The 144,179-nt window shown below is 42.2% G+C and overlaps 1 protein-coding gene and 1 long non-coding RNA gene across 6 annotated transcripts; both read right to left on the bottom strand.

Annotated features, from left to right (window-relative positions):
- Positions 1 to 30,431: 30,431 nt before the first annotated feature.
- On the bottom strand, positions 30,432 to 119,116 carry RAP1A (RAP1A, member of RAS oncogene family). Of its 5 annotated transcripts, none has more exons than XM_083617640.1 (9): positions 118,889 to 119,116; positions 67,619 to 67,689; positions 54,724 to 54,807; positions 45,673 to 45,741; positions 43,685 to 43,741; positions 42,496 to 42,636; positions 38,416 to 38,559; positions 33,157 to 33,272; positions 30,432 to 31,168 (listed from the first exon to the last, which is right to left on the bottom strand). In XM_083617640.1, the coding sequence occupies exons 3-8, from the start codon at positions 54,778 to 54,780 to the stop codon at positions 33,186 to 33,188; spliced, it is 555 nt and encodes a 184-aa protein (XP_083473766.1). In that variant the 5' UTR covers positions 54,781 to 54,807; positions 67,619 to 67,689; positions 118,889 to 119,116; the 3' UTR covers positions 30,432 to 31,168; positions 33,157 to 33,185. The 5 variants fall into 5 exon arrangements, with proteins under 5 accessions (XP_083473766.1, XP_083473768.1, XP_083473767.1 ...); XM_083617642.1 differs by having other exon boundaries at positions 118,679 to 119,068; XM_083617641.1 differs by having other exon boundaries at positions 118,880 to 119,068.
- Positions 119,117 to 121,356: 2,240 nt separating this feature from the next.
- On the bottom strand, positions 121,357 to 123,628 carry LOC310764223. Its single transcript, XR_014549084.1, has 2 exons — positions 123,511 to 123,628; positions 121,357 to 122,434 (listed from the first exon to the last, which is right to left on the bottom strand). It is a non-coding gene; the product is annotated as an uncharacterized lncRNA (long non-coding RNA).
- Between the last annotated feature and the right edge of the window lie 20,551 nt (positions 123,629 to 144,179).

Below are 144,179 nucleotides of genomic sequence, written 5' to 3'. Positions count from 1 at the left end.
TGACTCAAACCTCTAACACTCCTTAATGTGGTTGGCGGTCCCCCTTTTCCCAAACCCCCAAGTGTTGGGAGATGTGTCCATCGTGTAGCGGAAACAGTTAAATGCACACCTGATTGCAGTCTCCATGCATCAATATGGCAGGGGCAAAAGAAAGACGCTTCATGGAAACACAAGATGAAAGTGACAGAGGTCCCATACACCCCAAACATTTAAAGTGCACTAATACTACTGTAAAGTCCCTGACTTTTTCAAAATAATCCTGGGAACCATACTTTGCTAAAGGTGCTTGGAGTTGATGGAAGACCCATCCCAGAGCAATAATTACCACATTTAACAAACTAATGTTCCATGGATTCTTTGGGCAGAGGGAGCCATGAGTGTAAAAGTGTAATAAGAGTGCTTTAAATGTATGGTGTGGATGGGATTCCTAGAGAGGAGAGATTTACTTACACAGAAGAACATGGCTAGAGAAATCTCAGACATGTTCTCTACAGCTCATTGGAAAGAGTTTAATCCAGGATGAGCAAACAGGCTCATAGTGCATCTTCTGTGGGCATGGGAGAAGAGGCCCCTGCTATGATTTGAGGAATTCACATACCTCTCAAAGATTTTGCAAAGACAATGGTGGCTTCACCATGTGGCAGCTATCAAAATTAAGCAGAAATAGGAAGCTTTGAGAATTCCTTGTAATATATGGCTCAGACTCCCTGGTAAACAAATTTACAGGCTCACTCTAGGAATGTTTCAGAGCCTTCAAGCCAGTGTGTTCTGCTACCAAGTCTATTTGAATCAAACAGCCCTGACGCTGACAGGCACAATTTCTGTAATAACTGAGAGAATGACTTTTGCAGCATGCAGCTTGTGTGCTTGAGCTCTCTGTGAAGGAAAGTACATTCATAGGCCTGTAATACACATTATTAGGACCAACTAAAATGTTACAAATGTATATTCAATGGGATTTATTCCTGAGAAACTATGACCTGAGACTACGACCTTCCTTCCACTCATGAGCGTAGTGAATAGGTTTATGGTGCGATACATCTCTATTGAAACTTACAAAAGTTTTGCGGTTGATTTCAATTATTTCAATTGCACTCTTTGTCTTGTTGTGTCTTGCCTTCCCTTTTATACATTTTGCAAGCAATAAAACTGATGAACACAGAAAAAAAAGAAGGGAGATTTGTCATAGAATAGACAAAAAGGACACTTTATTAACAGATAACAGCTTTAAAACGAATTTACAAAATAATACATTATGCCCCAAATAAATCACTTGAAATGAAAATTCTCTAAAATGCCGTAGCCTCAAGAGACCCTCTTCGGAGTCGCATCTGCTCCCTTGCAATTTGAAGATAACTATAGTCTAGTTGAAGGGACGCGGGTGGCGCTGTGGTCTAAACCACTGAGCCTCTTGGGCTTGCCGATCAGAAGGTCGGCGGTTCGAACCCCCACGACGGGGTGAGCTCCCAGTGCTCTGTCCCAGCTCCTTCCAACTTAGCAGTTCGAAAGCACACAGAAAAAAGTGCAAGTAGATAAATAGGCACCGCTCCGGCGGGAAGGTAAATGGCATTTCCGTGCACTGCTCTGGTTTCGTCAGAAGTGGCTTAGTCATGCTGGCCACATGACCCGGGAAAACTGTCTCGGCCTGTAAAGCGAGATGAGCACCGCAACCCCAGAGTCGTCTATGACTGGACTTAACTGTCAAGGGTCCCTTACCTTTTACAGTCCAGTTGGGAAAAGAGTGATGCAAAACAAACTTTAGAAGAATGAAGGGTTGTTGTTGTTTTGAGGTGGCAAATTCTCCTTTGCTTCATCATCAAAAATGGACCCCCAAGTTCCTTCATGCCATTCCTGTGTGAATAATGCCTAATCGTTTAATTCCATTTGTAGGGTTTGCCTAATCTGAACAATTTCCATTGCATCTGAGAACTCTTGCTGTCTGCATTTATTACTAATCCTTTAAGAACAGTTGCAGGTCTTTGTCGATTAAAAGTAACAGAGAAGGAGCAGAAAGAATGAATGTGGTTTTTTTGTTTTTGTTTTTTAAAGAAAACTGGTTCCCTGTCCAGCCTATCACAATATTCAATGCATCTATATTCACAATCGCTCAGGAAGCAGGAAGGAGGATTTTATTATGTGCCATTTATGCACACATCCTACAAAAGCACAAGCAGTTGGATCTTCAAGGTGCTCATATTAGCAGGATGAGCCTTGTGGCATAAAATGAAGTGCAGAGGTCCATGGTCTATATTGCATGACCCCAAAAGCCTGTAGCACAGGCCTTATACTGCATTAAGCTTCCTATGGCAAAGGCTGGAGCTCAGATATGAGCCTTCCATATGGCTAAGTGGGTAATACCAATGGGCCCATTAGTTGTGGATCAATGCTGAAGGTTTAACTGGTGACGCAAACAGATCATTTGGTAGTCAGACTGAACTGTGAAAACAAGCTAACTGGATAATTGACTGCCACTTGTAGGTGTAACAGGCAGATGAGGAGGGACCTGTCCTTTGCACACTTTTGTGTGCATATAACACCGGTCCTGGAAGACCTACTGGTACATTGGCTTCCAGTATGTTTCCGAGCACAATTCAAACTGTTGGTGCTGACCTTTAAAGATCTAAACGGCCTCGGCCCAGTATACCTGAAGGAGTGTCTCCACCCCCATCATTCTGCCCAGACACTGAGGTCCAGCTCTGAGGGCCTACTGGCAGTTCCCTCACAGCAAGAAGTGAGGTTACAGGGAACCAGGCAGAGGGCCTTCTTGGTGGTGGCGCCCGCCCTATGGAATGCCCTCCCATCTGATGCCAAGGAAATAAACAACTAACAGACTTTTAGAAGACATCTGAAGGCAGCTCTGTTTAGGGAAGTTTTTAATGTTAGATGTTTTATTTTATTTTTAATATTTTTTTGGAATATTTATTGAATTTTATAACACTTAATGATACAAATCTCATGTTATTCATCATGTTATTTACAATTATTCTCCCTCCCCTCCTCTGGACTTCCCTCAACTCCCCCTCTGCTGAGTTATTTAGTTTTATTTATCGTATCCTGCTTTTCCTACACAAAAATAAAATCCCTTATCATTTCTCTAAAATATCTGTTACTCAAATGAAATTGTGAAAGTTTATTCAAATCCTGCCAGTGAATCCAGTGCATTCTGTTGTTTCTGCAAATAAACTGTAAATGGTTCCCAGAAATTTTTGAAGTCCTTTTTTCCCTCTCATAGTGTGTCTGTTGGCTTAGCCAATTCGCCATAGTTCATCAGCTTTTCTTGCCATTGTTCCTTTGATGCTATTTCTTCCATCTTCCAATATTGTGCAATCAAGATTCTTGCCACTTTTGTAGCATACATAAATAATGTCCATTTTTCTTTTGGTAGCTCTTCTTTTGGAAGTTTTTAATGTTAGATGTTTTATTTTATTTTTAATATTCTGTTGGGAGCTGCCCAGAGTGGCTGGGGAAACACAACCAGATGAGTGGGGTATAAATAATAAATTATGATGATGGTGGTGGTGGTGATGATGATGACGCAGAGTCCACAAACCACAAAATACTGAGTCCACATTATTAGAAACCTTCAGCTTTAACTTTGCTACCGAATAATTGTCCAGAATAATTTTAATACAGCAGAGAATATCGGGTAAGGGAGATGGGAGGTGAGAATGGGAAGGGGCATGTGCTACTGTAATTGTCTTCCAAACAATAGAAGTGCTGCCTCTTTGGAAAAGCAGATTTTCGACTTTCATGGGTTATTTTTGAGCTTACTAATGAACAAAGACAGACAAGAAGTGGCAGGTCCTTCTAGGCTAATTCATTGACCTCCTTCACACTGGATACTCTAAGCCAGCCTGCTCTCCATTTCATTTTAAATTATCTTCAGCCATTACGCTTCTAATTAGAGCAGCAAACATTTTCCAGCTCATCTTTGACCTTGGGGTATCAGGGTTAGGTGGCTAGAAGACCAAGCCAGCCTGTGGCTCCACCTCGACTTACTATTCAAGATGCCTTGTGGAAAGCCAATGGACTCCATAAAACCACATGCCTAGGACTCTCCGTTTGTTGGGTTGTGCCACATATATTCATGGCTCTCCATAAGGTCAAGATCAAGGCAACGCAGCAGTCAACATGGGAGGTATCACAGCAAGGGGCTGTAGTTGCTTTCTAGATAAAGATAACTGTTGACATTCCAGGCTCTCTAAAAGGTCAGCAGCATCTCCTTATTGCAAATGAATCAGCTTTCAAACCAAGACATCAAATGAGCTGGATGACTCCTGTATGCTGGGCTTTTCCAGAGACATAAAATGAACAATAGTTATGGTGGTCTTGCACTAGCAGAATGTTTTGTATGTTGTGGGGGTGGGCAATTATTAACTTAAGACTCCAGCTAGTTTAGCAAAGATGTAACCAGAGCAGAAAGCAAAGCAGGGTCACAGTACAACAAACAGCAAAATGGAGTGGGAAAAGGGTTAAAGAACCTCTTTGCAACTAGATCTCTAATCTGTTCCAGACGCTAATGCAGGTGTGTGGAACATGAGGCCCTACAGAAGTTGTTGAACTACACCTCCCATCACTCTTTGCTCATGTATGCTAGAACTGGTGAGAGTTGCAATTTAGCATCATCTGGAGGACCAAAACTTTCCTACTTCTGCTCTAATGTCTTCGTGAGTTACTCCATATTGTAAGGAATTTAATTCCATAGCAACTGGCTCAACTCAAGCAGTTCAGCTTAAATGGTTTCTGGAGTGCAACCTTGCTTTGCCTCTATACTTCCATATCCCAAAAATCATAAAAATGACAGATACATTTTCTATTTACAGAGAAATCTATGAGAACTATTTTTCTGCTTGTAGCAGTTCTGTCTGAATTGGGATAGTATTGCGTGGACAGGCGGAGTCCCCAGATCCCGAGCGGTCCCCCCCGTCATGTGGAATAACGACTCAAGACAACGTGCTATGGGATTAAATTGGCCACAACTTTATTAAATTTCAAATGTGGGTAGACCTTGGCTCAGGCATTGGGCGTTCTCCCTCCCCAGTCCCCAGCCGGGGACCTAGGGAGCTTCAGGGTTATCCAGTGTGTGTGGGGGGGGGATGGGCCGGCTCTGGAGAACATATGTTCAAGCAGAGACAGCCGCCCCCGTTACGTCGCCGCTGCAGGGGAGAGCAATGACGACCTTTCGGTATATGGTCAAAGCCTCCCTTCAGAAACCCCTTTAACGGGGAACCTTGGTATCGCCGCCGCAAAGAGGAAGATGGACTAAAGGATTCCGCCCAAGGCCTGATACCGCCAAAGTTGTGACGTTTTGCTACGGGAAAGGCGAAACCTGCCAATGAAGGGAAATTCCTTTCCGGCCCTTTAACAGCGACCTTATCATAGCAGCGCCCGCATACCTGTGAAGAAAAGTTAACCTGCAAAACCTATGAAGAAAAGTTAACCTGCAAAGGAAGACATTAACTGAGGGTGGGTGGGGTGGGAGAAGCTCCGGAGCCAAGTGAGGATTCCCAGGTAAGATCCTCCCTCTATTGTGTGGGCAGGTAATCCCTCCCCCTACCTGGCCTGGTCTCCTTGGCAACGCTTCCCCCAGGTGGGATTGGACAACTGACTGAGGTAGGCGGGGACCTCCAGGTATCCCACCTGAGGGAAGGCAAAGCCAAGCCTATGCTGATAGGGCCGCTCCAGATCTAGGGCTGCGCGCGTCCACGCAAAGGACGCCCCCCGTTTTAAGCGGGGAGCGGTCATTGCTCTCTTGTTAGATGATCATGAATACGGGGGTTCTGGGTTACGTCTGATGTTTACTATGTGATTTTTTGCTACTAGAACTCACAACACTTATCTATATTAATAGAAAATTCATTCTTTGAGTGCTTATTTTTATGCATCCAAAAGAGAAGTGACAAAGGAGGAGGTGGTTTCAGCATGCTTGGGGTTCAAAGAAGCACAAAAACAATTTAGGAATCACCCTAAAACAACTCAGTAGGATTCAGCATGCTCAGTGAGCACAGGATGATGCTTCTCAGTTTCTCTTGGGTGAATAAGATGGAAAAGTAAAGGGGGGTTATGAAATGGAGTATCCAGAAAAGGGCATGGCTGGTTGGATGGAATTCTGAACAGGAGCATTCCACCCTGCAACATTTTGTTACAGCTCCCATTTCTCAGCGGTAGCATTTCCAGATTCACCGTGAATGCTTAATAAATAATTTCCCCCACTTGCAGTAGTGAAAGTTTGCCCTGGCAGCAGGGGTGCTCTATTAATTGAAGCCTGTTTCTGTTCACTGACTGCTTTCTTGTGCCATTTGCTGTTTGGCAGTTCCTAATGGCTTACAGCCCTGGGCAAAATGTTTACTTGCTTGGATTGCTGTTGTTTTAAAAAAAGTATTAATAAGGAATTAGTTCTAAAAATAAGCACCACATTTTCCTTTCCACTGAATATTTAAAACAAAAAAATCAAAGGAACTGGAAAATGGGGAAGCAATGAACTGAAGGTATCACCATTGCTTACTGAATCCCATTATAAGTCAGCACAATGCAACTGAACACAAATGAATGATTTCAAGCGAGATAAAACAGTTTATAGAGGTGGGATGTAATCATGTCATGTAGATTTCAGCCTACAAAGTCTTGTATGCATCTGGCCAGCTTCCTCTTGTTAAATGTGGATTTTTGTCTTTACTCTATGACTGCATGCATACTAAGCTGTTTGTAGCAAAAAAAATGTCATTTTTCTCAGTGCAGAATCATTCAGTCTCATCCTCATCATGTTTCTTTCAATTTAGATTAGTTCCAGATCCTACTTTCCAGAAAGATGTGTGTAGTTACTTTAGGTGCATTTGAATCCCTTGATTTCTCCCAGCAAGTGAATGATGAAGGAAGTGGTGACTTCTTGCTATACTATACAATTTCATCTTAACTAACTGACCAATTCTGTCGCAGATAACTCGATTCTGCCCCCCCATAAAGCCTGCCCCCCCTAAAATAAATCCTGGCTATGCCCATACCCACATTGCCTGGACCACTTCAATCCATTTTCAGATGGACACACTGTAAACTAGTCATGCAGAATCAATCTGCAATGAGCTTTCATTTTCAAAATGAAACCAGGCTCTCAAGAAGCATTTTTCAGAATCAGAATGAACAGAAAACTCGGCAACTATTTTCTTTAGCAGATCATGCCTACAACTGCTTAAGAGTCTGTATATTTATGCAGATGCAGGTCTCATTCCTGTGTCTTTATACAAAACAGAAGCATTATGCAGTATTCAGAAGCATTACTGCTTCCCACCACAGAGGCAGAGCATAGTCACCACGGCTGGTAAACATTCCCATAAGAATTATATTGGAAATAATAATATATGGATCATATTTTTTATTTCCTTAGATCCACAAAGACATTGACATTCTAGAGAAGGAATCACTGCCTGTTAGCAGAACAGGCATTAGGGCATTGAATGTCCAATGTATAGTAAGTTTGAGAAGCACTTCATTGCCCTGAATGAATCAGTTTGCAACTGATGCATTTCCTTCCAGTATCATCACACCTGTGCGCTTGAGCTGCAAAGACACAGTAGTCCTTGTTGGTCGATGTAAAAATGCAGGCTCTGTTTTTACATAACCAGAGATTTTTATTTTTATTTTTGAAAATGCATTTTTCTCTCTCCATAAGGTCCATAAGATAGATGTCAGCCTCCCCGCTGTTCCTCCTGAGACATGGCGACTCAAGAAGCTTAGCAGGGATTATTCCATAGGAATCTGCAACTACTGAGGAAAGTAACAGCAGAAAGAGTCACTATAAATCAGAGCTGAAGTAGCCACTGTGTATGGCTGCACTCTGACACACTTATTTCTTCTCGCTGTACATCAGGGTCCCTAATGGATTTTGTGTCAGAGCAGAATCAATTGGTGCAGGTTGAGAACTTGTGCTGAGGCTAGCCGGAGTATTCATTATACCATGGTCCATTAAAACCTGTCATGTTCAGGATGGATGTGTGCATAAGTATGTCCCGCTCTTAATCACAGAGGAAGCCAGGGACTTCTTTGTTCTAGCCACACCCTGGAACAATGCTGCTCATATATGGCAGGAGACAAGGAGAGATCTACACTCAGAAACCAGGGCTGGCTTTGCAGTTCAGTAGCACTTACTTGCAATTCTGAGCTCAATGGTGTCAGAGTAGTTAAAAGTGTTGGGCTAGGACCTTGGAGGCACAGAGACTCCAAGAAAAACTGCAGAACCCTTTGGATGCTCAACAAATCTTATGCACCCACAGCCATACCTCAACTGTGCTGGAACTCCCACTTACTTGAGGCTCCAATTTTACTTCTCAGATTCCTGCCACTGCTGGAGAAACCACTACAAACAAAAATGGCAGAGTTCTCTTGAGGACCAAAAAGTATTAGAAGACCACATCCAGCCAATAATGTTGAGGAAACAGATATGGTGGGGTTGTGTGGGAGGGATGTGCCATTGTGCTCAGCTTCTGCTTATGGGCTTCCCATAAGCATTTGGTTGGCCACTATAAGAACAGGAAGATGGACTAGATGGGCCATTGATCTGATCCAGCAGGCCCTTACTATGTTCTTTTCATGTTTTTATGTGAAGAGCACGACCAAACTGGGAGCAACCCAACAATGGCAATGACTAAATGCTAAGCAACCATGCCCTAAGCCCAAGTACAGTGGTACCTTGGTTGTCAAACTTAATCCTTTCTGGGACTCTGTTCAACACCCAGAACCATTTGAAAACCAAGACACAGCTTCCAATTGGCTGCAGGAGCTTCCTGCACTCAATCAGAAGCCACAGAAGCCGTGTTGGACGTTTGGCTTCCAAAAAATGTTCACAAACTGGAACACTAACTTCCAGGTTTGCAGTGTTCGGGAGCTTTTTTGTTCGGGAGCCAAGCTGTTCAACAACCAAGGTACCACTGTACTAACCCCATCAGGTTTACATAAAATCTTCTCAATTATTTGTAAAGATTCCTTGAAACAACCCCAGCATGAGCAAGAAGGATGTTCACTATTCCTTTGCCTAAGGAACTACATGAATGAGCACACAGAAGGTTTTTCCAATTACAATTGTTTCACTACCACGAGACTCCCCAGCATGAAGTTAGCAATGGTACTTTTTAAATTATCACTTGTGTGATCATACAAACCTATAAAGAACCACAAAGTTCAACAGCAAAATGACATTGCATCTTTCTGTGTTTTGTTCCAAAGACCAAAGGAGAAGATCCTTTTCCAAGAACTGCAAATGATAATACTGATATTACAAGTATCCATTTATACACCAACCCCAATCTTGGGGAAGGACTACAGCTCAGTGGTAAATCAGAATGCAGACGGTCCAAGGTTCAATCTCTGACATCTCTAGGTAGGGCTGGGAGAGATCCTAGTCTTGAAAGCCTGGAGAGCCGCTACCTGTCAATGTAGGCCACGCTTCCTCAAACTTGGCCCTCCAGATGTTTTGAGACTACAGTTCCCACCATCCCTGACCACTAGTCCTGCTAGCTAGGGATCATGGGAGTTGTACGCCAAAAACATCCAAGTTTGAGGAAGCCGGATGTAGACACTACTGAGCTAGAGGACCAATGGTCTAACTTAGTATACATTCCTAATCTTCGTCATACCTACTTATGGCCTTGCCTGCTATTCTTTTTTCCAAACTGAAACATATTTTTAGGGGATCATCTTGTATTAGTTTTCATAGCGTAAGGAAGAAAGCCATTCCAGGCAGCAAGAAATGTTTCTGGTTTCACTAGCCCTTTGATCGTGTGTATCCGATGGCCAGCTCGGCTTCTCTGCTACTGCTGTCTTCCAAGGCTTACTGTACCAAGAATCTACGGGCAACTCTATTGAAACATTCCAATTTTGTGCAATAACAAGTGTAGCCACAACCAACATAAAGCATACAAGCTCTTATGGTGGCCCACAATATCTCCAGCCTATCTCTTTGCTTGTCTGCAAGCACACAGTTTTGCAGTATGCGGAAAACAGCACCCTACCAAGCATTGTTAGGTCACCCAGGCATTAAAAAATCCCATGGCTTGCCATAATGCGAGATGTTCCTGCACCTTGTATGTTTGTAATCTCGTAGTACATCTCACGCTTCAGTTATACTCAGCGATTAGGTGACTCCCTGCTTTGGCACAGCCTGGCCTTCGCCCTCTGCCCTAAATATGCCTGATCTTGTAATTTCTTTTGCAGATTAATAGTTGGTAGTGACACAGACAGTTATAAAGGGATAGCCCTCATATCAAATATTCATTCAGAGGAGAGATTATCCTGCAGGGGATCCCTGTGCTGTCATTTTCAATAGGCCATTCAGGATAAAAAACCCAGCGAGTTTGCCTCAGAGCTTAGTTAGCCACACTGGCATAGCAGCTTGACGTTTCTTGCTTGAAAGGCTAAGCAAATCAAAGCAGAATGTTGTGTTTCTCTTACTCCCAAAGGACCCCCGAGCACTTTCCTCTCTGTTAATCATTATTTGTTGTACAAGAGAGCTTAAGGGTTTCAGCTGAGATCAGGGTCACGCTGCTGATGTGCGCTGGGTGAATTTGGTTCCTGCCTCCAAGTAAGCTGCAGCCATCTGAGAGACCTTACAAGGGTTTAAGAGAGAGAGAGAGAAAAGGCTTGCCCAATTTTAGAAAGTATGTTGGTTCATAGGTCTCACCAGATCTCACCAGTCTGTTCACATATGCATATTCAGTTTCATTCTTTGATGGCTGTAAGAGTGAGGGATGATTTGCAATTGAACAGCAGTTCTGACAGTATTTTCATAGTGTCTTATATCACCACAAGCACCATTTGCTTATTCATTTTTCTTACAATTATACCTTACTTTTCTTCCATCACTGAACCCAAGGTGGCCTCTGTTTGGTTCCCATCCAGTCACTGCTTAGTTTCAGCCTGGTGTTCCTTTAGACCATACCTTGAAACAACGGTGTGTGCTTATGATCTTGGGGTGGCCCTCACACTCATGCATGTGGGATGGCTCTCACATAATCATCAGCTGATACCTTGCAGGCCTGGCTCCAGATTTGAGGGGACTCTTGGCAAAATGACTTCTGGTGGGCTTCTCCGCCCCCATGCCAAGGGATGAGGGACAGTCTGCCATCTCAATTTCCCACAGAGCTGCTATTTTATTTACCCACAATGCCCAGGAGTGTCACTAAACTGGGGGCACTGGGTAATTAAAATGACAGCTCCCCAAATCCAACCATCCATCAGTGATTAGAAAGCGAAGGTCAGTTGTGTGTGAGAAAGAACAAATCAAGCTATACACTCTACTCAAGAATGTGATCTTTGGTACCTATTTTTAGGATGCAATAGCCTTGTTTTTTTCAGGTAAAAAATAAACCTAGCCTCCTCCTTCAGAAATCAATTCTCTTTAATGCATTTTTTAAAAGAAATAAAAGCTTAAATTGTGCCCCCTCTTTTCCATCTCTAAGTCTGTTCATTTTACAGCAGGAGGTACAAAAGGAAAGGAGAAGGTGCACATTCAGGGCAGCAAGGAAGCAGTACCTCTGATAATGCAATTCTGTTGAGTTCATGAGCAATGCTCCTAGTCCCAGAGCAACAGAAGTGCTCTCACACACAACAGAAAATGCTGCAGGCCATTTAGAATGTCTGTCCTTAGACTATTCAAAGTGCAGTGAGTAATGTTGTTCTGATCTGCTCTTCTACTAAGGGCCAAGCTAGATCAGATGCTAGGTGTGTGTGGTTGGATTTCCCAGGCTTGGTTGATTTCTAGGTTAAAGCAGATATGGCAACCCATAGTAGCAGTGGGAGAAAGGAGGTTTGATCCTTTTCTTCTACGCCATCTTCCCAATCTAAATTTTTCCCAAGCTTCTATTTGCCAAGGAACAGTTTTCACCTGCAAGTCAAATAACAACTGGGGGGGGGGGAGGGCATTATTTAGATTGGGAAACCAGTTCAGGAGTTGTTGGACTCCATTAGGCATAGGCAAATTTGGCCCTCCAGATGTTTTGGGAGTACAACTCCCATGATCCCTAGCTAACAGGACGAGTGGTCAGGGATGATAGGAATTGAAGTCCCAAAACATCAGGAGGACCGAGTTTGCCTGTGTCTGGACTCCATCATCCCTAACCATAAGCCATGCTTGCTGGAGCCCAATCACATCTGGAGGGCCCTACCTTAGGGCTTCACACCTTTCTTCACCTCCATCATGCAGCCTGTGTAAACAGCTGGGAGCAAATAGAATTGTTGGGGAAACACATTTCGGGTTCCAGAGGATACTCTTCCTACATATGTGAGCAAAAGGGACACACATATTTGCTTGCATAGGCACACCAACTTTATATTTCTGACACCAAATTTGTCCTTTGGTGGAGTAGGCAAAGGTTTATGGACTCCTATGAGTTTGCTTCAAGGAGAAGTCAGTGACGCAGAACAGTTGCACAAAAGGAGATTGTGCATTGAGCTTTAGCGCATTTTCTGCCACCTGAAATGCAATCCACTACCTGAAATGCTTTTAATGAAAAAGGCAAAGCATTTTGCAAAGAACTGCTACCATTTAAACAGTTTGCATGAAGTAGGAACCCATCAAAGAAAAGGAAAGATATATCTAGTACTTATTGGATTATTTTCCTCATTCTTTGCCTTCCGCTGTGCTAATCCATCCAAACAAACTCGAAAGCCTCATTAACACCTCACTGACTTGCAGGAGCAAGGAAGACCCATCAATTACGGGTAACTCATCCAGTAAATGACAGTACTGGTCCTGCTCTGAAAAATGGTCTCAGTGTTGCTCTCCAAGGCATTCCTGCTCTATTATCCCACTTCTGGATGAAAGGCTTGAGAAAGAATATGGGCATATGGAAGTGAATAACTACCAACACTTGCCCACATGCAGCTATAAGCCCACCCTTTTAGCCATGCACATTTTCCAGCATGACATTCCACTGGCTTGAAGTACTTTGAATCTACAGTACATTTTACTTGCATTGCAAGCTCTTTAAGAGGTACACATTTGAATTAGAATGAAGTAGCTATTCTGGTGGCTTGGTCCTGTCATATCAAAATGCAAACCAGTCCAAAGACTGATTTCATAAATATTGAATACTGTGCTTAAGTTCAGTCCAAAGCTTTCTGGAAGGTGCAGAAGCCCTGCCTCTCAACTTGTCATTCCCCAGTGGTGAGTTACATGCTCAGAGATACTATTTTATATAACAGTCATTCACATGTCTCAGGCCTGAGAGAGCTTGAGCAACAAATATAGATTCTTGGGCTGAACTCTGACTCACACTGAACCCTGATGCCACAGTTATCCTAAATATTTAATATGTTTTTACTATCCAACATATTATCTAGAGTAGCCCGAGGATCATTGTTAGCAAGGCTGCATGACATAGTCCACACAAATGAATTCTCAAATAGCATTTACTAACTTGACAGCTTCTCATAATTTCTGCCTTAATTCCTTTCTCTTATTCTGTGCTTCTTTCCAATGGGCTAAGATTAGTTTTGACATCTTGTTGGTTTGGAGCAGCTAATTACCAAACTCTAGTTGATTTTGTTCCCATCATGCCAAAAAGTACACGTGGCAAAGTCATTGCCTAGTGAAGGTGATGATTTTTGGCACTGAAACAATGCAACAGAATTTACAGCCAGATGTTTTGAGCTCTCCTTCCCTTGATAGATGGATTTCTACGTCAGCAGACTGCAAAGAAATTTCCCTGATTTTCCTATCAATCATACACTAAAGGCTCCTTTCCAGTCAGCCTTGAATGTCAGGCTGAATATTTTATGGTGTAAAAGACTGACTTTCTATTAATCTGTTATCATGCATTGAACAAGTAGATGTCATTTGCAGATTTAAAGCATTAACCACTATTACTGGAGTTCACAGTGCTTCTGCATTTTGACAGTAAAGGACTGAATATTTTAAACCATTAAAAATGGTTTAATGGCAAAATGAATGAATTGTTTTAGAATTATAAAATATTTTCCAAATGGAAAAGAGATTGTTTGCAAGATTTTTCTTGCTGCTGCCCATGTCTTTAATTTTCAAACCAAGCGAACATTAAAAGTCTGGGTTTTTTAAAGGGTTATATATGGAGCACAGTCTTGCTGAGTTAAAAAAAACCCCACCTAGGGATAAGAAATGCAACTCACCTAGGCCTATTGTCTTGATACACACCAGTGCTTGATTCTTCTACAAATAACAGAACTCTTATTTGGCATACTTTGCCAATTGGCACCAATTTTCACAGAGCCCACAGGTACCTTGCTTTTCTCCCTCAACAGACCAAAACTAGACCTTATGACTCCAGACCCCTCTTTTAAATGTTGGTGAGCTCCTATCACACAGAAAGCACTGAATGAGGCCTGCTTGTAAGAGCAAAAGGAACACACGGGTGAGAAGCACTGAACCCTCTTCTCCTGCTGCAGCTTATCTGCCTGCATTCCTCACCCATTTTCTCCCAGCTGAGCACACTCCCTCTATCTGAGCCTAAGAGAAAAGTGGCTGGGGAGACCTAGAAACACAGGAATCTGTCAGACCATTAGTCCAACTAGAGATGGGACCATTTGTTTCAGTCCAGTCTTTATCGATTCTTGACAGGTTTGCTTCAGGGTTTTTAAAGTCAGTCAAACTCCCAGCTTCAACAGCATTAACTAGTTCAGAACATCATTGTTGGAACTCAGAAGGAAACAGGTGCCACGGTAAAACTAGCTTTGGGACTTCAGGAAGACAGCAGGTGGGAATTTGCTGTTGAACGTATCAGTTATGTAACAGAGGGATGGAATAATACTCCACACTACTTTCTAGGGAAGACAAAGTACCGGTAAATCTCTCTAGCCCAGCAGGCCAGATCTTTATCTTCCCCACCCTGGTGCACCAATTTGGCAGGTGATTGACACCTGAGCCTTTAGACAAAACCCTGGGCTAGACAGACCATGGTACATCTGGGATATTTTATATTGCTAAGGAGGAAAGTAGGTGAAAGGATGGCAGATTGGTGATCATTTCAACATTACAAAACAGCAAGCGCAGCTAAAGACAGTCTTCTTTTTTAAAAAAGAAGAATAGCAACTGAGCAGTGTGGTAAATATTCCATTTCCTAAAACTCTTAAGACAACAAGAAGACATTTTATTGCTAAGACTTTGAAATACTGTAGAGGAATTTAAATATAAAATAAAAAGTGGCAACAGAATGCAGGTGACTTTCTATTCATCCAGCCTCCATGATGCTTATGATCAACAAAACTGGCTCCTTTGTAATTTAGGGCTAGTTCACACAACCAAAGAGTAGAAATATGAAACATGTGGTCACCCACCCAACACAGGCCCATCTGCACACCGTTACTGTCAAAATCTCCATTGAAGAGGAGGATCATCCTGCCTCTTCAGATGTCAAGTCCATTTCTGTTTTATGAAATTTTCAAGAAAAGCTTGAAAATGCCCAGCACAATATCCCTCCTTTGGAGAAGAAATGGTTTTTGGTGCAAATGCTAGAGTGTAGGAGGTGCCATCTGGCTCCTGGACCCACAATACAGGCTGTGTGCTCAGGTTACAAGCACCCCACTGTCCGCCCATGAAGTTCTCCTTTGTGGTTGCAGCTTCAGCTGCTGCAGTGGAAAGGACCGGTTTGGTGCTGCATAACTGAGTGCATTGCTTATAGGGCGCACAATGGCTGGAGCTCAGCCAAGGCTCGGATGGTTTGAGGGCTGGCTGCCACCCGGCTTTGCTTCCTGGTTGCTTTTAGACATAGCAGCGTTGTTAGAAGCGTGGGGTTCAGTGACTGGGGGCTCCACCTTCCGATCAAGATTCCACACGTGGAACTGTTCTGCAAAGAGTTGCCATTAGAAAGATATTTATTGAAATTTTACAAAAACATAAGTTTACAAAATGAAAAAAGGTCATATAAAAAGAAAAAGATACAAAAAAGAGAACATAAAAAAATACATGAAAAAGAAAAAAGAGAATAAAAATACAAAAGACAAAAGACAAATAGCTAAAAAAGAATTAAAAACAAATCCATTTTTTGTAACTTTGAACTCATTAGCTTATTTCCTTGGCCTCCTCACACCTCCCCTTTTCGTATTCCCATTTAAATAATCAAATCAGCAAATCCTTGCCCTCTTTCATTTATCTTAACTCTGTATCTTAACATATTATAACTCTATATTTTCATCCATTATCAATTCATTTTTGCATATTCTTATTAACTTTGTTGCTAATGCCACTTATTTTCAATCCAACATCATTTTAACATTCATTAATTTTACAGTATTTCTGAAGATAGTCTTTAAATTTCTTCCAGTCTTCTTCCACCAACTCTTCTCCTAGGTCTCGGATTCTGCCAGTCATTTCCGCCAATTCCATATACTCCATTAGAGTTGCCATTAGAACACTGGCCTTCTGTTGAGAATTTAAGCTCTAAAGAGAAGCACCAAAGAGAAGCAGCGACTCACATTTCATGGAAGGACGGAGGGCGATTTTGTGCTAGCAAATTAGCTGCCAACAGCAGAACCCTATTCAAGTCCACTCAGATGTAAGATCCACTGAGTTTAGTGAGGCTTATTCCTCCTCCTCCTCCTCCTCCTCCTCCTCCTCCTCCTCCTCCTCCTCCTTCTTCTTCTTCTTCTTCTTCTTCCTTTTCCCCAGAACCAGGACTCAAGGTGGCTTAAACTTTTATTATTATTATTTTCAGTTGTACAAAATAAAGTGAAAAAAGAAGGCGGAAAGTGCAATATATGCTATATATATGATTCTTATATGTGCCAATACACCTGTGCCAGCCAGAAAATGGGTGTATTCCCTTCCTGAGCTCTGAGATAGTTAGTAGAGCCAGAAGCAAAGTGGAAAGTTTAGGATTGCAATTGGGGATGATGTAGGCTGGGGGTGGTGGGTGGGAATAGTTGCAGCAATCTGGAGAGAGGCTGAGCCATGGCTGGAGTCTTTTCGAATCCAAGGCTGCTGTGACTATAGGAGAAGCAAGACCCCTTTTGGGGTGTCAGTGCTATGTAGGTTCAGGTTGTATATATGTGTAAATAAACCATATTTCATAAAGGCACCACAGTCTCTGCTGTGCCTCATTTCCAAAGGAAACACAAACTCTGAGTAAGCAGCTGGACCTGTGAAATCTCGCACAGCTTAGAGATTGGGGTGGTGTGCAATAGTGTATTCTACCATGGAGCTATGGTCTATGGTTTGCCAAGCAAGACCTTCAAAGCTAATGAGTTTCTTCTATAGGAACTGCCTGATGGTGAAAATGCTGGAATATGAGGAGACTTCTCTGTTTCGTAAAGCCCATCTGCCATTTCTGAGTTTTGTTTTTTGTTTTGTTTTGTTTTGTTTGGGTGAGGATAATGAGTGTGCTCTTCCCCTCAGCAAGGACAGATGGAGGAATCCTTAGAGCTTTGTGCCCTCAATCAGAAATGTTCTCCATTGCATCCTTGCCTCAGCACAGCTCATAATAAATTGCTGGGCAAAAAAAAACAATCACTATTTTAAGCATTCCCTAAGGGAGAGAAATGTAAATACATGGGGCCTAATGGGGGGGGGAGCCATTCCACAGAATGTCCACTGTGGGTTTTACTATGTTGAAAGTCATGAAAAAGCATATGGGAACTGATAACTATGGGAACTAAGAAAGATTTCATGTAAAAAGGATCCAGCACTCAATTAATCAGTATGAAAAATTGCATCTTCATTGTCATACTCTAGTGGGACGTTTAAGCCAGGTACCCCGAAATTCGGCCCTCCAGAAGTTTTGGAACTACAATTCCCATCATCTCTGACCACTGGTCCTGTTAGCTAGGGATGATGGGAGTTGTAGTCCCAAAACATCTGGAAGGCCGAGTTTGGGGGGTGCCTGAGCCTTGTACCCAAACATCTTAGGCCTAGGAATGCATCTGCTCTTTCAACTGAGTCACCCTGACCCCACCTCCATCTGCTACTGTATGCAAAAGCAGGTAGCAGCAGAGCCAACACAGGGCCTGCATTTTGTTTGGCTGCTATGCAGTGCTGAGCTTAGCACATATGAATCCTCTCAGGCAACTTTTCCTAATCTACTAGCGTAAATAAAGCACTAAAGCAGGAGCAAGATAGCTTCTGGTTCAGATGCACACAGAGTATTTCCTCCCTTAGGGTGCAGTATTATAACTCCCAGGAGCGCCTTTTCTCTACATCAAAGAAGGACAGCCAATATTCCAGCTTCCAACAGTCCCAGTATCTCCATAGCCCTGACTTGGCTTGATGCTGCAGTTCCAAAACGAAGAAGGCTTAATTTAATTAGTTGTTTTCAGGCAACCAGGAAACTGCCCTTTCCAGGGAAGGAGGGACAGCTGGGAAATCTGGAAAGCATGCAATCTGGTAGAGAAATGAGACAAAGAGACGACGACAACAAGAGGTTTAAAAAAGAGTGGGAATTGTTTATTGTTTATGTGCAAAAATACTGTCAACAAGTTGATTATGTTGGCAGGATTTTAAATAAATGCTTGAAACTAGCAGAAAACAAGATAAAATTAAGGGAAATAATAATTGGAAAAGTATAAGTATGGAAATGCAGAAGAACTTGGTTAATATAAGGAATCAGGAGAGGGAATGGAGAGAAGTCCAGAGATTTAAAGAATCTCAAAGAGAAAGTTTGTGTAAAGGTACTTGTGTAAATTTAGATCTGGTAGAAATGTGAGTTAATTGCTGTTTTTGTTTGTGAAAATGTAACTGTGAAAAAATAATTAATTTTTTTTTTACAAAAAAAAGAGAGAAATGCAAGGAGTTGTCTTATGGATGACACAGGTGAATACAGATCATTCACAAACACCAGGGTTTCTACAAAGATTCTCTGACATTCAGCATCTGCATGAATATTTCAGAGGCATTCTCCCCAGCAGTGTTTAGCAGCTCCCCTTTCTTAAATGGTCCTCCATGCACAGCAGATGAAATGTTGCTACAGCTAAAAATCCCAAAGGCTGCATTGCTTCCACCCAGTGCCTTGCAAACTTAACTGGAGATTAAATGTTGGATTTTGCTGTTATGGGATGAGATGAAAGGAAAGCAAAATGCTTGATTTTTTATTTTTATTTTACCCTCCTACTCCATTTTATTATTGTTTATTATTTATTTCATTGTTGATTTACTTCAAATGAGTCATCCCAAATCAATTTACTATGCAATGAAAACATATATAAGGAACAACTGCATATATAAAAAAACAGTTAAAAATAAATATGCATATAAAACAAACAATAGCAGACACACACATATATAAAATAGTTTGAAATCCAGTAAAGATACCAACTGGGGTGTGTCTATTTTCCTGTTTTCATAATCAGATTTCCTGTCCTCTCTCCCTTGCTTGTGTCCTCATATAAAAGCAACATTTGGGGTCAAATTTAATAATTTGTTATTACTACTGCTATAATTTATCACCCATGCTTCACCTCAAGGTCACAGTCTGTTTATCTTACAGTTTCTTGGTTCTAACTTTCCTTCCATGAATGCAACTGACGCTTACATGAATAGAGGAGCAATTTGGGATTCAAGCAAATCCCAAGTGAGTGAACATGGGACATCCGGTCTCAACTCTGATTGTTCTGTGCATTTAATGATAGAAACTGATTTTTTGAAGAAGAAGAAGAAGAAGAAGAAGAAGAAGAAGAAGAAGAAGAAGAAGAAGAAGAGGAATAGACAAAAACGAAAATTTTAGTGACGTCCTTGTGCAGGTACCATACATTTTCCAGAATACAGTGAGTCACCCTGCTTACATCACAATTTGAATGAGATCCAGGGCTGGAGACTGTGACTGTGGTCTCCCCCCCCCCCCCCATGGCTTATAATCAGATATTCTGCCCTCCAGTGAGATACTTGTGGACCACTCTTCCACATGACAGTTTTAAACCTGGAATATTATTTAGCTCCCAAACCAAACAAGCCTTCAGTTCTGTCTCTTCTAGCAATCCAGTGGGTGATTTTGCCCTACTAGGCCATTAGTCAGGGTTACTATTAGTCTCCATAGATATATGTCATCAGTGTGAAAGCTAAAGGTTCCTGTTGTGTCCAGCTATTCTGGCTTTCACCTATGAATAATGAAATCTGAGCATTGCTCCTCGGAAGCACAGCAGGGGCTAAACAGACAGTAGAAAGGCAGAGTCATTAAAACAGCAAATTCCCATTCCAGCAAGAAAAAAAACCCTGACCCCTCTAGTTCTAGCATAAGAGAAGGCATTCTGGGAGGTAATTTAAAATGATGAATTTTCAGATCTTAATAACCTTTAACACAGACTCCTTAAGGGTTTTCTACTACATAAGCAGAATACTTGGGGACAGTGCTGTGGAGAGTATATTCATTTCTCCCCTTGCTCACACCAGATTCTCCAAACTCTTTCATCTCATTAAACTCTCCAGTCCACACACAACTCAGGAAGCCAGCGGTCTTGAAAATAAAATAAACAGTGGGCAGAGATGCTGTCAATGGGCTTCAGCCAAAGATGTGGGATGGAACACGTTGTCCATCCATCAACTCTTCCCATAGGTTAGAAGTATGAAGGGCCTAGCTGAAATAGCTCTCAGCCTCAATGTAAAAGCCTCAGAGACCAGACCATAGGCTTAGCCAAAGATGCATTGGGTTTAATCCAAAGAATGCATTAGGCTGCCAGCCTGAAAGACAGAGCTGCTGTTATCCCAAGACGCATGAGCATGTTTACAATAACTAACACATATAAATAAGACCAGTATTCCTTGTTGATGGTACTTTAACAGGTATAAAGAACAGGCCTGACACCAATGTGTTTTGGGGGTCTAGGACAGGCAAACTCGGCCCTCCAGATGTTTTGGGACTACAACTCCCATCATCCCTAGCTAACAGGACCAGTGGTCAGGGATGATGGGAGTTGTAGTCCCAAAACATCTGAAGGGCCAAGTTTGCCTAAGTCTGGTCTAGGACATGAAAATCAGAGACTTTCTCATTCCAACCTTCCTTTTGGGTAGTAGCTGGTCATCAGAAAAGAGTCACCAAACATACAAGAAGGAACTGTAAGTGAACTTAGAACTGGGGTAGGCAACCTAAGGTCCGTGGGCCGGATGTGGCCCGATCGCCTTCTCAATCTGGCCCGTGGATGGTCCGGGAATCAGCGTGTTTTTACATGAGTATAAAGTGTCCTTTTATTTAAAACGCATCTCTGAGTTATTTGTGGGGCCTGCCTAGTGTTTTTACATGACTAGAATGTGTGCTTTTATTTAAAATGCATCTCTGGGTTATTTGTGGGGCATAGGAATTCGTTCATATTTATTTTCAAAATATAGTCCGGCCCACCACATGGTCTGAGGGACAGTGGACCAGCCCACAGCTGAAAAAGGTTGCTGACCCCTGACTTAGAACATCATGGCAGATGCAGCCCTAAATGTTGGAGCCATCCTGAAGCTTCATGCAGCTTGCCTGTCCAATGCAATAGGAAAGGATTTGGATTCCACATAGCCAGATCTGTCTTCCTGCTGCTCACTATAATGTTCAGATTAACCTCAGGTCTATCCTCTATTTCCAATGTATTCCACCCTTTCCATTGTCTTGCCTTGGATCAAGTCTGTCTCTTATCCATCCCTCCACCAAAGTCTATCCATTCTCGAATGAGGTTTGCTGATGCTGGATGGGAGTCTTTTGGCCTTAATTAACAGTTATCATTATTGTATTTTTGTTCGCCACCATATGCCAAGAAAGGGTCCATGGCTTAGGGGTAAAGCACATATTTTGCATGCAAAATGTCCAAGTACCATCTCTGGCATCTCCAGGTTGGGCTGGGAGAGTTCCCTGACTGAAACCCCTGGAGAGTCACTGCCAATCATTGTAGATAATACTGAGCTAGTTGGTCCAATGACCTGGCTCAGAATTACTACATGCCAAAAAAGGCCTCAAGGGGACCTGCAGCAAAAATATAAAGCAAATTGAAGCAGCAATGGCAAAGTCAAATGGCAAAGAACAATGACTACTGTAAAGATGCACTGAATTCAAAAACAATTAAAGCTCCAACAACCTCAGCATGATTGCCTCAAGAACAAATATGTGTGCGCGTGTGTCCTGTTATGTACTGAAGTTCTCACCCTGGGCCAGCAGGGGGATACTGTAGATAGTTTTCACTCAGGTCCACATATGCAAATAAGGGATTGAAAGTGACGTTCAGTGATTGGATAGTTACAGAAAATGGTTACTGTTGCGTTCTAGTGGAGCTCTATGTGAGCAGGCTGGCTGAACCCTTCAGTTCAGTTCTGTTCTGGCCTGTGAATAAACAAGAGTTGTTTGAAGAATTGCTGTATTGTCTGATATGTTCACCCACAACTTAACATGTCCCAAAGCTACAAGAATTAAAAATAGCTATCAAATGCCTGGAGCAGGAAGAAAGGCTTGAGGTGGTGCTGAACAGATGGCAAGGACGGCACAAGGCAGGTCTTCCTGGGAAGAGCATCCCACACCTTGGAGCCACAGCTGAAAAGGCTTCCTCTCCTATTGCTACCCTCCAGGTGAGGGCCTCCAAAAAGATGACCCAAGCATCCGTGTAGGTGTGCCACAAGGTTCTGGGGTCTGAAGCTGGGCAAGGCTTTTAAGGTCCCTGGAATCTGGGGACATCTTATCCACGCAGAGAGGGCTTTTCCGCAGCCCTCTGCAGTAAATTTGTCTGGTCCCCCTCACTTCCTGTCTTGGTGTTTCTTATCGGTGGAAGTTGCACGATGTGCTCATTAGTGCTTGAGAAGCCAGATGGGCTATATCTCATTTTATCATGTTAAAAATAAAAATAAAATAAGAACAATTCCTTTCAGAGAAAGTGGAAACCATTATGCAAACTCTCTTTATCCAGAAAAATTATTTCAATTGCTAAAAAGCAGTTTTATTGTTTTATTTGTGATTTCTTTTTTAAAAAAATAGCCAGCTTGGTTTTGTCTGGAAGCAAAGGCAGGACACAAATCTCTTCATATTATATGACTGTCCACAGCGAGGGGTTTTTTTGGGGGGGGCAAGGTTTGGAAGTAAGTACAGATGATGTAACCCATAAGTGCTGGAACAAATAGGAGGAAGTCCCATCAGACTTGTCTCTTGTAGATCAGCCTCCTCTCTGTCATCAGCTGCTCGCTGAGACAGAATACTAACAGCCTGTATAACTTACTTGTCTGAGATAAGTGTTGCTGCACACAGTTATCTTATTCAGTACTACCAATTCAGTCTGCTGCGCCAGCTGTAGAAGCCATGAAAAGAGGTGAGGCCAGCCATTATTGCTGCTTCTGTCGGTAAACTGACCCATTTTCAGCCACCCTTGGGAAGACCAACTCTCAGATCATGTTGGCATGAACCTGAGGCTGGGGCTCTCTAAGGCTTGGTTCTCAAGTTTGCAAAGCGGATGTCTATACTTTTTTTAAAGCTACCACAGCTGCAAGGTCAAACTTCTACAACACACCAAAAGCCATTGATGACACAGCACACTTTGCAGCCTTTATTTTTCTCCACGCATGCCTTGCATACAAGCAGAACCTTAAAAAGATAACTTCCTGCAGCTGCTTCAATTTTGCTACCTTCTTTTGGGTGCAATGAATTGTTCTGGCTCAGACACTTTTACCGTTGCCAGGGGCTTATTTCAGACTCCGTCTGAAATCCTGGAGGCCAGAGGGATCGGGCGAACGGACGGAAGTTGCTGCGCTGCTGCTCTTTTGAACGGCTTGGAATCCTTCCAAGCTGAAGCCCCACATTGCCTTACATGTAGAGACAGAGATCTGGCTTACGATATCAGCTTCATGTCCATGCAAACAGTCCCTGCCTTCCTTGGAAATGCACATGCAGGAACAGGTGCAAGATGTCAATCAGGTGAACAGAGTTATGCCCAGTTGCAGTTCCTGAAAAATTAATTTCCTGCTGACACCTATAGTCCTATAGCTTAAGGCACACCCAAATCCCCGGACTTCCATCCACCCCCTCTTCTGGTTCTTTAAATAAACCAAATTATCTTACATTCCAGATCCCTTTACCTAATTTTCCAGCTACTAAACAATTAAACTTGTGGTATACAGCACAGATATTTTAAACATTCAGACCACTTTACACATTACACATCTATGCTTTCATACTCTTTCCCCTTTTAAAATTATCATTACTGTTGCTTTTTGCAAGCATTGAATCCATGTCTGCTGATGTCCCGATTTATTTACAACCGCTGGCCCCTAAATAAAAATCATTTTCCAGACTGTTACCCATTCTTTTTTCTTACTTTGGCATATTTAAATCTCCTCCGAAAGAGGCTTCCCATTAGGATAATTCCCCATTTCAGCCCCCCCTTCCTTCCAAATTTCTGTCTCCACTGTTGTGATTTCACCCAAATTTCTCTATTTCCTGTCTGTACTCATATTTGAAGCTCCTCAAGAAGCTGCTACCAATTAAGGCCATTTCCAGTTTCAGCTCCACTTGTCTTAACATTGGTGATTTTACCAATGCTTCCTCAAATATTTTCTGTGTATGCTGCCCTTCAGATTCCCCTGCTCTTTCCTTTTGGATTTTCTTCATAACAGTTAGCCATTCCCCCCTTACAAACTTTCCCTCCTGTATTTGCCCGAGAGTCTCCCCTGCGTCTATTCTTCTTGTTTCTGGTTCTTCTGCTGTGTTGTTATATTGATCCAGTCTAGTACTGATGGTCTCTATTATCTTAGCCATATCTTTTCCTGGTCTGTTCCAGGAAAACTGGGGGAAAGGCTGGTTGAAGGTAGTGGGACTGCACATTTGAATAGTTGTCCCCTGTGTGCGCTGTGGGTTAAACCACAGAGCCTAGGGCTTGCCGATCAGAAGGTCGGCAGTTCGAATCCCCGCGATGGGGTGAGCTCCCATTGCTCGGTCCCTGTTCCTGCCAACCTAGCAGTTCGAAAGCACATCAAAGTGCAAGTAGATAAATAGATGGGAAAGTAAATGGCGGGAAAGTAAACGGCGTTTCCGTGCGCTGCTCTGGTTCGCCAGAATCGGCTTAGTCATGCTGGCCACATGACCCAGAAGCTGTACGCCGTCTCCCTCGGCCAATAAAGCGAGATGAGCGCCGCAACCCCAGAGTTGTCCGCGACTGGACCTAATGGTCAGGGGTCCCTTTACTTTTACCCCTGTGTTACGGAAGTCCAACTGGCCTCAGCTTGAAGTCAGGCATTTGGTGTCACCAGTCTCATGCCGTGGAAGACACTTCCAGCAAAGACTCCTCGCTTTTGATTTCCAGGTGTTTCTTGAATACCTTTTTATGCTGAGAGTCCTGTGCATCTGTTTCAAATGATTTAGCAAGTCACTTTAATGATTATTTGTATTGTTTTAAATGGTCTTTTATGTTTTAGCGTTGTACACCACCCTGATATTTTATGATATGGCAATATAGAAATACTTTTGAAGATTTATTTATAAACAAACAAATGTTTCAGCTTAGGCCAGGCTTCCTCAACCTTGGCCCTCCAGATGTTTTGAGACTACAATTCCCAGCATCCCTGGCCACTGGTCCTGTTAGCTAGGAATCATGGGAGTTGTAGGCCAAAAACATCTGGAGGGCCAAGGTTGAGGAAGCCTGGTTTAGGCTTTTCCTACTATTCCATGTGCAAGGATCTTCTCATAATGCAAAATTCCAACTCATCCACCCATACCGAGCATATTCCACAAACAGCTTTACTGCTTGGCTCTGATGAATGCTTAAACCAGCCCTAAACTGGCTCAGCAACAACAACAAAAGGCATACTGCCCAGGTTGGAATTTAGTTAACTTTGTCAATGGAGATATTTAATGTGATAAATCCTGCACTTGACTGCTTCCTACTAAGTCTTTACAGTGGTACCTCAGGTTATAAACACTTTGGGTTACAAACTCCACTAACCTGGAAGTAGTACCTCAGGTTGAGAACTTTGCCCCAGGATGAGAATGGAAATCGTGCGGCGGCGGCAGCAGGAGGCCCCATTAGCGAAGGAGTGCCTCAGGTTAAGAACGGTTTCAGGTTAAGAACTGACTTCCGGAACAAATTAAGTTTGTAACCCGAGGTACCACTGTATTTGCCAAATTACTAGCAGACACAGAGACCCATTTGAAAGTCAGACCCACACTACCTAAGAATGATAGGCTTGCTAGATTCCTACTCCTGTATGTAGACTCATCTCCTTATTCAAATTAGCTTTTCAGGATTTCAGCCCCAGAGAATACTCAATCACAGTCCAAGTCCTCACTTAAAACCATTTAGCTGTGACTGGAAATTAGCATAATAATGCTTCAACTTGAGAGGTTGGGCATTGGTGGGAAGCAGTGGAAAATACCCGCCCTTTCCTGTCCCTGTATTAGGAAGCTTAAATTATGGATCTAGCAGACATTAGCAGGGGGTATGCATATGGGGATTCAAGTTCAGCCATGCATCTGAAAGAGTGGGCTCCACTCCACGAATGTTTCCACCGTAATAAATCCATTAGTCTTTAAGGTGCCACAGGACTCTTTGCTGCTTTGGCTGCAAGACACCTTCAGGGTGTGGGGGAAAGTTCAGCCATGGTGATTTAAAAATGAAGCCTTTATAAGGTGCCTTTCATGAATTAACAATTATGAGCTAAGAGTCACAGATGCTGGAAAGCACAGTGATAAGGCCATTTAAGGTTTCGTTGCTCACCCGTTATTAGACATCTCATTCAGATGCCATTCACAACAGCAATGGGTTGTATTTTGCAGGAATTTGCGATCCTTACATTCAGTACCTAAAAACAAGTTATAAACTGTAAAAAATATTGCCCAATTCCCCAAACCAAATACAATTACAATAACTCAGGTTCAAATCTGAGTTGGGCTTTTTAAAATTGACACCTATCAGTTGACACCAGCTCTTTGGTGTCCTCTTCCAGCAAACTTCCCCGATACAACTCTGTGTATATATGCCTCTCACACGGTATATCCATGATAATGATTCATTTAGCCCATTTAAGGTCAGCAATCACAAGATAACGTCAGTGGACCTCATTGCTAACTATTTTCCTTGGGGGTGGGGGAGGAGAGAAAAGAAAGACATATCTGATAGTTCTTCTCCATTGTCAGAAGTATTATCAAAGTGCCATCTACTGGCATATTGGATATTAATTTTCAGCTGCTGAGCGCTCATTCTGTTGTGCGCTTTGAAATCATTGCAGCAAGTCTTGCTGGGAGTGACGAGTCTTGACGTGGCATCGCTCTCAGGGGAAATCTTATGCATTTTGCATGCAATCCCCAAGTGCATGTAAAATAAAGCGTACACAAAATTTCTACTGCGAGCAATGGCATGACGTCAAGACTCATCGCTCCCAGAGGACTTGCTACATCAATTTCTATAAGAGCTAGACAACCACCCTCATGCAGCTGAAATTACTTTTCAAAGGCGGCAGGCACCCCTTGATCCACACTGTATGCAAGTCTGTAAGAGTTTGAATCTGGCAATGGCCGGACTCTGCTTCATAATATCAGCTCACCAGATTCCTCCTCCATCCCTAGTGGCAAACAAAAACCAATATTTCTGTCTCATTTTCAGGTGTCTGTTACCAACCGAGTCAACAGGATTGCTTTTTTAAATGATAAATGATTGCCAATCTGCCTCTGTAACAAATAAACACATTTTTGCAAGAACATGCCTGTCTCCTAAAATAACCCCCCAGACCTATCTCCTGGCGTATAAATACAGTGGTACCTCGGGTTAAGAACTTAATTCGTTCTGGAGGTCCGTTCTTAACCTGAAACCTTTCTTAACCTAAGGTACCCCTTTAGCTAATGGGGCCTCCCGCTGCCGCGCGATTTCTGTTCTCATCCTGAAGCAAAGTTCTTAACCCGAGGTACTATTTCTGGGTTAGCAGAGTCTGTAACCTGAAGCGTATGTAACCCGAAGTACCACTGCAGATATTCTAAAGCACTGGTTCCCAAACTGAGCAGTGGGGTTATTAGGGGCAGGGTGGGGGGTTGTGCTAAGAGGCAAATGGGCAAAAGGAGGAGCTGGAGGGATAAATGATGATCACTGGATCAAGTTCATCAGTTTTGTTGAATTAATTAAACTACGTAGTTGCCATTGGATTTTGAATCCATGTGCTATTAATTGTTCCTGTTTTGAATTTTATTTTATCTTCCTTAGTGGGTCGTGCAAACTGCTATTCTGAATAATGCTTTATATGAACTTATTGAACCATGGAGGCAGTGGCCTGAGAAGGTTTGGGAGCCACTAAATTAAAGCATCATGTTCTGAAGCATATCAAACAGTTGTCTTTCATTGCCCTTGCAGATGTAGTATACCAAATAATAGTTCCCTATGAAGCTCCCTACATATCTTGGAATCAGTGTAGAGTATTGCCTCTTCATCTCTTTTCTGGGCCTATTTATGTTCTAATGCTGTCTTCACATGCCACCTGGTGGACACAAGGAGTTATGCCATAAAGCGCATCACACTTTCTTCCCTGCTGCGAAACACTTTGCAAGGCAAATAATATTAGGACTTTATGCACACGAAATCGGTCTGTTCTATTGTTTGCCCAAGGCAATGCTATCCCACAGCCCAAAAATGTCTAAAATTGGGCACAGTATGCAACTAATTCGTCCTACCAGTGCAAGAATTTTCACTTGCACAACGGAACGCCCCTCTTTTCCTTCAGCCACCCTGTGCACCCCCTAAACTTGTTCTGCAGATTCGTTCAACCCTCGGAGCCGATTTGAGAAGACTCTGGGGTTTGTGCAGGGAGAGGAGAAATTCTATTGCACAAGAAGTTGGTTGGCTACCACCCACAGTCCCAAACTTACTTGGTCTGTGATCAACTGTCAAATTTCCAGTTTAAACAGGTGTTCTACACATATCTAATTCTGTGCAACTGCTTTGCTGTTTAACTAATACATTTTCTGCTTTGCAATACACAACTGCATCAAACTAAGCTTGCCAACTACTCATGCTCAGGTTAGGAGAACCAGTGTGGTGTAGTGGTTAGAGTGACAGACTTTGGCCCAGGAGATCAGAGTTCAAATCCCCACTCAGCCATGAAGCCCCCTGGGGTGAACCTGAGCCAGCTGGCATATCAGCCTAACCCACCACCCTGAGAATAATGTATGGTATGATGGCACACAAATGTTAAAACAACATACAGCCGGTGTTTGGGAGTGCCTCCCAATTACATGACTGCACTGCTTTTTGTCGGCGGAATAATAGTAGCTTTTAACAAGCAGGCAACTGTCCAGGTTGCAAGAGCTGCAACTAAAAATGCCATAATGGAACCTAAGCACATAAAAATAACAGCTGCAATATCTGTTGAGGTCAGGGAAAGTGGCTACCTCACAACACAGGCAATGATAGCAAAATGGTTTTTTAAAGCCCCAATGTGTTTTTAATGTGTTGACAGAGCACAGAGCATTTCTTACTGAGGAGAAGGCTGTTGTATTTTCCATCCACTAGATGGCATGTGAAAACTGGCTACTGGAACCATCTTAAGCCTGGCTCCAACAACCCTATGATCACACCCAGACCTAAAATGTTCATGAAAATAACTCTCTCCACCACCACCACCGCAACTCACTGCATTTATAGCCACCTGCCAAGACTTCATCCTGCCAGAGATGCTTTTTTAAGGCTCGGTTGGACTAAAGCATTCCAAAACAAATTGGGGGGAGGGAATCAGTTCGTAATTACAACCCACTGTTGTGTCATATCTATTAGAGATACATTATTTGCTACTTCATAATTGAGCCGGATCCAGTCTGGCTTTTCCGTTCACAGAAGGGCTACTTCCTTTTGCAGAAGGAACTGAGATCCAGTGGAATATCTTGGTGGAAGAAAGAAGGGGAGGCCATTTTCACTGGTTAGCTGCTACATCCCACATCCCCTGCAACCGTCTAGAGCAGGCTTGGGGGAGGTACAAAGGAAAATCGGTAGGAAAAAAGGTCTTTGTTCTCTTCCTCCAGAAATGCCACCTAATGAGGCAGCAGACACTCTTCAGTTAGCTAAGCCGGCTTGCCCGAGCGTCAACTCAGATCTTGGTTTGTTATCATTTCTGCTGAATGAGCTCTATGAAGCCTCAAAGTGTACACAGCCCAGCCAATCCAAACCAATGCAATGAAGTTATAACCTGACCACTCTGGCCACAATGCATGCTTTCCCCTACTCAAGCATGTCCGCCAGCCAGTATGGTGTAGTGGTTAGTGTGTCGGACTAGGACCTGGTAGTCCAGGGTTCAAATCTCCAACTGACCGTGAAGCTCACTGGGTGACTTTGGGTCAGTCAACTGCCTCTCAGCCTAACCTGCCTCACGGGGTTGTTTGCAAGGATAAAATCACGAGGAGAGCCATGTATGCCTCCTTGAAGAAAAGGTGGGAAAGCAATGTAATGATCAACAAGTAAGTGGGAGTTGTGAAAAGCATTTCGACAGCATTTACTGCTACAGGTTTCATCACCCTTTCAGCGAAAACCTCCGACCTGAAATCCAGAACAGAAACACTCAAACAAAATGAAAATGTACTAAAATTTAATCATTCATAAAAGCTGTAATTTAATCTGTGACAGTAAAACACAAGAAGCAATATTAGAGTTGGTTTAGTATATTATATATTTTAGCTTTCAAAGCCATAGAAATCAGTTATCCCAGTTTTTTTTTCCTATAAAAGACCCATTTTTTTCCAAAGCATTATGCACAATTTTAATTAGAATATAATGGCAGAATGAAAATAATGATATTCCGTAACTTTTTAAATATAAAATGAAGTCAATGACTTGGAAAGTTATTTGCTGCCATGAGTTCAAAGGGTAAAATTTGTATAATCGTATCTATCATGATAGATATAAAGTATTACTGGCTGACCATTTTTAGTGCTGGATGGGAGAAGAATTATGGTAAGAGGTCAATATGAAATTATAGTAGCAATATCTAACATCTGAAATGCATCCATGCTCTTTTGTATAATCATACAACTAGAGTCAATTATATTTATTATCACATCTGTTAACTGCTATTGCAAAGGAGAAGTACTATTGTCTTTAATTCCCAAGAGATATACACAAAGCAATTTTATTTTATTTCCTCCCCCCCAAGGGACCTTTGTGCAAACCATTATAAGATCTAAATTCTTCACATAATATATAAAAACAGAAGCCTCTTCGGATATGTTGTTAATTTGTGGTGTAGTTATTTGAAGTCTGGAATGGTGGCACTTTCCAAATTAGGCAACAGTTCTTCATTCCTGTAATCCTGAGCAGAGGAAGAGACAGACAATGAAGAGTCAGCATCCAACTTAGAAACAGTCTCTGCAAACAAGAGAGCACTTAAAAAAAAAAAGACACACAGGATTGAAGGTACCTTCTTTAAAAATTCTTAAAAACAAATACGCAGCACATGTTCAGGAAGGAGGACTTGTTTAAGACCCAAGGAAGCCGCCTTATACAAAGGTCAGAGCACTCGTCTATCTGGCTCTGTATTGTTTACACCAGGGATGGGGAACCTGTGGCCCTCCAGATGTTGGCAGATTCCCACCAGCCTCATCCCAATGGTCAGGGATGATGGTACCTGTAGCCTGGACACTGAGGTCCAGCTCTGAGGGCTTTCTGGAGGTTCTCTCACTGCATGACATGAAGTTACAGAGAAACAGGCAGAGGTTCTCCTAGGTAGTGGCACCTTCCCTGTGGAATGCCCTCCAGTCAGATGTCAAAGAGATAAACCACCATAGGACTTTTAGAAGACATCTGAAGGCTGCCCTGTTTCAGGAAGTTTTTAATGTTTGATGTTTTGTGATGTTTTTATATTTTGCTGGAAGCCGCCCAGAGTGGCTGGGGCAACACAATCAGATGGACCGAATGTAAATAATAAAATTGTTGTTGTTGTTAGTCCAGCAGTATCTGGAGGCCCACAAGTTCTCCATCCTTGATCTACACCAGGGGTCAGCAAGGTTTATCTTGTCTGGGCCGGATGGGTCCTGCAGATATCCCTCCACGGGCCGGATCTCTCATGTGCATGAGCATGTGTGCGATTTTTGCCGTCAACATCTGTGCAGATGCGATTTTCGGCGTCTGCGCATGTGCAGATGCGATTTCCAGCACTGCAGAAGTGAGTCCCCGCGCCGCGCCGATTTAGCACAGTGTGTGAGCGGGCAGCTCGGTTCGGGGGTGGCTTGGGGGCCGGGTCAAACGACCTCTGTGGGCCACTTCCGGCCCATGGGGGTTAGGTTGCTGACCCCTGGTCTACACTGATTGGCAGCAGTTCCCCAGGGTCTCAGGGATTTAGAATTTAGTTGACTACAACCCTCTGACTCATTTTTAAATTCCTTTCTCTCTCTCTAAGAGATGACTGAAAACTGGATTGCTGGGACAGTATGGGAGTTCGCTATGCTGAGATGTGTATGTATGTGAAAAAGGAAGAGAATGTTGCAGCACCTCTTGCATAGCAAACCAGTGTTTATGGTTGTGCTCTCTCTTTCTCTCACACAGACACATGCAGTAAGGATCGGAAGCAAGAGAGTTAAAACTAGATGTCAAAAGCAAATGAGTCAGCAGGTGGCACTTCAACCCAAAAAGAAATGGCGTGTGCAGGCCCCAGTATGCATACTGATGACATAGCCGCTGCTCTGCTCCAAGCCCACTTCCATATTATAGGAAACGGGGGGGGGGGGGCATGGCTCTCCAAACCACTCAAATGCCGATTCCCCCCGCTCCCCAGGTAAACAATGTGCCTCTTCGCAGGATACATTTTAAAATGCTATAAAAACTCCAGAATCACATATAACTGAACCTCCCATTAAAAGCCAAGGAAAAAATATATTTTAAAATTTTCCATAAAATCTGAACCGATAGAGCCAGCGGTGTAATTTTTGAAAAGGAAGCACAGGGTAGTGCCTGTCTGATCTTAAAAGTATTTTAAGCATCCTTTATAAAAGGAATGGGGAGCCTGTGACCCTGCAGACTTTGCTGAACTGAAACTCCCATGGTCCCCCAACCACTGGCTGCACTGGCTGGGAGCTGGAAACTAACCACACCTGAAGGGCCACAGGTTCTCTGCCTCTGCTATATAGAACGTACCCCAAATGTTAGTATTTGGCAGCTTATCATTTCTTTGCCAAAGGAGTGCAGGTGGCCTTCAGCCCAGCCTGCAACCATTCCAGCATCATGTAGTAGCTGCTGCAGCAAAGAGAGTCAGTGCCACAAACATGCCCCAGGAAGGTCTTTAAGATTTCACCATTTGCTCACCTGGCTCAGAGCTGCTGCATGCTGTGGGTCTAGAGCAGCAGACATGATTTCTTTTTAGGCTTCTTCTTTTCCACTGGTGTTTTTCTATTTATCTGTCTGACGAGATCATAAAAGATCTGTGTGAGAGAGAGGAAGAGAGCAAAATAAGGTGAGAAATCAAGAGATACAGGTGCCGCAGAATGGCAACCTCATGTTACAATCCTGGCCTTAAAAGCTTTCGGCTAAATCAAGTGAGAAGGTGAGAAATAAATGGGCTGGGAGGCAGTGCAAAGAGAGCTGAACTTCTTGATTTTAGCATGAGCGAAGCAGGGCAATTTATCTAAGCTCCCAAAGGTTTTTGCTTCCTCGTGGGGCTCCCCTAATTGTGGTCTAGCCGCTTCCACTTTCCTCCAGCCGCATCACAAAGCAAGAAGAGAAGGGGGGGGACCTCTACACTGTTCCAATTTAAAATCACATCACAACCAGGACAACCTCACACAGACCAGAAGTACAGGTACAAAGACGACAATAACCCAGCAGAAAAAAATCAATCATTTGAAGAAGCAATTCTTCAACATGTTTAGCAATTATTAGCAACTCTCCATATACGAATGTGCATATACTGTAGCAACAAGGTGCCAGCATATTAAATAAAGGAGTTTGCTGTTTGTATTTCTCTATCTTCCCATTTGTCTTGTGGTAGAGTTACCATTTCTGAACTCGTATAATACATATATAGAATACTTGCTAAGAAAAGTTGAAAGAGGCCTGGCTATCAAGCATGCAAGCCATTAAGGTGTAAGAGTTTCTTTTGCAAAATGCAAACACCTAATCTCCATCTTATTTAAATGTAGGGCTGCCATACAAACAAAGAAGCTGTCTTATAGTCAGTGGTGTAGATATAGCTTGGTGTGTGTGTGTGTGTGTGTAAATGCCATGGACTCATCCACTCTGCCTCTTATGTACTGTAGCATCAAACCTGCAGATGAAAGCTGCATATGTCTTTGTCTTTGGTAAAGTCAACTGCGTAGCAATGCAGCTACAGTATTCAGCCTCCTGGAAAAGCTCACTTAACTCACTTCCTCCCCACAACCCTGTGTGATTTCTAACAAGCTTGAAGTCTACAGTACTTTGCTTGTCAACTGCAAAACCTAGAAATTGGATACTGCCTTGATATTATCTATTTTTTAAACACACACACACACACACACACACACACACACAAGCACAGCCAAGCACTTTCTGAAAGCATGATAAAGCCAGCATCTCTTTCACTCTGTACAATAACACTCTATAACAGCATTTAGGTTTCTCACACTCCCTCCCCACCGGGTTTACAGTTACATGGTTTGATGCTGTCAGCCTAAGGCAAAACACATCAGTTTGTACTCTAGTAAGGTCAACCTGGCTTCTTCCTTGATGCTCAACAGAGCTTGGAAGTCGAAGATTGCATTGGAAAGAAGTGAGAAAAGGTTTAGGGAGGGTCCCGGAGGAGAAGCGCACAGGAAGGAGGAATCTACCATATCTCCTGATGAAAGATTATTCAAACCCTCACACCTTATTGCCAGTCATTTCTAATCACTTACAGATCTCCAAAGTGCCTTTGTGTCAATCCAGCAGAGCAGCATAAAGCAGGGAACTATGAGAGGACTGGTCTACATTGCCCTTACTTAAGGAAAACAGACGAACTGTGTTAGTCTATCAAGTATATTAACAGGGTGATTTGGCTTTCCTCCTCCACCCTCCCTTTCCCAGGGATCCAGAACACTGAAAGGGTATCTGGGGAAGGATTGCAGCACAGTGTTAAGAGTAGCTACTTTGCAGGCAGAGCAAGCCCAATCTCTGGCACAGCCAGGAAGGACTGGGAGAGAGCCCAAAACCTTGCAGAGGCACTATGAGTCAGTGTGGACCTGGATTTCCCAAACTTGGGTCTCCAGCTGTTTTTGGACTACAATTCCAATCTTCCCTGACCGCTGGTCCTACGACTTAGGGATGATGGGAGTTGTAGTCCAAAAACAGCTGGAGACCCAAGTTTGGGGAACCCTGGTGTAGACTGAGTTGCATGGACCAATGATCTGACTTGGTACAAGGGACCTTCCTATGTTCCTATGACCAGCATGGGCAGTGCAGTCCCCGCATGCATGCTTGTCATGAGAACACATACCTTATACCACCTCTAAAGCAATAACTGTCTCTTTGAAGGGCACAATCCATATTTTTGTACACAGTGTGATTCTCCCCTTGGTAAGGGAAACAGGGAGGATTACAGTCCACATTGAAAGTGCCCAAGTGGCAGCTGCTGTCATTTTAAAATGGAGGTATTTTCTCTTGGCAAGTGTTTGGCCAAGGGGATTTGTGGGGAAGAGGCAGCACCATTCCCTCAGAGAACATTTTGGACCCTCCCCCCCCCAGGTCCTCTTTCACTACAAAAGAAAAAAAATACCCCCTCCCCCCAAATATCAATGCCTCCCTATTAAAACCATGCTAAGTAAGAGCAATTGTGGATAACTTTTCTTCTAACCATCTCAAGTCAATAATTAGAGGTGGGCTCAAATCTTCATTTAACTAAATCTCCATATCGAAAGTGTGACAAGGAATGGGTGTATATGTTTCATTCAAATGGAATAGCTGCCACGTTAAATGCAACAAGATAGAGAGGCTAAAATGTTAAATCAGTATAGCACAGGCCTGGTTCAATGGAGTTTACTCCCAGTTATAGGACTGCCACCGTCTCAGACAGAATAAGGCATGTTAAGCTTTCAGATTTCTGTCTCATTAAAGGCTACTGTAAGGAACAAAGGCCTGCATAAGTAGTGTATTCCTCCTCTCCTTTGATTCCCCTCAGTTTCCAAAGATTGGCAAACCATTGCTTTCTGTATTGGCTCTTGTTCAACAAAATCAAAACAAGCGTGACAGCAAATTCTTTTGGATGAGAACGGTTTTTGGATTTTTAAAAATGGAAATTACAAGTGGAAGTCATCTGTTGCTTCCAAAACACAAAGTAACGAGGCAACTCTTCATAACTGAGGAATTACGAACTTGGCAAAGTCACAAGAATATCAGAGAATACGCCAGAAACTCATTTCCCCAAACCAAAACTAAAATCAAAAGAATAAACTAACAAAACTGACATACAGAACCTCTTCGAAACTTTTGAAATAAAGATGTGTCCAGCCCTGAAAACACAAGTCACCAGCTGAGCATGATTATGTAATTTGTGGGTGGCTGTACCAGATACAGCTGCCCATAAACAAATGAAGGTCCCCCATCTTTCTCTCCTGGTAGAGTTTACTGACACAGACCAGATGTTTTGGAAAAGCTAACTTTAAATTTCTTGAGTGGTCAGGACTTCCTTCACAAAATCAACACAGCATAGTTAGCTCAGTTATCTGAAAGAGGTAATGGTGGTTAGAGAAAACCAGGCTCTGTGTGTTTTGGGATAAGCAGGCAGAGAATGATGGGAACTGTAGTTCTGCAACTTCCAGGAATCCAAAGTGGAAGAACATTGACCTATAGCAGCCTTCCCCAACCTGGGGCTCTGCAGATGTTTTGGACTACAACTCCCATCCTCTCCAACAATAATCCATCAGGGATTACTGCAGTTGTAGGGACCAGGTTAAGGAAGCCTGGCCTATAGTGATGATGTTTTATTATTATTTCAGACACTTCTTTAATGGCATTCACCCTAGCTGGGGCAGAAGAGGGTCTAGGTCCCCCCCCAACTACTATTTCATCAGGTAACAGCTAACTAAGCTGTGTTCCCTTCCTAAAGGGCCTTCGTGAAGCAGCTCTGCTGCCCAGGGCAGTTCTCAGTCATTTGGAAGCAGATTCTACGTACTGTCAAATGAAGCACCCAGTCAGCCATCAACTTCAGTGCTGTTGACTTCTCATATAAACTATATAAAACCAAGTGTCTCTTGTGGCACCTTGAAGACTTGTTCAATAGTTCCCCTGGAAATTGTTTTATGTATGATAGGTACTTGAACGTATCACAAGAGCTCATGTGATTCACAGCTTGTTCAGAAGGTTTCATCACTGGGGAGGAGGAGAATCACTCCAGCGGATGCTTCTAGGGCTGCATTAAATGATCTCCCACTTGTACTTTGGGTCTAAAAATATCAAGAGCAGGAAAGCAGGGCAAAGAAAATATCCCCACTCCACACCAAACACACAATGGCCAGCTTTTTATACCTGTTCACTGCTGTTTCCTCACTGTCACCCTGTTTGGGCAACATGGAGGGGGGAGGCAGGAGGAGAAGAGTGTCTCTCCACCCAACATGAGCCCATACAATCAGAGACCATGTAGTGAATGCGATGGGGACATGACACGACTCAGCTAATCGAGACATGACTGTGGGGCAATGCTAATGCGGGCAAACAGAACCGATCCAGAACATGATGCTTTCTTCATTGGTCATGGGCGCAATCCCTGCCAATCAATTCACTAATTGCCCTTGCGCCGAAGAAACAAGACTTTCAGATCACCCGCTCTAAAAGAGACTTGAAATGGGGAACACTTTTCACTGCTACCAAACATATTAGCGCTAAATGCCCCCCCCCCCCCATTTTTAGCCCTACAAACATTCCTCATTCCAATCAGTGCCACTCTGGCTTTTTTGCTCTATTACTTGAGTTTCTCGTCCTTTATGCCTTGCTTTTTGCAGAGATTCATCTGCCCTACAGTGCTTACCTAACAGAAACCACACGGTCTGCCTTTCGTTTAGGTGCATTGAGCTTGCATAAAGCACTTTTCTAAGCGACATGGCTCTAGTTTGAACTCTGGGTCTTGCGAGATTAAAATGCAGTGCATGGCACACCTATTTGCACAGGTGCTCAGCATGTAAACATGACCACTCACGCACCACATTTAGTTCCACAGTAAAGCAGCGTTCGGAATGATTGAGGAAGAGCTCTCAGCTAAGGGATTAGTTTTCTCTAAGGTAACACAATAGCAGAGTGAATCACATATTGACAGATCAGAAAAGCGAACACCAACACCCTGCAGGTTTTGGCTCAGGTTTTGCACTGGACATCTTGCTCTGCACAAATGCACTTCAGTCACCAAAACAGCACAACGGCGGGGATGCGAAAACAGCATATTTTATGCGAGCCTTCAGAAAGGATCCACTGAAACGTAGGCTTTCGATTTGCGCAAATGTTCAGTCCAAGAGGACTATAGGAATATTTACACGAGGGGATGGTGTACATACATATATACACAAACCCAAGCCTATAAAAAGGGGTTGTGTGCTGCCTTGTGAAAGATTAACCAATAGTTACCTCGTTAACATTGATTTTTGACTTTGCAGATGACTCTAAAAAGGCACAGTTACACCACTGTCTTGCTAAGTTCTGTCCCTGTTCTTTGCCAACTACACGTTCATCTTCCAGGTCACATTTATTGCCAACCAGAATCATGGGAACCTGCGCAGAAAGAAGAAGAGAGTTATTAATAGATGGCATTCAAAGCTGTGTGCTTAGTCTGAGCAGACCTGCAAAAATACTCGATGACCAACGTTAGCAGTCTCTAGAACGAAGGAGGAGTCCCCCCCCCCCCCCGTTACATCTGGAGCAATTTTCTACTCTTAGTTTTTCATGCTTTTGCTTAACAGATTGATTACACATTATCGCTTGCTACTGATAACATGTTTCAAGAAACAAAAATGTGAGAAATTTATGAATACGTTAAAAAGGAGTTTCATCATATTGAAAAGTAAGGCAGAATCTGAACTTTTCAAAAACTGTCTAACACCAGCAATAGGGAACCTTCCATGGCTGTTCTCCAAAAGCCATGTCCATCCGCCTCACACCTGACATCCCATGTGTCATCAGGGTGGGACAGGTACTATTGCTGTGACAAAGAAACAATTGGGAACTTAAAGTGAGGTCTCAATTGTTCTTTTGTAAATTGAGCTCCCTTGTCAGCCATGAACAGCTGATCAGCGCCAAGAGGAAGCTCCACTCAAATTGACACACTGAGGTGGGTCATTGTCTCAGTTTGAAGCAGTCTGCTTTCAAACGACTTCCTAAAATGAAGGTTTCTTCCTCTGCAAAGGGTGGAAAAGGTTTGATTTGAGGAAGCAGAACTAGCCCCTCTGAAGGCGCATTCCCAGTTGCAATCAGTGTACCTTTAAAGGGGGGTATAGATCAGTGGTTACAGTGATCCCCTTTGAACTTCAAGAGAAGTCAATCTCCTGACATCATTAAGATAATAGGAGATTGACAGGCGGCTGAACCTACCCACTTGTCAAAGTTGGCTTTGAAGGTTGGGAAAATTGGGGATCAGGCTAGTGCCCCATCACTGAAAACAATATATATATATTAGAACTGTGCCATAAATCTGTATTATTTGGACACAAAACCCCTATATTCCTTGCAAAGTAGAACTCCAAAGTACATTTTGAGGATAAATGACTGAATTATGCATTAGGTACCTGCAAGAAAGTGAGCAAACAAACCATTTTGTACCCGTCTTTACCATGACTACATCACACTGATAATTAAACCGTCTCATGGCAACTATCAAAGAAATGGAGATACCACAGTCTGGAAGGTTCATTGACACACAATCTATTTCCACAAGCACTTAACTTAATGTCAGTTTCTACAACAACACAGAGTTGACATTTCAAACCCTCAGATAGGCAGTAGCTACTTTTCAGTTCAACATAATTTATACAACAGGATGTACATCACTTCCCAAGAAATACGTTGTATGTATTGGCCCCAGTGATTTGCCCTGCTTAGGCAATAAATGCCTTCTCAGCTCCAGAAATGGGGCTCCAGAGTCATGAAATGCAAAGACAGCTATGCAATCCTTATGTTCTTATTTTGAACTGTTTGGCAGCGTGCTGGACATTAAAACTTTAATTGCAAACACTGAACACACACGCACAGAGACACATCCTGTTTCGCCTGAGCTATCTAAAAGCGCTACACACAGAAAACTGCTGATAATGGGTGTGCAGACCATTCTGTTTCCTTAAGTATTTAAAACACACACATGCACAGCAAAGTTTGTACTTTCCAGAAGGAAAGTACCTCATATATTTCTCGTTTATAAATAATTAGCAACAGTTCTAATATTTGCTAAATTTCTGAGCACACTCTCTTATTCATGGATGATCAGTTCCAGGTAAAAAGAAACACATTTCTTGTGATTCCCTCCCCCCAACAGGTGTAGTTAAATCCGCTACTATACAAGCTACTATCCTGATAAAAGAAATGAAATCCATACTTCGTTTAAAACAGGAAAGAAAAACATTTAGCATATTAAAATCTGGAAGCTATCACTTAACACAAAAAGTTTTTTTTAAATAGTAACTACAGTGTAGTTAGAATGAGGGGTATAATTTATTTGACCTCAAACAGAGTACATGTGTAACCTCAAACAGTGTAAGTTGCTGCATATCACAGTGTTTTGACTTAAATGCTAAGAAAGGAATCAGCTTCTAAGATGAACATAATCCCTCATCTAAAAGATCGTTTGTTTTAATTTTTTTTTAAAAAAATAACCAAGATTTGTGTATCAAAGAGGGTTTCAAAAACATTATGGGAAAAGAGAAAAATAAAGCCAGAGATAATGATCAGCAAAGATATGAAAACTGAAGAATAAAAATATGTTGCTAAACTACTTTTAAACAGTTAAGATCTTCCTATCCACATTGGATAGTAGCTACCTATTCATCTATGGAGAGATCTCTCATGAATAACTATATGAATAGAATGGGTTGGACAGACATACCAATTCTGTCCACTGATTTTCTGGACTAACGAAGAGCCCAAATCAAGAGAGTAAGCTAGAGCTGATGCTAAAGTAACACTTCCTGGTTAGCATGATAAATTGCTAGGTCACAAGTTTTACAGTGCGAATGGATGTTATGAATTTCTGTGACAGCATTTGCTGCTACTGATTCAGACAAAATATTCAAGATTTCTGCTTACCTGATGACACAGTCTCCCCTCTACTTCCCTGATGCGCTGTTCTGGGGGTTCTCCTAACCCTCCAAGAGCTAACTGGGGTGTGTGGGCAAAAGACCCGTTGCACTAGTGGGGGCCTTGCGCTGGCTCCTGCTAGCAGAACTACTTAGCTGAATGCAACCCATTGTGCAGTTCCACCCTGCACATTCACTCGTTGCCCTATATGGGCTGAGACTCACTTCCTAGAAAGTCTATTAGGAATTGCAGCCTTAAGAAACAGAAAGCTGGACTAGGTGGACATTTGGTAGGATCCTGGTTAAACAGGGCTGCTCTTAACATATGTGGTGGTGATGGTGGTATCTGTAAACAATGAAAACATCCATGCGCAACATCACAACCTACAGAATGATGCCATAGAACTGACAGCATAATGCAAAGCCCATCAGCTTGAATTGCATAGCCACTTAACAGCTGTGGAATAGTAATTGACAGCAAAATCATCCAGGTATAGATCTTCTGCATGATTACTGGTGGAATCCCTGCTTAAAAAGTGATAAACCATATAGGAAGTCAGCTGCCTGAGTTGGCGCTCAGTCCAGCCAACTGAAACACTTTCACATATTACAGTAAAAGATGAACCTAGGCCAAGGTGGCTAACCTGTGCCCCGTTCCCTTGTGTTCCCAAACGAACTTGCATCACCCCTGACTATTGACCATCCTGGCTGCAGCTAATGAGAGATGCAGACCAACAACAGCAGGAGGGTTACATGCTAGTCACTTTAAAACATGCACAAGTTAAAATACTAAAACGTTTACATTACCTCCACTTTCTAGGCATCTAAGCACATTTAAACTATCATGCAGCAAAGGAAATTTTATAGTACTAAGATTTTTAGTCTGCTAATTAAGTTTGTAATATTTTCTTTAGGGGAAAAAACAGTATGGACTTTTGAGCACAGCTATTTTGATTAGCCAGATTATCACACAACTAGAAAACTGTGTTCTTCCACCTGATGGCAGCCAGAAACAAAATCTCTACCAAAGAGCCACAAAACCCATTTTAAACAGCAAGTCATAATGGGAGTTACTGAGCCTTCTAAAAACCTGGCACCACATGTAGCCATTTCAGTGACAAAAGGTTGAGCGGGAGGAATTGGGCTTGTACACTGGCGTATTCTACTAAAAAGCCGCTTCTTATGGGACTTGAACTTTTCCAGAGTTCAATCCCAGTTTGGGATACTGAGCATTTCTGACTAACCGTCCAGTAATGTCCATATGAATAGTCTCCAAAATATCTAAATAGAGAAATTTATGATATCATACAAAACATTCTAGAACAGTGTTCTTCAGTCATCTTATTAACTGTACAAAAAACAGATGCTGGCTTGTTTAGTTGGGGGGGGGGGGAGAGGTTCCAAAAGCAATAACCCATTTACTTACGTCTTCCGTGTCCTTGACCCGTAAGATCTGCTCCCTCAGGTCCTGCAAGTCATTGAACGTGGACTGTGCTGTAATAGAATATACTAGTGCAAACCCCTGACCGTTCTTCATATAGAGATCCCTCATCGCTGTAAATTGCTCCTGTAATCAAATTTTTTTTAAAAAAAAATATGAATTAGCTGTTTAGTTTAATTAGCTGTTTAACATACACACATTAAGAAGTTCAGGTTTAAACAGGGATAAAAAGGTCATAGGCAACTGGAAATTTCCAGTCTTTGCACTTGCAGAAATCCAGTGAAAAAAATAAATTTAATTTTAAAAGGAACCGGCTTTCTCAAATATCCTTCTTTCAATGTTAGAAACTTAAAACAAGGGCTTTGAAGTGTTTAGGGCGGCTTCACACCTTACAACCAAATATCTGCTTCTATTGCGAAAGGCAGCTATGTATTTTAACACATACCCCTCCCCTCTCACCTTCCCCGCCATCTCTCTCTCTCATACACCCAGAGCTCACTTGAAACATGCATCAGCAGCCTGGGCCAACACAGTGTACTCAGGATGAAAAAACTATATAGCCAGCCCAGATCGCATATTGTAGGCTGCGGATGATAATACTAAATGCAGTGATAAATAAAACACACTTCTATCGTAAGATGTGAAGCAGTCTTTAGATTTAGAAGGATTTTGGGAAATCTTTTCAGAACATCAAGAACCACTATAAGCTTTAAAGGACGGACGCCCAAGAAAGCCAGGCAGATAGGCAGTCTCTCTTAAAGGCAGTAGTTGTATCAGTACATGTGTTTTACTAGTTGTTTAGCAGTGTGCACACTTTATCTGTCAGCTTTAACTGCCATAAAGTTTTAATTTGTTGTTTTCAACAATAGAGAAGTTCAACAAGAGGATTTTTCGTTAGAACTTCAAAGTGCCGGAAATCTGAAAATGTTTTTAAATTTTATGAAGTTCTAATGAAAAACTTTCAAGACAATGTTTCAGTTTGTTCCCAATAAACCGTGCAAGGAGCTACTTGGAATAATAGAAAAGGCAAGAAATGCTGGTTTATTTATAGCCACATAATATAAGCAAGAAAGAGATGGACACCCCCCCCCCCCTTAAAAGCCATGTCTTGCGTCACTCTTAGTGTTCCCTTCAAATATTAAGCATTTCAGATTTCAGGATAGATCTCACTTACTGTCCCTGCTGTATCGAGGATTTCAAGCATACATTGTTGACAGTCTACTTCCACTTGCTGAAAGACAAATAAAGGACAGATACCATTATAGCCTTAAGGGACAGGAGGAAGAGACTCAATTAATGCTTGCTCATAACCTCCTGGCAATAGGGGCATTTAAGCATTACAAACAACTAGTGCACCACCTGTGTACACAAACAGTTAAGCTGAAGAGTTATGCACAAGTTACAGTCCATGAATTTATGCAAGTGTTGTGTACACAACTGTTGAGCTGTACAAATCAGCAGGATTTAGAAAAACCAACAAGAGTGTACACACAAACACTTGTACATGTGTGCAGACAGCTTGTACTTGTGAACAGTGTACATGTGAACAAGCCTTACTGTGAGCTTTTCCACTGTACACATGGGGTTGCATTCAAAAGGATGGAACGTGGCAGGCAGGAGATAAAATACCTAAAGTCCTTTCACTAGCCAGTATCCATTGTCTGCCATTAGGAATGCAGGAAGCTACTGACTTAGAGCACTGGTCCACTGAACTCGGTATTGCATATGAGTGTCAGAGGCTCTTCAAGATTTCAGGCAGAAATATTTCCTAACCCTATCTATCTGGAGATGCCCGAGAGTGAAACTGTGACCTTCTATATGTGCTCTGCCGCTGAGCTATAATACCTAAATGGATGTCAAGCAAGTATTTAATTTTTAATAGAACAACACTGACATGTAATATGATCAAGGAAATATTTGTGTAGGTGTGCTTGTAATCTAGGAACACAGGAAGCTGCCTTATACTGAACCAGATCTTTGCTTCATCTAGCTCAGTTTATCTATTGTGACTGGCAGGGCGTTCCAAAAAAGCTTTAGACAAGAGTCTTTTCCATCTGTAAAAGAGGTGATTGAAACTGGAATTTTTTGCATGCAAATATTATGGTTAAGTGAAAAGTATCCACAATGAAACTGCAGGGCAACAACAAGAATGTAATAATAAAAACACTACTTCATAGGGTTATCCAAAATGTTTGGCTTCTGATTTATATCCTGTTATGAAGTTGGAGTGAAGAGTTGAGTTGAACGCTGTTGTTCTTGTTTTTTTAATGGAATTAAGCAAAAACCTTGGGGCTTTTCTCCAAAACTTATAAAATCCACAAATGCCAAGGAATTGCAAACGCTGACTTAAAATACTTAGTTATTATTTATTAAACTTAGTATGTTGCTTTTTTTAACAGCAGGTAGCTTAAAATTGACTTACATTTAGTTTGGCATTGTGAAATAAGGCTGCATGGCATTAGACCCGGTTACCTGGAATGCTTTGGATGGTGTATCAGGCCCAGACTCAACTGGTGCTGACCACGTTTCTCTGTCCTGGGCTTAGTGATTGTGCTTTTTAAAAATAAATAAATAAAAAGGAAATGCAACCACAGGGAGGCCCTCTCTGAATTGGGAATGTAGCATTCAGGGAGCAGGGGAAGATTCATCTTTCCCTTGCTGCTTTCCCAACCCACGACCACCATAGAAACCATTTGACCCTGGTAAGGTACCAATTTTGGGGGAAACCAGCAATTTCTGGAGTAATTCTTGGTAGGAAAAAGACATAGGGAAAGGGCTGTCCCCAATTTACCATGCCACAGTCCACATCCAGATTTGGCCCTCTCTATATCAAAGACAAAACAAGCCCAAGATAAACCAGGGGTAGAGAGTCTGTGGTCCTCCATATGCTGTTGGGCTACAACTGTTGTTGGCCATGCTGGCGTGGGCTGATGTAAACTGGAGTCCAACAACATCTGGAGGGCCCTAGGATAGACAATCGTCTAATTATTCTCTTGGGAAGAATTAGCAACACACTATTAGGAATATGATCCTAATAATAGACTGATCGTGTTGTGGGAGGAGGCCATGAATTCTACACCAAGAGGAAAAAAACTGGGCGAGGGGAGTCTCAAAGTTACTGATCTGAGAGTGGGTGGAGAAAATCACAGCTTCATACTTTACCTTTCTGTAGGAGTCTTCTATTGTGGGGTCATATTTTTCAACAAAAATTCCCTGAACGAACTGTACAGTCTGGAAAGAAAAACAAGAAAGGGAAAAGAACACACAGAGAGGGTCAGACAGCTGCCTCCAACTCAAGTTATTCAACGGGCTAATCGCGTAAAGCGTTTGCAAAGAACAGACATTTCGCTTGGTTCTCCCAATCTTATTCTCAAGCTGATGCCTAGTTAGTGAAACAGGAAAATCAATGGAGGTAAAAGTACAGGTTTAAAAGGTAGTGCTTAACCCATAACTGATACTCAAACCTCATTTCAACAAATTTATGCAGATTTCAGGGTGAAAATGTCTCTTCTCTAGCTACTTATGAGACTGGTTTAAAGAAAAAGCTTCATTAAGCTAACTTTCTATAGGTTGGAGCAATCTGCATTATTTACCTCAGTTTACACGGTAGTGCTAAACTGTGAAGTACCACACAACCCTGACCTGCTACCTGGGGGTTGTCATTTGTCTCACTCATGGATAACTGCTACAGTCCATCTCTATTCCTCTCGCACTGAGCATATGCAATAATATAAAACACCACAGAAACTCACACGGGATGCTATTTTTTAAAAGCTTTGCATTAAAGTGAGTATGTGCACATATTTAAATGAAACAGGGCTATTGCAGAAAAAGGGAGCAGAAAGTGTAGATTTTGCTCCCCAAACCTACTGGAAGAGCAATGAAAGAGGCAAGTGCATGTAACAGGTCAATTTCACCAGGAAGCCACCAACTGAAGAAAAAGGCTCCCCTTGGCTGGCCTTGGTAGGTAGCCTAACTTAATTGCTTACAACTGTCCCTAACTTAGGTAAGGATCCCCAATGTTATGCAGACGCTCCAGTGACACTAGGAAAGTCTTGGGAAGTCTCCAAAGGGCAGTAACATCCGGACGGACAAACCAGAAGACAGGATTGAAAAGCAAACAAGAAGTTAAGGCCGAAGGGCAATGAGATACTGCAGGGGCATGACAGAATTTAGGAAGACCTTGTTGCTCAACTGGAATAGCTAGTTCTCTTATATCCCTGCCTGTCCTGGCCAGAAGGTTCTTCGCTGAGAAGTTGCTGCCTGCAGTTCAGTGGCCCACCAGCAACTCATCCCAAAAGGCTAAAAACCAGGACCTGATTGTTACATGTGAACCAGGCTATATGATGTTGGTTCTAAACTAAAACCCAGTTACATGACTGAACATGGGTAACAATTTCTGTGCTTCAGATTCACAACCTGTTTAATTATATTTAAACACTTGTAGCACCGTCGGCGGGGAGGATGAGGTTCTAAACCAACTAACACCTGCGAGACATTTAGCAAGACCAATGATGTAAATTGCATCGGCCTTTTGCAAAAAAAAAGTGTTTTATTGTAACAATCCCTATTCCCCCCCCCCCCCCGGAAGTCCACTAGGAGGTGAGCATCTGCTTTGCAAATTTGCCCAAGACCAGCATGCACACACAGGGTCTCAACAAAGGTTTCCCAAGACCATTTTTGACTACTGAATGGGCTTTATTAGTTCTCAAGAATATTCTGCCCTTCTGTGGAATGTGATCAATTTTTGCAGTGTGTACACGTGCAGTTGCAGGTATCAAATAGTTCCCTTTAAAAAAACATAACAGCCACCTTTTCTTCAGTGACTCGTGCAAATGTCTTTTCCAGCTACTGGCTCTAAGAAATTGCAAACAGCCTTTAAACAACAGCCTGTTTTGTTCAGGGTCAAAGCTGGGATTTTTCTCATGATGACAAGAAACACAAGCACTATAGCTCCTAATAAGTGGTTTCAGATTTTGAAAGGCCAGTTATCTGCAAAAGGCATCATTGTATTTGTGGGGTGGGGGAGTGCTGAATGCTCCAATGATTTCTTAACAAGGGAGAAAACAATTTCTAGCTTTCATGTTCAATGGAGGAAGGGAGGCACCATTCAAAAGTCATTCTTTCAGCCTAGCACAACCTACACACTGCCTCCTAGAAAAAAGATCAAAGCATCTACTAATGCACAAAGCAATGGAAAGTCCATATATAAAGGTACCCCAGGATGATATTATTGATCCCAAACCTTTCGAACTGCAAAGGAGGTTAGGAGGGTGATGATTAGACCAAAATATGGCATGGAGACCTGATAGCTTTGCCTAAAGCCTATAATCTAAGGGCTTATACAAATTTACCTTTATTCCGCTCTTTCTAGACAAAGTTTACTAGTTAAAGCTCCTTGTATGAGCGCCCCTTTTTTTGCTCTGCAGCTTTCTCTGCGAAAACCTGCTCTTTAAAGCTCAATCAGAGCAAAAGTCAATCCGCAGAAAACCCAAAAGTCATTTATTGACAACGCAACACAGATTTCATTATTCTTGTTTCTTATATTCATTTCTCATTTTTTAACAAAATGTTTCAAAAGAGACCTACAGATTTGAATCTCATTTGCAAATGGTTAAAAAGCCACAGAGATCTCACTTACATTTTAAACACAGGAAGCTGCTAGGCTATATGTACAAAGACAGCCCTCCCTCAGTCTGCTAAATAAGAGTACGTTATTTAACTACTCAGAACATTCTGTATTTCACATGCCCTTTAGGAGCAAACAAGTAATTTATCAATCACATCAGGTCTTTCAGATACTAAGGCAAAATAAAAATGCATATGAGAAAATACAAAGAGCCCTGAAGTACTTTAAACATTAGCTTATTGTAGCATAAGCATCTGGAAGCAGGAATTTGTTATTTGTACAGCACCATTAGCACAAATGGTGATTTACAGAGTGGAAGTAACACTGGTCTCCCACCTCAAGGAGCTTGCAATTTTTAAAAATTAGCAGAGGGAAACAAAAAAGGGAAAGGAAAGTGTGAACAAGGGCATAATATATGATTACTTCAGTTTTGCATACATAGGGTTGTAGTCAACTAATTTGTGGCAATAAAAACCAGCACAAGGAATCCTGTCAATGCAATGGGACTTAACCCTGTCTCCTCCCACCATACCCTCCCCAAATCTGCTCTGGAGGGTCAGAAGAATCCCCAGAACTGTGTGCAGGGGGAGGAGAGGAAATATTGTTCTTCCAGGCATGCATAAAACCTTGTCCGGAGAGAACAATCTCATTAGCGCTAGAGTGAATGCAAGCCATAGTTCAGTTGCATGCAGCTACTTCAAATGCATGTATAGGAACCAGGGATAACAGGAAGCTAATTGTCAGTCAAGATCTTCTCCAAGCACTCCTGGCCCTCAGAGGTTACATAGGGGCAGACTGAAGACAGGGTCCTCAAGGTAGCAGCGCCCAAATTATGGGACTGCTTGCTCTTAAGTTTTCAACCAGTGCCTTCTTTGTTATAAGTTTATTCTTTTATATCAAGACTTACTTGTTTGTCCTAATGTAGAAAACAGGAAGGCATTGCTGGCAGATAACAGAAGCCTATTATCATCAAGAATATATGGGCATAAACACGACCTCAGAAACGCCAATACTCAGGAAATGGGCAGAGAATATTTCAACCTCTCAGGTCACACTATTGTTCACCTGAACCTAGAGACATTATTGAACGAGGGTATACCTGCCTACTTCAGAATGAAAATGCTGAATTGCAAAATGTCGAGAAGTTCATTTTCGTCATCTCTGGCATGGACAAGTGTTAATACAACAAGCATCCTAACATTGGTGATGTCATTATCAGCTACTGGTGTTGTGAATGGTTAGACTATTTAATATTTAATGGCACTGAGTTTTGCATTGCTCTGCATTTTCCGCTCACCTGATCATTTACGTTTTCTCTCTACGTCTATGTGCATATGTACCTGCCAACTGAGAACAGCACATTAAGCAATTGATGAAGTAGTCCCTGGTTTATGGAAGCTTATGCTATAATAAACGTTAGGCTTCTAAAGGATTCTTTGTGGGTTGGCGGCAACAGACCAACATGGCTACTGGAATGTGCACAGAATATCTTCCTGAATTAAAATAAATGACAAGATATGTAAAGCTTTGCCCAGCAAAACATTCTATTTCCCCTGAAGATTAAGCAAAACCTACCACTAATAAAGGATGTCCTTATTCAGCATACTAATCAAAGCAACTATCAAGTCAGCTTCTCATTAAGAAGCTTGATATCACAGCGCAGGATTCCAACCTTGGCTGCAGAAAAACCAAGGACACTTGTCAGCCATGGTGAATGACACAACCAGAAGCAACAAAAACTTGCAGGTAAATAATCAAGTGTAGCTTTAAGGCAGAGCGTCTGTGACTAAGTAAGTTCTTATGCAAAATACTCAATTTGAGTACACAGTGCTTTGCCACAGCAGTGGAAACAGTGAACACTGAACACCATAAGCATCTGCCTTGTCCTGGCCAACACATCTGCATTGTACAGATACGTACAGATAGGGAAGAAATTCAGTTCGGTCTGCAGACCAAAACACAGCCTTAAAAAAAAATTATTAAAATGCACTTTTCCAAATTTTGCAGTGTAATTGTTCAGCAAAGTAATGTGTACAAAAATGCATGCAATGGGGGCAAAGTGTGCTTTAAAATGCATATATTAGTGAAAATTTACAAAAATGCATTATATAGGGGAAATCGCTTTGCAAAAATGTATATATTAGGCAAAATTGCACAGAAAATGGGCATATTCATGAAGACTTTCATTTTAATTGCAAATTGATGTGGAAATGTGAACATTTGGAGATATGACAGACTGAGAGAAACCAAAATCTTCTACGAATTGACAGCTACACAAACATAAGCTGTTGTCAATTATTGGTTTCCCAATACCTTCCTACCAGGTAAGCTGTTGTCATAGCAACCTTCACCTCATTTAACTGGTTCTTAGTCCTGACTGCCTTAACCTCCACTGCCCTCAGTTCAGTTGGAGACAGTCATAATGATTTCTTATTTCTATATCCAATAATTACTCATCCCAACAGGAAGAAGATATTGTTGGCAGACGAAGGCTTATATCCTATTGGAATATGCAATTGTGAATGAGCCCCTGATGTTATGGCTAGCATTATTAGGTCTTATTCCAACATTGCCAAAACAGATTTCAGCAAAATCCAACTTTTGCAGGACAGGCACAGCAAAGAAAGAGACAGAACATCACTTGTCATCTACAGTTTACAGAATTGTAGAGTTGGAAGGGACCAGGAGGATCATCTAGTCCAACCCCCCAGTGGCGTAGCGTGGGGGGTGCCAGGGGTGCCGGCCGCACCGGGCACAACATCTGGGGGGGGCGCGAGTCCAGAGGGAAGGGACAAGTTCCTTCCTCCGCCGGGCTCCCCGCCGCCGCCGCCAGCCTTGCGCCCTAGCGCCCCCCCCCCCGCCGCCGCTGCGGCTGCGCTCCACTCACTGCTCGCAGGAGGAGCAGCCGCTGCAGCAGCGCCGACGCCGCCACCGACGCCTGGCCGGGCACCGGCAGCCTCCGCACCCCGATGCCGACGCCGGCGCCATCCCCTCGGCCCAGCCACAGGCGGCGGCTGCTTCTGCCGACTGGGAGGGAGGAGAGCTCCGAGGGGCCTCGACGCGCCCTGCCCTCCCCAAAACCCTCCGAGAGGAAGCCGGCGGGCGGGCGAGGGTCTCCCGTCGGAAGGGGGCGCCGCTGGCTCCGGCTCTCAGCGCAAGTCTCAGCCGCGGGGGAGGGGGGGCGAGGACGGAGCTCGGCTGGAAGCCCCCGGACCCGGCCGGGAGGAGGAGAGGCGCTCGCCAAGCCCGGATCTGGAGCGCCTCGGAGCGCGGGCTCCACCTACAGCCCAAGGAGAGGAGGGGGCGGGGAGGCGCCCGAGGGGAGGGGGCTTCGGCTGCCTCGGCCCGCGGGGGCTCCGCAAATAATAAATTTAATAAATTCCTGCTGAGCCTTTGGGGGGGTCTTTGGCTCCTTCGCTCGCCCCCAGCCCCAGTGGCGTAGCGTGGGGGGTGCAGGGGGGGCCGGCCGCACCGGCGGCAACATCTGGGGGGGGCGCGCTCGCACTCGAGTGCTAAAATCCACGGGTTAAGGGGCGCAAATTACTTGCCTTGCCCCGGGTGCTGACAACCCACGCTACGCCACTGCAACCCCCTGCAGTGCAGGAATATTTCACCCAACATAGGGCTTGAACCCATAACCCTGAGATTAAGAGTCTCACCAACTGAGCTCTCCAGTTGCCAGATAAAGGCATTCCAACCTATCGATGGATGGCAGCCAATTTGGGCAAATTGAATCATATTATAGGACTTAGACGGTACATCTGTATTTCCTTACCAACAACCCCTACTCAATCTAAACTAGCCACTCACCAGCATCAACTGACCACCCAGGGGCAAACCCTGGGTTTCAGCTCTGTCATCACAAAGAGCTCCATTACCCATCATTCTCATGTATCCACTTTAAAGCATCAACTACCAACTATAGTGGTACCTCGGGTTACATACGCTTCAGGTTACATACGCTTCTGGTTACAGACTCCGCTAACCCAGAAATAGTGCTTCAGGTTAAGAACTTTGCTTCAGGATGAGAACAGAAATCGTGCTCCGACGGCACGGCAGCAGCAGGAGGGCCCATTAGCTAAAGTGGTGCTTCAGGTTAAGAACAGTTTCAGGTTAAGAATGAATTAAGTACTTAACCCGAGGTACCACTGCATACCCTTCTTCTGTTTAGAACAACCTCCTATCTCTCTAAATTAGTAAATAAATGATTACAATCAGGCATTGCCATTTTTAATGCTCATAAACCAGTTAGTGAAAGTCAGGATACACTGAAGCTGACCACAAAGAGACCATTTTCCAGAAAATATCTTAGAGGCAGGCTGGTGCACAGAAATGTGATAGACTTAATGCTACTCTTTGCACTGTTTTGTTTAGACTCCCCCTATACGTTTAGTGTGTATGCCTATATAGACACACACAAGTTCTGTCACTTGATGCTTCTACTGTGATGACCTTTTCATAGTAGGTGTTTTGTGTAAGATTATATTTGACAGGAACATGTGACAACTGAGGAGAAGCACTTCAGACATCAGATGAAGAGGGTTTTAATTCACAGGAGCTTATTATTTATTCAAAAGACACTTTCAAATTGAATCGTACTCATTTTATGTTTGGGAAAGTGGACAGGCGGGAATGTGGGATTCAAACTGCGGTTGCCAACTCGGGAATGGACTTTTGGTTCACTACATTTGCTAACCCATCTAGGAAGTGCAATAAATCAAAATCCTTTTCTAAGTCAGCAACCACAGTTCCACATTCCTGTCAGAACTTTCCAGGAGCACCTTGAATTTCTATTATTTGTTGCCTGTGGATTCTGCATGAAATGCTTGACCAAGAGTAATGTGAAGACACAAACGAGATCACCCTCCCACCAACTCAGTTAGCCAGGAGTGCTGCAACATTCCAAAGATTATCAAAGACCTTTATTCCTATTGCTTTACAGTTTGAATTTTGCTGTTAAGAGTACAGAGGTAACTGTTGTACAATTTTAAGTATTTCTGTCCATCATCTCACTATTACCCGCCCCCCAAAAAATAGCAAAGGAGAACATCTTGCTCCAGAGCCACCCAGCAAGTCCACAGCTAGTAAGTGGCCAAATTGGCTTTGAACACTTGCTTTGTCACCATGGCATAAGCCCTTTTGGGGAAAGACGTATGTGCTCATTAGGTGTAAGTTGTTCTCTCATTCTGGTTTTATTATTTTAAAGCATATTGTGGGCATCCACTAAAAATGGTATCCCCATCCTGGCATGGCAGTTTTTAGTCTGCGTGTCTATTTCAATGTCACAGAGAATGGCAAACCACCAGCCACAGAATGCTACAAGAACCTACACCACATGGAATTCATTGCCTCTCTGAAACCCAGCTCCCCACACGTCTCACTTTATTTAAGGCTGCTTAAAAACAGGAGAAGAGCAAACACGGAGGAACAGTAATTTGAAGGCGTCTAATTTAAAATAGCCAGCGATGTTTACCAGCATCTAAAAATGTGGTATTTTTAAACTTTCTACAATAGTTCAGCTCCAGCAATTCAGACACAGTTAGCCAGAGCACAAGTTGCAAAGTCTAGAAAGCTACAGGGCTGTGACTACACTACAAAGCTAAAAAAAGTGTATTCCAAGCGAAACTCATAACCTCTCCAGAATCCTAGAGATCAGCACTTAATCAGAATCTGTTTTTCCACTATGTTGTGTAATAAAAAGGAGCCTGAGCAGCATGGCCAGTTGTTGAACAAGCTCTCAGCAGAAGTCCTAACCCTTTCTTGTGCCACATAATCAAGGCCCATCCCTATTCCCAAGGTGACTGTTTTACAAAGCCCAACACTGTACGTTATGTGGAGTAACGTACAGCAAAACGTGCACATTTTACAAAAATGCAGACATAGACAAACTGACCTAAACTAGGGATAGCCAACTGGTTTCCTCTGGGCCAGTTGCAAGCCACAGCCCAATTTTATTTGGTCCCGATACCCCTCCCTGATTTTAATCAAGGCCTGCTGAGAGGTTTGTATAAAATTTCACTTGCAAGGAAAAGCAGTAAAATCTCAACTTTCAAGGCACTGTAGATATCCCTTGGATGCTATATGCGTTATCTACATCTATATGCGTTTGTAATGCTATATCTGAACATATGTACATCATAATTTAGATGTCATTGCTGCTAGACAACACAAAATATTTACGGAGGCAGTCTCATGAGGGTATCAGCTTGTACAGAACAACACACGTTTTAGTTCCCCAGAGCACTTTAGAGAATAAAGTAGCCCCCTAGTAAACGGAAGTTGGAAATCCCTCACCTAAATAGTCTAATCACAGATTGCAGGCTTTTCTGGCTGCAGAATTCAAAGAAACCCTCCCAGTCACTGCCACCCTTCTCTAGAATTCCCCAACATCAAGCTCAGGCCAGCTTTTTCCTCCTACGCTTACACCTATTAAAAGTCATTGATTTCTTTGCTTTGTACGCCGAATGCAAATGATTAATTATGGCATTAACACCCAGGGTCGAGCATTTCAAGACTGCTTTTTTGATAATATTATTTGTATGATTATGGTCATGACGATTAAAAAAAATCAAGACCCAACTCACCAAAGCAGACTTCCCAACGCCACCTGAGCCAAGGACCACTAGCTTGTATTCACGCATGATGTGGTCTATTCAAATACTGACAGTCTGGAAAGGAAAGGAAAGAAGTAATGGAGTTATGGTCATCATGTGAAATAATGCACAAGGGATAGTAATGAACCAAACTGCTTCTGAATCTTCACATTCAGGCCTATTAACAGAGGTATATAGTGGCCAATGATAGACAAGTGTGATGTGGCTATTCCTTCTGCTAAACTTGATAACTCCTAAGAGACTCAATGAGGTCCACAAGTCTAGACTGGACCTGGTAGCCAGCCTTTATTATTTATAGTTGCCCCACTGCTATCTCTCACCTGTTTCCTAACTGACATAGAAGATTCAATATGGGTGGATGGCTACCTGTGTCTGAATTGCTGGGGTTGGCGGGTTGGCAAGGACAGCTTTTTACCTTCTGCAAGGCTCTGTAGATGTGAGAGGCCTAAAGAAAGGCTCTCCACCCAGGTACAAAGAGTGAGATAGCCTTCTCTCCTCTGAGCTTTCTTGATTCAATGAGAACTAATAGGAGGAGTGGCTTCTATCTCATAAACATTCACCAGAAGCAACTTATGACTACAACTGTGAATCTGTAGCTGTGTAGAGAGCAAGCAGTATGAACACTCACAGGTTTTAAACTCCAAGCTGTTGGTGTTGGGAGCCAAATGGGTCAAACCCTGGCTTCTCTAAGAACATCATAGATCTTTATCTTGCCCCTCAAGAACAGACAGAGGCATTAACAAAACGAAACTCGTTTTAAAAGCAAACAAATCATCAAACCACAGCAGGATGATTGAAAAATGTGTTGCAGTTTCCAGGCACAGTAAACATTGTATGGCAATACAAAACAAAAAACCACCACCACCATTCTCATGTCATACTGTTGTTTTAGTCGATATGTTCTCTTTGAAAGATGTTATTTTATGAGCAAATATTACGATAGTAAATCTTAAATAAACATAGTAAAAAGAGACTTCAGAAGCAGAGAATCTGATAAAGGATCGCCTGTATATTCTACAATTCTTTGACTAATCATTTTGAAAAGCTAAGTTCACAAGCCTTTGGCAGTTGCATCAACTTGCTTAGCAGAATACTTAATTCCTTGTTCCAAGTATTTTATTACTTTTTGTGTAAGTAAAAACATGTAACAGGCTTATACAACACACGTAAAATAACCCAGGTTTCCGCCCGTACAGCTGGTTTATGCCCGTACAGCTGGTTTATAACAATCAAACGAGACAAAGTCAAAGAAACGAAGGAGGAAAAAAATGGAGTAAAAATCTAAGAAAAATATAATGCCTCCCACTTGTGGTCCACTGTGCCACATTTAATGAAAGGGTGGGGAAGGAGAGAGAGGGAGAGGGAGGGGGGGAGAGAGAGAGGAAGAGTGTATGTATGTATGTATGTATGTATGTATGTATGTATGTATTTACAGTGGACGATCAGGTTGCGAACATGATCCGTTTTAATAATCCATTTAATGAGACCGAATTTAAAGATTTTTTCTATTGATTAGAAGCTTTTAACTGTTCTCCTCCCCCAGAAGTTTTAATTGTATTGTTTTAGTGTTCATATGTTTTCCCTGGTTCCTTTGGAAGAAGATTGTTATCATTTATTTATTTAGTTTTATATACCACACTTCATCACAAGATCTCAGTGTGGTTCACAGAAGATGTGCGATATAAATATAATGAGACTGAAAGGAGATATGATAGCCATCTTCAAATATCTAAAGGGCTGTCACATGGAAGACGGAGCAAGCTTGTTTTCTCCTGCTCTGGAGGATAGGACTTGAACCAATGGATTCAAGTTCAAGAAAGGAGATTCCAACACAAAACTGGAAATAACTTTCTGTCGGTAAGAGCTGTTCGACAGTGGAACAGACTCCAATGAGAGGTGGTGGGCATCTGTTGAGATGCTTTCGTTGAGATTCCTGCATTGCAGGGGGTTCAACTAGATAACCCTTGGTGTCCCTTCCAACGCTACAATTCTATGATTCTATAAGTAAATAAATAAATCTGAGCTTGGGAGAGAAATGGGCAGTACAAAGCACAGAGGCTGCGAAAGGAACTAAACTAAGAAACCTGCTCTGTCCTCTGATACTCCCGAGCTTCATTAAGCCACACAGAGAACTAATGCAAAAAATATCTTTTCCCTCTTAGATGATGTCAGATATTATCAAACTCAATTCTGATGGGTGGGTTAAACTTTGTAACAGTGACAAATAAGGCAGCTAGATGCATATATGAACTCTGGCAAACAAGACCCTCCTTAAAATTCCACTAAATGCATTAATACCTGCTTATGCAATTTATCTTTTCACACTCAGCTGCACAGAAGTATGTACAATTAAGCAAGAAAATTATAGTGGCAAGTTGCAGGAGACTGAGATTGCTTTCCCATCCCCGATAGGGAATGATTTAGGTCAATATTTTCTCCCTGTAAAAGGTCAGGCCTCACTTGCCATTGCCAACTGAGAAACCTTTCTGCTCCTCAAAGCAATGTCTGTGCCTTTTTATGGAAATCTCTCCAGTCACTAAGCTGCACCAGAAAACCTTTCATTCTCTTCAAGATTACTCGACAAATAAGGAAAATGACAAAACCAACGATAAACATTTTAACAGTGTTTACATTATAAACCAGCCTTCGCTGCCCCAACAACTGAGCCCAGCCAAGCCATGACATCACTTTCTCGTTCTTTTTTTTCAGTCCTCCCCAAGATAGCCCTGCTCCCAAGTAAGGATTCAGAAAAGCAAAAGCTATGGGATCAGAGCAGCCTAATTCTTTTGGAGAAATCACAATCCAACTTTGCCATTAGATTTATGAGTTTCCCCAACCATAACTCTTACTCTTGCTGTTATCCTCAGAAGTACAACATGGGAGGAAAATGATCTAGCTGACTATATAAGTAAGAAAAGTGTATAGTTATGTGCACAAGACCATTTTTGACTGTTGTGATGCTAATCTGCTCTGATTAAGTTTCATCAGAGGTGGCTGTGTGCTCATGTGAAACAGTAAAGGTAAAGGGACCCCTGACCATTAGGTCCAGTCACGGACAACTCTGGGGTTGTGGCGCTCATCTCGCTTTACTGGCCGAGGGAGCCGGCATACAGCTTCTGGGTCATGTGGCCAGCATGACTAAGTCGCTTCTGGCAAACCAGAGCAGCGCACACAAATGCCATTTACCTTCCCGCCAGAGCGGTACCTATTTATCTACCTGCACTTTGCCGTGCTTTCAAACTGCTAAGTTGGCAGGAATGTGAAACAGTAGCCAATAGCAATGGTACAAGACCAAGCAGTTATTACCACAGGCAGCAAAAAGCCAAGTTGTTTAGGCTTTTTACAGGAGCAACAGGACATCCTTCCTTCCAGCACTGGTACCTAAGCACGGGTATTTCTGTTTGGGGAGGGGACAAATACGACGCTGTGTGTTTCTATAGCCAACAAGAAAATAATCACTACTACAGCTTCCCTATATAAGGCTGCACATCTGAACCAGCTATTATCCCAAGATGCATTTGGTTGAAATTGAATGAAGGCAAGAGCTGGAATGTACTCAGTGCCCCTCAGTCACATGCCTATCTTCAATGAGGAAGGTCTTAAGTGGGGAGACTGTTCTACATATGTTGGCTCCCTGACTATGCAGGGTTCTAACTCCTCACACCTCGAAGATGCTACCTGCTTCAGGGCTCCCAACACCACCACCACCATTAGTAGAGGGTACTAGAGCTGGACACCATTTTGTGCAACACCATTTTGCCTGCTCATATGAGTGAATGCCTAAATACCACTAGTGTATTGGCTCCAGTAGTGCTCCAGGTCTGGAAATTTTATGCAGTCAAGGAAAGGAATATCTCTTCATTAATCCTTAGTGTTTTCCACCATTAAGCTAAGTCTCGAATACGCCATACAACAGGTACACTTTCTGGATATGTTGGTACAATGGTGTGAGGGATGCTTCACTGGGCATCGCACAGCATACTTTTATGTTTCCAGCTTACCACCCGGAGCCTGCCACTGTCTGCAGCGAAGCCCTGCAATACATTTGCCCAGTTTTGGACAGTGATCCTACTCTCAGCACAAGCCTTGGGCAGCAGGCTTAACTTTGCTTACTGCCTCCCAATGTGAAGCAGAGACTCACCAGCAACACCTAATGGGAAATGCAAAGCGCTCGGCTGGTAAGAATTTCAGAACGGGAGGGTTCAGAATCCATTTTTGCTAAGTAAATCTGGCAAGTCTTCCTCTAATATAGACAAACCAGCAATTCCTTAGTTACGGCTCCACATCCACTCTACCAATTTACCTGCCATCTTACCCTACATTTTCTCCCAAGGTATCTTGTGGGACCATAATCTCCATAGGCAAGGAAACAGGATGAAGAACAGAGGACACCAACTTCCAGTCACCAGAGAAACAAAGTCACATCCCCTTTGCAAAGGGAATATGCTCCTCACATGCTCAGAGGCACTCAGCTCTAGCTATCAAATGTGCAAATTCGCCCTCTATGACTGCACCATTAATTGTGGTAGAATAGACAGGTATTATTTTGTAAAAATCACACAACCTTTCAAAACAACATTCACTATCATGTTAGATATATGTTTCACACCCTCCACTATAATTAGTGCCTTTCTTGGGTGCAGGAAAATGAGTCTTGCAGAAGAAGAATTTGGATTTGATATCCCACTTTAGAGAAAGTTAAGACAAATCATTAGGTTTTTTTAACGCTGCTTTTCCATGGAAAATCATGCCCAAAGCATGAGAAAAAGAGCAATGTTTTAAAGTAATTTACTAATCAAAAGGTGCGTCTTCAAATTTTGAGCAAAACAGTTATACAATTATGAGGCCAATCAAAACATCTTTTATTAATACATATACATTGCAGTTAAGCAACAAATAAAACCATTTTTACTAAGATCTAACAGGAATATAAAACCAAAATCCAGCTAGCAGCAAAGGTATAGGTAGGACCAAGTACTATGGAGGCATAGTATCTAGCATGCACCAGGTGGTCTTCAAAGCAGCCCATAATAAGCATGCAAGATGTAGGTGAATCTGGCCTCAAGTGAGAGCAGCTGCTCTAAGGTCTCTAGAAACATGTGTGACAACGGGTAGCTTTCTCCTCCTGGTTTTCTTAATCTACACCCATGTGCTGCTGTTGCAAGAGTGGGGTTTCGTCTAAGAAAAAGCTTGATGCCTGGGCTAGGCAACCCAGCTACCAAATTCTAGGAGGTCAAATCCAATCTATTCCTGGTAACAGTTTGCTGTGGTTGTTCCTATAGATGTGTGCAGACTAATAATGGCCACAAATGAAATCACTCAAGTGTTTCACTGGTGTTCTAGTATGTGTGTCATTTAGTTAGTAGGTCAGGAGGAGGATAACAATTCTCTTCTTGTGCAGGCATTTGAGTCAACTGTTCTGCCAATTACTCTGCTGGCTGGCAGCTATGGAAAGAGTGCTGAAGTTCTGAACAATGACCACATTGGTTTTTCTTGAAAGAATGGGTTGCAAAGGAATCTTCTGAATAGCTGTCTGTCTAGTTTGACACTCTGGTGTACAAGATATAGTATTGGGGGACGGGAAATTGGGGAGGGCCCACTCCAGACCAGCAATATACTAAGGTGAAATTGTGTCACGCATCTATTAATTCAGTCTGGTCCTTGGTTTTTTGTTTTTTAAATGAGACAAATACCCAAGCAGATATTTATTGAAAAGAATTATGCTACTATTTATGGGTGACTTTTACTGCTATACTAACCTAGCCATTTTTCTTTTCTTTTCAATGAACTGCCACATTTGCTTACTAATAGAGGGTTTTGATGCAAGCTTTGCTGTAAAAAATCTATGTGACAAAACACATCTGCAGAAATCAGAGGAGCCAACAGCAATTTACTAAATAGGAATGAGAAGAGCTCCCAAACATTAGATTGCCAAAGGCTAACTAGAGGGCAAGGCGGAGGACAGGGCCCAAACAAGTCTGAAACTAGTTCTGTGTACCCAGAGGTTTTTGCCTTGAGTGTTTCTCAGTTAGAAGTCCCCCGCCTCCAGCAGTCTAACATGTTGCACCACCTCAAAAAAACTGATCTTGAAAGCAGGGAGCATTTCAAAAGCCAATTATGATGCAGCATAGGAGCTCAAGGAAAGTTTTTTGAAAAAAATTGAACAGGCACTATTGGTTGTACAAGCTTTTCGTTTCAGGAGGAATAGGAAAGAAACACGCTATGAAGATATGACCTTCACACAGTGTTATGTAAGCAGCTTCCTGCAGACGACACGGGCACCATACTAACAGCAACTTGGGAGTTGAGCACTTCTCATGCAGTCACAGCTCTCAGCTTCATTCTCCCCATGTGTAAAATGCCAGCACCTGGCCTCATTTCCTCATAGGGAAGTTGGGAAGTTTAATTAGGTAATTGCCATAATGCTTTTGGCAGGAATGACAAACATCATTACAAGAGCAGGTGCAGAATGCTCAAGCATATCCATAGTATTCAGGCAGAACTGCCAAAGGCCAGGCCAAGGCACTCCACAGCATCATCCCACTGGTTTTAGAAGGTTTTTATGAGTCCCACAAGGCTGGCTGCCCCTTCTCTTGTTTACTCTCAGGAGAGCCTCCGGCACCCAACTGCAAATGCTTCCCAGGTCTAGCTGGACCACATTAGCATAGGGTATATATATGGGACAAAGCTCCAATATTTAATTTTTTCTTAAAATAATTTTTATTAACTGGCCAATCACATCAAATTAAATCACATCACATAAATTCCAAATTACAAAGCCAAATTTTTAACCCATACTTCAAGCTCCAAAGGGGGATTCAGATCATCTTCTTATTACTGCGTTAATGTCCAAATCAGTCCCAATCAGTCCAAACAAAATTCATAATTCTATCCAGTCTTATCTTGGTGTTTCCACATCATATCTTGTTCATATAATTTCTATTTTTCCTTTACGATCTCTTCTGTTCAAAGCTCCAATATTTAAGGCCTCATCATCTAACGATTTCCATCATGTACGTCAGAGAAAACTTTCAGGCCCTTGCCTGTGGGACTTTTCAGGGAGGGTAGCAAAGCATAGCTTTCTCTTTATCCAATGTCCCTCCTTTCCCAATAGCAGCAGAATACTTGAATGTATACATTTGGGAAAAGCTGTAATACAGGATCTGCACCTCATTATATCTCAGAGGGCTCAGAGTAGTTCCCATAAATCTGTATAACTACATAACACTATCTAAACAGGAAATATTAGAGTTATGTGGACAAAGGGTCAAAGGGCTTGGCAATTCGGAAGGAGGGAAAAAATTGCTAAGGAAGGACACCAAAACAGCAAAGTGCTTTTTCAGTTGCGAAGCCCTAAAGAACTTGAAAGTTACAAGTGTTTACAGAGTAGAAAACTATGGCACGAAAATGTCCTGAGGGGTAGTCAAGGTAGTTTGTAGGAGAAGTCTTGTGGTATCTTAAAGACTAACAAAAATACTGATCAATTTGTTTGCAACATGTTAAGAGATTCCTCTTCCGTTGCAAATGAACCAAGACTCTACAGCAAGGGTGGGGAGCCTATAACCCTACATTTGTGGTTGAACTCCAGCTGCCATCATCACTGATCATTGTCCATGCTGGCAAGAGTAGGAGTCCAACAATATCAAGAGGGTCACAGGTTTATCATTTGTACTTTAGGATGACAATGCATTCAATACCCTGGCCATGTTTGCACAGTCAGATCCTGACTTAATAAACTTGGATATTCATGGACTGCATGTACCTGTATACAGCCTCATTGCTGCTGCTTGCATTCTTCCGCATGCACAAGCAGTGAAACAAACCAGAAAGCCAGAGTTAGCCATAGCTTCCTGTCATGTGCAAACTGGAAACTATTGCTAATGGCTTCCAAGCATTGGCATGGAACATTTGGCGAGCCAACTTTAACCCAGGATTGAAAGCTTTCTTTCAAAACCTGGCCAGTTTGGAAGCTGCTAACCAAAGTTTCCAGGAAGCTATGGTTGACTGCAGCTTTCTGGTTTGCTTGACCCACTTCCACAGAGAGAGGTGTGATGCGGTACACAGGAGTTGTGTGTAGCTGCACACAGTTGGTGTGTATCTAGTTTCTCAAGCCAGGATTTGATTGGGGGGCTGCGGAAAGTGTGTTACAATTCGCTACACACACCAGAGTCCAGTATAAACACATTAAGTGCAGGGAAAAAAAGTTATGAGAAATGATAGACCAATCTGCAATGATCAATAAAAGCTTAAGGCAGAACAACTAGGCTCTCTCACTTATGGGGTAGAATACAATTCTAGACAACATGCTGAGCATCTCAAAAATGGCTCCCACTCTATATAGTAAAAATTTCTAGATTTCATGCTGGTATCACATGACAGGCAGTAAAACTGAGACTGCAATCCTATTGTCATAGACTGGTTGGATGCAGAGGAATGGTGGCTGGAATCCGCTGGGGAACCACCAACGGAAGAAGGCTCAGAGGCCAGGGTGTGGTGGTGGGACAACAATCAGTAGTCACAGGGAAAAGGAGGGAAAAGAATGAGAAGGAGAAGCTGAAGGTGTAACAGGGCTTAGTAAGCTGGGAGAGTCTGTGGCAGACAGAAATCCAGAATCAGAGGCAAAAGCTGAAGCATGGAAGGAGGGAGTCAAGAGGCAGAGATGAGTCAGACTGGTGAAGAGTGGAGAATCACTGGTATCTCTTGCTGCGAAATCCCTTGTGACCATTAGTTTAGAAGCAAGAGATGCCTATAACTTTACAACAATGAAAAGCCTCACAGTTAGTATTCAGTGTCTTTTCCTGTACAGCTGCCCTGGAGGTACACAAATAAGCAACCGTATTTGCACACTAAAGGTGGCAAAGCACTTCAGTCATCATTATTTGCATCTTGTCTTCTACTTGAAAATTTCCCTAAGCAGCAAAATTCACTTTCTTCATTTTACAAGACTGCTGTTTTGTACTGAGAAGAGGGGAAGTTGTAATTTTGGAAAGTACCGAAATCGGTAACACCAGAAAAGAAGCTTTATGTTCAAGCTTTAAGAGAAGCTAAAAATTTAAAGAAAAATAGAAAATAAGGTTCAATTTATTCACACACTTTTCTACAAGCAACTTTTTTAAAAAAACAATGCAATCAAATAATGAAATCTATATTAAGCTGTGACCCTAACCCTGTCAGCTTATCTTAGAGACATAGAGGCACATGGCTGCCTTAATTTTTGCACATCTGTCTGGGGCCTTCTTTCACCCAGAACAGTATATTACTCTGATTTAGGATTAACTGTAGATGAGATACATAAAGCAGTACCCATTTATTCAGAATATGGACTGTGAAATATAGGATGTGGACAGACACACCCCCATACCCACACCCTATAGCAGGGGTCAGCAAACATTTTTGGGAGGGGGCCAGTTCACTGTCCCCCAGACCTTGTGGCGGGCTGGACTGCATGCACACATGCGGCGGAGGGGACTTCTCTCTCTCCCCCTCTCTCCCCTCCCCCTGCCTACTATGGTGCTTCCCGTGCAAGTGTGGGCTGGCTCCAGAGAGGCGCTGCACTCTGCCAACCACGGCTCCTGTGCCTGCCCTTGCTTTCAGGCTGCTCATCCCTCTGCAGCCGACAGCCTCTGCCGCTTGCAAGGGCAGGCACAGGAGCCGTGGTTGGCAGAGCACAGTGCTGCGTCTTTCCGGACCCAACCAGCCCTTTTGGAGAGGCGTTGCACTGCACTCTGCCAACTGCGGCTCCTGTGCCTGCTCTTGCGAGTGGCAGAGGCTGGCAGCGGCAGCAATGGTGAGACGAGCTGCCCCAAAGGGCTGGCTGGCTCTGGAGAGGCGCTGCCCAAAGTGGTACTCAGCCAGCTCAGCCCAGCTCCCTTCCTCCTCTACAAAGGGCAGGGAGAAGCCAGGAGGAGGGAGGGAGGAGGCACTGCAGTGTGTGAGAGGGAGAGGGAGGGAAATGGCGCCCCCAAAAAATGGCACAGAAAAAAATTAATGAACAGAATCCCCACAATCCACGGACTGTCCGCGGGCTGGATCCTGAGGGCAATTGGGCCGGATCCGGCCCGCGGACCATAGTTTGCCGCCCCCTGCCCTAAAGACTACTGCCATAGGCTCAAGACTACTGCCATAGGCTTCATGGTTAAGAATACTTAGCCATAGTTTGATGGTGTGATGTTTAAAACTGACAAACTATAGTATAAAATGAACCAGCGAGCTAGAATTAGGAACCACATTTTGTGCTAACCATGGTAGAACATGATATCTAAATTGACAAACTACAGTTATGATTGTTCCTCCTCCTTAATGAATTACTGCACCTAGAGACTGAAGTGCTGAACTGATGGAAAAAGAAAGCAGAGAAGCACTGTTTGCACTTGCATATTTTGGAAGCTTAAGCCATGCTTGGCACAAACCATGGCTTGGTATGTTATCTAAATGGATCCTTGCAGACTGTATCCAGATTCTCATGTCTCAGCTTAATAAGCTAAGATGTGTGTAAGCCTCTCACCCTATGCCACCCCTTCCCTTATTTGTGGGCTGCAATAAGCTGGGAAGTCTTCAGTTAAGCATAGCAATTAATTAACCATAGCTTCCCATGATGTCTGCCCCAGGGAACTATGGTTAACAGGTTCAGAAATAGATAGGACATTAAACAGTTTGAAGTTGATTAAGATCCTAGCTTGTTCCAAACCTTGTAACCTTAGTTTTGTGATTGTGGTGGGAAACTATGGTTAACTGAAAATGTCTGGAATTAACTGCAGCACAATGGGAAGGGAAGGGTGCATGCACACAGACACAAGCTTAAGAAGTCTATATATGCTCATCCAAACCTAGCCATGGTGTTCTTGCCAGACTATCATTTGAAATGTTATATGATTTGCGTAACAAACCAGGAGCCAGGGATAACCATATCAACCTAGGAGTAGTCACAGGTCAGGCAGTAAAATTTGCTCATTCATATTGTAGAAAATACAGGAGCAAGGTCTCTCATTTAATAAAAGACTTTTATCTCTTACTGGTTACATCATGCCTCTTATTGGTTAGTCAGCGGATACCTGGGCCAGACTCTATGCCAGTTTTAAACAACCTCATTTTAGATGGATTGCACAGCTCATAAAACTATCATGAGTTGGAGGTGAGGATGCAAGTTTATTTATCGCTTAGATTAAATGTGACAAACTCTATTGAGGAACTACATATTGCTTACTGACAGATGAACAGATGAATTTAATCCTGATAGGTGAATTCAGAACACTTTCTGTAAATGCAAAGACCCGCCACGAATATTTAAGCTGGAAAAACCTGGCCAAACCGAAATGCATTGTATTACTGACCCTGTACATTATAATTATGTAGTAGTTGAATAACTCCAAACATCCTCAGAGCACTCAGTCAATTGCCAGCCTTGGGATATAGGTCAGTGATGCTTGTTTTATATTAAATAAATATATCCAGAAAAAGATGGGTGGATGTGCTGAAAGAGCTAGCACTCAAACTTCAGTAATGGACTAGTTAGCAAGAGCCACGATGGTCCAGAAAAAATATTGTTTAACTGATCAGGGAGACCTGGGTTCAAATTCTGACTGACCCATGGATGGCCTTCTACAATCCACTTTCAACTCTCAGTTCAACAGGCACAAAATGGGGCAGTGATTTTCTGCAGAGTGTTTGCAGAGAAGTCTTTAAAGTGATATAATAAATGGTGCATCCAAGAAAGGCTAAAGGAGTAAGACAGGGATGCATTGGTAGAGCTCTAGGTGGTCCGCAGTAGATCCTGCCAGGGTTTTGAACTTCCAGCTGCTTAACGATAACTATCACAAAGTAAACTTTTTCCACTTAAATTAGGAGGTTGAATTTTAATTTTATATTCAGAAGCAAACCAGAAGTGGGCTATTTTTTTGAAAGGATAGTGAACTCATTTCAGTTCTGGTACAAAAAATGAAATTCCTAGGCTCAGAAAGCACTCAGAAATTCCCTGCTCATTATTTTTTTAACGTGTGTCTTTTGTACCTGGCTGGTAAATCTTGGGGTTCTAATAAAACACACACACACGATTCAACAAGCCTGAAGACTACTCACCCTTGCTGTAAGTGTCATGACTCCTGTGGATACATCTTGGTGGGACTGGTCAGAGGGGTAGGAGGAATGGGACAAGGGCAGCGGACTGGAGGAATTCGTGGGATTGGCCCAGAGGGTTGGGCAATGCCAGTCTGGACCCAGTGGAGTGGCCTGGCAGACTGTCAAAAGAAAATCCCACCTCGGTGCCACTGGACACCCCAAGGGACACCCTGAAATTCTTTCCCCTGCCATCCTCATACTTGGGTACATGCATAATGTAGTATGAACTGCGTAAAGGCAATTTGATATGCCTGTGCCCATCTTGACCTTTCACTCACTGTTAATTTAGGAATAAGCTGTGTTAGATGCAAAAGTGCACCCAAATATGCAGAGGATGCAAGCTGATGTGTTCAAACATCAGGAAATATCCATTCCGCTCACCCACATTTACGCAGGAGGATGTCAAAATATTGAAAACCTTGAGGCATAGCAACAATCTAAGCAAAGAACGGGATGTTGTAGTAATGCTTTTGTGGAAGGATAGTTTGCGTTAACTTTTGATAACGGCAGAAAGCACATTGTTTAAAAACATACTGCAGGGGGTGGAGAGAACAGAAATTTTGAAATGCATGGGGCTCTCTCTTGCTTCCTCAATGCATGCAATGTCATAATTTCATTAGAGGTTTCATAGTTCAAAGACAGAGACCATGCCCTGCATGCAGAAGTCACAGGTTCAATTCAAGACACCTCCGGTCAGAGCAGATGTAGATATTATTATTATTATTTAAAAACAAAACAAAACACTCCATACCTTGGCATATAAGATCTCTCATCAGTATTGACAGCACCTGCTAGAGGTCTTCCCAATCTCCCTCCAAGGGACTAAAAAAGAAAAGAAAACTGCAATTAATTACTTTTAACCAATTTAAAAATAGAATATGCAAGATCAAATTCTTATTTTACAGGGTTTGCCTGCCAAGCCTTACTCAACAAACTTTAAAGACACTTCTCTCTTCTCCCCATTCAATGAAGTAATGCTTCCCAGTACTGAGCGCACATGATTGTGGAAAGATGAATTCATCTATTAACAAGTCAGGCTATCTGGAACATTTCAAGTGAATGTAAATTTTGGAATCTCGCATTTGTGTGACCTTATAAAACCCAGCAAACAAAAGTTTACAAAAGTCTGAAGTAATACAAACTGATTCAAAAGGGCAATACTACTATATAATTTCATGGCAAAATGCCTCTGTGTGCCCTGAACATGAACTATGATCATCAGAATATTTGCAGGCTCAACATTCTCCAGCCTTTAAATTGTGGTACCCAACGCCCAAGTCTAGTTTTCTCCTCACAAACACACCACACTTCCTAAGTTCATGAAGCAAAATAATGGCATAGTTAGCTTAAACAATTTAATGCTAACCATAGGAGCCTCCCACTGTACATTCTTACATTATATTATGCTAACTGCTGAACAACCCAGCATTGTCTAAAAACTGCCGTGCTAAACTGAATGGCTAGTACTAGAAAAGAGAACTTTTGCATGAGCAGTTTGATGAATTTTCTATTAATTCCCTAAGCATTTTTGAAGCATTTGTACTTTTACGTTATCTGCTATTGCTTTGTGGGGACCTACAAGGGCTATAGAAAATATTATGACACTCAATCACTAGTTTGCTCTCCCCTCCCCTAGAAAAACTAGCTATTAACACACACAACCTAAAGAAAAAGCCAATAGAGGACTCATAAAAAAGCAAAACTTCCTGAGGCTCTACAACAGCTCAATGCAACTTCTCATTAAAGCAAAGCTACAGTACAAGCTTGCAGTCACGTGCCTTTACATGGAATACCCTGCTTACACAAAGGATATACTACGTAGTTATTTCTGTTGGGGGGACATAAGGTACCAAGCAGTACCTTTTATACAAATTCCCTTGTGATGCTTGGGATTACAGCAGTGTGGTTCATGCAGTACTGTCCCACAGTTTCCCTAATACTTAAATAGCTTCACTAGTGTTTAAAAGTCTTTTTGGAGTAAAAGGAGACACAGCTGTGTCATTTATTGCCATGTTCTTTTTTCTTGGTCTAGCCTTTGCTTCCAGCTTTCTTCAACAGTTATCTCAGTTGCAAAATATATCTTTATTGTAGTCTGTGCATTATAAGTGAAGTCTTGCGAGAAAGATTTCTCTCCAGACAATTGGCTAATTATTTGCTTGCTTCTAAAACCATCTCCCGTTTTAAAAGCAATGGATCGTATTCTCCTGCGCAGAGACAAAGAGGTAACTAGTGTTTTAGCATTCTTTCTTAGTCCACGAGATCACTGAAGCGCTTATGAGCTAAAATTAGTAGGTTTTACACAGCCTGAAAGCCAGCACAGAATGTCTCCATTGAGAGATGACAGCCCATTAGAGGAACTGTGAAGGGCCTGGCTTCAGGCCCAAGGGAGTCTTTCAGGGACAAGGTTGGGGAAGAGAGAGATCATCCCAAGTGGGCTTTTGTCTCAGGCAGCCACAGGCCAGCTGGCTTTGTCTTGGGCAAAACAGGAAGGACTACAGACCACTCACCAGAACGTGTTCTATTGAAAATACAACAATTCCTTCTCTGGGCAATTTCTGGAGTTGAATGTGGCACTTCCAAAAGCAGGCCAGGCCCTAAAGGTTACCTGAATATATAGGCACAAAGACCATGTCCCTGCTCTATAGGAATCTGCTCAGTGTTAGCTGTGAAACACTTAACAGTGTGTGGGGTGCCATGCAAATATGGCATGGTCACAGAACAAGAGAAGGTGACAAGAGATGAAACAGACGGTGTCTGGATAATCAGTCATATGGAGTATTACAGTAAGCACGGGGGCAGGTTTGATTATCACTCCCTGTCCTGTTTTCCATGTCTCCCTCTCTGCTATTACTTGTGAGAAGAAAGAAGGGCTTTGTCACCTTTGGTAAAGCATAACAGCCTTGCCTCAAAATTTGCTGACTTCACCTTGCTAGCAATTCCAGTGTGCAGGCCAGCCTGGTGCCATTCATTCTGCTCAGATAAGCAGCAAATGTTTGTCACTAGCAAAAATGTAAGGCACAGAATAATTGCATTTCACGGTGCCAATGGGCTCCTTGGTTACCTAAGGATACAGTCTAGAAGAGCTCCTTTGGGGAAGGGGGAAGGAGAAGCAGCAGCTATGCTTTGTACTGCATTTTGAAACAATTTCCATCAAGCTTTTTTGACTCTAAGGGAGTCCATCACACACACACACACACACACACACACACACACACACACACCATCAGAAACCAAGTTACTCTTGTGCAGAGACTACTATATACGTAGAAGAAAGGGGAATCGGTACTTAGCAATAAGACACACTATCTCACCACAGCCAACAAATCAATGTACTTAAAAAGGATCCTTCTTTGGTATGTTTTCTATTTTTGAAATAGAATTAAATTCCAAGTATACAAGACATGGCCAAGAGCTACACATAAGCATCATTCCATGTACTCAGGCTGTAAGCCAGTGGCCTAAAATATGCATGTTCCACAGAAAGAAACAGCTTGGGAACAGTGGTGCCTTGACTGTATAAATCCTGGGTAGACCAAGGTTTGCCACTACATTAAACATAAGCTAAAACTATTATATACTATTACAACTATAATGTACACCAAGGTCATTAGTAGAGAAACCCCCATTTGAAGGTCTAATAATGTCAACTAGACAGCCAGTGTGGTTCAAGTGTCAGACTAAGACCTGGAAGACCAAGATTCAAATCCTCATTCATCCACAAAGCTCAATGGGTGACTTTGGGCCAGGCTCCATCTCTCAGCCCAACCTATTTCAGAGGGCTGTTTTGAGGAGAAAATACTGGAGAAAGTGGGGGAATTTGTATGCCATGAATTCTTTGGAGGACTGGTGATACACAAAATGTAATAGAAAAACAGACTACAGTGGTATCTTGGTTTACGAACTTAATCCGTCCCGAAAGTCCGTTCTTAAAGCAAAGCGTTCTTAAACCAAGGCGTGCTTTCCCATAGCAGCAGGAGACTCAATTTACAAATGGAACACACTCAACAGGAAGCGGGACATGTTCTTATTCCAAGGCAAAGTTCACAAACCAAAACACCTACTTCCCGGTTTGCAGCGTTCTTAATCCAAGTTGTTCATAAACTAAGCTGTTTTTAAACCAAGGTAGTACTGTAATGGTATTGAAAAGTCTCTTTTTCTTTCAGGAATCTTGACATATTTATTTCAAGGCTTTCCTTGGGTTTTCTATTTTGGTTGTTTATAAAGTGTGAGAGAAAGGCAGCTCAGATTCCTGCAAAATTTGAAAAGGGTGATTCAGGTGCTCGAAGCCGTAGAAAGTCAGGTAGAAGAGACGATATATGAAAACTTTTTGCCTACATTTTACCTGCTCTATGTAGCTCTCAAAATTTGGTAGGAAATATTTTGAATCTCTTTACAAAGTGTAGGAGCTGATGGATAAACAGCTCTATAAAACTTGTGAAGGTTGCAAGGCCTAGTGTCCCCTCTCTCTTACAGTACTGGATGCAATAAAAAGCACATTTATATTTAAATTAAGTGATTTTAGGCAGCAAAACAATAGGACAAATAAGCTTGCAAAAAAGATAACAAAAAGGAAAAAATTCAGTTTCTACCAGTGTTTTGCTCAGCAGTTCAGAGAACATAGCATAGTCCTGTCGAATTAACAATTAAAACTCTTTTACACAGCACAGCCTTACTGTGCACTGAAGTCTCATGGGACAATCCAAACTGTCTAATGCAGGGTTGGGGGGGGCTGTGGGGCTCCAGTTATTACTGGACTCCTGCTACCTCCTGCCAGGATGGTCAGGGATGATGACAGCTGTGGTCCAACAACACGTGGAAATTCACAAGTTCTCCATACCTGGTTTAACAGATGGCAGGCCTAGTGCTTTGAAGGCCAAACTAGAAGCTACGGCACCAGTTCAATGTGTCTAAAACATGGAACCATCCCAGCAATATAGAAAAAGTGGGCCTGGCAGTCCAATTTTGACAGTAAAAGGTGTGAGACTAGCTGATGAGTGTACCAACCTCACCAGCGCTAGCAACCAACCTCACCAACGTCACCCCAGCACCCCAAACACCGAAAAGCAATATTTCCTGAGCTAAACTCATGTACTGAAGCTACCTTAGCTGAGTGAAAACATTTGGGAAGGGATGAGATGATTTGCGGAGACGTAAGCAGGCGTGCAGGAAGGATTGGGGTGTAAAACCAGAAGTTCCGTATTTGTCTATGCGGTTCACATTTGAAAACACTGGCCTGCTGCCATTATGTCCAGTTTTGCCTTAAGTGTCAAAGTAGCTTGGCATTTGCCATAAAATGAACTAACAACAACAACAACAACAACAACAATTTGTTATTTCTACCCCACCCATCTGGCTGGGTTCCCCCAGCCATGAACAAGACTCAAGTGACTATTTTATTGTTGGGCTGTTTAAAGAGATCATTTTACTGCATATTTTAATCATGGACGTCTATATTTTAATATTTCAATGGGATTGTTTTGTTGTGCATTGTAATAATTGGTTTTTATGTTTTATTCATCACTCAGATGCCATCTTGGCATTAAGCAGGTTTCTTCATTTAATTAACTAATTAATTAATATTTTCACGCCAACGCTAATTTGGTAAAATATTTCAGGCATTCCTATCAAGGTAGAAATGTCCGGATTTCACTCTACCACCACATCTCATGAACTAGCGAAGACTTCCAAGGCACCAATTCACAGATAACCCTTCAAGCGGGATTCTAAACGTTTCACTGCCAGTGTGAAGTTATTCAATCCATTTACTTAAAAGATCTGCAGGTGTTATTTTCCTTTCACTATCATTTTCTGGCAATTTTACCAAGTTCAGAATAACAAAAATAAATTTAGATTATGGGGTAAGTGTTATTACTGTCTTACAGGGCAACATCTCCCTGCGAATTCTATTCCAAAATAAAAGTATAGTGCATCAGCTTTCTCCTTTAAGAAACATGCAAGTGACAAAGGGAAGAAGAATCAGGCCCCCACATGTATTTTAAAGAAGGAAACGGCAACTATTCTCTCTTCCCACGCATCATTGCAAGATTAAAGCCTAAATGGATTGCCGGCTCCTCCTCTGCTATTCAGTTATTCTGGGCCCAAAGAGGAGGATGCATCCGTTCTCTGCCTCTTTTAATATGTACGTTCACCCCTGCAGTCAGACAGCTCTCTTTCTTTACAATCATCTGCCCTTCTAGAGTAGAATCATCATGTTTTCCCTTCTATCAGATGTTGCACTTCTTTAAGCCTCCCCTAGTTTCCAAAGTGCTTGCTCCATTAATATGCTGTGGTTCTGTTTAGCACGATTCAAAGACCAAGTTTGCAATGATGGAGATAGATAGATAGAGAGATATCACAAGGTTAGTTTACATAAAGGACTATACATATACACTTTACTGGGCAAGTGTAGCTATGCTTTATGTTTATATTTTAGCTCTATTTGCTTCTTTTCCTAGTGAAGGTAGAAAATCCCAAGCAGCAGAGCAAAAAACACATTTAAAGCCCACCACAGCAGAGAGCAAAGTGCTGAAGTCCACCCTACTACACCACTACTGGAATATCCATCATGAACCACAGGTGTCATGCAGCAATGGGAAAAAATAAGAATGAACAGAGACAAGTTACTGTCCATTCCGGCAGAAAGTTGCTCCCACCTTAGGGAGAGGAGAGAGTGAAGAGATAGACATGATAGCCCAATTAACACTGCCTGCAATGTGTGCAATGGTGCACAGATGAGGATAAAAGGTAATTCTCACCTTATTACTTCTGAGGAGCAAAGTGCTTCTTTAAGAAGATAGAATACAATAGAATTAGTTTTGTATTTTATCTCTTGACAAGGGGTGGGATTAGACATTACAAAAGACACGTGACTGTTATGAAACAGAGCAAAATCATCTAGCCCCAGCCTCTATTGACGTTGCAAATTGATAAGATACAGTTTTATGTTGTGTGCTTTGGAGTTGCTCTGAAGTTCAAACTTGCTGGGCTCACATTTCACAAACAGCAATTGATTTGAGATCTGGTGTCCTAATGTTGCTAAGTATGTATATGCCTAAGAAAGAATGCAAAAGCAGTCATGATAGTACTTTATTTATATTTTGGGGTGGGGAGGGGTGTAGATCTACAATTCCTACCATTGAAAAAGGTTATTTAGGTCTTTGGAAATAGCCCAAATGGACAAACAGAGTAAATGGTCCAATTACACGAACAAGTTCTCCTCTTCCCCCCAAAAAGCAACTTTTGGTTAGGTATTTGAATTATTATTTTGATTTGGAATACTTATACATTTATGCATTTGAACATTTGTGGATGAGAGGGGTTCAAAGCAATTTGTTTAGCACTCTGTCCACAAATTCCCACAGCCTCTCTCTCTCTCCATATATGACTGCACTCTGAATGTCCCTTTCCTTGGTCCATTTCAAGGGGTGCCATTTATAGAGGCAGGGGGGAAAGTGCAGAGGTGTCACATCATCATTTTGCTTAAAAGACATTGCAGGGGCCACATATGGAGGGCAAGTGTATTTTGTGTATCTCTAATTTCACCCTAGATGTGCATGCTGAGTAAATGCATTTGCTGTGCAAGATACTGTCAGTTCATAAAATTAACACTTAACAGGGAGATTAGCAATATGCCACAATAATATAGCCATACAAGTAAAGGCCAAAAGCCACTTCTTGGTAAAGTTTACTGTTATTACTATTATTATTGTTTCACTCAGAATTTGCCAGGAACAGGACCTAGCTAAAAGGCTATTCTGACTTCACCCAGTGATAGCTGCTAGAGAAAGGTTTTTACCTATGACAGATTTCTTACCTGCAACTAGTGATCTTCAAGTAGTCACCAGCACACAGTTCTGAGTGTGCAAAAGCCCAGACCCCAAGGCGTCACTGTACAGAGACTATGGAGGAGGACTTTCCAATTCTCCAACTCTGTTTAAAACCTGTACGCATTTGGCTGCATAAAAGTTCCATCTTTCTAGTTTGTCTTGCAGATGTACAACCAGTATCTTACTCAGATGAGAAGCAATGCAGTTCTCATTAATTCTACTCAAAGCTAGTCCTACTGAATTCAGTGCAAGTGATTCCCAGGCAAAAATGAATTAAGTGTATTTTTAAAAAACAAATAAATAGATAAATAAGGCAGCTAGAACCTGTACAGAAAGGCTGTTCCTGATCAGATGGGTCTGCAAGGAATGCAACGTCTGACAAACAGCTCTGCCAGTGATAATGGTAAATGCCAGGATTTTCATTTGTTAATTAATTCTTGCAGCTCATGCTGAGCTGTGGCTGGCAGAGTTACTGTTTGGGGAAACATGCACAATTAAAAAGAACAGGTTGGTAGATTTTCATAAACTCTTTGTTGGCAATGAAATCAATTTTGCACCATTTATTTCATTTTGTGTTTCAAGTGTTTAGATCAAGTAGGTTCAGGGATCAAAAAGCCATGCATGGCAGATTCGAGTGCTTTATTGGGTAGCTGTTGTTTCCAGCTTCCCAAAAAAGTGTGGGGGGGGGGGGGTTAGTGACAGAATAGCTGCATTCACACTTTATGGTAAGCCACAGTTAATGGTTTACTATAAATGTGCAGCTGGCTCCCAATGCACTCCTCCCCAGCTTGAACATGAGCAACAAACCATGATCCCTGGGCTTAGCATCATGTCTGAACTGAATATTGTTGTTTGTACTGAAGTGATCTTTTTCTTAACTATTAACTATGCCAAAAATGAAGTAATTTATTAAAGAAAAACTTATGGAAAAAGCTAATTTTTGCCTTTTGATCCTGCAGTAGTAGCTCCACTCTCTTCTGTTGTAGGCCTCATCCTTTCCCTAAAAATGTGCTTTAGTGTTTTAGAACCAAAGGAAACTATATGCTAAAAATTAAGTAAAAAACCATCTATATGAAAATCACACACACACACACACACACATATCACATGGGACCTCAGTAGCAACTATCCCTAGAGTGAAACTTGTCCAGTGTCACTTAGATTTCAGCAAGAATATAACTCAGGACTTGCTATTTAATAAAACATACACACACACACGGCAGAAAATGTGAGGAATCAACACTCTTAATGGCCATGAGACTACACCATGTTCCATTCATAGGGAAAGCTAACAGAAGAGAAAAGGCAACTACTGAAACTCTTCGTTCCAAAGGCATCTGCTACTCATTCCCCAACAAACAGCAAATTGCAGGCTGTTGAAACTATAATGAAATTATCAATGAATCACCCCCATTTCAAAGCAACTTGTGATTTTTAGCAAAAACAATGCAAACGTGGCAAAGCTAAGAGACCACAGCATTATCTGGCCTTCCAACATTCCAGGTGGCCTTGGTGGTTACCAACTATGACTGGTTTGCCAGCTACAGCCTCTTTTGGAAAGAGATGACTTAGCCATGGTACTTCCAGATTACATTATTGCAATGTGCTCTATGTGGGGCTGCCCTTGAAGACAACTCAGAAACTTCAACTGGTACAAAATGCAGCAGCCACATTACTGGCTGAAGTTTCCTATGGAACTCATATACACCATATACAAAACAGCTGCATTGGCTGCCAGCTCGTTTCCAAGCAAGTGTGTGAAGCCCTAAATGGCTTCGCCCCAAATATCTGAAAGGCTGCCCTAGACCCTCTCAGAAGTTAAGATGAGTAGAGGGCTTTCTTGGTAGTTCCACCTTCCTCAGAAGTTTGGGTGGTGGTGGTATGGGACAAGGCATTCTTATTTTTAAATTTTATTTATAAGATTTTACAACATATAAAATAAAAATAAATTCAAATCACAGACAATCATTCTCTTATTTTTAACTTCCCTCACCCTCTTTCTGCGGCTCCTTGTTTATATTTTAATTTACTGCATATCCAAATTATACCAATTGTTATTTACCCTCTATGTTACTTATATGTTGTTGTTTTTTCTTACTGCACGTTGTTTGCTTTAATCCTGCTAATGTCTTAATTTGTTTACAATAACTTTGTAAATATACTATAAATGAGTTCCATTCGTTCTTAAAAACTTGATCATCTTGATTTCTTATTCTTCCAGTGAGTTTTGTCCTTTCCTGCATAGTCCATTAATTTCTTGAACCATTCTTCTTTTGTTGGGACATTTTCTTCTTTCGATCTTTGGGCATATAATATTCTAGCAGCAGTGGTCACAATACATAAATACATTCTCTTAGGGGCCTTCTCTGTGGCAGCCCCTAAGTTGTGGAATTCCCTCCCCACAGATGTGTTTCCAGCTTCTTTACTACACAACTTTTCGAGAATGCTGGTCTTTGACAGGGTCCACCCTATTCCTGAGACTGTAATCTGTTTCATCTGTTTTTATTTCTGAATTTTAAACCGTTTTAACTCACCTTGGGATCTGCTGGTGAAGGGTGGTAATAAATTTAATTATCATGATGATTCACTGAGCGGCCTTCTGAGCCAAGGAAGAACAAAGTTTACCCTGTCCAAGTGTAACTATTGGTTTGCCTGCACTGTGTATCAATATTAGCTACAAAGTAGCAGATTTCACCAACAGGTGAGCTGCTGCCATGTTCATTTTATCCTGTTACTTTGCTTCATGGAATTCTGGATGTTACTACACAGTTTCTCTATGAAGTTCTCTGCAAGATTAACAGAACAGAACAAGATTAACTAATGAAGGTTGCTGACTTGCAAGGTGATGAACAACAGAAAGAAATGCAACCCAGGAAAAACCTTTTGTGGTATCTAGGGCATAGATCAGAGGTCAGCAACCTTTTTCAGCCGTGGGCCGGTCCATCATCCCTCAGACCATGTGGTGGGACGGACTATATATTTTTTTTCTTGGGGGGGGGGGGGAAGTGAACGAATTCCTATGCCCCACAAATAACCCAGAGATAAATTTTAAATAAAAGGGCACATTCTACTCATGTAAAAACACACTGATTCCCGGACTGTCCATGGGCTGGATTTAGAAGGTGACTGGGCTGCATCCGGCCCATGGCGGCACAAACCCCACAGATCTATTCCACAGAAGTGTGGAAAGTTCACAAACATATTGGTCACTCGGTGGTGACCAAGGAAAGTGAAGAGATTAATTGCCTGGAGGGTCCTCAGAAAACTTTATATTTCAGAGATATAGATTAACTGCACAAGATCAAGAAAGTAGTGGCAGCAGAGTCAGTTAACTTGTGTGTGCATGAGGTCATGCTGAACTCACTTCAAGGCAAAGAATGAGAACACCCCTTCCTAACTCAATCAAGAGAAAACAAAGCTGAGCTGAGATCAGTCTATTTTATCAAGCTATTCTGATCTTTTAACTGGAAAGCCAAATACCATTCAAAAATGTCATCAGGTTTTCCAAGCTAACACCCTTGCTTCCCCAATTCTGCTATTACTCCATTTATTGATCTCCCCCCCCCCACTATTTCAGCCAAGGCAACTTAAGTGGTCAACAAAATAATTCAACAAAACTCATATCACATCATAAAACAATCCATCAAACACAACACAGAGCAAGAGCATTTACATGCATCACCCTTGAGGTTCTCTGGAGGCTTTTTCAGCCCTGTATAGAGTTATCAAGGATGGAAGCTGGGACTTTTGGCCTGCAAAGTATATGCTCTGCTCCTGAGATTCAAAGGGGAAACATGGGACATTTTGCAAGCTAAAGAATCTCACTTTCCTATGCAAAAATCACTATGTGGGGCAAATCGTGAAGCCAGACAATCCCTCTACATAGCTCCATTCTTATTTCAGACATGATATTTTAGCTGATGATATATCAGAATGTTAAAAACCAGATATCGCCCAGCCCTAACACAGAGACTTCAGCATGGATTAATTTCTCATAGACTGTTTACACTGAAAGCTTGACATGCAGCAAGAGTTGGGGAGGCGGCACCCACTACACATAGGGCTAAAGTACCAACCTGACCTCTGAACGATGAAGATTAGCAATAAATGGATACTGTATTGCCAAGTAAGTGTGTAGCTTAAGCTGTTATGGACTGATCAATCTACAGACATTATTTGATTCTCCCTTCAAGGTTATGCATAATAGGTTAACAAATTAACCGGAATAGCTCAAGGTTGAATGGAAAGTCACTTCCACATTTAGCTTTAAAATGTACCTATGATAAGGCAAAACAAGTACTATCACAAAAGTCAACACCCAGTACACAGTAATTATTAGGATGAGTCACCAAAGAGAACCATGGTAGTATTTTATCACCCCACTGCAAACGAGTCAAATGCATTTAAAGACTCCCTGTATAAAACATCTGCCTTCAGTAAAAACAGCTATTTACTTTGAAATTGTATGCTTCCCCATCCAAAAAGCTAGAAAAGGAACAGTTTTAAAGCTAGAAATGATACAAAATAGCTAGTAAACAAGTAAATTAAAATCATTTATGGCTTAAACCCTGGCTATTAAATGTAAACCTAAAGAGAGTTTTGATGAACTGCCCCCCCCAAAAAAAATCAGGGCCAAAGAACAGGTAGAGAGTTGCCCTGGCATCTTTCTTGAAAGACTTTACAGGTTGCCTACAGGTGATAATAGAAAATGAGCCATTATCTAAGCTTGTAGGTGCTAGTGATGCAATATGTCAAGGTACACAAAGACTCTCCAACATAGTTAAACTTATGAAGTAGCTAGCACAATTATACAGAATCCGCAAAGGGGGTTCTAAATCTCTGGTATCAGCAACAAACCTTCTAGTTCAGATTATAATTAGGTACTGGACACCTTCTATGTCAAGATGGTAACTCATCCTGATCTTGGCAATGAGATCAGCCACATCATCTATATAAATCTCATCTAACAATATTATAGATAATGAATGGCAGTCCTTTAACTATGGGCTCAATCCAGACGGCCTTTTTGTGCCACATTTCAAGGCACAGGTCTAGGCTTTAAACTTCTGTGTTTGAGCATTTTTGTGTGTTTTTTGTCTCAGTGGGAAAATCCACGTTTACTACTGAATTGGCATAAGCGGCAATTAAGTTTTTGGCAATTTACTGTTTGCTCCAGTTCAGTGGACCTGGATCTGTAATGCGTGGTGCAAAAGGAAGCCTGGATGTGCCCCAACAGTAAACAGCAACAGTGAATATATCAGGAACACTGTTTGCTTCAGTCTTCAGAAATAAAGCTCTCTCGCAGTGTGCTCGCATATTGCCTTGCTCGAAGCAAGCTTCTGATCACATAGCTATAAAAACTGAGGGCTAAAAGGTGTTTGAAGGTCACCAAGCTTGGTTTCAACAATTCAGCACTCTCCATTCTCAGACACCCTTATCAGATTATCCCATATCAATTAAGCCATTGTGCTATATGCAGAGAGCAACGTGAGCCAGGTACATTATGTCAGAATTGCCCATAGTTGCACACCATAAGTGCATAGCATGCCTATGTGGCTTAAGTAAGCTATTCTACACATTACGAAAATCAAGGTTCCCTTGATCCTAAAATATTAATACCAGGTTATGTGAAACTGCTAGCTTTAGGCATGGATTCGGAAACTGTCAACTTCTTGACAGCTGCAAGGACCTACAAAACAGGACTCCAACCATAGCTGATTAGTTTGATAAGATATGGACCATCATAACAATGATTAAACTGACATACTACAGAAGACAATGGGCAGTCAAGTATGTTTATGGAAAGAGGGTCCCTTTTGTGATGTATTGGAACATACTGACAATAAAATGCCCAAGTCATAGAAGACCTTCACTTTATTGCAAATATATAGATAATGACTCATGCTTGTACAAAGTCCATGTGAATACTGAACTCGGTATCTTAATTTAAAAAACAAGGTTACCTGTCAATCTAACTAGAAAGGTGATGTCATCTCAATTCTCTAAATGGTTAATGTCTTACTTGTTGTTTTTTAAAAGCAGTTTTGTCAAATCAATCCCAAAGCAAAAGAAAAGAAAAAGAAAAAGCCTTATCTGTTTGACTCTTGAACTTCCTTTCTCATACAGCAAACAGCAGCAGCTGGGCAACCCACTCAAAATCCTTTGATTAATGTGGTCAAAAATAATATCTCAAGGGATGATGGCCCACAATTCTTTTAACTGATACGTGTATATGCATTTGGGGGCAAAAAGGCAGAGAGAAGATGTCACTGACCACAAAAACAAACAATCTCTTATTTCTCTCATGTGAGAACTCCTCGTATTTGCATAGTCTCTATCTCATCTCAGACCAACACCTTCTCTAGACTTGCCATGGGAGGTGTTGTAAGCTCAGCCAAAAGTAAACAGGGAGCTGGAAGATATTATGCTGAAGATAAGCAGCTATATAATTGTGAAGAGCTGTTGTCATCCAGGAACTCAAAAAAGCTTCCCTCTTATGAAACATTTGGGGACAATGCTTGAGAAGCCCAGTGATATAAACCTACCTGAGATATAGCACAGTGATGGAAGCTGTGATTGAAAAAATGTATCTAATTCAAATATTTAGCAGGATAAGTGGTTGCACCACCTGAGATATGCATGTGGGTAGGATTGCATGTCTGAATGTTCTCCCCCTGCCTCACACCTCTCTGCCTAGGCAAACTAGCACATGAGAGATGAGGCTTCTTTCTGAAGTTACATGCACACCATACATTTAAACCATCTGGCTTCCCCCAAAGTATCCTGGGAACTGTAGTCTATTAAGGGTGCTGGGAAATATAGCTCTGTTGGGGTGAAACTACAGTTCCCATGATTCTTTGGGGAAAGCCATGTGCTTTAAGAGTATAGTGTGGGTGGAACCAGAGTCTTTGCTCTGATGTGCTAACTTTGCATAATTAGAGAAATATCAGGAGGTGGGGATTCAGAGGAGTTATTGTATGAAAGATTTCAGCAGCCCAGTAATATGCAAGCCACCAACAGAAGCAAGTTGTTCCTATATTGCACAACCTGATAATGTCCTACAAAGGATTTTCCAGACAATTATTCTGAGAACAAAATAAGAAAGAGGGAGGGAAGAACTCTTCTGCAACAACCTCCAGTTAGGGTTTTATCAGATGTCACATCCACACAGTACATTTAAAGCACTCTTATACCACTTTAGCAAACACGGCCTCCCCAAAGAGTCCTGGGAACTGTGGTTTGTTAAGTGTGCTGGGAATTGTAGCACTATGAGGGCTCTCCTAGTAACTCTCAGCAACCTTAAACTAGAGTCTCCCAAGATTCTTTGGGAAAAGCAGTAAGTGCTAAAGTGGTATAAGGCGGCTTTAAATTTATGGGGTGGATGTGACCAGAGTTTTCAAATGCAGAGGATGAGTGTCTATTCCAGCTGAAAGTGTGGAACAAGAGAGAGGAAATATCCATAACAGACACTCAATACATACTTTCCATGAGCAACTAATATTTCCCCTCCCCTTCGTCTTATTTGTAAGCCTGTTTGAAACCCACACTGGTCTAGAGCTAAGTTAAAAGTAACCTCGGAGAGAACGTTTCGAAAAAGTCCACTAGTGGGAAGCTCTGCAGCTTTTCACTTAGCTAATGCATTTTTCGGCAAGTTTTTAGTCAGCGATACTGAGTCATGTGTAAAGAGTCCAAAAGTGGGGGGTGGGGGATGGAAGAAACTCCTCATACCAAAACTCCTACTTACTGAATGAATCTTTTCAATTTGCTTTAGTATTAACTTGATAAGATAGCCCAAGCAGAAATGCTGGCCAGGGCACTGAATAATGCTTCCTCGAACAGACAGCAATCTCATATAAATCAAGTTAGAAAACTGAGCTGCTTCTGTCGATAAGAATTTTTCAAGCAAATACACAGGCTCCCAGAAAATATTTGTTACAAATTGGTCCTTGTGCAAAGGAAACCAAACATACATATAATATTCGCTCCCCTTTTCCAAGGCTTAAATGACAAACACCACAAAGCTCTTGATCCTCCCATAAGGTTCAGCCTTTGGATTTTTTAAATGTATTGTGAATTAAGCTTCAAGTGTTATCTAAAGAAACCATAAATATGAGTTTTGGGTTACTCAAGAAGTGAAGGGAAAGCAATTTACTTTTTTCTAGACTATTTTTAAACAGGAATATGATCAAGCATTACTCTCAAAAACATTTGAAAATGTGTAGTATTTAGAAACCATGTTGAAGTCGTCATGACATCCATGAAATGAAATATACAGTATAGTTCAACCTGTTAACGTTTTAAAAACTAATAACCTAGCCAAAGCAGAGTTAAGAGACTGAAGTCAGGAGCCAGGAGTCAGGAAATGTCAAGAATTCAAAGTGTGCATAATGCTGGCTCGTGCACAAAGAGATCAAGACAGTAGGCAGGAAGGGAAGTGGAGCTTGTGATGGCCCAGACAGGAAAATGAAGCAGAATATTAGTATTGAGAAGCATACCCACCAAGGAAGAACTGACTGGATAGCTTCCTGTAGATACCCTGGCAAAAAGGAGGAAACCATATGCACCTCAATACACAACAAGTGTTTGCCGAGAAATCATCAGTGGCATGATACAGAAGTCACTGGTAAAACAGATCTGGACTCCACAATGCTGGCTACTTTTAGTTCATATAAAGACTCTTGAAGACAGCAAAAAGTCTTCAGGCTCATCCTCAAGTTACTCCTAGAGATGGGATGGTGTTGCAACATGACAGACTTCGTTTTTGTTAAACTGCTAACAAACTGCAACTAACTACTGCAGAAGATTCTCCAGCTTGGGAATGCCCTCCCTAGTGAGATGCGCCCGCCTCCATCATTATTAACTTTCAAGAGGAATCTGAGAACATTCTTGTTTATCCAGGCATTCGGTGACTAAAGAATACTGTTCCTGGCAACCCTGGGATCACTGGATGGAAGAGCGGTTTTAACCGCAACTGCTTTTAGAATGTCCTTAACTGTAATAGTCTTTCAACTCTTTTAAATGGATTTGCTATGTTTATGCTTTGTGTTTGTTTCTAAATTGTGGATTTGTTTGCCACCCTGGGCTCCTTTGGAAGGGTGGGATATAAATTCAATCAATAATAATAATTTGACAGTAACTGCAGAGGCCATTTTCACAGCTCATGTTGCTGTGCAAAGAGGTCAAATAAGGCCACAGTCACCATCCCTGCTGGCCTCAAAAACTATGATCACAAGGGACGTCAGACACTGGCCTCGAGATATCATTAACTTTTGTTTTCAGTTGCTGCAGCTTGTAGGTTCTAAGAAAAGCTATAATTAGGTGGCTTATTAATGAAACAGCTTTAATACTGGTAACTTGGGGACAATTATTTAGAGTGGACAACGCAGAACATGCTGTGCATTACTTTCAACTATTTAATTGCATGCAGAAAAATATTGCTGAGCAATTCCACGGTTCACAAAAATGCAACAGTAGAGAATGGTGAAGCTTTGTCCATTGTTTTTTGCTTTTTTTAAGGATAATAGGCAACACACTTGAAAATTGTTGTACCTTTACGTGTTAACCACCAAACCATGCTGCAGCAACATGCTGATACATATGTATCGTAAGACAGAAACCAGTATAAGCACAGACGGTCTGGGCTCTTGCAAATAATCCAGTGGAAACAGAACACTGCTGTTACTGTTCTTGGAATGTCCTACGACGGGGGTTTTTATTGTTAATGTTCTGTTGGAACTCCTGGCAAAATTAAACTTCATGAAATGCAAAAGCTCGCTCTGTTTTTCCCCTACTGCAGCAGTGGTGAATCTCTGGCCCACTGGCCAAATAAAGCTGGCACAAATCCCAGTCCTGTCTGTTCCACACCCACCTGAATGACCTCACGTCTCACAGAGAATTGTGAAAGTCATTATCTTCTTGTTCATGTGACCTCCAGAAGTTAAATTATCCTCTATGTCAAAGAAACAAAGCAAATGAATTGCCCTTCCTCAGGTTTAAAACATGTGAACAGGCATCAGTTTGAGGAACCTCACTAAAATTCAAAACACACATATATTCCACAGGTCATCATTTTTACCCCGATTCCCTACTTTGTGGTTTAGCTTTATCTTTCCTGAAAACGGGAGTTGAATATAACAAAAAGTAAATCCATCAGAGATTCTGAAAATGTGCCGTTTAAATCTTTACAGGAGATAAGAATTTGCCAGCACATGCTGGCTCCTTGCTGCCAATTGTACTGTCAAGAATTCCTAGACAGAAACTAAGATGCCTGATTAATACTTGGCATACTGTGGTTCCGTTTCTGCAACAGATTTTATCTACACTGCTATTTCCAATACGACAAAACAATAATCTGCCTAGGCTAGGATATTATCTTGTCCATGTATATCAGCATGCAAAATTATTAACATTAGTCAGCTGCCAAGGTGCCGTCAACAGATTTCAAACAAAACCTCAGTTACTGATAACTGAAAAGTTCCTGATCTAACTTTACTGAACAGGGCACCAACAAACACCAGATTCCGAATTTAAAGACTGCTTTGTACACGTCTCCATGCTCTCACAGGACAGCAGCTTAAGAAGATCAGAAGTAGCATAAAAGCTTCCCTGCATCACAGCTCATCCTCCAAGACTTCTCTTCCCTTGCAAACAGGAGGGCACTGTTACAGGTTGAACTCTCAGTTCATTGGGGGGGGGGTAGTGATGAGGCAAGTGTCCTACATGAACTTAGCCCCTGTCTCAGAACCTTCTGCAACCTGCTGATCTTCAGCAAGGGACTCAATGGGGTCCCTGAATGCAGAACATTTGGAACACCACCATGATAAAATGTATAAAAGGTGATAGTCTCATATATACTGGACTCAATCCACTGAGCTTCTAATAAGGTGAGTTTCCTGCTATGAATTGTGCCTAGAAAAACTATTCCAAAATGATGAGGGTAACATGCAGGGATGGAGCAGAATTTCTTTTTAAGCAAACTGATGTAATTCCACACCTCTTAAACCAATATATGGCTCAGAACACTTCTGACTTTTGCAATGAATTTCAAGCTAAAAGAGTACCAGAATGCTTACATTATTTGGGACTTCAGATTGGGCTTCTGTAATATTTGTGTTTGGAATTTCTGGTTTTACTGGACTGAGTGCTGCTTTAGTGCTCGATCTGGCCACACTACAGCTATTTATTACTTTTGATTGTTATCACCTGGGTTTTTTGGTTTTCTTTTAAATTAAGATTTTTAAAAAATATACAGCATTGTTTAGGGAAGCTTTTAATGTTTAATAGACTATTGTATTTTAATATTCTGTTGGAAGCCACCCAGAGTGGTTGCGGAAACCCAGCCAGATGGGCGGGGTATAAATAATAAATTATTATTATTATTAAATTTGCTTGTAATAAATATGTCATTGTCTGTTGCCTTGTAAAATCCTCCCCCTCCAAGGGTAGGATATAAATCAATTCAATACTATTAAATAAAGTAGCTAACTTTAATCAATTACATTCTTTCAGGGGAAGAGCTCGAGCTCCTGACCCAGCTCCTGCCCACCCTGTTCCTTTAACCTCCCTTCCTTCTGTCAGAGGGGGTGGAGATATCCCACACAGGACTTCAAAATTTACGCTCAATACTCCTTCCTGTTATCTACTTCCTGTGCCTCAGAACCAAAGACAGCCTTCTCTTCTTCTAAATGTTCCTTAATAGCCTGCTGTCATGGCTCATCTTATGCTGGTTCTTAAAGGCTGCGTAATCCACATCTATTTACTGCATCTTTATTTATCAGAGAGACAAGTACCCTGCCCTAAGGAAACTGCACTCTGCTTTTGTGAAGCTCTCTGTACATTCTGGGTTAAAATATACAAAGCCTTTGGAAGCGTACCAAATATCCAAACCCTCACTTGAAGTCAAGTGTGTGGCAGCATGAGCTATTTCTAATTCTTGATTCTATCTGCACAGTCAGCCTTTCCCCTCTTCATGATACACTACTGCTTTTCTCTTCGATATTTACAGAAACAAGTGCCTTAGAAATTCTCTTTATGGCTGTAAAGGCCTTTGAGCTGAAATTATGCCACTATCTAGAGTGCAGTTATAGTTTAGTAAAAGATTCCTTTGCAAACCAGACTCTCCATCTATGCATTTATAATTGAAGGACTGAAACCCCTTGGCTGATTGCTGCATAGTGTATGTTTGTCGCTCTTAATTGCACACAAATAGGTGATAGAAACTGCAAAGGAAAGAAGAATTCAGTCACCTTGGCTGTTGAGTCCCAGAGACCTGCTCCCTGCCTTGCAGGCCTATTTGTGCCAGGCCTGGGAGGGGCCCTGACTGACTGCAATGGCTGAGGCTGGTGAATAGTCTTGGACTGGGTGTGTGTGATTTGGGGAGAGGGGGCTGTTGCTGTATTTTTGTTTTTTACCATCTTTATTTTAGATCTTGTGATAAATGTGGAAATTTTCAATTTGGTTGTGTATTTTTTAATGTTTTATTTATTGTTTATGGCAACTTTTGTTATTATGTAGTTATGCATTTGTTCCATGTTGTAAGCCACCTTGAGCATGGTTTAAACTGTAGAAAGGCGGCATACAAATAAAATTATGTATACATAATAGCAGGAATGGGTGGGTGGATAAAATATAAAAGGTAAAGGTAAAGGTACCCCTGCCCGTACGGGCCAGTCTTGACAGACTCTAGGGTTGTGCGCTCATCTCACTCTAGAGGCCGGGAGCCAGCGCTGTCCGCAGACACTTCCGGGTCACGTGGCCAGCGTGACAAGCTGCATCTGGCGAGCCAGCACAGCACACGGAAACGCCGTTTACCTTCCCGCTGGTAAGCGGTCCCTATTTATCTACTTGCACCCGGGGGTGCTTTTGAACTGCTAGGTTGGCAGGCGCTGGGACCGAACAATGGGAGCGCACCCCGCCGCGGGGATTCGAACCGCCGGCCATGCGATCGGCAAGTCCTAGGCGCTGAGGTTTTACCCACAGCGCCACCTGTGTCGGATAAAATATACTACTACTTAAAAAAAACAACACACACACACACACACACACACACCCTCTTTTTGCACCTTCTTAGGCCTACATGTTTTCATAATAAGTTTTCCAGAAATCCAGGTAACTATTGTGGAAACTTCAAACCACTTGCTGCTGTTCTTGTATCAAAGAAGTGAATTCCTGCATTGTTCAGAGCACCAGACTTGCTTCTGACATTACTTTCAAAGACATGCTCTTGCATAAATGTAACATTAAAGTGTATTACACTTGAATGATCATCGTAGTACCTAGGAAAAGTTTCTGACGATTTACCTAACTTCCATACTGCCTAGGGAAGGGAAGAATATGCATGCAGTATTCCACCCATCTCTAAGAATTATACTGAATGCATCTCCCAGCATTCTGAATTTCAAAGCTCTTAATTTCAGTACTTGGTTTCAAAGAATGTATGTGACAGACGAGTGACAGATTCAATTATCAATGCTGCGGCACCAACTATTTTATTTGTAACATATGATCAATCAGAAGAAATCAACACTGCGGAGTTGTCCCATGAAATCCAAACCAGAAATACATCGTTCAAGAGCTACCTGCAAACTAGGATTTCTGCAATGCAGATCAAACTGTGGCTTGTGGGGCATGCTTGAACCACAGTTACCCAGTTTGGACATTATAGGAAACAAATTTAACAAACCAGGAAGTCTCTTCTCTAGTCAGCCATGTTTTAAGGAGGAAGTGGAAGGCAAGAGGACTACTGATACCCTGTGCTCAACAGCCCCCAGAAATCTGAAACTAGCCCTGGGCATATGCTTACCAGATCTAACATCAAAAATGGATAATATATACCCCCCCCACACACACATGCTGTTTGCAACACAAACACATTACATTACGTCAAAGTATTAAGGAATTACATTGCTAGGCTTTTAGGACTTGACAAGAGATGTACATTTTAAAGTGATTGTTTGCACATTAAGTAACACTTCCATTAAATTGCCAGGGCTACGAAAAACACCCCACAACAAATAGACATTTTCTCATTTTCCCTCAGAGACAAAGGCAGATTCTTGAAGCATTACAACACACCTCATTCTGTATATTTTTAACTTTGGAGTTCATCACAAGAATAACCAAACTAAGTTAAACAAATCTTTAATCCTCAGTAAGTAAATGCCCTGCATTCCAGATCCAGAAGTTACCATGACCCATTTCCTGAAATACTAATTCTCCTATTACACACCAATACTAATCCACTTACTACGAACACACTGTCATTTTCAAGGCAAACATTCACTTTGAGCCATTGTTACAAAAAGCCTCTCCCACAACTCCATAGTATTTATTTGCTGATAAATCAGGGTCTTGTGGAAGAACTCCTTGACACAATAAAATGGCAGGCAGCAAATCAGTGTAATGATATCCCATCACCACCCTTTTGAACTGCAAGTGTTCATTTAATCACCAATAAGGAGAAGGCAACAGCACTGATTGGGATCAAAGTGCTCATGTGTCTTTGAAAGTTGCATGGCAGGGATAGATTCTAAGCCCAGAATACTGGGGAAATGAGCAGCTGCATCTGTCAAAGCAGCTGCTAAAAGTCTAGAAGCTCCCTCCGCACCACAAACTGGCAATCCTATTAAGGGCTACGCTTTAAATACAGGTAGTTATAAACAACTTCATCCTATGCAGCCAAGCTGGTGCTGAATGTATTGCTCTGCTTTATTTGGACCACATCAGCAAGGCCAAGAGGGGGGTCTTGTTGTCTAGGAAGCCCAGGACCTCTATACACACTGCCCAGGCTTGCACCCCAAAGGGGTCACTTCAGTGGTGTTAATGCAGCAAAAGCAACACAGGAGGCAGCAGATACGAGTTACCAGTGTCTGCAGCCACAGCAGGTGCTGTGATTCTCCAGTGCTTTGACCTCACCCCCAAAGGCACACTCTATTATCTCTGAAGACAGACGGATGCCTACCTCATCCTATGCCTCATGTTAGCTGCTGCAGCACAAGCTGTAGAGGTGAGTGAGGCAGAAGTAAGCATGCTGAACCCCTCTGAAATATATATATATTGCCAGCAGCAATATTTGATTTTGCTGGTGTGCTTCTGCAACGATCCTGTTGAGTTTGGCCTGCTCCAACTGCTTTATGATGTTGCAAACAGAGCTGCTGAGTGGCTCCTAGATGTTACTTCTTTCCCTAACAGTAGCCGCAGTGTAAGAGGAAGAACTTTTTTGTGGGTACAGCACAAGACTGCAACACACTGAGGCACAATCAAACAGGCATAGGGAAATCGGGGAGTTGATTTGTACACCGTCACAGTAAGCAGCAAGACTAATTATAAAACTGCTATGAGTTAACAGCTCTTTTCATAACAGCCTCGTAAAGCCACCTGCTATTCATATAGCCACATTACAACCACATAACATTTTACTTTCAGGGTTGACTTTCTTCTATAAACCTGCTAGCGGGAAGTGTCCAGCACTGTCCGGGAATTCGAAGGACAATAAAATAGAGTTTTTTTTAATCTGTTGAGTTGTGGGACACACACAACAACCCAAGGCTCCACGTAGGGAACCTTGTGCCAAGTTTGTTATAGTACATCAAGAGGCATCCAAATTGGTGCAGGTTGGAACTGTCACACCAAATTTGGCAAAGAGTCACCAAAAGCGGTGGTATCTTCAGAAGTGTTCAAATTGACATAGCTTGGACCTGTTACGTCAAAAAATAGGCAAAGTCACATCAAAGTGACATTTCTGTATTCACAAAGACTACCACCTCTGCACCGAGAACCCTCATGCAAAGTTTGGCAACAGTATCTTGAGAGGTGACCAAACCCATAGAGAACAGGCAGATAGACAAACTACTTTCCAAAATACATAGTAGATACACTGTATATTACAACCACTAAACCATTTAGTTCCAGAGAGACTTTAAAGTGCTATACTTCAAATTCTTCAGGTCAGAGTTAACAAATGCTTTCAAAACCACGAATTCAAAACAGCTCCTTGACATTCCTAAGTTTTTATTGTGAAAGATCACTGCAAGGGAGCAATATATCCTTGAAAACAGAAGGGCACACCTTTATGGGAACTGCTCCCAGTTGGGCATTTAAACACCAAACCAAGAATTTGTGAATTGAGTACCATTTGATTGTTATACAAAGTCACATAGAAATGTTCTAATCAATGGTAATGGAATAAAACCTGATATTGCTGCAGTGCTTAAAATAATTCAATAATGAAGCTATAAAGCAAGACAGCCGATTCATTTACTCTGAAGAGAGCGTTTCCTTCTTTCTAAGAAACCTTTCATTGCAAATTTATTACATACATGTATAAATAAATGTATGAGTGTATTATGAACATTCTAAGCTACTGAATCAGTACATGTTCCGTTTATTACCCAATTCATACAACCAACATAACAGCTGAACAGTCAAAATGATTTTCATATAAATTACCACAATGGGTGAATATAAATTACCATTCTACCTGCCAGACATCTACACCCAAATCTCTGAAGAAATCCTTATCATCACCTGGCAGAAGGGTACAGAGCATCAAACCTAGGATGAGTGATAAAATGCAACTACTAAATTATAACTACTACTAATATCTAAGGACCAATTTGAAGGCTTAAGGCTTGTGATTATGCCCTGCCACATGCTAAGCTGCAGGTCAAATTCCAAGGACCTGGAAGCATCAAGCAACTCATGCACAACATGCTAGCCAGCCAGTTTCTATGCTCCTTCCATCTGCCAATAGGCGGGGATGGGGGAAGAAACTCACACACATCTCATGCTTCCTATGTTCAGTGGCACACAGGAATGTTCCAAGTATGAGCCTTGCCGCATACAAGATACATGACCTCTGAACATTTAATTCATCCCTGAAGTTATCCCACACTGAAATATAACCAAATTGTTTCCTCAACATGGGATTATTTCATCCTCAACCATAATCCTTCTGTGATAACAAACAAATCCTAAAATAGGCATAACACCAGACAGCAAGTTTCCAGAATACTCAGTTGTGGCTAGGGCCCAAATTCTGACTTTAGGCACTCCCAACATAAAATGTTTGCCTTTTCTTTTAAGCAGCAGACTCTGCGTGTCATATTACAAGTTCCTTTTGAAATTGTGCTCATTCCCAAAATTTTCTTTCAAATAAGGTTTGCCCTTCGAAAGCACTCCTTTGGGCAGGAACAGACAGAAACACTGGAAACTGACTTATAGAGTGTCATATTGTTGGTCTATCTAGCTCAGTACTGCTTCTCTATGCTGACTGGCAAGAGCTCTCTAGGGATTCAGACATGCCAATTCCCAGCATTCTTGGAGGTGCCAGGGACTGAGCCTGGCACATTCTGCATGCAAAACAGGTGCCCTGCCAGAGTTATGGCTCCTCTTTGGATCCAGCCCAGTGCCTCCTTAATACTACAGTAATCAACCACCAGCTCTCAGAAGCAGCAATGCTGTTTCAAGCCTGGTGACAAAACGTCATAGAGCTTCTATGCCAACACAAATATTCCCACAAAACAATCACTTCAACAGGAGAATCCTACTCTCTGAACCATTGCCAACGGAGTTGTTTTTGCCAACATGCTTTTGACCCCAACCAAGCAGCACTCTGCCACAGGATGATGCTACATATGGTTGGAAGATTCACAAACAAGACTCTTGTGCCACATCCTATGCTAGAATCAAGAATTTGTGCATACCCTGCCTCCTACACACACACACACACACACACACACACACCTGCATAAGGGGACACCCCTTTTTTTTCTCCAACTATTCATCTGTGGGGGAAAGAAAGAGAAGGAGTGAGGTAGCCAACGTGATGCTCTCCAACAAGATCTGGAGGATGCTGCATTGGAGAAAGGGATGGGGTGCCAAAGAAGCCTACATCACATTACTAGCGCCAACCCCATTCAGCAGCAGCAGCAGAATAATATCCTCTCCCCTCTCTCACCTTGCAAAAGAACGAAAATAAGGTAGCTCCTGCTGCATGACAGCCACTTTAAAAAAAGCTATTTCCTTACATTGAAAAACGTAAATTACAATAACAGACAGCTTTGTTTTATTTTTAATGACACATCTTAATTAAATTATTATACAGCTTTAAAATAGTATTTGTGCACATCCAGGAAAGACTCCTAGATTGAAAGAAAGGCGGAGGCAAGAAAAAAGAAAACCAGATGAATTTTCAGTGCACTCATAACCTTCTCCATGTTGTTGGCTGAGGGGTGGGGGCACACAGGTGTCTGTCTCCCCAAGAGTAAGGAGCAGCAGTGCTGTGGCGAGTGTGTGTCTTCCACCACTGTGGAGGTTCAAGCTTCACCCTAGAGGGTAGGAAGCTGTTTCTGACCATAGACTGGGGAGAGCCCCCAAATGGAACATTTCAGGGCATGGCACTAGAGGATTTGAATCCAGTGGAGCTGGTGGAGGAAAAAGGCACAGGGAAGCTTCCTTACCTTCTGGCTTGCCTGGCAACAGTGGCAGAGCTTTGTATGTTGCAGTCGATTGTCCCCCCCATGCCCATTGCTCTTGGTCAGGAGCTTGCATTTTTTAAAACACACACATACACATTAAGGCAATGGGCTGAAAATGCCAATGCCATCCATTTTAGGGCACTGGCATGCAAATGGCTCCACACTCCTTCCCAGATTTCAACTGCCATCGTTTTGTGATTTTCATCAAGCAACACTTTTTCCAGGGTCTCATGAGCGCAGACATGGGGATGGGGGCAATTAACCCAACTTTCAGCTCATCCTGCAGTGCCAATTCAGCTTACCAGAAGGGCGAGTTTGTCTTCCATGTGATTACGGTAAGCCTGACCTCTTAACTATTAGAACAGGCCAAGATTGTTTTGGCACCCAAACCTCCAAGTTGTTGGGCTTTACATGACCATCCCTCCCACTTCAGGCATTCAGTGGGAGAGAAGGAATGGCTGACATTCACTATAAGAACACCTCAGTGGGCATGCATGATCCTCACATTATTATAGCCCATCTAATGCTCTAAATTGCAAGAAACACACAATGTGGTCAGTGACAAAACACTGCTGTTGGAAGGCTGGCAACTACATACTGTGGTTAGTACCTGAGCATTTACTCCCCACTGCTCCCCCGCTGCTGCTGCTGCTGCTGCCGCCGCCACCACAAAGTCACTTGCCTGGGAAGGCCCATATTTTGAATCCTATTTATTACTTCAAGGACTACACAGCATTGGGCTCCTCTTGCAAAACATTTTAGGGAGTAGTCCCAGCTCTTCTGTCTGCCTGCAGTTACCAGGTAGAGGACTTCTAGCATTCAGCCACATAGGGTTTCGTTTTTATCCTGCTAGTCTACATTTACAGGAAATTTAAGGCACATGTGCCAAAACAGACAGAAGCGAAGCCAGAGGCAGGGCTAGGAAACAGCACGTTATACCCGTTGCTCAGTAGAACAAAGCACAAGTTCATTGGTGGCAGTGTCTCCTCTAAATGGACTGAAGTTATTGGCGCTGACTTCAACATGGCTGTGGGACAGGAAGGATAGCTGCCTACCTAAGTCATGCTTCCTTTCTTTTTCTTGGAAAGGAAACTGGTGGTAGAGAGGGGTAGTGGTGGAGGAGAGACAACATTCTTTTGCTGTGCTGATTAAGGGGAAAAAACACACAATAGAGCTACCTTGACATAAAGGAAGGACTGCTTACGAACACTGTGGAAACAGGAGGTCACAAGAAATCACACCGTTCAGAGAGAACAGCCGCACATGACTAAATGTCACCCTCAGCTGCCAAAATATATAGTTTAACACACAGCTTCTCATAGTACAGAACTGCGAAGTTTTCAACACAGGATGCATTACAAGGTGGAAAAATTCCCAGTAGCCTTTTCCTCTTCCATTCCTTTGGGGTGAAGAAGGGCCAGACCTTCCATTTTTCCTTCCTACAGTGCAAACACAAGCTGCAAGAGCATAAACACTAGATCCTATATGAAGTCCATAGTCCTAATTACAGAGTGGCAGGCAGCAGGCATGGAGCCTTCTGGTGAAATATCATGCTACCATGCTTCATGGATGCTACAATGGAGGGAATAAGGACAAAAAAATAAATAAATCTGTTTGTTTTATTATAGTATCAATCTGTCTCCAATGTAGCACTGTCCCATCTTCCCAATGGGACTCCCTCTCCAAATCTGTTCTGGAGGATTTGGGGGGGGGGGAGGGCAAAACCCATTTAGGGAGCACATAGAGGGAAGAGGGTGGAGAGTCCCATTGCACATGCAGAAATCCTTGTTCTGACAGCAAGACAGATACTTAGTGCTACACTGAATGCAAGCCTTTGTTTGCAGTAATGAATTTTAATTGTTTTTAAACTGTGTTGATGGCTAGTTTAGTATTGCAAGCTGCTTTGTGGGGGCTTTTTGCTGCTTTGAAAAGCAAAGTACACATTCCGCAATAAATATATTAAATATATTCCACTATGAATCTCCTTTTCCATCCACTGTAATGCCAGGTCTGCATATATCCTGCCACAGACCATATGGAGAAGTACTAAATTTGTCACCTTTCAAAAATGATTATCTTTAGTCAAGAAGGGAACAAACAAAAATTAATGCATTTTTATCTCTAAACTATGTTGGCAGAGGATGAAGAGAGTTATAGTCCAAAACATCTGGAGCACAAACATCAGGTTGACACAGGCTGACTTTAGATTTTCCACTACTTAGTTACTGCTCACAGGCTGTTTGTCATTTTGCTGATTACAATTTGTGATTTATGTTATTGGAATCGTTTTTATTTATTATGGCTTGAATCTTAACTAGGCTTCTGCAAACATAAGGGCTCCTTCCTCCCATTCATGGATGGAGCTGAGGTCACATCTACACCTCACGTTTAAAGCATTCTTATACCCAAGAGTCATTATGAGACCCTCTCACAATAATTCCCAGTACCCTTAATGCAGTGGAGTCAACTGCTGTAGAGATATGCTAACACACTGTAAACACATAAAATGTGGACCACATGTTCTGGTATTTAAAAACTCACATTCCAGCAACTGGGAACTCTGATTGGAACAGTATAATGCTAGACATTAGTGAAGCATCATTATGCTGGTGCATTCAGTATCCAATACATTTTGAAAGGTGAGCGGGCACCAAATTTCAAGGTGGCTTTCTCCTTCTTCAGCTTGTGTGTAAGATCAAGACAGCAAAGAAAGGCCATGCTACAGCCCCCTCCGTCTTCGGTTCAAATTTTCGGCACCACTCACCCACACCCGCCATAGTCACTTACAACAGGAGATATTACCTAGCAGCCTCCACTTACAGATATGAACACGTATCAACTGCCGAGATAGGGATGTTTCTGATCTTGGTGGCCCAATTGATGGAGTTGTCACTAAAATTCTTAGTCCACCACAGTTGACAGAAAGCTACTTTAAAATCAAGTGGAAATGCTATTCAGAGGATGACAAGGGTGCATTTGACAATGGGGAGGGCTGGAGAGATCTGAAGAGTCATTGACAGGCTGCTGCCTCTAACTGAAGCGAGTGGGTTGGGAAAGAGAGAGAGTGAGAGCCTAATATTAGGTATATAGATTTGTTAAGCTGAGCATCAGACAGCTGCAAAAAGCGATTCCGTTGAGTGTGTGCAATACTCCACTCCTAAGAAACAATTGTCAAGAGCTGATGAGTCAAGTTTGCTTGCTTTGAGCCTCACACGAACCCAATGAGCTTACAGCAGCCTTCCTCAACCTGGTGCCCTCTAGATGTTTTGGCTACAACTCCCATTATCCCCAATTATTGGCTGTGCTGGCTCTAGCTGATAGCTGTTGTAATCCAAACCATCTTGAAGGCTGGTTCACAGTTTAGCTTTCATGTGATCTGCTTTTGTCTGACCTATTACTTTCAACAAACTGCACTACAAGCATTGCATGTTTTAAACTAATACAGATCTGTCTTGATCAAGCAAGAGTTATCCAAATACAGAAAACAGGCTACTCAAGTAGCTCAAAATCCCCAAGCACTGAAGCCAAGCCTATGCCCATATAGAGGCAAAAGCAAGGCTCTTAACTACTGCATATCATTAACTATCTGCCTAGAGCATTTGCCTGTGTGTGTTTTATATATTTCTACTTCACATCAGCAGGTAACTTTTGTCCTTGTCTCCAATTAAGAGTTCTCCAGAACTCGAAAGCTTGCACACAATTTTGTGCCATTTTGGGTGGCATAGGAAAGGTATTATCCTATATACACATCTGGATTTTTCTTCTTATGGGCCAACACAGCTTTTTTTGCTTTTTGTAATCTTTGCTTTGAAAAACTTTGGGGCTGGGATGTCTCGAATGTGGCCCAACTTTCTAGAGCAGACCTTAAGTACCTACGTAACTATACTTAATGACACACAGTCCTTGGCATGGGAGGGGGAGAGCATTGCTGGATGACTAAGAGGAAATGGAGAGCTCCTTCCTGGTTGCTGATTTAAACTCCCGGAGCTACTGACAGAAGAATCACTATGCTAAAAGGTGAATCTTGTCAGGGGAAACTGAGGCTAATTTCAGAGCAGCAAACAGGACAAGAGGAAAGGTCTCCCATGCACTTGACAATCATGGAGTCTTCAGCAAGACATGTCTAACATGCAACAACAACAACAACAACAACAACAACAACAACAACAACAATTTATTTATTTATTTATACCCCAGCCACTCTGGGTGGCTTCCAACAAAATATTAAAATGCAATAGCCTGTTAAACATTAAAAGCTTCCCTAAACAGGGAAAGCCTGGGGTCCCATTTTCTCCACCCCAATCAATATATATATTGATACGTAGGGACTCTGTTAAACCCTTAAGAAAATGAGGACAACTTATTGCCTTCTATGTTCTTAACTGACCTGTTAAACCACAAAATAAAGCACTGGCTTCAATTTAAGAAGCATGCTGTTGCTCTGGTCATCCCACAGTGCTTGCCTCCAGCCCTTCATCTTGGGCTTAAAGAAAGGGACAAAATTAATTGACGGAACTTTTGCATGTTTAAAAGGGCGATGTGGGTCTTCAGGGAAGACATAGCAAGTTGACAATCAGATTGTCAGAAGAAGCTGAGCAAACAGCCTGCAGAGAAGGCAGGCAACTGAAGTGGAGCTGTGTCTTTGCTACAAGAAGAAATCCTGAAATCATGACAGCAGTTTCAAAAGCTCCAGATTATAATCCTGAACTGTGCTCTCAAGCATGTTCCAGATGGCTGACCCCACTACTTGGAGGGTAAGAACACCCAGGCTGATGAATTACCACCTGAAGTGCTGCAGCTACTCAAGTTTCAAGGCATATAGCAGACTCTGGGACACACAAGGGTGGGGCAGAATGGTTTTGCACTATTCCAGTGTGGTTTCAAACAATTTTACTTACTGTGCTGAAGTAAATATCTTATTCAGGCTCATTCCAGCTCTTGCATAGCACTAAGCCTGGAAGCTATGGCCCTCCAGAGGCTATTGGGCTCTAAATTCCATCATTCCTGATCATTGGCTATGCAGGCTGGGGCTGACCGGAGTTTGAGTCCAGCAACGTCTAGAGCACCACACCCCATCCCTGAGCTATATCATTTTGTTAAGGCAAATCTGGTTCCCGCTCCTCCCCACAAAAAAAGCTGCCCACTACTCTCAGCAAAAGAAGGTCTGTTTCCCCAGAGGGGAAAGTCCTATAATCATATCCTGCTCCACAGATCCCAATATTCATGATACATAACAAAGCAGAGCAACCTCTTGAATAAAGAACCTCTTTCACAACCTTATTCTATACATCCTTGACATTGGGGAAGGGCTGTAGCTCAGTGCCAAAGCATCTGCTTTGCATGCAGAAGGTCCCAGGTTCAATTCTTGACATCTCCAGGTAAGGCTGGGAGAAAACCCAGCCTGATTCAGCATCCTCTGTTCCTGTTTCATGAAAACACAAGTCATGGAAAAGCAACTGAATGGCCAAGACCATGTGGTCCAAAAATGCCTCCACATTACAGAGTCAATTTTATACTTGGATCAAGAGGGGGGGCCCAACAAAGCTTTGAAAAAGGCAATTATCCTTATCCTGTCCTAAGTACACATTAAGAGCCCTATTGAATCAAACCAGAAGTGTATCTAGTCAAGTATTGTGTTCTCACTGTAGCTAACCAGCCAAGGCTGGCTCAAGACATTGGTCCAAGAACAAGATGCCCTTTCCCATTCCACATACAGAAGGTGGCCTGACTAGTAGTTGAATCATATTTCAACACTGGCGATGGGAGAGTGTTCTCCACAACAACAGCTTGGGGCAGAAAGCATGCTTAAGGGAGAGCTGGGCAGGCCACATGGAATATACAGCTCTGTCCTCCAGAATATTGCTCCCACTTCCTGCTCCCAACATCTGCTGTCTATGGCAGCTGCCTGAAAACGGTGGAGGTAGTCCTGCAACCGGATGCTTAGGGGAAACCTACAAGGAGGACATGAGCACACTTCTGCTTTTGATGCCTATTACTGGCATCCAGAGCCATACTGCCTCTGACACTGGAGGTAAGATAGCCATCATGATTATTAGCCACTGACAGACGTACTCATGTAGAATGAGGATAATTCCCCTTTTAAATCTGTTAAGTTGGCAGCCAACGTGGTGCCATTTGCTCTGCTACCCTAGAAATGCCACAGGAAAAGTTATAGCTGATGCTAGATTCTGGGACCACCATTTTTACTCGGTTTTGTCTAACAGCACTCTTAGGCACACCCAACCAGGTTGTAGATTCACCTACCGATACAGAAACCTGGCAATTGCATGGAGTTCACCACCACCCCTTCTAATATATATGTACCTCACATATAACCTTGGATTCCTGTGCTTTTTACAGCACTGACATTCAGAGCTGCACTGCCTGATGATTTCCAAGGAACTTTCTTCAAAAGGAGGAACATGACTAAACTCCCAGCTATCTGAAGTAAAAAAAGAACCTACAAAAACACACACAAAAAGAACTATTTGCTGGCACAGTCTGTAAAGCATTCTATTTTGAACATCCTTTAAACAAAGGAAATAAATGCTAAGAAACAAGGGACTGAACTCCTGGCTTTCATTTCACCTTTCTTGGCAGCTTTATCCACCCATCAACTTACACATATCACAATGACTTACTTTTTGTTTTACATTATTTTTAAGAAGTCATACTTTGTCTAGGTAGCCACCAAGGTGGTGCTGACACCTGCTTTCAAAACCTCCCACTCATCTGTACAGGCTGAGCCATTTGCTATGGCTGTGGCTGATGCAAATAAAGATTCTTCTGATCTGCTGAACCATTCCTCCTTGTTCCGTGCTCTTTCATTTAAATATCTCTCTAAAGTTCAACACTATCCAATAAAAGAAAGATGAAACAGTCTGGGGAGAGATAAACAAAGCAGAAGGTACGAAATTTCAGTAACTGGCCTTTGCATTCAGAAAGGTCATTATACATGCTTCCAGAGAGATTTTATTCAGTAATCCTAAAATGTAACATCAAAAAAGCTTCAACCAAATCTCTCTTAAATATCAATATTTAAAGTTTTAAGAATGGCAGAGACAAGAGAGAAGGAAAGCTCAGTTTTATCAACTTCAAGTAGATGGCTCTGAACCACAATAGTAGACAGACACCCCAGAATTTTGTAAGAAAAGCTAAGAATGTCAGGTTATCATGCAATACCAGAAGCTTATAAGTAAGATAGTATGATATGATAAATTCATAAACCTGGTGATATTGCAACTTACACAGTTCAGTGAAACACCTGCCACAGCAATGACAGAGATGTGAAAATGCGACAGAGGGCTGTTCTATGATTTATGGTCCAGCCTAGGAGCAGAAATTTTCCTATGCATTTGGGGCTCAGATACTACAAATCAAGTGTCATTACAGCTCACCCTTGTACTCTGTCTCAACTGAGTTCCTTACCAATTTAGTAGCTTCTTGGCTGAACATCAACTCCCAAAGTCACTCTCAATGACCACATGTCAGTGGTGGGTGAGGCAAACAAGGATAGAGCAAGTTTACATCCATACCTCTATCCTCCATCCCAACAAACCTGAGTTCAAAGATACACTCAAGTGAAGCAAAACATTCAAGGAGGGTGTGTAACAAAGCTGGAGAGCACCCCAAGGGCCAGAGAAAGCTGGGTCTGAGACTGGCCACTAGGTCTGAGGTTCGCCATCCATGACTTAAGACTGCCATCCATGACTTAAGACTGCCAACATCAGGAATGGGGAACCTACGGCCCTCCAGATATCGTAGGACTACAACTCTCATCGTTCATGACCATGAACCATGCTGGCTGGAGCTGATGGTACTTGGATTCCGCCATCATCTGGAGAGCCACAAGTTCCCCATCTCTGATCTATACACGCTGAAGAGGCTAAAGTCATATTCATGTAGTACTGTGCCTAAGTGCTCATGCTGCTCCAGTAATATTCTGATCACATGGGGCTGCCAAGATTGCATAGGCTACTGCCCCTTCCCTTCTGAGCTGCTAACACTGCCAAACATAGTACCTCTGTAATCCTGGCAACACCATGCACTTCTGCCATCCAAACACTACAGTAGCAGGATGGTAGCCAGTCACAGCAAGCAGCAACTACACTTCTTTGGTAATACATGAATCCAACCTAAATAGATCTGTCAGGGGTATTATCAAGCCATTGCTAATAGTCTGGGGTTGGGTGGGGAATAACTTCAATTGAAAATAAGCAGGACTGAAAATAAGCAGCTTTCATTTTCCCATTAGAAAACCTTGAGAAAAAGTCACATTTCTATTTTTATTGGTTGGGTCATTTGTGCCAAGCTCTTTAAGTCTATATTTAAAGAAAATATTTCAGAGTGAGTAATAAACTAGAAGACTAAAATATGGCCAGGACTTTTTTCCTATTTGAAGTTTTTGTCTTTTATCAACTTAGACACTATACCAACAAGAACCCTATCTGAAGAAGACAGAATTGCTCAAGTTACTGTATCTGTGCTTTGCTAGCCTGATGTTTGGATTACTGCAATGTATTATATGTGTGGCTGCCTTTGAAAGTGGTCAATGTCCATATTATGCCAGTGAATGTCATCTGCACTGGCTTCCAGTTCCTTTCTAGGCCTGATTCAAAATGTTGGTGTTAACCTTTGAAGTCCTAAATGACTTGGCACTATCTTACCTGAAGGCTAGCCTCCTCGCATATATACCTTCTGAGACCTTAACATCCTCTTCAGAGGCCCTTGCCATGCAGCCTCATCAAGTTAGGTGAGGCAGTTGGCTACAAAAAAGGACCTTTCCAGTAGTGGCACCCTAGTTCATGAATTCCCTCCCCAGAGAATACCTTTCCCACCATTTCTAATCTTAATATCTTTTTGTGCTTTTTGAATACCCTACTGTAATCTTTTAGTTAGTATTTTGGTTCTAAACTGTTGTTTTTATTATGTTTTAGACTTCCTTTTTGTATTTCATTTGTCTTTTTGTTTTAGATGGTTACTGTAAATTATCTTTAAAACCTTGGTTATTGGGTGCCATATTTTATAAACACATACCTAAATAAAAATACTCATTGTATATGTTCAAACTTTTTACTAGCCTAGTCTGAGAACAGAAGAGATCTGTTGTGATATTCTAATTGAGTCTCTCATGGACAAACTCTAGTAATGTTTCTATTTTAGAACAGGCTGTCAAAGGTCTGGCAATAATTGCATAAGTATGCTCGGTCCCTGCTCCTGCCAACCTAGCAGTTTGAAAGCACGTCAAAGTGCAAGTAGATAAATAGGTACTGCTCCGGCGGGAAGGTAAACGGCATTTCCGTGCGCTGCTCTGGTTCGCCAGAAGCGGCTTAGTCATGCTGGCCACATGACTACTGTACGCCGGCTCCCTCGGCCAATAAAGCGAGATGAGTGCCGCAACCCCAGAGTCGGCCACGACTGGACCTACTGGTCAGGGGCCCCTTTACCTTTACCTTTACACTTGAAACCAGAAGGCTCAAATTCATTTTTGCTTGCAATCTAAACTTCAAACAGCAACAAGAACTTGGGAAGTTCCAATCAGTGTCTCGCTCTTTACACAATACAGTACAAGCCAACAACCTTCCAGATAGGCAATTTTTACTTTACACTCCTCAGCTAAACTGGAATCAGAGACACATGAAATGTAATGGGAATAGATGTACTAAATTGTTTATACCAACCAACCCTCTTCCCCTGTCCCCCCCACCACATAGACATACACACACCCCAACATGCCTGAGAGTTACAGGCAACACCCTTCAGCAAAGTAGTTGCTGCTTCAAAGCAAAAGGCATACTTTAGTCCTTAAGTTAAAATACAGTGTTCTGCATAAACAGACCAGATGGGCTGCATGCTTAATGATGGTGGAAAGGCAGATAGTTTGCTGCAGCTTTCATATATGCGCTGCAAAAAATGTATGAACAAATGGCATGCTGTGACAAGTCTACCAGGCACTTCGAGAGGGGAAATTCACTCGCCTTCATGTGGATCTTGATGCCACGGTTAATACAGTCTCTGGGGAGGTGTCCAGAGTTTGTATCCACAGTGATTCATGTGCTGGTAACTTTACATTTAGACAACTATAATATGCTCTTTGTGGAGCTTCCCTTAAGGCTGGCTCAGAGGCTGGAGCTGGTGCAGAATGCTACAGTTCAGGTACTGAGTGGTGCTCCTTCCCAGTCAAATATCACGACAGTGCTGCAAGATCTGAACTGGCTGCCTATTAGTGACTGAGCCAGTTTTTAAGCTTTGTTACCTGAATATAAAGCCCTAATCAACTCTGGGCAAGGTTACCTGAAATACCAACTTCATCTCTGCAGCCTTGTAATGGCATTAAGAAGGCTGGCAATTAGCCTTGCCATGGCTTGATGATTATCAGCTCATAGTAACTCAAAGGTGAGCTTTTTCAGTCGTTGTACCAATGTTGTGGAATGCCCTTCCAGTTGAAATGCAAGAGGCCCCATCTGTACTGGCATTCCAATGACTTTTGAAGATGCGCCTATTTACACAGGAATACCCATGAATTCTTGCTCTGGATCTGCCTCTTGAAATCGCTGGATTGTTTTAGTGGGTGGGTTTTATTGTGCATTTTAACTGTGGATATTTGTGTCTTAATGGTTCTGCTCATTCTGTTTTTTATATTCCTTAAACTGTTTAGATATTTACTCTAATGAAGCTTTGCATTAGTAGATGACACTATAAGCCATGCAAGAAAAAGCTCCTTTCCTCCCTCATTCCCTAGCACACACTCCCTGGGAGACAGAAGCAAAGGTACTCAATATTCTTTTTTGCATCAGTCCACAGCTCTCTATTATCAGCAAGACCTTCACAGTAGCAAACTAGGAACCAGGAGGCAGGAGTTCATGTCTTGTACCAAACAAAAAAATGGTTTACAGGCTACCCAAGGAGTATTTGAAAACAAAAGTCTGCAATGTTTTCTGAACATTGCAACATGGCACTTTCCCACACTCTCTTAAAATTGCAAATCTTAAATTACTTGCTTAAATTACAAGTAGCTCTCTTTGCAGCTTGACAGGTTGGTCCCCTGTCTTTGCTCAGCAAGCTCCTGCAATCCTCACCCACACATGGCTTTTGGAGGGTTGAAAGGAGGAATCAGATGTCATTTGAAGTTTGCACAGACTGAGGCTGGGCCTACACCTCCAGCACAATTAGGTGATAAAATGGCATGGACTGTATGTACTTCAGCTGAAAGATACTAGTTTGAATGTTCCCTGCTCTTCCAAACACCCCCTCCCAGCTAGATACAGTGGTACCTCAGCTTACAGACACTTCAGGCTATAGAACACTTCAGGTTACAGACTCTGCTAACCCAGAAATAGTACCTCGGGTTAAGAACTTTGCTTCAGGATGAGAACAGAAATCACGGGGCGGCGGCACAGCGGCAGCGGGAGGCCCCATTAGCTAAAGTGGTACCTCAGGTTAAGAACAGTTTCAGATTAAGAACGGACCTCCAGAATGAATTAAATTCTTAACCTGAGGTACCACTGTATTTTTTTTGGGGGGGGGGGGTTTAAAGGGCAAATGAAACTCAAGCAAGCACAAGTCTCTGAAACTAGCACGTGCAGAGAAAGGTTTTCTCCCAGCCCTCTGTCTGCAGTGCTGATGTTTTGTTTGCAGCCAGTTTTTAGCAGCACAAAGAAACATGAGAGAATGCGACCCCACATCTGTGGTCTGAAGTGGTGAAGCTCATCTGCATCTGCAGCATCTGTAATTGAGGGTTGGAAGTACAGCAAGGTAAGAACAGGCTCCGTGTTCCCATGTCCCACTAACCTAGTAGCTAAAATATTTTCTTCCACTTCTGAGAAACTAGCATGGCAGTCCACTGCACAGAAGCTTCCAAAACATACCTCAGGGGCCCATCACCATGAGTTTATGTAACTTTTGCCAAACTTGCTGAAAGAGCTGGGTCGAAGCTGCCTGGGATAAATGGACAGAGTGACTTTGGCAGCCCACCCTTAAACCTGTTAGGGAAATTAATCTGGCACCTCATCTTCAAACGAAAAAGAGAAGAGTGTGCATTATAATAAGGCCTCTTACAGCACAGAATAGTAAAACACAAAGAGTTCTTCTAAAGGATGCAGACACAGGAATGCTTTACTCAGCTCCATGGCAATCCAAAATATGAGCCTTAAAGACTGCTTGCTGAATGGGAAGTTTAGCAATGCAACACTACATTCGCCACTCAATGGTGGCAGCATCCATTTATGACTTCCATTATCTGAAACAGATCAAACATAATAAAAAGTATTTATATTATTATCATCACCCACCACCTGGTAGCTACAATACAATACTGCTCAATAAAGGTGCTTCACACATTCTCTTGAGAGTCAGAGCAACAAGACTTAAGGAGTACTGCCTTGTAGTGAAGTATATGCATGTGTGAATCAGATCTTAGTTACACTGGAATAGAGGTGAACAGAATATTTCAACTCCCACTGGAACACGCATCATGCTAAAATTACTGGATAAACTTGAAAAGGAAATAGGAAAAATTATTACTATCTATCACAACACAAGGCCTCCTGTTACTGATTCTTGAGTGGAAACAGATAACTATTCATGCCATGGTGACTGCTATAAAGCATACAGAAAGCCAATTTCCCCCTCTTACAAGTTAACCGCCCATCATTTGGGAATCCCCATTTTTCAAACCTGACAATTTATGAAATTTCTTATTTGTACATCCAAGAGATCAAAATGTTGGAGGAAGGAAAATTAAGAGCCACCCAGTTCCACTCCTTCTGCAAGCCAGTTTAATAATTATAGGCTAGCTACCTCTTCCTCATCACATTCCAATTTTGTTCCATATTACGTTTTACATAAATTATAAGTGGTGACACTACCCAAGCCAGATAATTCTGTCCATCTGACAAAGATCAGAACAACAGTGGCTTATGACGGATGCTATGGTAGCGATCTCTAATGACTCAATATCACACATTCCAGTCTCTTGTGCATTTTAAAACTGCTGATGTCTTAAGAACCAGAGTTTAAAAAAAGCTCTTCATCATATACTTCTGTTAATTCTTCTCCTGAAATTTTGTCATGTGTCAAGTCAGCTGTCTTCCTCTTTTGAGCTATATTTCTCCCTTCAATTTCATTTTTTTAAAAGTACATTTTTCTGAGCTACAGGGTTAGCAAAAACAATGCAAAACAAGGAAGTACCACCAAACAGCTGCTATTATGAGCCGTGAAAAAGATGGTGGAAAATCTTCCCACTTTGCCAGAGTTACATGGGAACAAAGACGTGCTTTTTCCAAAGACCTGTCTGACAGAAAGTTAACAAAACATTTAGAAAGTATCATATCAAAGTTAAAACGATTCTTGCCCTTATCGTACCATTTTATATCTTACTGTCTTTGTAGTTGACTATCTACGCAAATGAAAGAAGTGTGCATGCACACGAAAGCTTATACCCAGAACAAACTTAGTTGGTCTCTAAGGTGCTACTGGACAATTATTTTTTTCTCGAAGACCAACAGAGCTACCTACCTGAATCTAGTATCTACACAAATATCATACTAATGAATTAGTACGGGTTAGTTGAATTTGTTTCAAAGTCTGAGTAGATATAACAGCATAATCCATTGAAAAAACACAAAAGGCTTGAACAACAAATTAGTAAATTACCATGTATGTTATTCAAGGGGCTATGGGCACCACCCTCTCTTCCTACCCCCTAGAGCACTGCCCTCATATGCAAGAAATAGAGGAAGTACATGCATATTTCACTTTTCCAAGAGTTCCAAGTAAAAGTCAGGCACGGTAGAATTAATCCGAGTCTTGGAAAGCACAGAAAGCTGACAAAGGATGTGGGAAAGAGTGTGTCTTTCTTAACTTTATCTTTCTGCACTATGTACTTTCAAAAGGAGAAAGGGGTCACCAGTCCTCAAGACCATGGTGGGAGTAAGGGGGAATCTCAGAGGCTTCATCAGTGCCAGGTGAAGACCTCATAATTTAACATGTGAACACTTCAGAGAACCCATTTTCCGGCGATGGTTAAAATATACCATGAGAAGGGACAGACCTTCAACACAGATCTATTAGTTATATTCCCCTGTAATGTTTGCATTGAGGAATCAGTCCTCCAATTCCCACATAGAAAAATAAGCTAAACATGCCTGCTTCAGTCATTCTACACAAAATTCTACCCTTCCCCCACAAAAAACCCAACATGACATTTTGTTAGTATGGCACTCTGGTAACAAGACCACTTTAGTTAAACGGGAAGATGCCTGCAATATTGACAGAGTGAGATCATAATTCTCATAGCCCGAACAAGACACTTAGGTAAATATTTCACCCTGTCACATGTCTCAAGAAAGGTACTTGAAAACCAACAAATTACCGGTATCCAACATAACTAGATTACGATAACATAAAATGCTTGGAACAGAGCAAATACGTCTGAAGAAGGTGAATTTAAATCTTGCTTGTTAGCAAAGACCAATGCCAAAGGAACGGTGCACATTCAGGAACCATATCTATGAACACAGTTTAAGTATCTTCACAAAACTATCAGGGTAATTGAATATAGACCTCAACTTATCTCAAGTCTTCAAGTCAATCGAGAATTGAGCGAGGCAAAAGCCAGTCTCCAGCAACTCTGTTCTTTAACGGTGACACATTATCAAAGCCGAACCAACAAAATAAATTATTATTGCTTCAAGCAGCAGCAAGCAGCGTTAAGCGCAGAGAAGAAATAAGCTAGCGTCAAGGCATTGTAGTGGTACACCTGTGCTCCTGGGTGCCACTTTAAAACGAAGATCCTCAAAGCAATTTACAAAACGCTGCTTTGAACTGCACTTGTGAGAAAAGTGCATTAAAATTACATGGCAGTTAATAAGGTGCCACTGAAGGGCTGCTTTATTATGCTGAATAGTTTCCACATTTAGCTAACTAAAATAATTTTAGTGAAGGTTTAATTTAACACATAGGAGGTGACAAACTAAATGTACCTAGCTAATAAAGCAGCAAACAAAACAAATGCTGCTAAAGCACCCTGAACTGCACTGTACCCAACGTAAGGCCACTTTCTTTAGTTATCAGGTTAATACATAATGCAAATTTTCACACCAAGAAATTGCACACAAGAAACGGGAGCCAAATCGCTGGATTTCAGATTAGAATTGAAACTAACATGTAAGTGGGAGTAACTTCACCGAAGCCACAAGACTTGAAAGCAGAATTACCACTAAAGAACCACTTGTTAAAAGGCAACAGTGGAGGGGCAGAAAGAATAATGATTATGATTAAATATGAAAGGGTTGCATTCACCAACATTTTATTCAGAGCAGCCCCAGTGAAATTATTCAGTAGGTCTACTAGGAGTCTCACGCACACTGGATACAACCCATAGTATTCTGACTTCTCACCTGCAAAAATTTCAAACCACTGGTATCTTTTTTAATGGGCATTCTTATAACCAAACCAGAATTTTCTATAAACAGAGTGCAATTCTGCCAGTTATGAATATACAGCTGAAGTGATCTGCTAACTCATAACTCATGCACAATGCACAATCTGCTAGGACAACAAGCTCGTATTGCACACAGATTATGGATTCTGAAACCATCAACCAATGGAGGTGCACCTATCAGGAGCCAAGTGAAGCTGCAAGAAAACCAGGCCCAATCCATTTCAAATTGTTAAGACTGAAAAGTCTTGCAAATATATGCTTACAAAAGTTACTGGCTCACAAAACATTTTACGAGTTGGCTTGTTAGCCATTTGTGGTAGCACATCAGTGGCCTAAGGAGCCAACTCTCTTGTCATTTACAGGGAAATAAGTCCTACCAGTTATTCTTACCAGCTGCAGATATCTTGGGGAGTGGATGCTTAAAGCCTGACTTAGGGGGGGGGGAAACACCACATACACTGAATGAGGTGAAAGCAGCATAGAATACACACATGCTTGTCAGCTTTATTTTAACTGCTTAGCATTTATTGATTAATTTATATCCTGCTCTGCCACTGCAAGTAGTCAGAGAAGTATACAACCCAGGCGGAAAAGGGAAGCATGAGATTCCTGTTGTATATAACTAGCACCACAAGCCCCATCTAATAAGGTTCCTACTGATAACTGAGCATTCAACAGACACTGCCTGTTCCCTTATTACATTTCACTATGTCATCAAAAAGCTAAAAAGTTACTTTCATTTCTTAAATAAAGTTCTCAGGAAGCAAAAGTACAGTGGGTACAATTCTACATGATATGCAAACATTTCATTTAGCCAGGGAAGGTTCACAATGCTCTGTGGCATCACAAAGTGCTCCTGTTCAGTGTACAATCCCATTCCCACACCGGCATGGTTTTTCATCCCCTATCAAACAGTCAAGTCAGAGTTATGTGGCCACCCAATCTGCCAACCCAATGCCGTGGGGGGGGGTGTGTTCCACTCTCATATCTGAACTTCGAAATAGAGGCAATTATTTGGGGGAGATATTTCACATACCTAGAGATTCCAAACATTTGCAATGCCCCCTATCACTTTCTAGCCAAGAAGAATTGTTTGGTCACATATGCAAGTTCTTGAACCATTCAGATTGTATTTTTAATCAGTATTCCTGCAGCCCAGGGGGCTGGACTAGATCAGAGGTCAGCAACCTAAGGCCCATGGGCCACAAGCGGCCCACGGGGGTTATTTAACCAGCCCACGAGCCGCCCCCAAACCGAGCTGCCTGCTCAGCGAGTCCCCACGCGCTGCGCTAAACCAGTGCAGCATGATGACTCGCTTCTGTGGGGCTGGAAATCACGTCTACGCAGACGCCGGAAATCGCAGGCGCACGCACGATCCAGCCCATGGAGGGATCTCCGCTGGAGTGAACTGGCCCAGGCAAGGTAAACCTTGCCGACCCCTGGACTAGATAGTCCGTTGGGTCCCTACCAATTCTGTGATTCTATGGTTTTCCCCTCCTTTAATTTTTTTTTTACTGTATTATTATTATTGCCTCTGTATTCTGCCTCTGCACAGTGGATCACAGAAATGAAAAAAGCAACGTTCAAAATGAAGCTTCACAGGTAGAAGGGATTATAACAAGCCATGCTTAGATTTGAAATGTTGTTTCCCATCTACGCTCAAGTCAATGCTTGGAGAAAATAAGTTACCAACTATGCTCCTTGAAAACAACACATTTCATTTGACCTTTGAGGATTCTCTGTTGTGGGCTGCTTAGACATTTATTAGGAAAAGCAAGATCAAATCAATTCAGAACATATTCAACTGGGGTCTGAGAGCTTAGATTAAAACCCTTTAATCTCATAGCAGAGAATTCTCTATGAAGTGGAATCGAGACAACATGATTTATACCATAACCAGGTTTTATCCTTGGAGCCTTATATTGTAAGAACAAATAATACTTTCTGAACTAGTAAAAATGACAGATTCAACATGGTAGTCATAGAACAGCACATTTTGCAGCTGGTTGCAATGTTCACAAGAGTGCACAATGTTTCATAGAATGCATAAGAATCCAGAACCAAGCCCAGAAATAAAATTTCTTAAAGGACATTCAGGGGGTGGAGGCGGAGAGAGAGAGGAAAGAATTGTGTTTTCCTATATAATACTTTATTTGTGAAACATTAATCATGCTGCAATTTGCAAGGTCACTTATAGAGGAAGAGGGACATCGGGGGCAAAAACAGAGTAGGGGACATAGGACTACAAAAGATTGAAAGGATCAGGGCAGGGCATGCTTTGCCCCACTCATCTGTCATGGCCACAAAGGTCCCCCACCCCTGGTCTGAGTTGGGGGGGGATGTGAAGTGTTTGGCAATGTCTGGGGGTTTGGGGAAGTCTGGTGAGTTATGGGTGACAGATGCGGCTGGTAAGCAGGGGAATAGCTCCCAGTAACTATTTTAAAATATTTGTATTCATAGGGTTCCAATATGTAATACAGAAATCAGGCTTAAATTAATTCCATTCTCTCCAGCTAATTGAACTTAATATAAATGGGAACAAACTCTTGTCTTGTTGCTTACACAGAAGATTTGTGAATATGGGTTCTCTAGACAAGCATAGAAAACTAAAAAATATGAGTTTCCAAATGAGCCCTTTATCCAGCATTAATGATGTGAAGACTGTCCACGGAAGTCTTCCCTACCTTGGTGCCCTCCAGATGATGTTGGGGCTCCCATATGCCCCAGCCAGCCTGATCAACAAGCAAGGATGATGGGAGCTGTAATTTGACAACATCTTGAGGTCACCAAGTTGGGGGAAACTGCTCCAAGGATCCAACTGACAAAGGAGGCTATTATAGGGCATGACAACTGGTCCTGATGTAATGCAAAGGTGGTCACCTATAGAAATGCACATGCTTACAGAGCATTAGATGGGTTCCCCCCCTCTTTAAATTACCAAAATATGTAACATTAAAGTTGAAGCCAAACAACAAGCCATCTTTAGAGCAACTTGCATATGTGCTGAATGTTTTGGGATGGAAAGTGAACACAGCACGAATGTGCAAACTTGACAGTCTTCAACTCAAATGCATATACTATGCCAGCAGATCTAACAGCTGAATAATAAGGTTTCCTTCAGCCCTAAAGATACTTGGTAGTTTCCTGTGTCTGACGAACGCAATAATCTTTCCCTCTCAGCTGGATTTCAGAGTTTATTTAACGTGCTGCCACTGTGCCAGGCACATGAAGAAAGCAGAGACACATGCCAGCAGAGGCACAACGTCCTTTGATGACATCCTGACTAGGCCACAAAATGTATCGCAACCTCGCCCACACTTTAGGTTCTACCTAAAACAAAAAACAAAACATCAGGCAGGTTTTAAGTTAAGGGTTTGAGAAAGAGATCAAAGTAGTGTCAAACATGGAAGGATGTATTGACTGAAATGGAGAGAGGCACGTGTATTTGTTTCTCTGGTGCAATCACTGAACGTGCTATCTTGCTTCTTCCTCTTTGCCTAAAGCCCTTTATTTCCCTTAATCTTTGCCTATTCTTCATTTGGCTTCTTGGCTATGTCTCGATCCTGATTGATTTCGATCTCCTCATCCTACCCCATGGTTGGCCTCCAAAGCTATGCTAAGCCAGGGCTTACGAGGAGGAATGTGATGCAAGCCCTGGTAGTTCCATTCTCAAAATCCAGAGTGCAAACACTCCCACTTACTGCACGCGCACTGTGATTCCAGTGCTGGATTTTTAATCTGTGTCCACACCAAGTGATCTCTACTGCATATGTATCCTGCACTTTGTTATAAGACACTAGCTCGGTGTGCTGTTTCTCAAACCAGCTTCACACAAACTGGCATCCTTAAGTTGCTCCTAACTAGTTTCCACTCAAGGTGTGTGTGAACACCTCTGATTGGTGGTAAAGGAATCACAGAAACAAACTGAAGCCATGCTAATGTGAACAGTGTGTGAGGGGGGAAGAAACCTGTAAACACACACACATACACACACACACACACACCACACACACACACACACAAAACCCCACTTCACTGCACAATAAGACAGTAAAGGGAACACACCCTAAGACGGAACCAAGTATAATCACTTGCTGCTAAGTTTTCTGTCCTTACAGAGGGAGAGGGGAGAAAGAAGGGCTACTTCGAGGAAGTCAAGCATTCTTAAAATGATATATATCATGTTTGTCTATCAGCCATTCTAGTCAGAAGTCATGGACATTTTGGCCCTAATTTATTCATAACATAACTGATTGTGTAACCAATGTGCACTTTAGAACTTTATGCTCCATTGCACACTTTTTCACTAAATGGAACGTAAGATAGATTGTATTTGCAATCCTACCCAATTACTGTAAAAAGCTGATTAAACTGTGTTTTTCTCATGAGAATGTTATGCAAGAAGACTTTTTTTTCCCCCTGCTGAAAGCAGGAAAGGAACATACAGGAAAGGAACTCACCTCAGTTATTAATGCTAGGATTAAGACTGCATTGCCACAGTTCTGATACTTCAGCAGTAAACACAAATAGTGCTCAGTTGCTAAGGTATAGCCAGAAAAAAGGAGTATTCCTGTATGCAATTTCGTATTATGTTCCATTTCCAAACAAGGAAGCTGGGCAGATTCAGTCCTGGTTTATTTTGCAATCCATGGGGATTTCTAAAATCCAGGAGCTTTGGCTGCATATGTACATCTGGTAATTTTAGAAGTAGTCAACTACTGGAAACTACAAGGCTCACCAGAACTGTGCTTTATTTCCTTCCTATCACTTATTTAATGGAAAGGAAACATTTTACTTTATTCACTCCCAACAAATGCTGGGCATCAAAACCTTAACCGGTACCCTACGAACCCTCAAGAGCCTGCAATTCAACTGTTACATGGGTATGTGAATGAACAGATTGAAAACCATTATACATTTCCCCAAATTCTCAGTGGTTACTTATTCTATGAGGATTTAGGTATTTGGCTTTCAGAGGAATCCTGAGACCTCTGAATTAAGAGCAAAGTCAATAGTCACAAGAGATAACCTGGTATTGAAAGAAGATTAAAGAGCAACTTCTCTCTCTTCTTCCCTGACTGAATCAAGTTGGCTATCACAATCACACTCTAAAAAGATAACCAATTCTAATCCTTAGGAAGGGCAGATATGATTGCTGCAGATTCACTGGTGTTAGGCTACACTGCTGTTTCCTGAAGTAGTGTACAAACTGTGGGTGACAAGCCCTGTATATGTAAATGGCAGCAGACACATGTTGGGGAGCCCTAGGGCCAATCAGATATCAGCTTCCCCAGGAACACGTGCATACACACAGACTATATATATATATATTCACTTTTAAATAACTGTGTAAAACATCAGGGTACACACAGCAATCACACGGAGCCACCCAGAGTACTGCTGAGAAGCAAATTCACAAGAGCAAAAAAATCAAAGAATACTGTGATATTATATATCCATGGTCTTCTGAGAAGGGTTGCTAATGGTTCTTTAAGAGAGTGTATGCCATGGCAAAACACTGCAGTTTCATAAGCAAGCCCCCTATTTCAGAGCATCACAGCTCTACGACAGTCTAAAGAATTTACACCAGAATTCTAAAATATTCCTCATTTTTTACATTCTGATCTGGAAATCTGCTACATGTTTAAGCATCTCTCCCGCTGAAATGAGAGGGACTAGTGTACCATGATCTTTTTAAGTTTTACATGCAACGAAATGTTATGTTATACAAGGTAGGTGCTCCACCATTTTGCTGCAAGTCTTCACAGTGTTTCCTTACATCATCACTCTCACACACATGAAGCTCACACTTCACTGTGGGTATTCTACTGCAAGTAAACATTTATAAGGCTGGTAAAGAAAGCCACAAGTTGAGGCCCAATTGCAACTCAGCACAGCTTCTACAGTGCAAAACCAATCAAGTCGTTTAGAAATAAGCAATTCTGTACCAGCACACATTTATAAAGGCTCAGTTAAACAAAGATTTGGTTGTTGTTGTTGTTGTTCGTACACTATAACTGCCAAGCTCAATTCTACTTTATGCCAACAATGCCCTCCTGAGTGTGGGAGGGGGCATGAAATCTATAGCATTTGGCACATCAGAGCACACACTCGCTCTGTGTGTGGCTTCAACTGTGAACTGTTCTGATAGTCTTTATGCAACTGCTTCAAAGAAAAGTATTAGCACACAAAACTGTAAATGCTCTGCACTAAAACTCAGCTCCAACAGTTACTGCTGAAACTGAGGTTGTAAAGGACGCTTACAATGGAATAAGTTCAACTGAACCATATGGAACTTACTTCTGAGTCAGTATGCATAGGAGAATGATGTTACTGTAATCTTGCGCATATTTACTTGGGAATAAGGGGGAGTTCCAAGAATCACTAGCACTGCATGGTGTTTCTAGCAGCAGACCCAGGAAGTTGTATTAACATGGATACACACATAATGCGCAGAGCTGCCCTTAGTCCTAATGTCAACAGCGCTTAGTTCCATGTTAGGCATGCATAGATTTGACAAGTTAAAGGTCCAATCAAACCTACTGAAACTCTAGCCAAAACGTACAATTATTTTGCCCCTAATTTGAGCCCTGCATTTAATTGCCCTTCAAGGACTTAATATTGTTTCCTTGATGGTATCGATCAAGGTTAAAGAGACCGGGGGAGAGGTGAGGAGAGCCAAACATTCATAAAATACAATATAGATATTAAAAGAGAAGAACTCATAATCTGTCCTGAATATTTAAGTCTTGTGGCCTTTTGAAACAATAGCAGTTTCTCTGAAGTGTTGTTTTGATGAAAATACTGTGCATGAAAATATATTTATAGAAACAGAAGAACACAGGACTTCCTGTTTTTAGCTCAGCTCCACCTTAAAAGCTATACTTTTTTCTCCTGCCGATTTATACTGCAATTAAATGCACTTCTTTGCAAATGCCAAATAAAAACAGTTGCATTTTATTCATTTACTGTTGTCAATATATAGATATAAATATCTGAGATTTGAGGTACAAGAGTATTTTCATTTCAGTTTGAAACAATGCCACAGTAATTCTATCAAGATGAGCTACTGCTTATATAGTTCCAGTTACAGATAGGTAGCCGTGTTGGTCTGCCATAGTCAAAACAAAACAAAAATTTTTTCCTTCCAGTAGCACCTTAAAGACCAACTAAGTTAGTTCTTGGTATGAGCTTTCGTGTGCATGCACACTTCTTCAGATACACATACAGAAGACTCCACTTATTTCATACCAGTTTCTCATTGATAGCACAGCTCTGATTATAGACATCTCAACTGCATCTGGAAATTTTCCACACTCTTTCTAGCAAGCAAGCTAACATCTAATGGTACATGAATAATACCTTAGGGATTACTAATGTAGTAAGTCAACTGTTTTGAAAGTTTTGCAGTCACACATAATATAACACAGACATTGCACAATGTATGTAGGATGGTTAGATATTCAGAAATTGAAACACAATATGCCAAGTAATCTACATGCCAAAGTTATCTATAATAACTTTAAGTCCTTTTAAAAATCACACAAGTCAGATATCAACCACCACCAAGGACTCTTAAATGCACGCAGGCTTGGATGGCATGAGCCTACCATTCAGGAAGGAAGTGATGTATATAGAACAAAATTGCTCACTCCACACTACATTGAAATAGAAGACTGACACCAAAAGGAGACAACATGACCACTCTCACTTCCTCACAGCCCACCCGTGACATTTTGCAAATAGTAACAATATATCCCAAAAGGAAACACAATATACTCTTTCAAAATAGGAAGTACTACAGACAGGCAACTGCATTAATGATAGGAGAGGCTCATCCGCCCCCCAAAAGAAACCTTGCTCACTGATGTCACCCTGGGGGGGGGGACAGCATAAGACCAGTCTGTTGCAACACTGCCAAGTTTGATAATTCAGTAATACTGCCAACTACAGAAGCCACTGGCAACTCAAAACTTTAATACGCGGGTCAGAGCAGCCTGCAAAGTTGCCTCAAGTTCCCCACTAATCTTTATGTCAGTGCTATGAAGGGATAAAAAGAGAGAAAACACACACTTAATTTAGTCAGCTTTCAAAAACAACAAAATACACTCTGTCCTCACAATGGTTCTACTCCACACCAGGATGCTAAGGTGAGATGGCGTTCCAGGCACTGCATCTACAATACTAAGACTGTGGTGCCATGACTAAACTGGGCAGACAAAGTCACCTTAGGAAGCACTGTGGAAAGAAACACTATTAACCAGCAGCCCAAGTTCCTGGAAAACAGAAATTCCTATTCCAAATGATTTCTAATGACCCCACTTACTACTCTCACTATGCGGAAAGAGGCCAGGCATGCTCTGATGATACCTTTTGGATGATGCCAGCGGCAACAACACGAGGCATCACAAATCCCTCCCTGCGCCATTTTGAATTACCCGTCCATCAAAAAGACTTTCCTGCCAGTGCTTGGCCACTTTTTAATTTCCGAAGCTATGCTTCGCAACTTGTAGTGTTCCCAGCACAAACTTGAAACCAAGTTTCATTTTAAAAATCAAAAATCGCTGGGACAGAGGGGAGGTGTGAGAGAGAGAGAGAAGCAGAGAGAGAACGGCTACTGCTAGCGAAAAAGAGGGGTGACACTTTTTAAAAAAAGAACATTAATCTGGAAGCAGCCAAAAGCATTGTCATAAAGTCAAGGGTTGTATTTTGACCCAAACTGGGACCCTCAGCAAAAACACAATTACACAGCAGAAGAAAAGACCTACCTCCTCAGGAACTCAGCAGCAGAATGGCAGCAACAGGATGAACCCTGCAAGCAGCACAGAGAAGCCAAGCTGCCGGGGATCTTCCCACCAACCACAACAACCCAAAACAGAGAAGTACAGTGTCTCTGGCACCGTTTCTTTTCCTGATATCCTGTTGCATGGGAAACTGTGGGGAAATCCTGTATTTTACTTCCCTATTACTGGCACAAGCAAGAAACTTAAGTCCAAGTGGAGTGTGGTGGGGAGGGGGAGCAACACCGGCCACAAGTTAACAATGTGCCATTCTAGGCGTTGCCTGCCAATGATTTGCCTTTCCCCAATGCAGAGTGCACCAAAGCAACCTTGTGGGAGGGTCACCAAGATGCTAGTTTTGGAGACACAGGTTAATAAGCATGTTCCGCTTATTATACTGGGGGTGGAAGTGAAGAGCAGGTCCCAGAGTTCAGATCCTATTGGTTAAACTCCCTTATATCGCCTCTCCCCTCCCCTAGAAAATGTTGATATACACCACAAGAGGTTCTGTGAACAGAAGGAGTGACCACCATGTCCAGCCAAAGACATCAAAATAGTAACCAGAAGGCGTAAGGAACATTTGCCTGCCTGGCAGCCACTCCCAACAGAGATGCCTTAGAAGGAAGGAAGGATTCCAGTTTATGTACGCCCTACAAAGAAAAACCCCACCATTCAACTAGCCCTGGTAGAGGAAGCAAGCCCCCCCCCATCACATATTTGCATCCACATCAACCATAATAGGAGCTCCTAGCACAACACACCCCTTTCTCGATGGAGCAGCCTGGGTTCTCCTGCTTCCAGGATGCAGTTGGGACACCCTCCCCCGCCTAAATAGCAGCTATCCTTCATTAACTGACGGGCAGAGCAACCCAATCATACAAAGGGGGGGGGGGATTCCTCCAGAGGCAAGTCTTAAAAAACTGCGCAGGGGAGGGGGTGTCAAAGAAGAAACGTGTCTCTGTACTGTCAAAATCGCACAAAACCACCCCCTCGCACCCTCAACATACAATCTGGGGTCCTGACTCCTGTCACCCTTTGGTACCCTGGGTGGGTCAGGAACCCCCACCCCTCTGCAATCTCCCCCCCCCCCGCCTCGCCCCGCCAAGCACACACACGTCCCCTGCCTGCACTCCGGCCAGGCACTTCTCTGGCCGGGTTCCAGCCTGGCTGTCAAGGCTCCTCTCCTTTTCCTGGCCGGGTGCAAGACCTCCCCACCCGCTTCCCCGTCCCCTCCAACCTTCCTGGGGGGGGGGTGAAGCGGGGAGACGCTTCGGCTGCTTTCCTTACCCTGGAGGGAGCACACCCTGACCCCTCCCTGCCGGGCCCTGAGCCAAGGGGAAGCAGCAGGGCCCCTCGGCCTGGCGGCGGGAGGGAGGGAGGCGAGCCGGCCCCGCACTGGGCCGGGAGGGAGGGAGGGATCGGGAGACCGAGCCAGCCGCCGCCTCTGCAGCCGCAGCAGCGGCGCCCCGGCTGCCCCTTCCTGCGCACCTTACTCACCCCGTCGCCGCTGCCTGCCGGGGCGAGCCAAGCCGGCCGCCCGCTCGCTCGCTTCCGTCCTTCTTTCCTTCCTTCCTCCGGCTCTGCGCTCGCTGCCTGCCTGCCTGCCTTGCTGGGCTTGAGGCGCGGCAGCTCCAGTGCGCGGCGGCGGCGGCGGCAGCTCATCCGCTCCGCCCCCCTTCCCTTCCCTCCTCGGGCTCGGGGAGGAGCCGCCGCGCCGGCGGAGGAGGAGCAAAAGCGGCGGAGGGGCGGAGCAGCACGCTCGGCCGGGCAGGAGGGGTCAAAGCGCCCGCGCGAACGTTGCGCCACTTTCGTTTTGGAGGGGCGCGAGTGATGAAGTCTCCAAGACTAGAGGAGATTCAGTGCCGGATTTACGTATAAGCTAAACAAGCTATGGCTTAGGGTGGGCCCCCAACAAATTTAAAGGGGGGATAAACCTGGATGTACCTTTCCAAAATATAAGATAAAAAACAAATAAAACCTACATACAGCAACAGTGTTTTGTGTTGTGTAGGCTCCTATGATGTAAGTAATGGGCCCCAAATCATTTTAAGTTGGAGCTTGATAATTATTTCACTATTAATATACTTCTTAATTGTATTTCACTATCAATATACTTCTTTTTAATTGTATTTCAGTTCCACAATTACTTTGCTAAAATACATATTTTGTTCCGTGCAAATGGCTCTAGATACCTATTAGGTCCATAAATTACCATATAGCATATGTTCAACATAAAAAACAGCGACAATTTGTTGTTGACAAAGGACAGCTGGACATATAAAGAGCCCCATTACCTTCAGTAGCTTAGGGTCTCATCAAACCTAAATCCGGCCCTGATAGAGATATAGATATTTATATAGATATAATACATGCACATGCCCTTATGAAAGAGGGGAGGGGGCTGTTAGTTTTAAATGCATCATACCAGCAAGTAATAAATAGTTGAAGATAAGAAGGCTAGGTTAGGGGGGTGGGGAAATATTCCTGTCTGCTTAAAGAGTTAAAAAAGAAGATAGCATTCAAGAAAGGGGTGATGTGGTCACCATGTAGATGTTGCTTCTGTACTATTTATTTATTTATTTCTGACTACATTTTACTAGGATTTATAAAGAAATAAAGCTTATCTATCATACGTCTTTTTTGTCCAAACCTATTTAAAAAAGATCAAAATACAATAAAAACATGGGAAAGAGAGAAAAAGAAAAGCAGGAAAAATAGAGAGAGGAAAAAGATTAAGAAGAAATAATTGGCAAGAGATTTTAAGAGAGTGAGAGAAAGTATTCTGTACTATTTACACAATCATTTAGGGTTTGCCCAACCTGTAACAAGCCAAACATTCACTGTCTATGTTACAGGGGAGCATAAGTCACAACGCACAATACCAAGGCTTGGGTTCACCCCGATGCAAAGCCGAAAAAGGCCTCTCTTACACCATGTGCAGGACTGAGCATAGATCAACTGCTTGTGAGCATCACAGCTGCCTGGGAACCAGAGCTGAAACTCTTGTGTGAAACTCAATGAGCCTACCTTTCCCCAAGCCGGAGTGAGCGATTCCTGGCCTCTTCTCCACTGTAAATTTGTGAGTCATCCTAAGACTGTACATGCTATACCTTTTAAAGCACATCTGAAGCACATTCTTTCCCTCAAAGAATTCTGGGCACTGTAGTTTACCCCTTGCAGAGTTACATTTTCCAGCACCCCTTAGCAAACTACAATGCCCAGAATTCTTTGAGGAAAAGAATGTGCTTTAAAGGTACAGTGTGTCCGCAAGCCTTGGTGTGATGTTTGTCACATGGTTTGTCCGTGCAGGATTTGTTTTTCTTTAACAAATAGCCTGCAGGGGGAAGGAGAGCCAGATTGGGGATAGCAGAGTAGGGTGGGAACATTAACCCTTTCCCCAGCCTTAGAAGAAAGTATCCTATTGATGCCAATGGGATCTCTTCTCTAATTGCAAATAGACTCTATGCTGGGAGGTGTGAGGTTATTCTGATTGTGACCATTGACCCCCCCCTTACCCCCAACACGGTCTGGCTCACCCCACCCATGTGTGCCAGCAATTTGTTTAAAAAAGATTTATGTCTACTTTGGTCCTCTAGAACAGGCAAGCTTCAGTGAAATGTTGAGCTTTGTTTTAAACTGAGGGCTGTCTGATTATTATTTTTTGTCAGTTAAACATCATTTCTTCCACGACGTGCAATATTATTAAGTGTGTTCTTATTGCTAAGGGTTCCAGCTACCAAAACTGTCAAAGTCAGTTCCACAATACATAACAGGCAGCCTTCCAAACTGCATCCTGAATTTGAACTGCAGGCTTACATAATAATTGCAACGGACAGATAAATGTGATCAGGCCAGTGTGCATGGAGAAATATAACCTGTGATTATTAGCCATGAGACTTGTGTTTCTCATTGGAAATGTCTGACATATGCATTATACAGACAACTTTTTTGATGCAGACAGTATCTGTCAATGTACACTTATTTATTTTTAATAAATAATTTTAATTGCCACAATAAGTACTTTTACTATGCACACGTTAAAAAAGTCATGTGAAGTATACATTTAGTACAAAGTTTCATATAAAATAACCTAATCATTACACAGCCAGAGTCCATTTTGGCTGAGAGTCCTGGAAGACCTGCTCCCTGCTTTGCAGACCTTTTTCTACCTGGCTTGGGAGGGTGGGGCCCTGACTGACTCCAGCTACAAAATCTGAGGCTGCTGAACAGAATAGTGGGCTGGGATCCTTGTTTACGGGGGTTTTGCTGCAAGGGGCTATTGTTGATGTAATTTTTTGTATATTTTGTATCTTATGATTTATGTGGGAAACGTTCAGTTTGGTTGTGCACTTTTTGATGTTTTGTTTATTTTTTTATAACTACATTCTTTATGTTCGTGGTTATGCAATTTTTTAATGTTGTAAGCTCATAGCATGGTTTTAACTTTGGAAAGACAGCATACAAATAAAACTGATTAATCGTCATCAAATTAGATGTTTAAAAAGAAAACTCTGCTACTTATGCAGAGCAGTTTTCATGCATGTGTAATTGCAGCCAGATAGGGATGAATTTCAACAAAAAAACTGGTTCTATAGAGTGCTGAACCAGAAGAGAAGCAGGTTCTAGACTGGGGACCCATAGCCACTTCCTCTCCAAAACGAAAGCCAGGTTAAGCACACGCATTTAAGCATGTGACACAGGTCACTTATTGTTCAGTCCTTTATGACATTCAATGAAAGTTACTCCATGTGTGCTTAGAATGGTAGCCTTAGTGCTAACAATGTTTCAGCCCTCAATAAACAAAAGGAAGGCTGTTGTATTTGTTTTTCACACATTTGCGCACAATTTCCAAAACTCTTCTGGTTAAAAATCACTCCAAAATAAAATTAAAAAGTGAGTCCTGTGTCTTTGAGGGGAAATCAGGGTTGACGTTTTGCTGGTTGTGGTTTGCATACTTCTCATCCCACTGCATTCCACATATAGAAAGCTGACTGGGCTGGCAAATGAATCCTGCTTCAGTGATGACACCAATATAGTGTCCATCTAGAGAAGGACATGAAAGGTATTAGGATGATGCATAGTAGATGTACATCTTCTCTAAATAATTCACATCAGGCATAGCAAAATGTAGTGCTTTACATGAAATCAGCAATAAGACATGGGTCACCTAGATGCCTGCAACCTATAATACCTTTGTGAGTCCTGTTGTTAAGCCCTTGGTGGAATTTATGCTGGCAGTAGGTAGAATTCCAAAGAGAATATTCATCCTAACCAAGTATTAAAACACTTCCTTAGAATTCCTCCAACTGTCTTTGTGAATATGGTTCTTTAGAAAGAGCAACATATGCTTCTCTTAGTCCTTGCCACTTCCAGACCTCACACCAAGAATTTTGTTTAGGACCACATTATACAAATGTAAACAGCACTGTGGATTAAAGTTTTTTGGGAGTAAGGATCATTTGCAATGGCTTGGATAACAGAGGAACAAACCACGCCAAAGCAGAGAGCAAGCAATTAAGTAGATAACTTTTACTCCTTATCAGAATAGAAAAATGTGTAGTTAACTGTTAACAGCACAATGAAGAGCACGACTGGTGCAATGTACAAAGAAACCAAATTATATGAATGCTGCTTGCTTTGTTTCTAGTGCAAGGCTAGCTTATTTTGAATTATTTCCGGATTAAACAGCCTGTCTTCTACCATATAAAATGCAGCTTTAGTTTCTTCACAGTCTTTTTGGCCCTTGAACATCTACAGTTGACCATGAAATCCCTTTTGGTGAACTGCGTCTTCACTTTAGAGCATGCTCTTTAACGTCTCTCGTTGCCGTAAATATTCATTGTGTTGTCATGAAAAGCTTTTATTGCAAAACTCATAAAACTAGTTAAAGACATGTCCTGTGGTAGATGACAAATGGCCATAAAGTTATTCAAATGCTGCTGCAGGACTGTAAACCTTCCTTGATCATGGAAAAAGACACTGCAGTTGTTGGAAACCCTTGAATTAAAAGAAAATAGCTGAGGAAACAGATGAGAAACTATGCATCTTGCTCAATGTTTCACAGAATATAGAGTAAGAGTAATCTGCGTGACTATCAAGAGAATTAAATATGCTCTGACTCTTGATGGTTTCCCCTTCCGTTTTCCCTCTTTCAGAGTTGGCTTTGGATTTGAAGGTCTGTCTTGCAAAGTTCCTCCTGGTAGGCTCTCTCCAACATTAGTGCCCCCTCAGGCAGTTTATCAGCTGGTGATGGCAGCAAGTAGCCCTGTAATCAGTGCAAGGCAGCTGTGGGCAACCCACCATTTTAATTACTATTGCTCTTGTTATTTATTCAATATATTACCTGCCCTTTACCTTCAGCTCCCAGGACAGGTTACAACAACTGAAAGGTCAATTTAAACAAAAATCAAATTACCCACAATGCTTCTCACATAGCTCCAGTGGGGCTACCATTTTAATGTTCAACATTGGACTGGAATGGCATTATATCAGGAGCATTATGGGTAATTTAAATGGCAGATGTCCCAGGGGCACATAACCCAGCAACTGCTCAAGCATACTGGCATCCACCCCTCCCCTTCTTTCACATGCCACATTTTGCTTCCTGGAAAGAGTAATAAATAATATAAGTAGAAACAGAGTTGAAGTACCGGTAGTTCAGCAAAATGACTCTTCACTTCATTGTGTGTCTCCAGGAGATATAGATTTTCCCATTTTCAATGGTGATGAAAGAGGAATCCATTTAAAATTAATTTATACATGGAATCTGCCAGTTCTGACCCAATCAAGCTTTACCTGCGTTATTCCAGCAAGTTGCTCATACTATTGGTTGTTTTGTTTTTAAGTCCAGCTATATATATATATATATATATATATATATATATATATATCACATATCAAAAGAGACAAGCCCCATGTGGTACTATGTTTCTACAACTTTTTTTATAAGTATTTTACACAGTTATATGCACTTTTGTTTATCTGTTTTTGTGCTGGAGTGTATATGCATATAATACTATATGTGTAATAGTGCATATAATATACTAGAATTTGTAATATATTTTAAATGGAGACCTTAAAAAACCCACTTCTCATTGAGATCAAGAATAAGGAAAAACAAACATGCAAATGAGTTCAATGTCAAAATTATCAGAAAATTTCATCCCTAATTGTAGATTTTATGGAGCAATGCAGTAGATAGCTTGTTGCATACTCAAGAAAATCACTGAATGTCACCTAATGGAATGTCCCTTCTAGTCAAATCAGCAGCACCAATTGAGGCATGAAGACTTTCCAGCTATGGTCTGCAGCAGGAATTTTAGTAATCATACTGATCACCCATCGCTCATCATGCGTTGACAAGGGTGCAGAGCAAGTTCAAAGAGCAAGGATGGAAGGATGGAAGACTGAAGAAACCCCAACTAAAGAATCATGGCAAGAAAAATTGATGGACTATGCAGAACTGGCAAAATTGACATATAAGCTACGGGACAAGGATAACTGGCTTTGTAAAAGGTTCCCATTCATCCTTAAAGTATCTGAAGACGCAACAAAGCGAACTGGACTCCCTGGCAGGTTTTGAATAAACATTCACAATTTTTTTACTGATAATAATCAGCTAAACAGTTTGAGGATCTATACAACTTTGTAACATACAGAAAACAGCATTATTAGAGAAACCAAAGACTGGAACTGAGGGAAGTCGGAGAGGGGGGTTCTGTGTGGGAGGGGGGAAGGAGGAAAAATGGGGGGGGATAAGGATGATATGTTTTTGGATAATATGTCTTGTTATAATTTTGAACAAAAAAAAACAAAAAACAAAGAGCAAGTTGTATTCATATAAGCAGGCCACTCTATTTCACCAATTTTTGAGTTGTTGACATATGACATTGCGAGGAAGACTACCTGAAGGCCAGGCACCAAATCTGCCTATATGTGATGGTTTGTGCAGTGCTTGGTTTTCCTCAAACGCCATAGAAGATATTGCTGCTGGAAATCAGTACAAATTTACTAAGAAGCCCATAAAAAGTTTTTATCGCCAGATAAAACCATTTCTGTGTGCATAGTGAATAAATGCTTTTAATTCTCAAATGGCACAGTGAGAGACTCCAAAGATTATGCCCTTACTTAGGTCCTGCGACGAATCAGCATTTTCCAAGAATCCATTAAGAACGATGGGATTACTAGAACTGTAACACTGACCCAAGTCTGTCCATAATTTATGACTTATTTATTCCATTACCATTTTCCCAAGTAGTTCAAGTTAGCATATATGTGTTCACAAACACACACACACCAGCTTTATTACCACAACAACCCCATGGTTGTTGCATATCAGTCGTTGGGAGCTATTAACCAAAGAATTTCTCTTCTGCCTTTTTACATCTGAAAGCTTCATATGGCAATCAGAAAGAATCTTTCTCTGAGAACAAGATTTACACACACACAAACGTGTTTATGGGGCTGAAACATCAAATGCATTTAAATGTTAATGGAATGATGACCACTTTGATGCATTAAGTTATCCTTTTTATTTATTTAGATTACTTACCCACCCTTTAACATAAGATCCTAGTGCTGATTACCAAAAATAAAAATATAAAAATCCAGTTATAAAATAAAGAAAACCGTTACAGCCATAAAAAAGGAAAATGTAAAAGCACTTAAAAACAGTTTCATCTGTAAAACAACTCCACATATGAAAACAATACGAACACTTTAAAACAATTATGCATATAAAAACAGTTAAGTTTTTAAAAAATCCAAAACAGATGCAGACTGGGACCTTACAACTTTGTCTTCCTCACCTACATTTCCCATGATTCCTCAGAACATTTCCGTGTCTACTCTTCTTCGCCAAGAACAACACATGCCTATGTGGAAGGTGTGTGGGTTTCCCTTGGTTCTCTTGTTTCCTTTCCTCAACTTCTTGTCTGCTTCCATTCAGGTCCTTGCCTCTCACCCTTGTGCATTCCTAATTCTCTTCAGCTCATCCCGCTTCATTCAGTCACCCTGCCTGCTAGTCCTGCCATCACTGGTCTCCCAATTCCTGGTTTCTCTTCTTACCCAGCTTCCAAAACTTCATGAAACTCTTTTCTGCCTCTGGGGTCAAAGAATATGCACTATTTACACTTGTTACTGGGCCTTTGGCTGCGCTAGAGATGTCTATGGACATTCTGTGACATCACAGCAGCTCAGTCTATGGTAAGGAGGGATTGCACACAAGTATTTGGTGGGTTTTCGCCTTATTAAAATATGTTGCATGATAACTGCCCATTGTTCCTTACAACTTTAAAAAAATAAAAATACCTTTCAGCCAAAGTCCTTTAATTTCCCTCTAGGGAAAAAAATCATATTAAGGGGGAGGGGAGACATTAAAAATGCCTCAAACTAGTGTAAATAGCTGAAATGTTTTATGCCTCACATGAGTTTTACTTTAAAGCCAAAAGAGAGAGAGGACATTTATCTGCAGGCACAGCTACATAATCAGTTACCAAGGGGACATAACAAGGACTATTCAGCTGCCTCCATTTCTAGAGATAGTCAAGGTTAGACTAGACTAGACAAAGGACTCTTGGGATACTCCAAGAGGTGAATTTATGCTTCCCTGCAGCAGACCTTGCAAGAGGACAAAGCTGAATCACACATGGCTTGTGCCTTGCACATCCTAAATGCTGATAAATTGAAATCAATGAGAAGTTTGCCAGAACATAGAAAAAGAGCAATACTTTGCCAGTCACTGTCCTTCATGACACTGTAGTATATTAGTGAACATAACTGATTTCAATGGGGAAATTAGGATACAGTGACATTCCAACCGTGTTTACTATAATTAACTGCCATTAATTTCAATAGGACTTGTTTTGCATGCTTAGGACTGTGGCCTGAAGCAGACACTGGTTACCTTTCATTGGAAGTGGGAAACCTTTAGCTCTCCAGATGTAGCTGGCTGGGTTACCATTTTCATCATCCCTGATCATTGGCCGTGCTAGCTCGGGGCTTATGGGAATTGAGAATCCAACATCTGTAGAAGCCATGAATTCCCCACCTTGCCTTACATGCAACTGAGATGCAGGAGAACACAGTTCAGGCTGCTAGAGTCAAGGTGTATCTCTCTCTCTCTCTGAGCTCTTAACCAAAGTATCAGGAACCTCATGCAGAGGATTGTCTTGCTTTGGGAAGGATAGGAATAAATGGACACAGAATGAAGGTAGACTCCGTCGTAAGGGAGCTCCTTGGGACTTTTTACAGCAGCTCTCTGGTCCAGTACTGTAATGTATGTAGCTATTTCTTGACTAATTTCCTCTCTAGAAGATCATATTGGTTTGTGTAGCATTAATGACTAGGTCACATATCATCACTGTCTGCCTGTCAGAGATATGGACCAGATCCTAGGCTGGTGTAGATTAAAATAGCTACTTTGATTTCAGAGCTCAGCAAAAACTAGCTCAGCACATCACTTGCAAATAGTGCTCAATTAAGTAATTGTAATTACAATAACAACAAAAATGGTGCTCTCCCTGGCACAGTGCAATTGAAATAGAAGCTACAACTCATTGCCTTTCAACTCCCTGTTTTATGGATTGTATATTAGCTCATTTTGAGATATTCCCTTTTGTTTCTGAGATAGTCCAAGGGGCTATGATTGGCTGGGCAGATTAAAATTTAAAAGACACTTTGAATCTCCTATTCCATGTAAAGGAGCCCCCAAGACTTTCTTGTTTTGTACAAGGCTAAGGTCATTTATTAATTCTTATTGCTTATTGTAGAAATGTATGCCCTGTCTTTCCACACTAGGCTCTCAAAGCTGCTTTCCCAATGGTTTTTGCATGGGTCTGCTGATCATCCTGGATCTCTGAAGCTTCAATATGTGGGATGGGGAACAGACCTGTAGCCTTCTGGAAGCTGTTAGACTCCCAACTCCTGTCAGTCCCAGCCAGCATAGCTAGTGCCACATCTTAGAAGCCCACATTGTGCTAGGGGCCAGTGGGGCTGCAATGTTTAGCCACTCAACTGGTTGGATTTATCAGTTGAAAACCCTACTGGATTATTAAAAAGGAGCACCTGATTAATTAGACAGCAGCACTTTTTAAAAAAAAGATAAATGGTTTTTATAAAGAAGTACGGTACTTGGAAAAAGTGAATGTGGCAGGTGCTATTTCAGAAGAAGCCTCTTTCCTTCTCTTCCAACATGGGACAAGCCCTCTAAGATAGTGGCAGGTGTAGCAAAAATTGTGCATCATCTAAAAACCAAGAAAACACTACTTTTTGTCAAGACTCTGTTTTTCATTCATATGCAAATATATGCAGACGATGTATTAAATGGTTAGAAGCTATACAATGAATTGACTGAAGATTATCTTCTGTTGGAAGACAGCACTAATTCCAAGTAATGCCTTTCAGCAACACCATCTGTTGAGACACTTGTAGGCCTTTCTTCTTCTGCCTGCTCAAGTTCTTAGAAGAGTCATCCCGCTCTCTGAAACATTGAGGATAGGACACTTTCAAGATGGCCACCATTCAGCAGTGCAGGCTAAGAGTAGCAGAGTGCACCACTATATTTGTTTATGCTCACTGCCACCAGAGAGCCACTGGTGTAAATAGCAGGGCGGTTTATAGATCTAGTAGCACACACTCCTCTTCCTCTATTGTCATCAAATATGTTTAGGCTGGATCAGTCTTGCAGGTAAATGAACAAGATATATCCAACCACCTCCATAGAACTGTGAGTCTGCAAGCCACTTGCACAAGAGGAGTCTAAGACTCTAAGCTGCTCACTCAGATGTTTGAACTACTCACTCAGAAGTCTGAGCTAGACAGACATGTAGTTGATCCTGATCAACCCCACCCAGAGTTCTGTAAGTCTCATGGCCTTCTGCTTTGTTTACTGTATTTATACTCCACATGTCAACCAAAGCAACTTACCAAACAATGAAAAAACAACTTGCAGCTGACGTCAGACACCCATATTTTCTCAGCAACGTTCTGGAACAACTGGGTGAGTTTTATAAGAGGATTGGGTAGTCATTGGCCTACCCCCATCCTCTGAGTGTTGCTACCTAGCCAGTTGAAGGGTCAGGGCCTTCTGCAGCCACTGGCTCCTTCTGGGCAATATTTCCACTTCTGAAGATCTCTCTTGATACCCCAAGGTGTCTGTGGACTGGCCATCAGAGCCAGGTAGCAGAGGTGTCTCCTCAAGGCTCAGGAAGAGTGGGCTATGGTGCCCATGGATATCTGAAAGACAGCTTTTCTCCCCTTAGCAATCTTACTTGGCAAAGTGCAGTGGCAGGAGATTGCTGGGCATGTTCCAGCACACAATCTCAGTCTGTTTGGGGTAGGTGGGCATGATAAAGAAGTTCAACAGGACCTTCTGGTGCCCAATGCAAGCAGAGAGGGCATCCCAGATTAGGCCCCACCAGAGACCAAGGCACACAGGAGTTTCCTGGCAGACAAATTAATGGGTAAAGTATTCCCTTGAGGGAGAAGGTCTGAAAAAATATCCAAGAGACAAGAACAGCTATCTAATTTATATATATATATATATATATATATATATATATATATATATATAAACTCTAACATTGCTCCTCAGTTTTGTGAATTACAGTGCAATCCACACACACACACACATACTCTTGATGACAAAGGGGATGGGGAGGATTCAGCCTAGGCTCCTCTTTGCCATGGGACTCCACCATTGAGGCTCCATTTTCACCTAAGTGGGCAATAAGCTACCACCAATGGTTGTCCCACCAACAGCTGCAGACAGTAGTCACCAAAAAAAGAGAATGCTGGGTGGCAGCAAAATGGCTGACAGTTTTGGATCTGCTGAATGCAAAGCCCCATGGGATCCCCTTCAGAACAGGGATGGGGGCATCTTAGGCCTGAGGGCTAGATGCAGCTATCCAGGACTCTGCATTGCCCTTGGGACTCCTCCCATGCCATACAACATCCCATGCCACACCTCTCACCAGCCCAGCCCTGCTCTGCTCTCCCCCCAAGAGCTTTTGCTAGGCCTGAATGCATCTGATAATGCCTTTTGCTTGCATGGATGGAGGTGAGGAGTATGTGAAGAGGCTAGCCTACTACTGCACAAACATAAACTTCACATTTATCGCTCTCCGCTCACTTTTGTTTCTGACCTTGCCTGTGGCTGACAATTGACCCCTGAAAGGTTTTCTGGAGCAGAATGTGGCCCTCAGGCTGAAAAATGTTTCTCACCCCTGCTTTAGGGGACCCAATCTTCAGGCCTGTCAACTTCAGTGGCCTGGAACAGTTGTAGCAAAAACCACCATGGCCAGGGCAAGCCAGCAGCAGGGGATCCACCACCACTGTCCTTCTGGGCCCCTTGTTAGGCATGTTCTTCCAGTTCAATTTTTATTCTGGGTTTTATTGTTGGTCATCGTTTATAGAAAGGCAGAGTGTAAATGCAATAAAATAAATATAAATAAACCCTACTGGTGGTGTGTGTCAAATAAGCAGCCTCACTTCTGCATAAATATAGCAGTGGTGCTTAAGCTTCAGTTTCTAAAAAGTATACTTGATACTCTACCACTGAAGCATCACAGATAATTTCTCCCACTTTAGAAAGGGTCATCTGCAAGGCCAGTGTGCCTTCCAAATCCCTCTAAAGGGCTTAATACTGGTGTAGCACAGAGTTTATGCTCCCTCCCAGGGCAGACATGAGTGCGAGCCTGCATTTAAAACTAAAATAAAGCTTTTCCCTACTATCTATTCATCTGCATCTTTCCCCACTCAGCACTCTGCTCTTTTATTGTGACCAATGACTCATGGCACTCTTATCTCTTCGATACCTAACAGTCGTGGAGATCACATTGTCCATTTCTAAATAGGGGCCCAGCACAGTGACCCCCATTCTCTTCCGTTCTGCTTGAGCGACAGGTTTTTGCAGCAAGATGCAAAAGCCGGCCCAATTTATTGCTGAATCAAAGTATGTGACTACCTGTAACCAGATCAAATGTAAGATAAACTTTTGCTGTTAGGGAGAAGATTCCCTTTAATTTGCATGTTAGTGATATGAAATTGCAAATTGTGAAATGAGTTTGCTCGTTTTTATAAAAACAAGAACAACAGATAAACAATAAAGACAAGGGAATGTTTAAAAGTGGGGTAGGGGAGAAGAAAGTTTTACCAGTGAAATGGAACATCGCAGGTGCAGTATTCAATTACTCGTCTAGCATAATCCTTGAGCAGGCAAGTAGTGAATGTGTGTCAGATAGTCAGTTGTCCGCAGCTGTAGTCCAGGGTGTTGAATGCTCCCTCCCTTAGGAATGCGTGTATTTATATTAATCAAAGATGAAGCGCCAGAAAAAAAACACAGGTAAAGGACCCCTGGACAGTTAGGTCCAGTCAAAGGTGACTATGGGGTGTTGCACTCATCTCACTACAGGCCAAGGGAGCTGCCATTTGTCCACAGACAGCTTTCCGGCTCATGTGGCCAGCATGACTAAACTGCTTCTGGCGCAACAGGACACCGTGACGAGTGCCAGAGCGCACAGAAATGCTATTTATCTTCCTGCTGCAGTGGTACCTATTTATCTGCTTGCACTGGTGTGTTTTCAAACTGCTAGGTTGACAGAAGCTGGGACAGAGCAATGGGAACTCACCACCGTCGAGTGGATTTGAACCGCTGACCTTCTGATCGGCAAATATACTTAGGCTTCTGCATAAAGGTTGACAAGGTGGGCCAACAGACCTGGCAGTCTTAGTAAGGTCCACACTCCAGAGTCCCAGTTTAAAACAACTCTCAGCTTGTCTAAAATGAGGCCAATGCCACAATCCCTCCCCCCTCTTCAGTGTTAAGAGGATGAATGCATTCAGAATCATGAAGTGTTCTATCCCTATGTTCCATTTAAAAGAACAACACAATTCAACACACTCTAGATTTCCTAAACTAACAGAGCTGCTGTACATCGTCTGTGGTTCCCTACTATAGGGAGATGAAAATGACTCATAATCCTCATGAGATCGTTTTCAGATTCAAAACTGCAACTGCCCAATTGGATAAATTATCACAGCTCAAGCTGACGCAAATGCCTTGCTAATACCCATTTGTCAACTTAATGAAATTCAGAAACAAGTTGCATGCTCATAATGAGCACAGATGCCTTCATGATGGGATCACAACCTTGAACAAGAGGAAAGCCAAGCTCGGAACAACAGATCAGTGCTCATTTAAATGAAAATGCATTCATGACTCTTACATATAGGCCATGGGTATCATGAAGCACACAAGGCACTGATATTATTGGGATCATGTTCAAAAGGTGGCCTACTTTTTAAATTGCAGGTGAGCAAGATTTCTTCCTTTCTCCTGCCTGAAAAATCTAATAGTTTTCAAAAATAAAGCCAGGGAACAAACACTGGTAAAAGGCTTGCTGTAATAAAGTAGCCACAAGAACCTCTGAAATATAAACATAAAGATCATTCTGCCAAATACTTACTCTATTCTTTCACTAGACTCAATTAGCATTAATAAGGCATAACAATAGCTGTAACACTTTGATTGCATTAGAGGAGGTTGTTGTGCAAGGTATGTGAGTGCAAGTATCACTCATTTCTTGAAGACTCGTCACAGAGCTATGCAGCAATTTGATGCAATGCACCAAATAATAAAAACAGGAAAAAACCCTCATCTCACTCTACATCCAGAGTTAAGACCGTATACTTTTTCCCCCTACATGCACAGGTATTTCTTCACGAAACTTGTAGACAGCTGAAATGCACCATGGCAGTGACAGTGATGGGGTCAGATGGGCCCCTTCACTCCGAACATCTTTATGTCCCTCAAGCTGCGGAGTCTGCCTGGTGTTCTCTACTGTGCTGTCAGTCTAAGCAACTCAAAGAAGCAAATTGTTATTCCCCACACTTGGAAAGGCAGAAGGTCCTGAGTGTCTGGATCCAGGATGATTTCTAGGCCAAAGGTTTGTGAATAACGTAACCCATAAGAATCATATTTATTCAGTGAACTCATATATAACCAAAACAGCACCATTCCTGCACAAGAAGGAGCTATCATCAGGATTTGGGGGGAGTCCAACATTGTAGGAGTACAAAAACTTTGGGCAGAATTAGGAGAGAACCCCTCCCCCCAAAAAAGAAAAAACTCGTAGAGGCCTGAACATAGTGACTGTGGAATGCTGGTTTATGATTGGATAGAGAAGGGGATGGTAAATTGAGGCGTGTAGAAGGGAATGGAATATCCTGGCTGGAATCAGCTTGTAAATCTTCTCATTGGTTGAGTGGTGTTTTCAGGTTTCAGTATGCTTCACGTGTATTATCTAGCTGTAAGCCTTTCAACACTGCTGTAAAGCAGGGCCGGGGCATGTTTTTCAGCTGCACTGACTTATGGTCAATTCTAGGGACCACATGCAAGTGCTGGATGGGGCCAGAGGCAAAAGTAGGTGGAGCAACAGGTTTGAGTTTTCCCTTTGCGGAAGAGGCTACATTCCAGCTGTGCAAAAATATCTCTCTATCCCAGCAAACAAAAGGCATTTTCTCAGTTTAAGGACACTTCCCACCAGGCAAAAGCACTCTAGGAGGGCATGGAGCGGGAACACTGAGAGGTGTGGCCTGGGAAGAGACCTGAGGGCTAGACAGAGAATCCCAGATGGCCACATTTGGTCCCTGGGCCTACGGTTTCCGACCCCTGCTATAAAAGTTTAATCAGTAGTATTATTCCCCGCACTGCAAATGACAGGACTGTGTCAGAGAATGTGTAGCTTGCTTATGGTCAGCTTGTGAATCAAGGTAGAAGCAAGATTCAGACCACAGACTTTCCGACTTAAAGTTCAGATCCCATAGCCATTCTACTCAACCAAATCTAGCAACTATGTTTTTTTGCAAAACTCTTAGCAAAGTAAAACTGCATTTTGCTTCATGTTGTATCTATCCTATGAGGCAGAACATGTCCGCATGAAAGCTGAGAGAAAGCACACATGGACTGCACATCAAGATGAGAGAATTATGCTCATTCTTAGACATTAGAACAAAAAGTAAGTTCTATATCATGGGGATATATATACACAACTTTAGGGAAGAGTATTACTTTCTAAACCCAGCTCCCAACTGAATTGAGTTTTTTTGCATCAAGAGACCCATTCTGTGCTCAGAATGCACTGCTTGCATATTATCTGCATCATGTATTGTAGCAGCAGAATCTGGAATAATATCCAATACCAGGTGACCACGTTGTAACTTACCACAGCTTGAATATAACTGCAGTGAATGTGGTGAGCCAGTTGCTTTTATCATCCTGCCAAGTGGTGGGGAGAATTTTATTGCATATTGTGTGTGGAATGTATGTTGAAAAGTAATCTCTATATATTCTTTCCAACAGCGGGCAGCTAAAGTTACAGTAAAAACAGAGAAACAATAGATGGATTCAGACTAGGCATTTCTACTGCTTCAGGAGGCTCAAAACGCTTAACTGCTTGAAAACATGATGGTCACAAAACCATCAGAACCCTTCAAATTACCCTGTAGGATGATCTCACAAGTGTGTAAATTGCTGCAGGAATATGCAGTGTACACTTGCTTGAAATAATAATACAGTGGTACCTCGGGTTACAGACGCTTCAGGTTACAGACTCCGCTAACCCAGAAATAGTACCTCGGGTTAAGAACTTTGCTTCAGGATGAGAACAGAAATTGCGTGGCAGCGGCGCAGTGGCAGCAGGAAGCCCCATTAGCTAAGGTGGTACCTCAGGTTAAGAACAGACTTCCAGAACGAATTAAGTTCTTAACCCGAGGTACCACTGTAAGCATGACTTGGGAGAGTACAGCAATTTACACATGTTCACAACTGTGTGGCTATACATGTATATAGCATTTGCAGAAGTAGTTTCACTGAAAAGAAAAACTGAAGCAGCCATACAATCATAGAATTGTAGCGTTGGAAGATACCACAAGGGTTATCTAGTCCAGCCCCCTGCAATTCCTAAAGTATACCTGACAGAGGGCTAGCCATCAATCCAACAGTCCTTTGTTGCAAATCTTGGAGCCACATGTAGTAAACAATAATGGGTGGAGACATTGTGTGAATGGATGCTCACCAAAGGAAGGAATGGCTCAAGTATCCAATAGGTTCAGTTAATTTATCCATTGCTGTCTCTGTCCAATGGCTCTGTCTCCCTAGTGCAGGAAACAAAAACAAAATACAATGCAGTGCTTCAAGAGAATCATATTGTGATCGCAACCTTATATGCATCTTTGTTTATTAAAATTTTACCCTTCCATTCCTCCCAAAGGAAGTATGAACACAGTGGTATTTATGGGGTTTACACCTTGACTGTAGCCCAAGTTTCCTGTTCCATTTCTTCCCCACTTCTTCCTTGGCAAGTGCAATTTAGCTCCTTGACGAATGTGAAAAGTTGGTCCTCAGGTTTCTGCTTGGCATCCTTTCTTGGAGTCTTTGTATGGGCAGCTGATGCATTGCCCCCCCCCCCCATTTTTAAGTCAGTGACTGCATCCTCTAAACTAATTTCCCACCAGCCAGCAAAGCTGGCTGGCAAGAGCTGCCTAGAGGAGGCCTCCTGCCGCTTGGGCCTGGCAAGAGCCTGCTCATTAGCACAGATGGGGGTTCTCATCTTTTAGGCTAATAGGCGCTTAATGGACTGGTTTTATTATCTGCCTGCTCCGGGCAAAAGCTTCACTGCCCACAGTGCTCCGAAGTTGTTGGGAATTTATTTTATTTTAATTTTTGACTGCCAGGATGTGTTACTGCTGAAGGGTGACCCCAGACCAGCACCGAGATAAACAAAGGAGGACTCTTAACTCTTGTGTCACTTCTCTGCTTTTTAATCATGACCCTGGTTCTTATTTCATTTCTATATTTGCAGTCGTTTTTCCTGGCAGCCTTAACTGGTCACCCCTCCTGCACTCATTTATTCAGAGAGAGAATTCCTTCCAGAGTGTTTATTTATGGACAGTGCAAGGAGTTTTGCGCTTTGCAGGGGAACTACCCTAGAGGGAATGAATATTCACTGGCTGGCGTATTATGCATTCATAGTTATCTGAGCAATATAAATGCAGAGTGAATGAGAAGCTATAATTGGGTGGCACTGTGTTCCTTGCCCTCTGGTGACATCATGCTGAGCAAAAAGAAAACCTCTAACAAGTGGAAGAGGTCACATCGTATGCATCACCATCACCATCACCTGCATTTCTGGTAATAAAAGGCACAGTTGCATTATTGGGGTGCTTTCACCCCACCTTGTCACCATTCCTAAACAGAAATGTTAAATATGAACTGAAGCAGAAGACAAAATTACAATCAATCCAAGGTTAAAATGACACTGGGGCTCCAGGAGCCCTAAAATCTATTTCATTCCAAATATTTAAAAATAAGAGGGAGGATTTACTTAAGGGATAGAGCTTCCCCACTTTCCTTCTCCACCATGCCCTCTGAAATTGGCTTGGGGAGGAGTCAGGAGATCCCTCCAGCGCATGGGGGAGGAGAGGGGAGGTTGTTCCTTCTGGCAAGCTGGAATGCTTGTGCAGATGGAGAAGTTGGAAGAGCACAATTGTTTTCTGCTGGCCTCTGTTTGGCCACTGTGTGAACAGAATCCTGAACTAGATGGGCCATTGGCCTGATACAGAAGGCTTTTCTTATGTTCCTATGCCCTTATCATGTTGAATTTAATCAAAGATCTCTTTTGCTGCACTCTTTAGCCCATGGGTAGGCAAACTAAGGCCCGGGGGCCGAATCCGGCCCAATCGCCTTCTCAATCTGGCCCGCGGACGGTCCGGGAATCAGCATGTTTTTACATGAGTAGAATGTGTGCATTTAAAATGGATCTCTGGGTTATTTGTGGGGCACAGGAATTCATTCATTCCCCCCCCAAAAAAAATAGTCCGGCCCCCCACAAGGTCTGAGGGACAGTGGACTGGCCCCCTGATGAAAAAGTTTGCTGACCCCTGCCCTTCCTTTAATTTCCTTTAATTGATTGCAACTTTCTTCCCGGTGCCCTCTCTCTTACATGTAACAAACTCGGATAAATGATGCTTACACTGGCTCCCCATCACATTATAAGGACCCTTCGGAGTTTTTTCCTATTAACAGCAGCTTTGCAATCAGCTAAAAGCAGGTCTATCACTGTGGCTCCACACAGCACTTAATGTGGTGTTAAATTCTGCATAACACTCCTGCAATGTCCATCCTCATATCAAGGGCAAAAAATCAGCAGCAGGTTAGAGTGCCAGCCACAGCAATACCAAACCCCCGAAACTGTCAACTTTTTTAAAAAATGTTTTGTTCATTAATATACTATTGGGTCAATACTCCAAAAACATACCAAAAATTTAAAAAGGCAAATGCATTCTCTTGCTATGTAATGATAGTGGTGTGAACAGCTCATACACTTTATAGGGACACTTGCAAAACTGTAGTGCAAATTCCCTTTTTTAAAAAAACAACACGCTGACTTATTTAGCACTAAACATTTCTTACAGATTCCTTCCTATTTAATCCCACAAATCCACATTTCTTGTTCCGCCATTGAGGATGGAGAAGAATCAGTGGACAGAAGATGAGATTTCTCCTCCTCAAGCTCAGAAATATTGCCTGCAAAATACCCAAGGAATTTACATGGGTAGATAATGACCAAAATCCAGCCCACAGCTAAGCAGGCTTAAGCATATTAACTCCTTTTTTGGTTAGAGGCCAATGTCTTTCACGTGTGCTCCTCCAGACATATTTTTCCATTGGGGGTGGAGGAATGCCAACGTGGAATGGACATTTTCCATCCTCTCTCGGGCCCGAAGCAAGAAACCAAGTATTTCTGATGGTGGGAGTTTGAGTCCCATCAAAATATCTTAGGATAAATTATTTTACATGTGCAAAACTTAACACAGGATCTGTTCAGAACTGAGTCTAACCAAGCAAATGTTGTTTCCTTTTGGTTGCATGAGCAAACTGTGCTTGCTGATTCAGTGATTAGAAGCCACCTGCAGCCTCACACATAAGTTTCTTCCCTTAACCCACTTCCTGTTACATGTTACCCCAGCTCCTAACTTTCATTAGATCAGCACTAATTTGAGATCTCTGGCCCAGCAGTTGTTTTCTTTTTTCTTCCCTTGAAATAGAAACTAGTGGTGAGCCAATTCCTCAACGTGAATTGATGAATTCTTTCTCCCTGTCTAAACAGCACAGATATTTCCTTTTTATATATAACTGCTAGGGGCTGCTAAAACCAGAGTGTAAGAGGAGTATGGCTGTAAGATGAAGGTAAACCCCAGTACGCTAACAGAGCCTTTTATTTGAAGTACTACCACAACTTAAGGCATGAACTTAAGTTTCAAGCTTCGCAGCAGTAGAAATAACAGCACCAATTTGTCTTGCCCACACTTCTCACAGGATTGTTTTGGCAAATACAAGTTTCACTGCCCCTCCACTAAGGCAGCCTCTCTTTTAGGTAGCATGTGTTGATCACAAGTCTGCAATGGTCCCTGTTCTGACTAATTGCCTTACTTCTCACAAATGCTTTCCAATGAAACTGCAACAGTAAAAAGCAGCATGAGTGTGTTGTCTCCTTGAAATTACGGCCAAGGTCTGCTTCTCCCAAGGGTCTTTTTCTGGTTGTTTACACAGCAAATTAAAATGACAATAATTACGTAGACATATTGGGTAAGTATGTCTCATCACGAGTGATGGACACTTGATTGGACAATGCCAGTGACATGACGATCCCTCAGTCACGTTCTGAAAGCAGCCTCAATGCCAACAGGAGTGAGGTCCAGACCATTTACTTCCTGTGAATTTGGGTTTCTAAGCAATGGTGGCACAATTTGGAGAAGTGTGACTAAATAGATATGGGGATCTGTTGATTTCTCAGAATAATCTTCTTCAGCGATCACTTGTAGCTAAGTAAGATTGTCTTCCATGAACACGGCCTTAACGGTGTGTCCATAGGTGACTGTGGAGGCCAATTCTGGATCCACACGCCCTTTCACAGTGGGGACATAGGTTTCCGGGTGGGAGTTGATTATGGTGAGGGTTTGCCAAACGTGCCTTCCTCTTAGCAAGTTTCTCCCTTTTTTCCTAAGTTTGAGCGTCTTCAAAGTCCATGACACCTTTGGTAAAGGCTGTTCTCCAATTGGAGCGCTCACAAGTCAGTGTTTCCCAATTGTCAGTATTTACATTTTTTTTTAGATTTGCCTTGAGAGAGTCTTTAAACTTTTTGTTGACCACCAGCTTTATGCTTTCCATTTTTAAATTTAGAATAGAGTAGTTGTTTTGGAAGTACTTGGATAATCAGGCATCCAAACAATATGAACAGTCCAACAAAGCTGATGTTGTCAAATCATTGCTTTGATACTGGTGATCTTTGCTTCTTCCAGTACATTGGCATTAGTTCGCCTGTATTTCCAAGTGATATGTACACTTTTTCGGAGACACCAAGGTGTTGTATATGGCGTTTATAAGTGTTCCATATTTCACAAGCATACAGTAAGGTTGGTAGCTTTGTAAACAAGCATTTTGGTTTCCCTGTGAATGTACCAGTCCTCAAACACTCTGCGCTTCAATTGAGATAAAGCTGCACTCGCAGAGCTCAGGCGATGCTGGATTTCAGCATCAGTGTCAGCCCTTGTGGAAAGAGAACTACCCAGGTAGGAGAAGTGATCAACATTTTCCAACATTACACCACTGAGTTGGATTTGTGATGCTGCAGAGGGGTTGTTTTGTGCGTGTTGGTGCAGCACTTTTGGTTTTGATGTTGAGCAATAGGCCAAGCTTTTTGTAAGCTTCTGCAAATATATTTAGGATAGTTTAGAGGTAATCCTCTGAGTGCACGCACACTACATTGTCATCAGCATACTGAAGCTCTGTGACGGAAGTTATGGTAACCTTACTCTTTGCTTTCAGCCTACTCAAATTAAAGAGTTTTCCATCTGTTTGATATATGATTTCTACTTCAGTGGGCAGTTTCCCTTCGACAATGTGTAGGATCATGGCAATGAAGATAAAGTTGGGGTGATAACATAACCCTGTTTAACACATAATCCCACTGTGAATGGTTCACTTTAGAGCCATTGTTATCTGCGATTGTTGCTGTCATATCACAGAGGAGCCAGAGGATGCTCACAAATTTTTTGTGGGCAGCCAATTTTCATAAAGACAGTCCACAGGGCATTGCAATTTACAGTGTCAAAGGCCTTAGTCAGGTCAATAAACGCCATATACAGGGGTTGGTTTTGCACTCTGCATTTTTCTTGAAGCTGTTGAGCAGTGAAAATCATGTCCACTGTTCCCCTAGAAGGTCAAAATTGTTTTGGGATTCAGGAAGGGTAGCCTCGGATATAGTTAGGAGACAGTTTGCTAAGATCCTTGCAAGAATTTTGCTAGCTGCAGCTAATAAAGAGATGCCTTGATAGTTTCCGTAATCCGTACCATCACCTTCTTAAAAAAAGGTTGATAATTTTGGAATCCCTATAGTCTGCAGGGATCTCTTTTCTCTCCCAAAATTTTTCGATGAGCTTGTGAAGTTGTTGTGTAAGTTCAGTTCTGCCCACTTTGAAGACTTTGGCAGGTATCCCATCAGGTCCGCTGACTTTGTTGTTTTTCATTTGGTTAATAGTTGTACACAACTCTCCCAGATTTGGAGATACTGCAAGCTCGTCTCTAATTTGTTTTTGCGGCATTTATGAGAGGACCTCAGCAGCTATGGGGGAGTTGCAGTTAAGGAAATGCTGGTAATTTCAGTGCAATGCAACAGCTTCTTTATCTTTTAGAAGTGTGGTACCATCTGTTGAGCATAGGGATCATATGCCATGATTTATTGGCCCATAGATGGTCTTTGTGGCTTTAAAGAAACTCTGTGCATCATGAGTGTTGGCTAAGTGCTGCATCTCTTGAGCTTTTTTATCCACCAGGTGTTCTCTTCTTCTCTGGTTCTTCTTTGAACCTTAGCCTTAGTGTTGGCATAGGTTTTTTTCCCTAGTGGCACAGTTTCTATCTCTTTGCCAGGTCTGAAAGGCCTTCCTTTTCTTGTCAATAATGCATTCAATCTCACTATCATTCTCATCAAACCAATCCTGGTGTTTCTTGGTCTGGTATCCAATAGTTCACAGGCTACAATAATGGATGTTTTTAGCTTGGTCTAGTGTTCCTTAATGTTATCAGGGAACTCCAAAAGCAGATGGTCCTTAAGAGTCGTTTGGATGCAATCCCGCTTAATAGGATCTTGAAGGGCTTGAGTGTTCATTTTGCGCCTTGGTTTCCTTCCCTGAAGCCTGTGTTGAGTTATAATCTTGATAGCCATCATGGAATGTATTAATCAGTGATCTGTCCAGCATTGGCACTTGTCATATCTCTGGTAAGGAGCACTTTGCAGCGATATTCAGCTCGCAAAATTACATAGTCTAAGAGGTGCCAGTGGTTCGACCAAGAGTGCCTTCATGATGTTTTAAATTTATTTATTTTGTTGAAAGAGTGTGTTGGTAATATCAAGGTTGTGCACTGCACATACGGTCAAAAGTAAGATTCCGTTGTGGTTGCCAGTTCCTTCTTTCCCAATAGTCCCAGGCCACAGGTTGAAATCTTGCCCAGCTCTTACATTAAAATTACCCACTCATCATGACAAGATGATGTTCCAGTGAGTGAAGGAAAATAATAGCTGCACACTGACAAGATGGTATAAGCAGTGGGGTGGATGTATAGTTGTGTCACTGATCACTAGTGACATCACAGGCACTGTCCAATAAGTACTGTTGATGATGCACTGCAATGTTCTACATGCATCTCAATGGCAACAATTACACATTTGCCCAGGAACAAAGTATTCTCTTTTGAGGACAGAAACATAGGATGCTATTCAACCAAGCTTTACCCAGAGTAGCTAGCCCCATTTAAATTAAAAAAACCTAACTTAGTCATGTTCATTCATTCATTTTTATGGATCTACCATCACTCCATGCATCAGTACTGGTGATCACATGCTTGAGATGGTAGACAATTTTGTCTACCTGTGTTCCACCATATCCAGTCACCCCTCCACTGATGCTGAACATAATTAAGTAATTATGACTAAATTTGCGTCTATGCATATAATTCCCATATACATATTTTATGCAAATCTGCCCCCACACTTTGTTTTGCCATGTGTACATTGTCATCCATCTAGCCCAGTACTATTTTACTAGAAAAAGACATGCCAGAACTCACTATGAACACCTCCCTTGTTCTCTTAGAATGGCAATGGAGAGGTGCCAGAACCCACCTGAGGTTCTGGAACTTAGTTCTGGAGAGTTCCAGCTGGAAAAAAACGCCCTGATCTAGCCCAATATTGTGTTATTCTGACAGGCAACAGATCTAATGGATCTCAGGCAGTGGGCTTTCCCATCATCTGCCACCACCTTTAAAAACACACACACACAACCTGGAGATAACAGGAATTGAACCTGGGCTATTTTCGCCATGCAAATCATGTGCTTTACCACTGAGATATGGTCCCTTCCATATACACGGAAACACCAGCCTGATGGAAGACATTTGAACCCCAGACAACAAAATCCCAGGCACACCTGTATGAAAAAAAAAGTGTGAAAGGGTACACGATGCCCAAGCAAAGTGAAAATAGAGCATGCAGCTTTGATTGAGGAAGCACATAATACTGAGAGAAAGGTCAGGTTCTGGTGTTTCTATGAAGGAGTCTTCATCTCTCTCGATTCAGAATTGGTACATTCCAGTGCAAACAGACAGCTTTCAAGAGGAAAGAGGGCCTTACTTCTTCCTTTTAAACATTGAAGAAACAAGAGAACTTGGATAAGTTAAGAAAGGATCAGGGGTCATCTTGGGACAAGAGCAGCAGCCAACTACCTGGCTAAATGGGCATGTCAGAAAGGATGGTGGAGTGACTATGCACAAGGAGAGAACTCTCTCACTCAATTGATGTGGTGCTTTCCAACCAAATTAATCAGCCCATGACCTTGATGGCCACCCGGCAAGCAGCTGCGGTGTCTACTCTCTTTTGCTATTGCAGGTGCAGTTAGCAACAGTTGGATCTCCTGCTTGGGTGAGTTTACTTCTCAGCTTTATAACAAAATTAAATCACACAAGGAACATTTATAACACTATGTACTCTCCAGACAGCAAGCACGTAGTAAGGGCTCGTCCACTTCCTTCTGCTCAGCCACTAGGTTTGCATAGTATTTTTTTCCCCCTGGAACAAAAATTCTTGCAAATTGTGAAGTCAGCTGTGTGGACTGCCCAGGGCATGCACTTGAACTCAGTGGACCAGTGGGAGTCAGTATAAGTTAGAACACCCAGAAGACTAAGTGGAAATCCTTGCACTGATGGGATACATTACTCAACGCTCCTTTGGATGCAATCCAAGGAAACCAACAATTAAAGCTTCCTTCTCTCCACCCCTTGTGAGAAAGGAATCTATCTGACACTGGGGCAATAAACAGAAGCTGTTCAAAGGGTAGAAATTATCATGGCTTTTGGCCAACACAATTCATTACAGCTCCAGCTCCACCCTCCTCTACCTTTCAGACCAACCACCACGTAACTAATTGGTGCCATTCTGCTGCTATTTGCTAGAGTGTAGAAAGGGGAAATATCACAAACAAAAAAGCATGCCAAATCTCACAGCTTGTGTTGTCTTTGTTACATTACCTTACATTCAGAGCTTATGCTGATTAGAATAAAGAAAGCCACTGATGATGACCCATGATGATTCAAGACCCGCACCCCACTGACCTGGCTGCTTCCCTGGCTTCATCTGTTTAAAGCCACGTAAGCTGTTCTTCTATCTTCTTGTTGCTA

The sequence above is a fragment of the Podarcis filfolensis genome (assembly GCF_964270895.1).
Source record: "Podarcis filfolensis genome assembly, chromosome: 6".
Taxonomy (NCBI): domain Eukaryota; kingdom Metazoa; phylum Chordata; class Lepidosauria; order Squamata; family Lacertidae; genus Podarcis; species Podarcis filfolensis.
Note: the sequence above shows the minus strand (reverse complement) of the source record. Positions and strands in the feature narration are given on the sequence as shown.

Bases quoted from the DNA above. Each gene is read 5' to 3' on its own strand.
- RAP1A (XM_083617640.1), bottom strand. From the start codon at position 54,780: ATGCGTGAATACAAGCTAGTGGTCCTTGGCTCAGGTGGCGTTGGGAAG. The intron at 38,560-42,495 runs GTAAGTAAATGG...CTTTCTGCGCAG, and splicing joins GGGTCAAGGACACGGAAGAC to GTTCCCATGATTCTGGTTGG. The intron at 33,273-38,415 runs GTAACTATTGGT...TCTCTCACACAG, and splicing joins CAAAAATCAATGTTAACGAG to ATCTTTTATGATCTCGTCAG.